General features: G+C 49.1%; 1 protein-coding gene across 2 annotated transcripts; it reads right to left on the minus strand.

Moving 5' to 3' along the window:
• Positions 1–14,590: 14,590 nt before the first annotated feature.
• Positions 14,591–49,064, minus strand: ISX (intestine specific homeobox). 2 transcript variants are annotated; one of them, XM_073650216.1, is made up of 6 exons: positions 48,366–49,064; positions 43,903–43,995; positions 43,532–43,683; positions 42,908–43,012; positions 40,024–40,966; positions 14,591–15,231 (listed from the first exon to the last, which is right to left on the minus strand). In XM_073650216.1, the coding sequence occupies exons 1-5, from the start codon at positions 48,517–48,519 to the stop codon at positions 40,754–40,756; spliced, it is 717 nt and encodes a 238-aa protein (XP_073506317.1). In that variant the 5' UTR covers positions 48,520–49,064; the 3' UTR covers positions 14,591–15,231; positions 40,024–40,753. The 2 variants fall into 2 exon arrangements, with proteins under 2 accessions (XP_073506317.1, XP_073506316.1); XM_073650215.1 differs by having other exon boundaries at positions 42,908–43,024; positions 48,366–49,063.
• Positions 49,065–144,179: the final 95,115 nt, after the last annotated feature.

The raw sequence follows: 144,179 nt of genomic DNA on the forward strand, positions 1-144,179 counted from the left end.
ACTTCCAGCTCCATGTGGATGACACAGGAGAAGTCATCCATGTCCATCAAGAAAGAAGAGGAGGTGTTTGCCGGGAGTGAGGAGGCGCCGAGTGTGGTCTGCAGACACCCATCTGACTGGCGCGCCTGCTCAGGTCAATGGTCCATCTGCGCTGGTGCAAGACTTCCAGGACTACGTGGATGACGCAGGAGAACTCATCCATGTTTGTCAAGAAAGAAGAGGAGGTGTTTGCCAGGAGTGAGGAGGCGCCGGGTGTAGTCCGGAGACACCCATTGGACCAGCGCACCTGCTCAGGTCAACGGTTCATCTGTGCTGGTGCAAGACTTCCAGCACCATGTGGATGACACAGGAGAAGTCATCCATGTCCATCAAAAAAGAAGAGGCGTTGTTTGCCCGGAAGTCAGGTGGCGCCGAGTGTGGTCCGGAGACACCCATTGGACTGGCGTGCCTGCTCAGGTCAATGGTTCATCTGTGCAGGTGCGAGACTTACAGCACCATGTGGATGACACAGGAGAAGTCATCCCTGTCCGTCAAGAAAGAAGAGGAGGTGTTTTCCGGGAGTGAGGAGGCGCCGAGTGTGGTCCGGAGACACCCATCGGACTGATGCGCTTGCTCAGGTCAATGGTTCATCTGCGCTGGTGCAAGACTTCCAGCTCCATGTGGATGACACAGGAGAAGTCATCCATGTCCATCAAGAAAGAAGAGGAGGTGTTTGCCGGAAGTGAGGAGGCGCCGAGTGTGGTCCAGAGACACCCATCGAACCGGACGGTGCATTTTGCATACAGAGTGAGATATGAATAAAGGACTTTTTCAGAGATATGGGTGCACCCAAGGTGTAAAACCGATGACAGGTTCCCTTTAAAAGGAATCCTGCGACCCCTGGCTCTGGCAAGCTTCATATCCGTAACAGAGGTAATGTGTCTGATTCCAGATGTAATCTTGTTAATTAGAAGAAGCCGGTTTGCTATGGTCTCAGATCTGCAGGCCGTGCCGTGCCGCTAATTATACAATGCTTCGCCCTTCCTAACAATTACAGTACAAAGAAAACAGTAAAAGGCTGCGTGAATTAAAAGCCATTCGGAGCAGTGCTGCATTCTACCTTACACCAGGATTGACCTTGAAAGCAGAAAAATTACCTACAGTAGGTCCTTATTCAAGTGACCTCTATAGCAAGGTGCAACTATGCTGATACATCAGGTGCCTATGGCTCCAGAATATGGAATATACTCATATTCTGGTTCTGTGCAAAAGTCTGATGTTGCCACATTTTAGGCTACATTGTCATTTGTATAAGAAAACACCAAAACTGTAGAGAAAGCGATGTGTGAATACAGCCTATAAGTACCACCCTGTAACAGTTATAGGCTTTGTTCTAAATTTTTCTTTGTTGGTGCTAATCCCATGCTATGATCATAGCGTATGTTATTATGATGTACAAGCTATATTTTTTAGCTGTGGTAATAATTTTGTTTCTCATACAATTTAGTAGTACCGTATATTGTTTTGTTTTTTTAACATTTCGTTTTTGTGTGGACCGGTCATTTTTCAGAAATATATATATATATTTTTATTTGGTGTAAATGCCGCTGTTCTCCTGAATCCGACAATGTTTTTCTAGTGTTCCTGCGCCTCTCCGTTCCTGAGTTATGGACCTTTCTTCCCTGTATATAAATCCAGTCTTTTTAGCCAAGTGGGCATGGTCCTTAACTCTTCTCATTGGGTGCCTTCTTAAAGATCACGCCCAGTTGGATAAAAATGACTAGATTTATAGAGCGAAAAGAAGAGGCCATATCTCAGGATTGGAGAGGTGCAGGAACAAAAGAAAAACATCGCCGGATTCAGGAGAACAGCGGCATTTACACAAAGTAATAAATAAATATATATAGGTTCTATTTAATCTATACTGTATGTACCCATACGTTTTTTAAAGTGTATGACTCAAAAAAATTGGATATCTTCTTCTTTGACTGCAAAATGGTCACTCAATACTTGAATATAGCCTTCCTCATCCTATCCCAACCACATCTTGACTTAAAGTCATAGTCTTCTTACCCTACGGCTTGAATATATGGGCGCCGGAAAAAACATATTATATTTTCAATGTAATATGCTAATAGTGACAGGACCTGAAACGCGTTGGTGACACTAATTTCCTTATCTAACATCGCTTCCAGTCACTGGCGTGCTGTGAATATTCATTACAAAGGGCTTTCTTGTAATTAATGAGCCCACATATCACCCACCTATCGTTCTCCACCTTGTAGATGAAACCCTTGAGTCTGAATAGAGTCAGACTGGTCCCAATTAGTTTTATGGTAAAACAGAATTATTTTTTTCATTATATACCTACTTTCCTGCTGGAAAAAAAATGAAATTCAGTTCTTTCAGCTTTGATTCTGAGAGTAGATATATATATGTGGACTCCAGGAATATACATTTTTTTCCCCTTAATAATATGGTAGAAATGTCAGGACTCAAAATGCGTTGGGAGACACACTAATTTGGACATTTTTTCAGTGTGATGTCACTTATTGTAGCACTTATTCAGTCATGCTGTGATTCTATATGATGTAAACTCCACAGGAAAGACATAATGGTCCAAAGGACTTGAAATGCGTTAGTGATCTTAGTTTGGTTTTATGCTCGGTGTGAGGTCACTTATTCTGTAGCACACCATGAATCTACATTAACAGTACCAATAATGAGCCCTATTTATTTCTTTGCAATTATGCAAACTCAATGTTAAACACAGAATTTTCCCAATGCGTTTCAAGCCCCTGTTGAAAATGTATTAGCGCAGGTTTGTCTAATATTATTCTATTCCTAATTTACTTCTGGGGAGGAAAATTAAATCATAATTTATTTTACCCCAATATTTAATATGTGGGTGCAAGAAAGATACCCTGGGTTCTCTACATAATATAGCAAAAATGTCTGTACTCGAAATGCGTTGGTGACCTTGGCTCTTATGCTCAGTGTGATATTTCCAATCAATTTTTCTGTAACACTCTGCGAATATGCATTATCTGCACAATAAGCCCATTCTATTCCTATGCTTAACAGTAAACTAATATAATTAACACAGAATGGTTCAAACGCATTTCAAACCACGTAAGAAATGATTGATGCAGGTTTTTCTAATATCATTCTATTCCTATCTTTCTCCAGGGGAGAAAAATAAAATCAGGATATATGACTACAATATTTTAATACGTGGGTGCAAGAAAGAAATACTGCATCCACTATGTAATAGGGTTAAAGTGTCAGAACTCAAAATGTGTTGGTACCCTTACTTTTGTGAAGAGTGATGTCACTTATTCTCTACATGAATCTACATTATCAGTCTAAATGACTGTGATGAACCTGTAGCCGCCATCTTGGTAATGATAAATCATATCCAGGGATGGCCACACTTCAGCAGCCCCCACCCTTGGGACCTTCTGTTAAAACGTCAACTAGATAGTTTCCCCCCATCCAGGCTCCTGTAAGATAAGAAGCCTACTTAACACTTGAATGCTAGGAGCTTCAAAGACTTCGAGAGGAAACACAGCCAGCAGGGGGGGGTGCTTCGTCTATCTGTACCTGACCATTTGTCCCATAGGACTAGTTTCTTTGTCTGTCACAAGCATGGAGGCATAAGATATAGAAACATGAATAGTACACGCATGTTGCGTGGGATGGGCCAATAAAAAAATATCACGGCGTCCCGGAGCCATTGCGCACACAAGCCTCCGCGGTAGACGTTTGTACGTGCTCTGGAAGCCAAGATATAGCGCGGAGCCATTCCTGAGGACCGTATGGTATCATAATTGATATCAAAAGGTCGGTTACGGCGGCCCGAATCCATGGGAACCCCTGGGGGTATCATGAGACCATCCCAGAAGAAGTTATTGGGTTCCATAGAATTTGGGCTTCTGATCGAAGTTAGACCTGAGGGTGGAGACTGAGCCAGCTGACCTCACCAGCAGTGGGCGGGACGGGGCAGGTAAGATAGCAGGACAGACAAGAGACAAGTCAGTCTTGACCCAAGAGTGGGGTGCTGAACATCTGAGCACCAGCTGAGGCCACCAAGGGGAGGAGCAGTTTGACCATGCGGTGGTAGGCCTCAGCCTGTAACAAAGAACCGTGCCTGCGACCGCAGAATCCTCTCCCTGCGTCACAAGAAAATCAAGAAACCGGTAACTGATATGCTGTGGTGATTCTGTGTGTTGTATTCCATTGTTGTATAGTTTAGCCTGACCTTATACCTGTGTATATTTAGTTGTATATCGTGTATCTAGTGTATTATTATAATCAATTACCTCAAGTAATTGTGGGCCTGCCTTTTATTCTGCATAACGAACGCACGTCCGTGTGAGCTCGGCTCAAGCCAAAAACGCTACCCAGGGTTGGTTCCTGACCCGATATAGGCCCATTCACGGACTGGGCGTATATCTAAAATAGGGACTGGTGGCAGCATACCAACTGGGGATTGGGGAAGGCTGGTAGTGACGGTCGGAGGTTCAGATATATATATTCCTGGCGCGGCCAAGGAAGATATATATACCGCCCTCACTACAGAGGGCCCCGATACCCAGTAGGTTACAGGACAGTCTCCCTGGCGACCGCTTATCCTAGGTGCAGTTCCTTGACTGACCTGAGGCTAAGAGGGCGCTAGCGAGTTGTGCTGTGTAGTGACGTTACGGTTTAGTGACGTTGAAGGGATAACACACTACCGTGTTCCCTGCGCGGGTTGCAGCTACCTGGCACTACTTTCTCTAGGTGCAGTACCTTGACTGACCTGAGAGGTAAGGGGGCGCCAGAGAGCTGCACCCACCGGCCGGCTTTCATCACATTGGTGGCAGAGCGGTGGGATTGCAGAATAATAGTGTTGTGGGACCCCTACTCCCAGGCACTAAAGACTGCCAGTGGTAACTTCCACTGCTGGAGTCTTAAGGTCAGCCCAACGTTAGACGGTCAGGCTAAAAGTATAACAAGGTGTGTGCAAACTCAGGGTTGCAGCGGTGTCGGTTACCAAGATGGCAGACGGCACCAGGAGCAAGACCCTGCAGGAGGCTAATGCTACGGTCCGTGTGGCAGGAGGGGAGGACATTGTTACTCATGGCGAGGAGGAGTCCAGCCCGGGCACCTCAGGGAGCCAGTCCCCAGTATACGGTCCCGCAGTGGGCTGCCCACCACCTACCCAGCCCAGCCTGTCCAGATCACAAGCCCTTTTACAAGCGGCTATGGCAAGTCTCCAGTCTCATGGCGATGCCGTCTACAAAACCCTCCTGGCAGCATCAGAGAAGGCAGCGGAGGAGGAGCGCGAAGCTGCGGAGCGCCGGGAGGCTGCGGAGCGTGAAGCTGCAGAGCGCCGGGAGGCTGCGGAGCGTGCAGAGCGAGCTGCGGAGCGCCAGCACCAACTGGACCTGGCCCAGCGGGGGCTTCCGCTAGAGCAACCAACCCATCAGGAGACCAAGTCGTCCAAAGTCCGAGCTGAGGACTTCCCTCTACTGGAGAAGGATGGGGACCTGGACTCCTTTCTGGTGGCATTTGAACGGACCTGTCTTCAGCACCATCTGGCCCGGGATCAGTGGGCCAGATACCTGACCCCCCGTTTGAGGGGTAAGTCCCTGGATGCCTTGGGGGACTTACCTGCCGGGGAGGTACAGAACTACGACTGCATCAAGCGGGCCCTGATCCGGCAGTACAACCTCACTCCCGAGTCGTACCGCCAGAAGTTCCGGAGCCTGCTGCGTGGCCCCAAGGACACCTGGACCGATCATATGCGGGCGCTGTTGAGAGCCGCAGAGCACTGGACCTCGGGTCTAGCGCTTACTACCCGCCAGGAGGTCCAGGAACTGTTCGTCACGGAGCAGTTCTTGTGGAACTGCCCAGAGGACCTCCGACAGTTCCTCCGTGACCGAAAACCAACAGGGGCTTCTGCTACAGCCGCCCTGGCAGACGAGTATGCCAATAACAGGGCGCCTGAGCTGAAGAAGTCTGCCAGCAGCACCTGGAGAGGGGGTAAGCCCAGTCATGCCCCTGTTTCCCCGGCCCCTAGAACACAAGGGGTGTATCCCCCTGTTGCCCTCTCCAGGCAAGGACCAGACGTAAGACGTTGTCATCTATGCAACAAACCAGGACACTTTAGGGCTGAGTGTCCCCAGCGCCAAAAGACCCCATCCCAGTCCCAGAGAGCGCCCAATGTTTTGTGTGTGGGAGGGGGTGGTGGTAGGTCCCTGGACAACATCCAACCCGTCACCATAGGCCGTTCTGCGGTCATGGGACTGCGGGACACGGGCGCTGAACGAACACTGGTACGGCCTGAGGTGGTGTCCCCCCAGGACTTGGTACCAGGAAAGACTCTTTCCGTCTCCGGGGTTGGAGGCGTGGAGCCGGCACTTCCCGTTGCCATGGTGTATTTGGACTGGGGTGCCGGAAGGGGGATGCGGGAGGTGGGAGTAACGCCAAATATTCCCGCAAATGTTTTATTAGGGACCGACTTGGGGCGCCTAGTATCGCAGTATGTACCCTCTGAACCCCCAAGTTCGGCCCCCCAAGAGTGTATTGATTTGTCTGCTGCTAATGCCAACCATGTTGTATGTAGTGTGTGTCCTGCTGAGGAGGAGGGAGTGAAACCTGAGGGTAACACCTGCACAGACACAACACAAACAGGGTTAGTGAAAGCAGGTGGGGAGTGTGGGGATGCCCGCAGAGGTGCTCAGCCGGCGTGCCGTGACCTCTTGTCCTCCGGTGAGGGAGGGGGCGGGCAGGATTCTGTAGAGGGAAGCTCAGGGATGGAGAGGGGGGCAGCTACCGGCAGTGTAGGGCTCCCAGGGGTATCCAGGCTGCTGAGTATAGGCCCACTGCAGGGGGAGGAACAGGCCATGGGAGGTGGGGGTGTCCCAAGAGAGGAGCCGCCAGGTAAGACCCCAGGGCAGGAGTTCCCCACATCCGAGATGTCCAAAGGCCTAGGAAGCCTGCCTGATCGGGCGGCTTGGTCAGAAACAGAGGGGAAGCAGGCACTACCCACGGTCACAGCGGTCATAGCCGCTGTCACCAGGAGTGGGAGCGCCGGAGCCCAAGGAGCCTTGCAGAGGTCCGACGGCTTCCCCACTTCTGACCAAGTGTCTGCCGGGTCAGACAGCGGCCAGGTGACATGCCCGGAGGGGCTGACAGAGGATGTGGCAGTTTCGTCGATTCTGGCCACATCAAGTCAGGAATTTCAGGCTGCGTTGGAAGCAGACGACAGCCTGAAAGCTCTCAAGGAACAGGCGGCACAGCCTCCCATGGAGTCAGACTGCGAGCGGGTGGTCTGGGACCAGGGACGGCTGTACCGGGTAACGGTCCAGCAGGGTTCACCGGAGGCGTGGCCCAGGGACCGACAGTTAGTGGTACCCTATCCGTTCAGGGCGGAATTGTTGCGGATCGCACACGAGATTCCGATGGCCGGACACCTAGGGATCGCTAAAACCAAGGCCAGGATAGCTCAGCATTTCTACTGGCCTGGGATGGGAGCCGCGGTGGGTGCCTACTGCCGTTCGTGTGACACCTGTCAGAGGGTGGGGAAGGCGGGGCCGCGCCCCAAAGCCCCACTGGTAACTCTGCCAATCATCGAAGAGCCTTTCTCGAGGGTCGCTGTGGATCTTATTGGACCTCTGTCCACTCCCAGCCACTCCGGGAAATGCTTCATACTCACGGTAGTGGACTATGCCACCCGGTACCCGGAAGCGGTAGCTTTGTCGTCCATTCGGGCCGACAAGGTGGCTACCGCCTTACTGGAGATCTTCTCCAGAGTGGGTTTCCCCCAAGAAATGCTCACCGACCGAGGGACCCAGTTCATGTCGCGGCTGATGGAGTCCCTCTGTAAGCAAATGCAGGTGCAACATCTGGTGGCCAGCCCGTATCACCCACAGACTAATGGCCTGTGTGAGCGGTTCAATGGCACCTTAAAGCAGATGCTTAAGATGTTGGTCGACTCCCACGGGAGAGACTGGGAGCGTTACCTCCCACACCTCCTATTTGCTTACCGGGAGGTTCCGCAGGCCTCAACGGGGTTCTCCCCCTTTGAGCTCCTGTACGGGCGACGGGTACGGGGCCCCCTGGCTCTGGTGAAGGAAGCATGGGAAGGGGATTTGGCCACCCCCGAGGTGTCGGTCATCGAGTATGTCGTGCGCCACCGGGACAGGATGATGGCCTTGGCAAAGCTGGTGCAGGACAATATGGCCCAGGCCCAGGCCGACCAGAAGCGGTGGTACGACCAGAATGCTTGTGAGAGGACCTACCAGGTGGGTCAAAAGGTGTGGGTACTGGTCCCCGTACCACAGAACAAGCTTCAGGCAGCCTGGGAAGGTCCCTACTTCGTGCACCAGAAACTCAATGCCGTCACCTATCTGGTCACCCTGGATCACGCCCGTGGAAGGAGGAAGGCCTTCCACGTGAACATGATGAAGGCTCATCATGAGCGGGAAGCGACTGCCCACCCAGTGTGCAACCTTCCCGAGGAAGGAGAGGTAGAAACCCTCCTGGATCTGCTCACCCAAGCCAAGGCGGGTGGGTCCATCGAGGATGTGGGGGTTGGCCACCAGCTCACGGAGGACCAACGGTCCCAGCTGGGGACCACCCTGCACCCCTTCCGGGGGCTGTTCAGCAGCCTGCCCGGAAGGACTGAGATGGCTGTCCACGACGTGGACACTGGCGATCACCCGCCGATCCGGCGTTCAGCATATCGGGTCTCTTTCGAGGTGCAGGGAAACATGCGCCAAGAGATAGACGAGATGCTGAAGCTGGGGGTGATCCAGGCATCCAGCAGCGCGTGGGCCTCGCCTGTAGTCCTCGTACCAAAGAAGGACCGAACTACACGGTTCTGCGTGGACTACCGGGGGCTCAACGCTGTAACGGTCACCGATGCGTTCCCCATACCACGCATCGATGACCTGCTCGATCGGATGGCCGGGGCTAAGTACCTGACCATCATGGATCTGAGCCGGGGGTACTGGCAGATTCCTCTGACCCCCGCGGCAAGGGAACGCTCTGCCTTTATCACCCCTTTTGGACTGTACGAGTCCACAGTGATGCCATTCGGCATGAAGAATGCCCCTGCCACTTTTCAGCGGATGGTCAATACGCTGCTTGAGGGACTTGAAGGGTACGCGGCTGCGTACTTGGACGATATTGCAGTCTTCAGTCCCACTTGGGAGGATCACCTAGAGCACCTGCGGCAGGTGCTCGGTCGGATCCACCGGGCAGGCTTGACCATCAAGCCGGAAAAGTGCCAGCTGGGCATGAGTGAGGTCCTCTACCTGGGTCACCGGGTAGGCGGGGGGGTTCTGAAGCCAGAACCGGGGAAAGTGGATGCCATCGCATCCTGGCCCACTCCTAGGACCAAAAAGCAGGTGATGTCCTTCTTGGGGACCGCCGGGTACTATAGGAGGTTCGTCCCACACTATAGCATCCTGGCCAAGCCCCTGACGGACCTCACCAAGAAGAAGCTGCCCGTCGCAGTCGACTGGACAGTCGCCTGCGAGACAGCTTTCGGGGCACTCAAGGCCGCCCTAAGTAGCTCCCCTGTACTGCAAGCTGCCGACTTCGACCGGCCGTTTGTGGTACAGACCGACGCCAGTGACTTTGGCCTCGGTGCTGTGCTAAGTCAGGTCAACACGACAGGCCAGGAACATCCTGTCTTGTACCTGAGCAGGAAGCTACTGCCCCGGGAGGTGGCTTACTCCACGGTGGAAAAAGAATGCCTGGCAATTGTATGGGCCCTGCAGCGTCTGCAGCCCTACTTGTACGGGAGCCATTTCACCGTGGAGACGGACCACAACCCCCTCAGCTGGTTACACACGGTCTCTGGGTCGAATGGCAGGTTGCTACGCTGGAGCCTCGCTCTCCAGCAGTACCACTTCTCCATTCGCCACAGAAGAGGCCGTGACCACGGTAACGCTGACGGGTTATCCCGGCAAGGGGAGGGTGCAGAAGGACGCACGGGGGAACACAGGAATGTGCTACCCCCTCGCGCCCTCGTATAGGGGGAGGTGTGATGAACCTGTAGCCGCCATCTTGGTAATGATAAATCATATCCAGGGATGGCCACACTTCAGCAGCCCCCACCCTTGGGACCTTCTGTTAAAACGTCAACTAGATAGTTTCCCCCCATCCAGGCTCCTGTAAGATAAGAAGCCTACTTAACACTTGAATGCTAGGAGCTTCAAAGACTTCGAGAGGAAACACAGCCAGCAGGGGGGGGTGCTTCGTCTATCTGTACCTGACCATTTGTCCCATAGGACTAGTTTCTTTGTCTGTCACAAGCATGGAGGCATAAGATATAGAAACATGAATAGTACACGCATGTTGCGTGGGATGGGCCAATAAAAAAATATCACGGCGTCCCGGAGCCATTGCGCACACAAGCCTCCGCGGTAGACGTTTGTACGTGCTCTGGAAGCCAAGATATAGCGCGGAGCCATTCCTGAGGACCGTATGGTATCATAATTGATATCAAAAGGTCGGTTACGGCGGCCCGAATCCATGGGAACCCCTGGGGGTATCATGAGACCATCCCAGAAGAAGTTATTGGGTTCCATAGAATTTGGGCTTCTGATCGAAGTTAGACCTGAGGGTGGAGACTGAGCCAGCTGACCTCACCAGCAGTGGGCGGGACGGGGCAGGTAAGATAGCAGGACAGACAAGAGACAAGTCAGTCTTGACCCAAGAGTGGGGTGCTGAACATCTGAGCACCAGCTGAGGCCACCAAGGGGAGGAGCAGTTTGACCATGCGGTGGTAGGCCTCAGCCTGTAACAAAGAACCGTGCCTGCGACCGCAGAATCCTCTCCCTGCGTCACAAGAAAATCAAGAAACCGGTAACTGATATGCTGTGGTGATTCTGTGTGTTGTATTCCATTGTTGTATAGTTTAGCCTGACCTTATACCTGTGTATATTTAGTTGTATATCGTGTATCTAGTGTATTATTATAATCAATTACCTCAAGTAATTGTGGGCCTGCCTTTTATTCTGCATAACGAACGCACGTCCGTGTGAGCTCGGCTCAAGCCAAAAACGCTACCCAGGGTTGGTTCCTGACCCGATATAGGCCCATTCACGGACTGGGCGTATATCTAAAATAGGGACTGGTGGCAGCATACCAACTGGGGATTGGGGAAGGCTGGTAGTGACGGTCGGAGGTTCAGATATATATATTCCTGGCGCGGCCAAGGAAGATATATATACCGCCCTCACTACAGAGGGCCCCGATACCCAGTAGGTTACAGGACAGTCTCCCTGGCGACCGCTTATCCTAGGTGCAGTTCCTTGACTGACCTGAGGCTAAGAGGGCGCTAGCGAGTTGTGCTGTGTAGTGACGTTACGGTTTAGTGACGTTGAAGGGATAACACACTACCGTGTTCCCTGCGCGGGTTGCAGCTACCTGGCACTACTTTCTCTAGGTGCAGTACCTTGACTGACCTGAGAGGTAAGGGGGCGCCAGAGAGCTGCACCCACCGGCCGGCTTTCATCACAATGACTATCCCACACTACAGAGCAAACATCATGTTTAACACAGAATTGTCCCACACTTTTCAGGCCACTGGAGAATTTCTTGGACTTAAACGTGAAATGCGTTAGTAGCCTTGCTTTGTTCTTATGGTGACACCAAAATTGGCAATATCAGTGCCAGTACTGAGCCTATGTTATCCTTCTTCTCTATGGCAACCTCACATTGCTAGTACAGAATAGACCAACACGTTTCAAGCCACTGAAGAAATTATTTGGATAGGTTTGTTTAATGCCATCCTAATCCTTCATATTTTACTCGAGGGGGGACAAATAAAAACACAATTCAAGTATAGGATATTTAGACAGGATATTTCAATACACCGAGGCAAGAAAGATGGACTTTACCCCCTTTGTCATACAGAAGAAGAGACTGGGCTGTAAACGCGTTGGTTGAACCAACTTTGCTTTGCTCAGTATGATGTCATTGCCAAGCGCTTATTCACTAGCTCATCATCAATCTACAATACATTATCAGTCCCAATGACCCTGCTCTATTCCTCTGCTACACAGCAAACTCCATATTCAATACATAATAGCCCCAACACGTTTCAAGACATTGAATAAACTATTCCTCCTATTTTTCTACAGAGTAAGAAAATAAAATTCATCATTCAAACCTGCAATATTTGGTTTCAATGTCTCAATATCTGGGGCAAGAAATATTAACTCTGTTCCCTATGTAATTGTGACTCAAAACACGTTGGTTGAACCAACTTTTATCTTTGGTCTACTCAGTGAGATGTCCAATTAATCTTTAGCCCACCATGGATCTATATTATCAGTGTAATATGGTAGTAATATATATAATGTGGTAGAACTATCTGGACTTTAAACGCTTTGGTTGAACCAGCTTTATTTTGCTCAGTATCCGGGCATGTATCCACTAGCCCATCATGCATCTACAATACATTATCAGTCACAATGAGCCTGCTCTATCCCTCTACAACACACCAAACTCCATATTTAAGACATAAAAGTCCTAACACATTTCAAGACGCTGGAGAATCTATTCCTTTTATTTTACTACAAGGGAGGAAAGAAAAATCATTATTCATGTCTGCAATATTAGTCTTCAATGTTTTAACGTCTGGGGGCAAGAAATATGAACTCTGTTCTCTGTAATATGGTAGAAGTGTGACTCGAAACGCGTTGGTTGACACAACCTCAATCTTTGGTCTGATCAGTGTGCTGTCCAATTGTTCTCTAGCCCACCATGAATCTGCATTATCAGTGTAATATGGTAGTATTATACATAATATAGTAGAATTATCTGGACTTTAAACGCGTTGGTTGATCCAACTTTGTTTTGCTCAATGTGATGTCAACTCCGGGCACTTATTCACTAGCCCATCATGAGTCTACAGTACAATATCCATCCGAATGAGCCTGCTCTTTTCCTCCACCTTCATAGAAAACTCTTGTCTGGGGGCAAGAAATCTGAACTCTGTTCTCTGTAATATGGTAGAAGTGTGACTCGAAACGTGTTGGTTGACACAACTTCAATCTTTGGTCTGATCAGTGCGTCATCCAATCGTTCTCTAGCTCACCATTAATCTACATTATCAGTGTAATATGGTAGTAATTACACAATGTGGTTCAACTATCTGGACTTTAAACGCGTTGGTTGAACCAAGTTTGTTTTGCTCAGTGTGATGTCACCTCCGGGCACTAACTCACTAGCCCATCATGAGTCTACAGTACAATATCCATCCGAATGAGCCTGCTCTTTTCCTCCACCTTCATAGAAAACTCTTGTCTGGGGGCAAGAAATCTGAACTCTGTTCTCTGTAATATGGTAGAAGTGTGACTTGAAACGCGTTGGTTGACACAACCTCAATCTTTGGTCTGATCAGTGCGCTGTCCAATTGTTCTCTAGCCCATCATGAATCTACATTATCAGCGTAATATGATAGTATTATACATAATGTAGAAGAATTATCTAGACTTTAAACGCGTTGGTTAAACCAACTTTGTTTTGCTCAGTGTGATGTCACCTCTGGACACTTATTCACTAGCCCATCATGAGTCCAGCAGTACATTATTCATCCGAATGAGCCTGCTCTTTTCCTCCACCTTCATAGAAAACTCTTGTCTGGGGGCAAGAAATCTGAACTCTGTTCTCTGTAATATGGTAGAAGTGTGACTCGAAACGTGTTGGTTGACACAACTTCAATCTTTGGTCTGATCAGTGCGTCATCCAATTGTTCTCTAGCCCACCATTAATCTACATTATCAGTGTAATATGGTAGTAATTACATAATGTGGTAGAATTATCTGGACTTTAAACGCGTTGGTTAAACCAACTTTTTTTTGCTCAGTGTGATGTCACCTCCGGGCACTAACTCACTAGCCCATCATGAGTCTACAGTACAATATCCATCCGAATGAGCCTGCTCTTTTCCTCCACCTTCATAGAAAACTTTTGTCTGGGGGCAAGAAATCTGAACTCTGTTCTCTGCAATATGGTAAAAATGTGACTCGAAACGTGTTGTTTGACACAACTTCAATCTTTGGTCTGATCATTGCACCATCCAATTGTTCTCTAGTCCACCATTAATCTACATTATCAGTGTACTATGGTAGTAATTACATAATGTGGTACAACTATCTGGACTTTAAACGCGTTGGTTGAATCAACTTTTTTTTGCTCAGTGTGATGTCACCTCTGGGCACTTATTCGCTGGCTCATCATGAGTTTACAGTACATTATCCATTGGAATGAGCCTGCACTTTTCCTCCACCTCCATAGAAAACATGTAATTGTCTCAACACATTTCAAGACGCTGGAGAATCTATTACTCCTATTTTACTACAAGGGATTAAAACAAAATCATTATTCAAGTTTGTAATATTAGTCTTTAATGTCTGGGCACAAGAAATATGAACCCAATGTCCTATGTAATATGATAGAAGTGTTACCCGAAATGCGTTGGTGAGCAAACTTCAGTTTTTGGTCCATTCAGTTGTTCATTAGCCCACCACGAATCTACATTATCAATGGCAATAATAAACTCTTTCTATCCCTCTTCTCCAAAGCAAATTCCACACCGAAGACGGAAGGAACAGTAGAATTTATTTATGCAGACGGTGTTCTAATATAATTCTATTCCATCCATTTTACCCTCAGGGGAAAAATAAAATCATGATTCAAGTTTGTACTCTTTGACTCTGAGGTTTTAGCATCTAGATCCATTCTGTCTTCTCTATAACATGCAAGAGACTTCAGGACTCGAAATGCGTTAGTGACCCTAATTTGCTCTTTTGCTCAGTACGATATCACTTCCAGTCACCGGCGTGCTGTGAATTTGTATTATGAACGTAGTCGCTTGTGATTAATGAGCCCACATATCACCCACCTCTTGCCCTCCGCTACGCGGCAGACTCCATATTGAAGACAGACTCGCCCCAATTAGTTTCAAGGAAGCGGCGAGTGTATATATCTAAATATATATATATATCTGCAGCACATCATGCTTGGTGTCAGAAGTTTGGAGAAAGTGATCGCTACTCCCCAGGCGATAGATGCAGAATATATTTTTTCAGTCTGGTTGTATAGAGATTGGTCTTTGTGAAGTGGCGTGCCCTGCAGGTTCATCCAGTGAGTGTCACGTTTCGCAGTCTGGGTCCGGTGTCTGCCATACAAGCAGTCAATGTATTTTCCGCAGAGGGGAGTTGAGCCTCATTGATTTGAGGTATTCTAGGAACAAATCTCATGTTATCTAGAGCAATGCAGAGGGTTAATGTAAAACTCCCTGGTGGTCTGGAGCAGGAAAGGGGTAATCGTTACTCTTGCAATGATCCCTGGTGGTCTAGTGTTGTAAAAGGGTTAATGTTAGCTTCCCAATGTAAATAGCCCTGGTGTTCTAGGGAAAGTAAAGTAAAAGGGTTAATATCAACTTCCTAGGTGGTCTGATCTGGTAACTGGTTGAATGTGCGGTAAATGGGTTAATATCACCCTCACACATAGTTTGGTGTCCTAAAGAAGTTAATGTCAGCTTCCCTGGTGGTCTAGTAAGGTAAAAAGGTTAATGTCAGCTTCCCTGGTGGTCTAGTAAGGTAAAAAGGTTAATGTCAGCTTCCCTGTTGATATAGTGTGTTAAACTGGTTCATGTCAGCTGTCCTGGTGGTCTAGTTTGGTAAGCAGGTTAATGTCTGCTTCCCTGGTGGTCTAGTGCCATAAACAGGTTAATGTCAGCTTTCCTGGTGGTCTAGTGTGTATGCTCACTACTTCACTATAAGCTCACCACTATATGCTCACCAGTTCACTATAAGCTCACCACTTCATTGTATGCTCAAACACTGTATGCTCACTTTATGGTTTCAGCTATATACTCACAACTTCACTTTATGCTTAACGCTTCACTATAAGCTCACAATGTGCTCAGTACTGTGTGATAAAACATTCCTGTAAACTCACCACTGTACACTCACCACTCTATTGTATGCATACCACAGTGTGTCCTCCACTTCACTCTAAGCTTACCACTGTATGCTCACCCCTTCACTGTAAGCTCACCACTTCACTTCATGATCACGGCAGTGTGCTCACCAATTCAATATAAGCTCACCACTTATGCTCACCACTTCACTATAAGCTCACCACTGTATGCTCACCATTTCACTGTATGCTCACCACTTCAGTGTAAGCACACCACTGTATGCTCACCACTTCACTATAAGCTCACCAGAATATGCTCCCCACTTTACTATAAGCTCACCACTTTATGCTCACCACTTCACTATAAGCTCACCACTCTAGGCTCACTACTTCACTGTAAGCTCACCACTGCATGCTCACCATTACACTGTATGGTCATCACTTCACTGTAAGCTCACCACTATATGCTCACCACTCCACTGCATGATCACTGCTGTGTGCTCACCACTTCACTATAAGCTCAATGCTGTATCCTCACCACTGTATGCTTATCATTTCACTGTATGCTCACCACTTCACTATAAACTCACCACTGTATGCTCACCATTTCACCATATGCTCACCACTTCCGTGTAAGCACACCACTGCATGCTCACCACTTCACTATAAGCTCACCACTGCATGCTCACCATTTCACTATAAGCTCACTGCTGTATGCTCACCACTTCACTGTAAGCTCACTACTGTATGCTCACCACTTCACTATAAGCTCTCCATTGTATGCTCACTACTTCACAATATGCTCACTGCTGTGCGCTCACCAGTCTATTTTTCAAAGTGACATTAGTCTAGATACAATATTTCTTATATTTTCATGTATGGAGTGCCGAAGTTCTTTTTGCAATTGAGATTACTCTTTTCTTCAGAGCACCCGAATAGACCAGTGAGCGACCCCTCTCTTTTTTCTATTAATCATTTTTGGGATCCCGCTCCTGGAGTATTGCAGCAGGTACGTGTTCACACTATTAGAAGTTTGACAGCCTTTTTTCTGACCATGTGTCCCTCCCATTCAGTCACAGGTGGTTTTAACTAGCTCTACCAGCCCATACATTGTAGGTTAAAAGCCCAAGCAGAGACATATTGTCCATACAGGCTTACAGCCCAAGAGTGGCATATCCAGTGGTAGCGTAGCGTAGTTTCCCATCATACGAAGGTGACCTTGTCGTGGTTGATGGGCACACATAAATTGGCCAAATTATGCGCAAAAAACCTTCATTTTTCAAAGTGACATTAGTCTAGATACAATATTTCTTATATTTTCATGTATGGAGTGCCGAAGTTCTTTTTGCAATTGAGATTACTCTTTTCTTCAGAGCACCCGAATAGACCAGTGAGCGACCCCTCTCTTTTTTCTATTGTACAATCAGTCCTTCACTGTATGCTCACAACTTCACTGTATGCTCACCACTACACTATAAGCTCACTATAATACTGTGTGCTCATCTCTATACTGTATGCTCACCACTATACTGTATGCTCACCTCTATACTGTATGCTCACCAATATACTGTATGCTCACCTCTATACTGTGTGCTCACCTCTATACTGTATGCTCACCTCTATACTGTGTGCTCACCTCTATACTGTGTGCTCATCTCTATACTGTGTGCTCACCACTACACTGTATGCTCACCTCTATACTGTATGCTCACCTCTATACTGCATGCTCACCACTATACTGTATGCTCACCACTATACTGTGTGCTCACCACTATACTGTGTGCTCACCACTATACTGTGTGCTCACTATAATACTGTGTGCTCATCTCTATACTGTATGCTCACCACTATACTGTATGCTCACCTCTATACTGTATGCTCACCTCTATACTGCATGCTCACCACTATACTGTATGCTCACCACTATACTGTGTGCTCACCTCTATACTGTATGCTCACCTCTATACTGCATGCTCACCTCTATACTGTGTGCTCACCACTATACTGTATACTCACCACTATACTGTATGCTCACCACTATACTGTGTGCTCATCTATATACAGTGTGCTCACCTCTATACTGTATGCTCACCTCTATACTGTATGCTCACCACTATACTGTATGCTCACCACTATACTGTGTGCTCATCTATATACAGTGTGCTCACCACTATACTGTATGCTCACCTGTATACTGTGTGCTCACCACTATACTGTATGCTCACCACTATACTGTATGCTCACCTCTATACTGTATGCTCACCACTATACTGTATGCTCACCACTATACTGTGTGCTCATCTATATACAGTGTGCTCACCTCTATACTGTATGCTCACCTCTATACTGTATGCTCACCACTATACTGTATGCTCACCTCTATACTGTATGCTCACCACTATACTGTGTGCTCACCTCTATATTGTATGCTCACCACTATACTGTATGCTCACCTCTATATTGTGTGCTCACCTCTATACTGTATGCTCACCACTATACTGTGTGCTCACCACTATACTGTGTGCTCACCTCTATACTGTATGCTCACCTCTATACTGTATGCTCACCACTACACTGTGTGCTTATCTCTGTACTGTATGCCCACCACTATACTGTGTGCTCACCTCTATACTGCATGCTCACCACTATACTGTATGCTCACCACTATACTGTGTGCTCATCTATATACAGTGTGCTCACCACTATACTGTATGCTCACCTGTATACTGTGTGCTCACCACTATACTGTATGCTCACCTCTATACTCTATGCTCACCACTATACTGTATGCTCACCTCTATACTGTATGCTCACCACTATACTGTGTGCTCACCTCTATATTGTATGCTCACCACTATACTGTATGCTCACCTCTATATTGTGTGCTCACCTCTATACTGTATGCTCACCACTATACTGTGTGCTCACCACTATACTGTGTGCTCACCTCTATACTGTATGGTCACCTCTATAATGTGTGCTCACCTCTATACTGTATGCTCACAACTATACTGTGTGCTCACCTCTATACTGTATGCTCACCACTATACTGTATGCTCACCTCTATACTGTGTGCTAACCTCTATACTGTGTGCTCACCTCTATATTGTATGCTCACCTCTATACTGTATGCTCACCAATACACTGTGTTCTCACCTCTATACTGTGTTCTCCCCACTATACTGTATGCTCACCTTTATACTGTGTGCTCACCTCTATACTGTATGCTCACCTCAATACTATATGCTCACCACTATAATGTATGCTCACCTCTATACTGTATGCTCACCTCTATACTGTGTGCTCACCACTATACTGTATGCTCACCTCTATACTCTATGCTCACCACTATACTGTGCGCTCAACTCTATACTGTGTGCTCACCTCTATATTGTATGCTCACCTCTATACTGTATGCTCACCAATACACTGTGTGCTCACCTCTATACTGTGTGCTCACCACTATACTGTATGTTCACCTCTATACTGTGTGCTCACCTCTATACTGTATGCTCACCTCTATACTGTATGCTCACCACTACACTGTGTGCTCACCTATATATTGTATGCTCACCACTATACTGTATGTTCACCTCTATACCGTATGCTCAACACTATACTGTATGCTCACCTCTATACTGTATGCTCACCTCTATACTGTGTGCTCACCACTATACTGTATGCTCACCTCTATACTGTATGCTCACCACTATACTGTATGCTCACCTCTATACTGTGTGCTCACCACTATACTGTATGCTCACCTCTATACTCTATGCTCACCACTATACTGTATGCTCACCTCTATACTGTATGCACACCAATATACTGTGTGCTCACCTCTATATTGTATGCTCACCACTATACTGTATGCTCACCTCTATACTGTGTGCTCACCTCTATACTGTATGCTCACCACTATACTGTGTGCTCACCACTATACTGTGTGCTCACCTCTATACTGTATGGTCACCGCTATAATGTGTGCTCACCTCTATACTGTATGCTCACCATTATACTGTATGCTCACCTCTATACTGTGTGCTAACCTCTATACTGTGTGCTCACCTCTATATTGTATGCTCACCTCTATACTGTATGCTCACCAATACACTGTGTGCTCACCTCTATACTGTGTGCTCACCACTGTAATGTATGCTCACCCCTATACTGTGTGCTCACCTCTATACTGTATGTTCACCTCTATACTGTATGCTCACCACTATACTGTGTGCTCACCTCTATACTGTATGCTCTTCTCTATACTGTGTGCTCACCACTATACTGTATGCTCACCTCTATACTCTATGCTCACCACTATACTGTGTGCTCAACTCTATACTGTATGCTCACCACTATACTGTGTGCTCACCTCTATACTGTATGCTCACCACTATACTGTATGCTCACCTCTATACTGTGAGCTCACCTCTATACTGTGTGCTCACCTCTATACTGTGTGCTCACCACTATGCTATATGCTCACTGTTATACTGTGTGCTCACCTCTATACTGTATGCTCACCTCTATACTGTATTCTCAGTTCTATACTGTGTGCTCACCACTATACTGTATGCTCACCACTATAATGTATGCTCACCTCTATACTGTGTGCTCACCTCTATACTGTATGCTCACCTCTATACTGTGTGCTCACCTCTATACTGTGTGCTCACCTCTATACTGTGCGCTCACCACTATGCTGTGTGCTCACCTCTATGCTGTATGCTCACCACTATACTGTATGCTCACCACTATACTGTATGCTCACCTCTATACTGTGTGCTCACCTCTATACTGTGAGCTCACCTCTATACTGCATGCTCACCTGTATACTGCATGCTCACCTCTATACTGTGTGCTCACCTCTATACTGTATGCTCACCACTATACTGTATGCTCAACTTTATACTGTATGCTCACCACTATACTGTATGCTCACCTCTATACTGTGTGCTTACCTCTATACTGTATGCTCACCTCTATACTGTATGCTCACCACTATACTGTATGCTCACCTTTATACTGTATGCTCACCACTATACTGTATGCTCACCTCTATACTGTGTGCTCACCACTATACTGTATGCTCACCTCTATACTGTATGCTCACCTCTATACTGTGTGCTCACCTCTATACTATGTGCTAACCACTATAATGTATGCTCACCACTATACTGTGTGTTCACCTCTATACTGTGTGCTCACCTCTATACTGTATGCTCACCTCTATACTGTATGCTCACCACTATACTGTATGCTCACCTTTATACTGTATGCTCACCACTATACTGTATGCTCACCTCTATACTGTGTGCTCACCACTATACTGTATGCTCACCTCTATACTGTATGCTCACCTCTATACTGTGTGCTCACCTCTATACTGTATGCTCACCTCTATACTGTATGCTCACCTCTATACTGTGTGCTCACCACTATACTGTATGCTCACCTCTATACTGTGTGCTCACCTATATACTGTGTGCTCACCTCTATACTGTATGTTCACCACTATACTGTGTGCTCACCACTATACTGTATGCTCACCTCTATACTGTGTGCTCACCTCTATACTGTATGCTCACCTCTATACTGTGTGCTCACCTCAATACTGTGTGCTCACCTCTATACTGTGTGCTCACCTCTATACTGTGTGCTCACCTCTATACTGCGTGCTCACCTCTATACTGTATGCTCACCTCTATACTGTGTGCTCACCTCTATACTGTGTGCTCACCTCTATACTGTATGCTCACCTCTATACTGTGTGCTCACCTCTATACTGTATACTCACCTCTATACTGTGTGCTCACCTCTATACTGTATACTCACCTCTATACTTTGTGCTCACCTCTATACTGTATGCTCAACTCTATACTGTATGCTCACCACTATACTGTGTGCTCACCTCTATACTGTGTGCTCACCTCTATACTGTATGCTCACCACTATACTGTGTGCTCACCTCTATACTGTGTGATCACCTCTATACTGCGTGCTCACCTCTATACTGTATGCTCACCTCTATACTGTGTTCTCACCTCTATACTGTATGCTCACCTCTATACTGTGTGATCACCTCTATACTGTGTGCTCACCTCTATACTGCGTGCTCACCTCTATACTGTATGCTCACCTCTATACTGTGTTCTCACCTCTATACTGTATGCTCACCTCTATACTGTGTGCTGACCTCTATACTGTATGCTCACCTCTATACTGTATGCTCACCACTATACTGTATGCTCACCTCTACACTGTGTGCTCACCTCTATACTGTGTGCTCACCTCTATACTGTATGCTCACCTCTATACTGTGTGCTCACCTCTATACTGTATGCTCACCACTATACTGTATGCTCACCTCTATACTGTGTGCTCACCTCTATACTGTGTGCTCACCACTATACTGTGTGCTCACCTCTATACTGTGTGCTCACCTCTATATTGTGTGCTCACCTCTATACTGTATGCTCACCACTATACTGTATGCTCACCACTATACTGTATGCTCACCTCTATACTGTATGCTCACCTCTATACTGTATGCTCACCACTATACTGTGTGTTCACCTCTATACTGTGTGCTCACCACTATACTGTGTGCTCACCTCTATACTGTATGCTCACCTCTATACTGTGTGCTCACCACTATACTGTGTGCTCACCTCTATACTGTATGCTCACATCTATACTGTGTGCTCACCACTATACTGTGTGCTCACCTCTATACTGTGTGCTCACCTCTATACTGTATGCTCACCTCTATACTGTATGCTCACCTCTATACTGTGTGCTCACCTCTATGCTGTATGCTAACCTCTATGCTGTATGCTCACCACTATGCTGTGTGCTCACCACTATGCTGTATGCTCACCACTATACTGTATGCTCACCTCTATACTGTGTGCTCACCTCTATACTGTATGCTCACCACTATACTGTGTGTTCACCTCTATACTGTATGCTCACCTCTATACTGTATGCTCACCACTATACTGTATGCTCACCTCTATACTGTGTGCTCACCACTATACTGTGTGCTCACCTCTATACTGTGTGCTCACCTCTATATTGTGTGCTCACCTCTATACTGTATGCTCACCACTATACTGTATGCTCACCACTATACTGTATGCTCACCTCTATACTGTATGCTCACCTCTATACTGTATGCTCACCACTATACTGTGTGCTCACCTCTATACTGTGTGCTCACCACTATACTGTGTGCTCACCTCTATACTGTATGCTCACATCTATACTGTGTGCTCACCACTATACTGTGTGCTCACCTCTATACTGTGTGCTCACCTCTATACTGTGTGCTCACCTCTATGCTGTATGCTAACCTCTATGCTGTATGCTCACCACTATGCTGTGTGCTCACCACTATGCTGTATGCTCACCACTATACTGTATGCTCACCTCTATACTGTGTGCGCACCTCTATACTGTATGCTCACCACTATACTGTGTGTTCACCTCTATACTGTATGCTCACCTCTATACTGTATGCTCACCACTATACTGTGTGCTCACCTCTATACTGTATGCTCACCTCTATACTGTGTGCTCACCTCTATACTGTATGCTCACCACTATACTGTGTGCTCACCTCTATACTGTATGCTCACCTCTACACTGTGTGCTCACCTCTATACTGTATGCTCACCACTATACTGTGTGCTCACCTCTATACTGTGTGCTCACCACTATACTGTGTGCTCACCTCTATACTGTGTGCTCACCTCTATACTGTGTGCTCACCTCTATGCTGTATGCTAACCTCTATGCTGTATGCTCACCACTATGCTGTGTGCTCACCACTATGCTGTATGCTCACCACTATACTGTATGCTCACCTCTATACTGTGTGCGCACCTCTATACTGTATGCTCACCACTATACTGTGTGTTCACCTCTATACTGTATGCTCACCTCTATACTGTATGCTCACCACTATACTGTGTGCTCACCTCTATACTGTATGCTCACCTCTATACTGTGTGCTCACCTCTATACTGTATGCTCACCTCTGTACTGTGTGCTCACCTCTATACTGTGTGCTCACCTCTATAATGTGTGGTCACCTCTATATTGTATGCTCACCTGTATACTGTATGCTCACCACTATACTGTGTGCTCACCTCTATACTGTGTGCTCACCTGTATACTGTATGCTCACCACTATACTGTGTGCTCACCTCTATACTGTGTGCTCACCACTATACTGTGTGCTCACCTCTATACTCTGTGCTCATCTCTATACTGTATGCTCACCTGTATACTGTATGCTCACCTCTATACTGTGTGCTCACCTCTATACTGTGTGCTCACCTCTATACTGTATGCTCACCTGTATACTGTGTGCTCAACACTATACTGTGTGGTCACCACTATACTGTATGCTCACCTCTATTCTGTGTGCTCACCTCTATACTGTATGCTCACCTGTATACTGTGTGCTCAACACTATACTGTGTGCTCACCACTATACTGTATGCTCACCTCTATACTGTGTGCTCACCTCTATACTGTATGCTCACCTCTATACTGTTTGCTCACCTCTATACTGTATGCTCACCACTATACTGTGTGCTCACCTCTATACTGTGTGCTCACCTCTATACTGTATGCTCACCTCTATACTGTGTGCTCACCTCTATACTGTATGCTCACCACTATACTGTATGCTCACCTCTATACTTATGCTCACCTCTATACTGTGTGCTCACCTCTATACTGTATGCTCACCTCTATACTGTATGCTCACCTCTATACTGTATGCTCACCTCTATACTGTGTGCTCACCTCTATACTGTATGCTCACCTCTATACTGTGTGCTCACCTCTATACTGTGTGCTCACCTCTATACTTATGCTCACCACTATACTGTATGCTCACCTCTATACTGTATGCTCACCTCTATACTTATGCTCACCTCTATACTGTATGCTCACCACTATACTGTGTGCTCACCTCTATACTGTATGCTCACCTCTATACTGTATGCTCACCTCTATACTGTATGCTCACCACTATACTGTATGCTCACCTCTATACTTATGCTCACCTCTATACTGTATGCTCACCTCTATACTGTGTGCTCACCTCTATACTTATGCTCACCTCTATACTGTATGCTCACCTCTATACTGTGAGCTCACCTCTATACTGTATGCTCACCACTATACTGTATGCTCACCTCTATACTGTATGCTCACCACTATACTGTATGCTCACCTCTATACTGTATGCTCACCTCTATACTGTATGCTCACCACTATACTGTATGCTCACCTCTATACTTATGCTCACCTCTATACTGTGTGCTCACCACTATACTGTGTGCTCACCTCTATACTGTATGCTCACCTCTATACTGTATGCTCACCTCTATACTGTGTGCTCACCTCTATACTGTATGCTCACCTCTATACTGTGTGCTTACCTCTATACTCTATGCTCACCTCTATACTATATGCTCACCACTATACTGTATGCTCACCACTATACTGTATGCTCACCTCTATACTGTATGCTCACCTCTATACTGTATGCTCACCTCTATACTGTGTGCTCACCTCTATACTGTATGCTCACCTCTATACTGTGTGCTCACCACTATACTGTATGCTTACCTCTATACTGTATGCTCACCACTATACTGTGTGCTCACTTCTATACTTATGCTCACCTCTATACTGTATGCTCACCTCTATACTGTTTGCTCACCTCTATACTGTATACTCACCTCTATACTGTATGCTCACCTCTATACTGTATGCTCACCTCTATACTGTATGCTCACATCTATACTGTGTGCTCACCACTATACTGTGTGCTCACCACTATACTGTGTGCTCACCTCTATGCTGTGTGCTCACCTCTATACTGTGTGCTCACCACTATACTGTATGCTTACCTCTATACTGTATGCTCATCTCTATACTGTGTGCTCACCTCTATACTGTATGCTCACCACTATACTGTATGCTTACCTCTACACTGTATGCTCATCTCTATACTGTGTGCTTACCTCTATACTGTATGCTCACCTCTATACTGTGTGCTCACCTCTATATTGTGTGCTCACCTCTATATTGTGTGCTCACCTCTATACTGTATGCTCACCTCTATACTGTGTGCTCACCTCTATACTGTATGCTCACATCTATACTGCATGCTCACCACTATACTGTATGCTCACCTCTATACTGTGCGCTCACCTCTATACTGTATGCTCACCTCTATACTGTGTGCTCACCACTATACTGTGTGCTCACCACTATACTGTGTGCTCACCTCTATACTGTGTGCTCACCTCTATATTGTGTGCTCACCACTATACTGTATGCTCACCTCTATACTGTGTGCTCACCACTATACTGTATGCTCACCTCTATACTGTGTGCTCACCTCTATACTGTATGCTCACCTCTATACTGTATGCTCACCACTATACTGTGTGCTCACCTCTATACTGTATGCTCACCTCTATACTTTGTGCTCACCACTATACTGTATGCTCACCTCTATACTTTGTGCTCACCTCTATACTGTATGCTCACCTCTATACTGTGTGCTCACTTCTATACTGTGTGCTCACCACTATAATGTATGCTTACCTCTATACTGTGTGCTCACCTCTATACTGTGTGCTCACCTCTATACTGTATGCTCACCTCTATACTGTGTGCTCACCACTATACTGTATGCTCACCTCTATACTGTATGCTCACCTCTATACTGTGTGCTCACCTCTATACTGTGTGCTCACCACTATACTGTGTGCTCACCTCTATACTGTGTGCTCACCACTATTCTGTATGCTCACCACTATACTGTATGCTCACCTCTATACTGTATGCTCACCTCTATACTGTGTGCTCACCTCTATACTGTGTGCTCACCACTATACTGTGTGCTCACCTCTATACTGTGTGCTCACCTCTATACTGTATGCTCACCTCTATACTGTATGCTCACCTCTATACTGTGAGCTCACCACTATACTGTGTGCTCACCTCTATACTGTGTGCTCACCTCTATACTGTATGCTCACCTCTATACTGTATGCTCACCTCTATACTGTGTGCTCACCACTATACTGTGTGCTCACCTCTATACTGTGTGCTCACCTCTATACTGTATGCTCACCTCTATAATGTATGCTCACCACTATACTGTGTGCTCACCTCTATACTGTGTGCTCACCTCTATACTGTATGCTCACCTCTATACTGTATGCTCACCACTGTACTGTATGCTCACCTCTATACTTATGCTCACCTCTATACTTATGCTCACCTCTATACTGTATGCTCACCTCTATACTGTATGCTCACCTCTATACTTATGCTCACCTCTATACTGTGTGCTCACCACTATACTGTGTGCTCACCTCTATACTGTATGCTCACCTCTATACTGTATGCTCACCTCTATACTGTGTGCTCACCTCTATACTGTATGCTCACCTCTATACTGTGTGCTTACCTCTATACTCTGTGCTCACCTCTATACTGTATGCTCACCACTATACTGTATGCTCACCTCTATACTGTATGCTCACCACTATACTGTATGCTCACCTCTATACTGTATGCTCACCTCTATACTGTATGCTCACCTCTATACTGTATGCTCACCTCTATACTGTATGCTCACCACTATACTGTATGCTCACCTTTATACTGTATGCTCACCTCTATACTGTATGCTCACCTCTATACTTATGCTCACCTCTATACTGTGTGCTCACCACTATACTGTGTGCTCACCTCTATACTGTATGCTCACCTCTATACTGTGTGCTCACCTCTATACTGTATGCTCACCTCTATACTGTGTGCTTACCTCTATACTCTATGCTCACCTCTATACTGTATGCTCACCACTATACTGTATGCTCACCTCTATACTGTATGCTCACCACTATACTGTATGCTCACCTCTATACTGTATGCTCACCTCTATACTGTGTGCTCACCTCTATACTGTATGCTCACCTCTATACTGTGTGCTCACCACTATACTGTATGCTCACCACTATACTGTATGCTCACCTCTATACTGTATGCTTACCTCTATACTGTATGCTCACCTCTATACTGTATGCTCACCACTATACTGTATGCTCACCTCTATACTTATGCTCACCTCTATACTGTATGCTCACCACTATACTGTATGCTCACCACTATACTGTAAGCTCATCTCTATACTGTGTGATCACCTCTTTACTGTATGCTCACCTCTATACTGTGTGCTCACCTCTATACTGTATGCTCACCTCTATACTGTATGCTCACCTCTATACTGTATGCTCACCACTATACTGTATGCTCACCTCTATACTGTATGCTCATCTCTATACTGTGTGCTTACCTCTATACTCTGTGCTCACCTCTATACTGTATGCTCACCTCTATACTGTATGCTCACCACTATATTGTGTGCTCACCTCTATACTGTATGCTCACCTCTATACTGTGTGCTCACCTCTATACTGTGTGCTCACCTCTATACTGTATGCTCACCTTTATACTTATGCTCACCACTATACTGTGTGCTCACCTCTATACTGTATGCTCACCTCTATACTGTATGCTCACCTCTATACTGTATGCTCACCTCTATACTTATGCTCACCACTATACTGTATGCTCACCTCTATACTGTATGCTCACCTCTATACTGTGTGCTCACCTCTATACTTATGCTCACCTCTATACTGTATGCTCACCTCTATACTGTATGCTCACCACTATACTGTATGCTCACCTCTATACTGTATGCTCACCTCTATACTGTGTGCTCACCTCTATACTTATGCTCACCTCTATACTGTATGCTCACCTCTATACTGTGAGCTCACCTCTATACTGTATGCTCACCACTATACTGTATGCTCACCTCTATACTTATGCTCACCTCTATACTGTATGCTAACCTCTATACTTATGCTCACCTCTATACTGTATGCTCACCTCTATACTGTATGCTCACCACTATACTGTATGCTCACCTCTATACTGTATGCTCACCTCTATACTTATGCTCACCTCTATACTGTGTGCTCACCACTATACTGTGTGCTCACCTCTATACTGTATGCTCACCTCTATACTGTATGCTCACCTCTATACTGTGTGCTCACCTCTATACTGTATGCTCACCTCTATACTGTGTGCTTACCTCTATACTCTATGCTCACCACTATATTGTATGCTCACCACTATACTGTATGCTCACCTCTATACTGTATGCTCACCACTATACTGTATGCTCACCTCTATACTGTATGCTCACCTCTATACTGTGTGCTCACCTCTATACTGTATGCTCACCTCTATACTGTGTGCTCACCCCTATACTGTATGCTCACCACTATACTGTATGCTCACCTCTATACTGTATTCTCACCACTATACTGTGTGCTCACCACTATACTGTATGCTCACCTCTATACTGTATGCTCACCTCTATACTGTATGCTCACCTCTATACTTATGCTCACCTCTATACTGTGTGCTCACCACTATACTGTGTGCTCACCTCTATACTGTATGCTCACCTCTACACTGTATGCTCACCTCTATACTGTGTGCTCACCTCTATACTGTGTGCTCACCTCTATACTGTGTGCTTACCTCTATACTCTATGCTCACCTCTATACTCTATGCTCACCTCTATACTGTATGCTCACCTCTATACTGTATGCTCACCTCTATACTGTGTGCTCACCTCTATACTGTATGCTCACCTCTATACTGTGTGCTCACCTCTATACTGTGTGCTCACCTCTATACTGTGTGCTCACCACTATACTGTATGCTCACCTCTATACTGTATGCTCACCTCTATACTGTGTGCTCACCTCTATACTGTATGCTCACCTCTATACTGTGTGCTCACCTCTATACTGTATGCTCACCTCTATACTGTATGCTCACCTCTATACTGTGTGCTCACCTCTATACTGTATGCTCATCTCTATACTGTGTGCTCACCTCTATACTGTATGCTCACCACTATACTGTATGCTCACCTCTATACTGTATGCTCACCACTATACTGTATGCTCACCTCTATACTGTGTGCTCACCTCTATACTGTACGCTCACCTCTATACTGTACGCTTACCTCTATACTGTATGCTCACCTCTATACTGTGTGCTCACCTCTACACTGTATGCTCACCACTATACTGTGTGCTCACCCCTATACTGTACGCTCACCTCTATACTGTGTGCTCACCACTATACTGTATGCTCACCTCTATACTGTGTGCTCACCTCTATACTGTGTGCTCACCTCTATATTGTGTGCTCACCTCTATACTGTGTGCTCACCTCTATACTGTGTGCTCACCTCTATATTGTGTGCTCACCTCTATACTGTGTGCTCACCTCTATACTGTGTGCTCACCACTATACTGTGTGCTCACCACTATACTGTGTGCTCACCTCTATACTGTATGCTCACCACTATACTGTGTGCTCACCTCTATACTGTATGCTCACCACTATACTGTATGCTCACCTCTATACTGTATGCTCACCTCTATACTGTGTGCTCACCTCTATACTGTATGCTCACCTCTATACTGTGTGCTCACCTCTATACTGTATGCTCACCACTATACTGTATGCTCACCTCTATACTGTATGCTCACCTCTATACTGTGTGCTCACCTCTATACTGTATGCTCACCTCTATATTGTGTGCTCACCTCTATACTGTATGCTCACCTCTATACTGTGTGCTCACCTCTATACTGTGTGCTCACCTCTATACTGTATGCTCACCTCTATACTGTGTGCTCACCTCTATACTGTATGCTCACCTCTATACTGTGTGCTTACCTCTATACTGTATGCTCACCTCTATACTGTATGCTCACCACTATACTGTATGCTCACCTCTATACTGTATGCTCACCACTATACTGTATGCTCACCTCTATACTGTGTGCTCACCTCTATACTGTGTGCTCACCACTATACTGTATGCTTACCTCTATACTGTATGCTCACCACTATACTGTGTGCTCACCTCTATACTGTATGCTCACCACTATACTGTATGCTCACCTCTATACTGTATGCTCACCTCTATACTGTGTGCTCACCTCTATACTGTATGCTCACCTCTATACTGTGTGCTCACCTCTATACTGTATGCTCACCTCTATACTGTGTGCTCACCTCTATACTGTGTGCTCACCTCTATACTGTATGCTCACCTCTATACTGTGTGCTCACCTCTATACTGTATGCTCACCTCTATACTGTGTGCTTACCTCTATACTGTATGCTCACCTCTATACTGTATGCTCACCACTATACTGTATGCTCACCTCTATACTGTATGCTCACCACTATACTGTATGCTCACCTCTATACTGTGTGCTCACCTCTATACTGTGTGCTCACCACTATACTGTATGCTTACCTCTATACTGTATGCTCACCACTATACTGTGTGCTCACCTCTATACTTATGCTCACCTCTATACTGTATGCTCACCTCTATACTGTGTGCTCACCTCTATACTGTATGCTCACCTCTATACTGTATGATCACCTCTATACTGTATGCTCACCACTATACTGTGTGCTCACCACTATACTGTATGCTCACCTCTATACTGTGTGCTCACCACTATACTGTATGCTCACCTCTATACTGTGTGCTCACCTCTATACTGTGTGCTCACCTCTATACTGTGTGCTCACCTCTATACTGTGTGCTCACCTCTATATTGTGTGCTCACCTCTATACTGTGTGCTCACCTCTATACTGTATGCTCACCTCTATACTGTGTGCTCACCTCTATACTGTGTGCTCACCTCTATACTGTGTGCTCACCTCTATACTGTGTGCTCACCTCTATACTCTATGCTCACCTCTATACTGTATGCTCACCTCTATACTGTGTGCTCACCTCTATACTGTATGCTCACCTCTATACTGTGTGCTCACCTCTATACTGTGTGCTCAACTCTATACTGTATGCTCACCTCTATACTGTGTGCTCACCTCTATACTGTGTGCTCACCTCTATACTGTATGCTCACCTCTATACTCTATGCTCACCTCTATACTGTGTGCTCACCTCTATATTGTGTGCTCACCTCTATACTGTGTGCTCACCTCTATACTGTGTGCTCACCTCTATACTGTATGCTCACCTCTATACTGTGTGCTCACCTCTATACTGTGTGCTCACCTCTATATTGTGTGCTCACCTCTATACTCTATGCTCACCTCTATACTGTGTGCTCACCACTATACTGTATGCTCACCTCTATACTGTGTGCTCACCTCTATACTGTGTGCTCACCACTATACTGTATGCTCACCTCTATACTGTATGCTCACCTCTATACTGTGTGCTCACCTCTATACTGTATGCTCACCACTATACTGTGTGCTCACCTCTATACTGTGTGCTCACCTCTATACTGTGTGCTCACCTCTATACTTTATGCTCACCTCTATACTGTGTGCTCACCTCTATACTGTATGCTCACCACTATACTGTATGCTCACCTCTATACTGTGTGCTCACCTCTATACTGTATGCTCACCTCTATACTGTGTGCTCACCTCTATACTGTATGCTCACCACTATACTGTATGCTCACCTCTATACTGTGTGCTCACCACTATACTGTATGCTCACCACTATACTGTATGCTCACCACTATACTGTATGCTCACCTCTATACTGTGTGCTCACCTCTATACTGTATGCTCACCTCTATACTGTGTGCTCACCACTATACTGTATGCTCACCACTATACTGTATGCTCACCTCTATACTGTGTGCTCACCTCTATACTGTATGCTCACCTCTATACTGTGTGCTCACCTCTATACTGTATGCTCACCACTATACTGTATGCTCACCACTATACTGTATGCTCACCTCTATACTGTGTGCTCACCTCTATACTGTATGCTCACCTCTATACTGTGTGCTCACCACTATACTGTATGCTCACCACTATACTGTATGCTCACCTCTATACTGTATGCTCACCTCTATACTGTGTGCTCACCTCTATACTGTGTGCTCACCTCTATACTGTGTGCTCACCACTATACTGTGTGCTCACCTCTATACTGTATGCTCACCTCTATACTGTATGCTCACCTCTATACTGTGTGCTCACCTCTACACTGTGTGCTCACCTCTATACTGTGTGCTCACCACTATACTGTATGCTCACCTCTACACTGTGTGCTCACCTCTATACTGTGTGCTCACCACTATACTGTATGCTCACCTCTATACTGTGTGCTCACCTCTATACTGTGTGCTCACCACTATACTGTATGCTCACCTCTACACTGTGTGCTCACCTCTATACTGTGTGCTCACCTCTACACTGTGTGCTCACCTCTATACTGTATGCTCACCTCTATACTGTGTGCTCACCTCTATACTGTATGCTCACCACTATACTGTATGCTCACCTCTATACTGTGTGCTCACCTCTATACTGTATGCTCACCTCTATACTGTGTGCTCACCTCTATACTGTATGCTCACCACTATACTGTATGCTCACCACTATACTGTATGCTCACCTCTATACTGTGTGCTCACCTCTATACTGTATGCTCACCTCTATACTGTGTGCTCACCACTATACTGTATGCTCACCACTATACTGTATGCTCACCTCTATACTGTATGCTCACCTCTATACTGTGTGCTCACCTCTATACTGTGTGCTCACCACTATACTGTGTGCTCACCTCTATACTGTATGCTCACCTCTATACTGTATGCTCACCTCTATACTGTGTGCTCACCTCTACACTGTGTGCTCACCTCTATACTGTATGCTCACCTCTATACTGTGTGCTCACCACTATACTGTATGCTCACCTCTATACTGTGTGCTCACCTCTATACTGTGTGCTCACCACTATACTGTATGCTCACCTCTACACTGTGTGCTCACCTCTATACTGTGTGCTCACCTCTACACTGTGTGTTCACCACTATACTGTATGTTCACCTCTATACTGTGTGCTCACCTCTATACTGTATGCTCACCTCTATACTGTGTGCTCACCTCTATATTGTGTGCTCACCACTATACTGTATGCTCACCTCTACACTGTGTGCTCACCTCTATACTGTGTGCTCACCTCTACACTGTGTGTTCACCACTATACTGTATGTTCACCTCTATACTGTGTGCTCACCTCTATACTGTATGCTCACCTCTATACTGTGTGTTCACCACTATACTGTATGCTCACCTCTATACTGTGTGCTCACCTCTATACTGTATGCTCACCACTATACTGTATGCTCACCTCTATACTGTGTGCTCACCTCTATACTGTATGCTCACCTCTATACTGTGTGCTCACCTCTATACTGTATGCTCACCACTATACTGTATGCTCACCTCTATACTGTGTGCTCACCTCTATACTGTATGCTCACCTCTATACTGTGTGCTCACCTCTATACTGTGTGCTCACCTCTATACTGTATGCTCACCTCTATACTGTATGCTCACCTCTACACTGTGTGCTCACCTCTATACTGTGTGCTCACCTCTATACTGTGTGCTCACCTCTATACTGTATGCTCACCTCTATACTGTATGCTCACCTCTACACTGTATGCTCACCTCTATACTGTATGCTCACCTCTATACTGTATGCTCACCTCTATACTGTATGCTCACCTCTACACTGTGTGCTCACCTCTATACTGTGTGCTCACCTCTATACTGTGTGCTCACCACTATACTGTATGCTCACCTCTACACTGTATGCTCACCTCTATACTGTGCGCTCACCTCTATACTGTATGCTCACCTCTATACTGTATGCTCACCTCTACACTGTGTGCTCACCTCTATACTGTGTGCTCACCTCTATACTGTGTGCTCACCACTATACTGTATGCTCACCTCTACACTGTGTGCTCACCTCTATACTGTGTGCTCACCTCTACACTGTGTGTTCACCACTATACTGTATGTTCACCTCTATACTGTGTGCTCACCTCTATACTGTATGCTCACCTCTATACTGTGTGCTCACCTCTATATTGTGTGCTCACCACTATACTGTATGCTCACCTCTACACTGTGTGCTCACCTCTATACTGTGTGCTCACCACTATACTGTATGCTCACCTCTATACTGTATGCTCATCTCTATACTGTGTGCTCACCTCTATACTGTATGTTCACCACTATACTGTATGTTCACCTCTATACTGTGTGCTCACCTCTACACTGTGTGTTCACCACTATACTGTATGTTCACCTCTATACTGTGTGCTCACCTCTATACTGTATGCTCACCTCTATACTGTGTGTTCACCACTATACTGTATGCTCACCTATATACTGTGTGCTCACCTCTATACTGTATGCTCACCACTATACTGTATGCTCACCTCTATACTGTGTGCTCACCTCTATACTGTATGCTCACCTCTATACTGTGTGCTCACCTCTATACTGTATGCTCACCACTATACTGTATGCTCACCTCTATACTGTGTGCTCACCTCTATACTGTATGCTCACCTCTATACTGTGTGCTCACCTCTATACTGTGTGCTCACCTCTATACTGTATGCTCACCTCTATACTGTATGCTCACCTCTACACTGTGTGCTCACCTCTATACTGTGTGCTCACCTCTATACTGTGTGCTCACCTCTATACTGTATGCTCACCTCTATACTGTATGCTCACCTCTATACTGTGTGCTCACCACTATACTGTATGCTCACCTCTACACTGTGTGCTCACCTCTATACTGTGTGCTCACCTCTACACTGTGTGTTCACCACCATACTGTATGTTCACCTCTATACTGTGTGCTCACCTCTATACTGTGTGCTCACCTCTATACTGTGTGCTCACCTCTATACTTTATGCTCACCTCTATACTGTGTGCTCACCTCTATACTGTATGCTCACCACTATACTGTATGCTCACCTCTATACTGTGTGCTCACCTCTATACTGTATGCTCACCTCTATACTGTGTGCTCACCTCTATACTGTATGCTCACCACTATACTGTATGCTCACCACTATACTGTATGCTCACCTCTATACTGTGTGCTCACCTCTATACTGTATGCTCACCTCTATACTGTGTGCTCACCACTATACTGTATGCTCACCACTATACTGTATGCTCACCTCTATACTGTGTGCTCACCTCTATACTGTGTGCTCACCTCTATACTGTGTGCTCACCACTATACTGTGTGCTCACCTCTATACTGTATGCTCACCTCTATACTGTATGCTCACCTCTATACTGTGTGCTCACCTCTACTCTGTGTGCTCACCTCTATACTGTATGCTCACCTCTATACTGTGTGCTCACCACTATACTGTATGCTCACCTCTATACTGTGTGCTCACCTCTATACTGTGTGCTCACTACTATACTGTATGCTCACCTCTACACTGTGTGCTCACCTCTATACTGTGTGCTCACCTCTACACTGTGTGTTCACCACTATACTGTATGTTCACCTCTATACTGTATGCTCACCACTATACTGTATGCTCACCTCTATACTGCGTGCTCACCTCTATACTGTGTGCTCACCTCTACACTGTGTGCTCACCTCTATACTGTATGCTCACCTCTATACTGTGTGCTCACCTCTACACTGTGTGCTCATCTCTATACTGTATGCTCACCTCTATACTGTATGCTCACCTCTATACTGTGTGCTCACCTCTATACTGTGTGCTCACCTCTACACTGTGTGCTCACCTCTATACTGTATGCTCACCTCTATACTGTATGCTCACCACTATACTGTATGCTCACCTCTATACTGTGTGCTCACCTCTATACTGTATGCTCACCACTATACTGTATGCTCACCTCTATACTGTATGCTCACCTCTATACTGTGTGCTCACCTCTATACTGTGTGCTCACCTCTATACTGTATGCTCACCTCTATACTGTGTGCTCACCTCTATACTGTATGCTCACCACTATACTGTATGCTCACCTCTATACTGTATGCTCACCTCTATACTGTATGCTCACCTCTATACTGTATGCTCACCACTATACTGTATGCTCACCTCTATACTGTGTGCTCACCTCTATACTGTATGCTCACCTCTATACTGTGTGCTCACCTCTATACTGTATGCTCACCACTATACTGTATGCTCACCTCTATACTGTGTGCTCACCTCTATACTGTATGCTCACCTCTATACTGTGTGCTCACCTCTATACTGTGTGCTCACCTCTATACTGTATGCTCACCTCTATACTGTATGCTCACCTCTACACTGTGTGCTCACCTCTATACTGTGTGCTCACCTCTATACTGTGTGCTCACCTATATACTGTATGCTCACCTCTATACTGTATGCTCACCTCTATACTGTGTGCTCACCACTATACTGTATGCTCACCTCTACACTGTGTGCTCACCTCTATACTGTGTGCTCACCTCTACACTGTGTGTTCACCACCATACTGTATGTTCACCTCTATACTGTGTGCTCACCTCTATACTGTGTGCTCACCTCTATACTGTGTGCTCACCTCTATACTTTATGCTCACCTCTATACTGTGTGCTCACCTCTATACTGTATGCTCACCACTATACTGTATGCTCACCTCTATACTGTGTGCTCACCTCTATACTGTATGCTCACCTCTATACTGTGTGCTCACCTCTATACTGTATGCTCACCACTATACTGTATGCTCACCACTATACTGTATGCTCACCTCTATACTGTGTGCTCACCTCTATACTGTATGCTCACCTCTATACTGTGTGCTCACCACTATACTGTATGCTCACCACTATACTGTATGCTCACCTCTATACTGTGTGCTCACCTCTATACTGTGTGCTCACCTCTATACTGTGTGCTCACCACTATACTGTGTGCTCACCTCTATACTGTATGCTCACCTCTATACTGTATGCTCACCTCTATACTGTGTGCTCACCTCTACTCTGTGTGCTCACCTCTATACTGTATGCTCACCTCTATACTGTGTGCTCACCACTATACTGTATGCTCACCTCTATACTGTGTGCTCACCTCTATACTGTGTGCTCACTACTATACTGTATGCTCACCTCTACACTGTGTGCTCACCTCTATACTGTGTGCTCACCTCTACACTGTGTGTTCACCACTATACTGTATGTTCACCTCTATACTGTATGCTCACCACTATACTGTATGCTCACCTCTATACTGCGTGCTCACCTCTATACTGTGTGCTCACCTCTACACTGTGTGCTCACCTCTATACTGTATGCTCACCTCTATACTGTGTGCTCACCTCTACACTGTGTGCTCATCTCTATACTGTATGCTCACCTCTATACTGTATGCTCACCTCTATACTGTGTGCTCACCTCTATACTGTGTGCTCACCTCTACACTGTGTGCTCACCTCTATACTGTATGCTCACCTCTATACTGTATGCTCACCACTATACTGTATGCTCACCTCTATACTGTGTGCTCACCTCTATACTGTATGCTCACCACTATACTGTATGCTCACCTCTATACTGTATGCTCACCTCTATACTGTGTGCTCACCTCTATACTGTGTGCTCACCTCTATACTGTATGCTCACCTCTATACTGTGTGCTCACCTCTATACTGTATGCTCACCACTATACTGTATGCTCACCTCTATACTGTATGCTCACCTCTATACTGTATGCTCACCTCTATACTGTATGCTCACCACTATACTGTATGCTCACCTCTATACTGTATGCTCACCTCTATACTGTGTGCTCACCTCTATACTGTGTGCTCACCACTATACTGTATGCTCACCACTATACTGTATGCTCACCTCTATACTGTATGCTCACCTCTATACTGTGTGCTCACCTCTATACTGTATGCTCACCTCTATACTGTATGCTCACCTCTATACTGTGTGCTCACCTCTATACTGTATGCTCACCTCTATACTGTATGCTCATCTCTATACTGTATGCTCACCTCTATACTGTATGCTCACCACTATACTGTATGCTCACCACTATATTGTATGCTCACCTCTATACTGTGTGCTCACCTCTATACTGTGTGCTCACCACTATACTGTATGCTCACCTCTATACTGTGTGCTCACCACTATATTGTATGCTCACCTCTATACTGTATGCTCACCACTATACTGTATGCTCACCTCTATACTGTATGCTCACCTCTATACTGTATGCTCACCACTATACTGTATGCTCACCTCTATACTGTATGCTCACCTCTATACTGTGTGCTCACCTCTATACTGTATGCTCACCACTATACTGTATGCTCACCTCTATACTGTGTGCTCACCTCTATACTGTATGCTCACCACTATACTGTATGCTCACCTCTATACTGTGTGCTCACCACTATATTGTATGCTCATCTCTATACTGTGTGCTCACCTCTATACTGTATGCTCACCTCTATACTGTGTGCTCACCTCTATACTGTATGCTCACCTCTATACTGTGTGCTCACCTCTATACTGTATGCTCACCACTATACTGTGTGCTCACCTCTATACTGTGTGCTCACCTCTATACTGTATGCTCACCTCTATACTGTATGCTCACCACTATACTGTATGCTCACCTCTATACTGTATGCTCACCTCTATACTGTATGCTCACCTCTATACTGTGTGCTCACCTCTATACTGTATGCTCACCTCTATACTGTATGCTCACCACTATACTGTGTGCTCACCTCTATACTGTGTGCTCACCTCTATACTGTATGCTCACCTCTATACTGTATGCTCACCACTATACTGTGTGCTCACCTCTATACTGTGTGCTCACCTCTATACTGTATGCTCACCTCTATACTGTATGCTCACCTCTATACTGTGTGCTCACCTCTATACTGTATGCTCACCTCTATACTGTATGCTCACCACTATACTGTGTGCTCACCTCTATACTGTGTGCTCACCTCTATACTGTGTGCTCACCTCTATACTGTATGCTCACCTCTATACTGTATGCTCACCACTATACTGTATGCTCACCTCTATACTGTGTGCTCACCTCTATACTGTGTGCTCATCCCTTCATATCTACCAGTTTTTGAGAAGCCGTAATCCTCTATGAACTGGTAAATGGTTAATTGTTCTAGATAATTCCATCTTCTTTCCACTTGAGGCTGAAGCAGCAGAATTCTCATCTTTTAATTTCAAGCAAAGGAACATTAAACTCGTCCATTCTGCTTTCTTAGTCCACAAAAAAAGCCCCGGAGCAGATGGGATTCCCAATATCTCATATCACTTTCCATCTTGGAAATTCGTCTCTTGAAATCTTTATTTTTTATTTTTTGCAAGCTCGTCAATCCGCGATCTTCATTTTCTTCTTTTCGATCGTATAAATTGTCACAGCCTTCAGTTCCACTCGTCTTCTAAAGTGGTCCCATGAACCCAAGTTATTGGACTTCGGGAACATCTGTTCGCAGTTTCCGACATTTTCCCCACCCGCGTCCAAGGTATAAATAAATGATAAGGTGTTTTAATTGCTCCTGCGTTCTTGACGATGGCGCCGCTTGCTTATCTCCAGTTTTTAAACAACAGATAAATGGGTTTTTGTGGTGAAGCGTCTCTTGTCGCCCTCTGGAGAGGAGCAATTAACCGCTTGCCGTTAGTTACAGATATATTTCTTCCTCTGATGAAGTGCCGACCCCATCTGCTGCGTATTACCCAGCGCCACTCGTACCATGTAGCACGAGAATGTCATCCAAACATGAGAGATTCTCAGTCACCTCCCGAAACTATGTTGGCATGGCAAGAACACCGCTGTAGCCGACCCTGTGAGGGAAAGGAACGTAGTAGGGCGCTGGCCTCATTGATATTCGTTGTTGAGAAGCTATGGAGGACAAGTTGGGCACCAAGGATGCCAAGGAAGGAAAGTGACCTTGAAAGGGTACGTAATACCTATGCGTTGATTCAATACCAGGAGACGTCTTCATATGTAAATTGAAGTCCTGCAAAATTAAAGGTATTCAAGTCAGGAGGGGAAAATACTAGAAATTTACAAAATTTAGCTTTTTTTTTTAAAAAAAAAAAAAACATTTTTTGTTGCCCATTGTAAAGACTGTGGAAGAGCAGTGGCCAATAAGACCCTCGTGGGTTGAACTCGTCAACTCTTATTGGCCACAGTCTTGTTCTTTGTGGATAATCAGAGCTGTTGAGTTCCACCTCATCATAGGAGATTGGGTTGATGGCCACTGCATAGCCATTAACACCTTCGTGGGATGAACTCGTCAACTCTTATTGACCACTGTCTTGTTCTTTGTGGATGATCAGAGCCGTTGAGTTCCACCTCATCATTGGAAATTGGGTTGATGGCCACTAAATGGGAGCAGTACCCATTAAGACCCTCGTGTGTTGAACTCGTCAACTCTTATTGGCCACATTCTTGTTCTTTGTGGATGATCAGAGCCGTTGAGTTCCACCTCATCTTAAGAGATTGGGTTGATGGCCACTGCATAGGAGCAGTGGCCTTAATAACCTCGTGGGTTAAATTTGTCGACTCTTATTGGCCACAGTCTTGTTCTTTGTTGATGATCAGAGCAGTAGAGTTCCACCTCACCATGGGATATTGGGTTGATGGCCACTATATGGCCAATAAGACCTCCATGGGTTGAACTCGTCAACTCTTATTGGCCACAGTTTTGTTCTTTGCGAATGATTAGAGCCATTGAGTTCCACCTCATCATAGGAAATAGTTTTGATGGCCATTGAATGGGAGCAGTGGCCATTAAGACCTTCATGATTTGAACTTGTCAACTCTTATTGGCCACAGTCTTGTTCTTTGTGGATGATTAGAGCCGTTGAGTTCCACCTTATCATAGGAGATTGGGTTGATGGCCACTGCATGGCCATTAACACCTTCGTGGATTGAACTCATCAACTCTTACTGGCCACAGTTTTGTTCTTTGTGGATGATCAGAGCCATTGAGTTCCACCTCATCATAGGAAATTAGGTTGATGGCCACTGCATGGGAGCAGTGCCCATTAAGACCCTCGTGGGTTGAATTAGTCAACTCTTGTAGGCCACAGTCTTTTTCTTTGTGGATGATCAGAGCCATTGAGTTCCACATCTTCATAGAAAATTGGGTTGATGGCCACTGCATGGGAGCAGTGCCCATGAAGACCCTCGTGGGTTGAACTCGTCAACTCTTATTGGCCACAGTCTTTTTCTTCATTCGAGAGATTGCTCCCGGAGCAAATAGGCTGCAAAGCTTTTGGGTGGGTTGTATGCAAAAAAACATTATTAAAGGACACTATTATTATTTTTATGGAAAAAACAGCCAAACCAAAATTCAGCCTTCATGGGCAGGCTGAATTTTTCGTTCGAAATGGCACCTCTCACATCATCTCTGTAGGGTGAAGGAGGAAGGTCTTTTTTAATTATTGTTTTGAGACCTCCAGTTCCTCGTGGATGGGGTCATTTTTCATTATGAATTTATGAACTCAGTGGTGCACCTTCCATATTGAAATTGTACTGGGAAACACTAAGAAACTTAACTTAGATTGGCCCCATTGTGTTTCTCTATAGATGGTGAGAGCCTCTGTGGAGATCCTCATCTTAATAGAGGACCTTCTCAATGGACATTGCATTGTTCTTTCCTTCAAAGGACATGTTTGGTAGCAAATAGATTCCAAGCCATTTGGGTGGGTTATATCCAAATACAATTACAAAAGGGGAAGGTCTATTTTAATTATTGTTTTGAGACCTCCAGTTCCTCGTGGGTGGGGCCAATTTTTCACTATGGATTTATGAACTCAGTGGTGCTCCTTCCATATTGACATTGTACGGGGAAACACTTAAAGACTAAATATTTCCAAAACCCATGATGCAATGCAACAAATTCAGACATATCCATACATGGATAAATATGATAGTTACGATGTCATCTTACCATAGAATCAGCTTTCGGTGCTGGAATCATGTCCATTGTAGTAAGGTTCTGGAGGCCTCCAAAATTGCCAAGCTTTTCGTATTTCCGCCACTTAGCGCGCCGGTTCTGAAACCAAATCTTACGAAATAAAATATATATATTTAAAAAAATTATTAATTAAAAATTGTAAAAATTTTACTTCTTAAAGCTACAGGGCCCCTTTTTTAATCGAATTCTGCTTTTAATAGTTTAAACATGGAGACCTGGCCGCCCAGAATATACGGTGGATTGGACCGCTGGCAAATCTGGACATGTCCGAGTGCACTATGACTTTCCTTTGAAGTTTTTGGAGGAATTTACATATAAAAAGTATTGCGCCACCTGGTGTTCAACAAGTATAGGAATGTGCACATCCACCAATGAGCTCAGTGTTGGTGGACACACATGCTCAGTCACTAGCTTTCTGCTTGCTTCCAGGGAAGAAGCAGAGCCTTTATGCTAGTATAGATGGGAACAAATAAGAAGGGCAGATATTATCAGCTGCCAGATGGGGAAGGAGACTGATTCTGATTAGAAACAGAATCAAGAGGAATACTGAATACCCTGCCTCCCTAATAGTCTTCCCAGCTAAAATCATTGAGGTACCTGAACTCGTGTTTCGGGAAGTTTAATCTTTGAGGCCAGCTTGTCTCTTGTCTGAACGTCGGGGTAATGTGTCACATGGAAGATCCTCTCCAGCTCCTGGAGTTGCTCCATAGTAAAAGTGGTTCTGATCCGTCTTTTGTTCTTGCGTTCACCTTGATAACAAAGTATAATTCATATGGAAATGTAAATCCAGGACACACAAAAGTACATGACTGCTGCGAGATATGTCTGCTTCCCGTGCAAAAGAAATAGCTGGAATTGGGACACAGCAGCACAGAGTACTTCAGGAGAGACGTATAATGAACAGCGCAGATAGTGAATAGCGTAATAACGAAATAATCTGATAGAATACATACGTAATAGTTACTTACTGTGGGGGCTGATTTGCATAGAATCACTCATCTCATCATCACCGTCCTGATGTGAAAAGTCTTCATGTCTCACGTCTGAATGAAAATCTGAATCTAAGGAAATACAGAAATATAAACATTACTACCAAATATAACATGACTCCTCACAGAAGATATTTCATAGTATTATAGTAGTTATATTCTTGTATATAGGGGGCAGTATTATAGTAGTTATATTCTTGTACATAGGAGCAGTATTATAGTAGTTATATTCTTGTACATAGGAGGCAGTATTATAGTAGTTATATTCTTGTACATAGGTGCAGTATTATAGTAGTTATATTCTTGTACATAGGAGCAGTATTATAGTAGTTATATTCTTGTACATAGGAGCAGTATTATAGTAGTTATATTCTTGTACATAGGTGCAGTATTATAGTAGTTATATTCTTGTACATAGGAGCAGTATTATAGTAGTTATATTCTTGTACATAGGAGCAGTATTATAGTAGTTATATTCTTGTACATAGGAGCAGTATTATAGTACTTATATTCTTGTACATAGGTGCAGTATTATAGTAGTTATATTCTTGTACATAGGAGCAGTATTATAGTAGTTATATTCTTGTACATAGGAGCAGTATTATAGTAGTTATATTCTTGTACATAGAAGCAGTATTATAGTAGTTATATTCTTGTATATAGGAGGCAGTATTATAGCAGTTATATTCTTGTACATAGGGGGCAGTATTATAGTAGTTATATTCTTGTACATAGAGGTCAGTATTATAGTAGTTATATTCTTATACATAGGGGGCAGTATTATAGCAGTTATATTCCTGTACATAGGAGCAGTATTATAGTAGTTATATTCTTGTACATAGGGGCAGTATTATAGTAGTTATATTCTTGTACATAGGGGGCAGTATTATAGTAGTTATATTCTTGTACATAGGGGCAGTATTATAGTAGTTATATTCTTGTACATAGAAGCAGTATTATAGTAGTTATATTCCTGTACATAGGGGCAGTATTATAGTAGTTATATTCTTGTACATAGGGGCAGTATTATAGTAGTTATATTCTTGTTCATAGGGGCAGTATTATAGTAGTTATATTCTTGTACATAGGGGAGCAGTATTATAGTAGTTATATTCTTGTACATAGAGGGCAGTATTATAGTAGTTATATTCTTGTACATAGGGGCAGTATTATAATAGTTATATTCTTTTACATAGGAGCAGTATTATAGTAGTTATATTCTTGTACATAGGGGCAGTATTATAGTAGTTATATTCTTATACATAGGAGCAGTATTATAGTAGTTATATTCTTGTACATAGGAGCAGTATTATAGTAGTTATATTCTTGCATATAGGGGGCAGTACTTTAACTAACCTGATGAAGAGCAGGCACATTAGAGAGCTTTACTCTCTAGTCCATAGTGCTCAGTTCTGGTAATTACCATCTATTCTGTGTAATTGACATTAGAAGGATTTGTATTTCCGTCACATATATAACTTGCGCATATTAGTAGAATGATAAATCTTCGGATCTTCCCGCGGTGGGTGAGCGCCATCAGATATTGTGATGAGCCCAGACAGCCATAACTCAGAGGCTGACGCTCAGCGTTCTCCTGAAATCACTCATAGTGGAAAAGTAAGAGTTTAATAGAAGTCATTAATTCCCCGGATTCTTCTTTTCACTACTTTACAAAATTCATGTTTAAGTTTTTTTCAGTAAATTTACGGGGTATTACCTTATCAGGATTGACCAAAGAGTTTTTAATTTCTCTTTTAAATCTGAACGCCCCCTAAAATGTCCTGTCTTTTAATATTAAAAATGTAAAAAAAAATAAAATAAAATAAAATAATAAAAATTGCCTACAAAGTCAAATAGTAAAGATTACACTACATTACCAATGGGATTTAACGCCACTTTAACTTCCTCGCTGAGCGAAAAATGGGAATGTGGCGTTCACCCTCTGAAGTTTTAAATGGGTTCGACGTAAAACTTTGTTAAAGGGCAACGAGCATGAAGAATCCCATCACACGCTGCGGTCGGCGGTGTAAATGTCGTCACGGGCATTTAATGCATGACATTTCCAGTGTGCCTTCAGAAAAAAAAAAAAAGCGACATCCAGAAGGAAGACACTTTTTCTGTCCTGAAATACTCTGTGCTGCGGGGGGGACCCTGCTCCTGACGCCTGTCTACGATCTTATACATGTCTCCATTCCCCTCCTGTCCTTGTCGCATCATTCAGCCAGGACAGGTAATCCCCACCGACAAGGTGAGCAAATTTTTCCTGAAATACTCTGTGTTGCTGGGGTTCTCTCTAGTAGTAATTTGAGGACTGCACATGACTGCATTGTTTTTGGCATTACATAGCGGTATTTTGTGGGCTATGTTTGGAAATATTACATAAGCACTGAGGAACAGCCAAACACTGCTAAAAAGGTGAGGTTGTGGAAGACAGCTTCCACAGCAACAAGACACAAGTTAGTTATACTGCATCAGCAAGGGGTCTCCCAGCCAATGATTTCCATGTATACTGGGGGTATCAAGATGCGCTGTTAGGTCTCCAAGAAATGGGCCACATTGAGGACTGTAGACGCAGGGGTCGGCCAAGGAAACTTAGTGTAGCAGATGAAATACACATCACGTTACTTCCCTACAAAATTGTTAAATATTCAGCAGTGCCATCAACTCAGAACTGCCAGCAACCAGGGAGACTCAGCTGTTCGGAGAAGTTTGGGTAGAAGTGGTCTTCACCTGCTTAACACTTTTGCACAGTGCTGTTTATAGTAGTATTATATTGGCACTATCTGGCAGAATTATGTAGAGTGTGTATGTCAGTAAACGGTAGTATTATATTGGCACTATATGGTGGTATTATATAGGCTGTTATAGAACTATGTTGCAGACTCTTACTGGGAATACTAATGTATCTGGACTGATTATTACTGATAATAATTTTTGGGGATTTTTTTGGATAGTTTTTGGGCACTATGTAGAGCTTTTATGTGGGAAGTACTTGGCAGTGGTGTTATAAATACTATTATGTAGGTTGTATATGGCAGCAATATCATTGCACTACAGTATAAAGCGGCATTATGTGAGCTCTATGTGGTGGTAATATCTGGTATTATGTGGGCTGTCTATGGCTATATTACATAGGTTCTTACTAAGAGATGTAATGTATTTGGATACTGCATATCATACTGTATGGTATGGTAGTATTATGTGGGTTGTATATAGCAGTATTATGTTAACAATGTAAACCTGTATTATCTGGGCTGTACATAGCAGTACTATCTTGGTACTAAATACGATATGTGGGCTGTATACAATAGTATTATCTTGACACTATTTAGTGGTATTATATCAGCTCTATATGGCAATATTATCTTGACACTATATTGTTGTACTATGTGGGCTGTATATGGCTGTATCTTCTTGGCACTAGATAGTTGTGATATGTGAGCTGTATATGGCAGTATTATGTGGTCTGTTTATGGTAATAGCATGTTGGCTCTATATGGTGGTATTATGTGCTCTATGTAGACAGCATCATTTTGGCATTGTATGGCTGTACTATGTGGGCTGTATATAGCAGTATCATGTTGGCACTATAAGGTGGTATAATTTGGTCTGTTTACGGTAATACCATCCTGGCACTATTTGTTAGTAATTTTTGGGTTGTATATGGCAGTATTATCTTGGCACTATATATTGATATTATGTAGGCTGTATAAGGCAATATCATCTTGGTACTTTTAGGTAGTATCATTTTTGGTTGTATGTGGTCTATATGTGGCAATTCAATTCTGGCACTATTTAGGAGTACTGTGTGAGTTGTATATTTAAGTATCAACTTGGCACAACATAGTGGTAGTATGAGCGCTGTATATGGCAATATCATCTTAGTACTATTACGGTATTATTTAGGGTTGTATATGGCAGTATTATCATACCAGGCAATACCATCCTGGCACTATTTAGGAGTATTGTGTGAGTTGTACATGGCAGTTACATCTTGCCATTATTTGGAATTATTTAGGGTTGTACTGTATATGGCAGTATTATTGTACCATTAAAAGGTGGTATTATATAGGCTCTATAAGGCAATACCATCCTGGCACTATTTGGTAATATTGTGTGGCTTGTACATGGCAGTATCATCTGGTCATTATATGGCGGTATTATGTAGGCTTTATATGACAATATTATCCTGGCACTATTTGATAGTTTTGCGTGGGTAGTATAATCTGGGCACTACATGGTGGTAACATCTTGGCACTATATGGCGGTATTACATGTGCTGTATATAGCAATATCATCCTGGCATTATTTGGTTGTATTATGTGGTCGTATATAACAGTGTCATCTGGGTACTACATGGCTGTAACATGTAACATCATACCATATAACCCGCTCAGCTCTGCTACATCATCACCTCCTTTCGTACTCATACAGACGCTTACCGGCAGGTGATTCCCGAGGATCCTTTTTTGAGGAATATTCCCGGTTTGTGTTTTCCGTGGAGGCAGAAGACGGTTTCTTCAATATCTCTTCTATGGAGTAGGATAAATACGGTTTTGGCGATGTCCGGCAGGGCGTCATCGAGCCGCGATCCATGGCTGTGAGCACCGGACACCGGGTCTGTGCAAGGTAACCGGTTACTGGAAGCTTCCTATGGAGAATAGCTGCTCAACCTCCAGAGGCTGCTGCTAAAGCCGTGGTAATTTCACCGTATCTCGCAAGAAATAGTCCAGCCGCGACGGAGCCAATATCAGTAGTGTTAGTCTCACAGTCATGGAGGAGCACGCCCAGCTCATCCAGAATTACGCCATAACCCATGCCTGGGATTGGCTGCGGGCCCCGATTAGTCCAATGGAGATAATAGAATGTCCACCTATAGGGGGCGCCATCTATTGGTTACACTCTGTCCATAGAAGACAATTCCTTCACGGCTAACTTCATATATTGTTCTCTGTTATCAGCCATTTCAACCTTGGTCATAACACAAGTGACCATTCCCTGCCCCTTATTTATGTCACATGTCTCCAGTGGTGAGACTGATATCGGACGCCCCTCTTATTACGCTCCGGCACTATTATAAGCCGGTAGGTCCCGGATGTTCCGGGGCTGAGACTCTCCATGTCTCAGGTACAGACCTATGGCCGATCTCCACCTGCTGCTCAGAGATTACTGAGTAACCAGATTACAGCTAGCCGTCACTTTAACCCCTTCTGTAATCGATGGTCATCAGCATCACGGCGTCATTGATGGGCAGTGGGATCATCTACTTCATATAATGCCATCAAACACCCTCGACTGCCAAAGTCCGACACTACACCCCGAGTGTCATTATCCTGTACCCCCAGTGTGAGTGTCATTATCCTGTACCCCGAGTGTCATTATCCTGTACCCCCAGTGTCATTATCCTGTACCCCCAGTGTCATTATCCTGTACCCCGAGTGTCAGTGTCATTATCCTGTACCTCAAGTATCAGTGTCAATATCCTGTACCCAGAGTGTCATTATCCTGTACCCCGAGTGTCAGTGTCATTATCCTGTACCCTGAGTGTCAGTGTCATTATCCTGTACCCCAAGTGTCTTTATCCTGTAACCCGAGTGTCAGGGTCATTATCCTGTACCCCAAGTGTCTTTATCCTGTACCAGAGTGTTAGGGTCATTATCCTGTTCCCCCAGTGTCATTATCCTGTACCCAGAGTGTCAGGGTCATTATCCTGTACCCCGAGTGTCAGTGTCATTATCCTGTACCCCGAGTGTCATTATTCTGTATCCCGAGTGTCATTATCCTGTACCCCGAGTGTCAGGGTCATTATCCTGTAACCCGAGTGTCAGTGTCATTATCCTGTACCCCGAGTGTCATTATTCTGTACCCCGAGTGTCATTATCCTGTACCCCGAGTGTCAGTGTCATTATCCTGTACCCCGAGTGTCATTATCCTGTACCCCGAGTGTCATTATCCTGTAACCCGAGTGTCAGGGTCATTATCCTGTACCCCCAGTGTCAGTGTCATTATCCTGTACCCCGAGTGTCATTATCCTGTACCCCGAGTGTCAGTGTCATTATCCTGTAACCCGAGTGTCAGTGTCATTATCCTGTACACCGAGTGTCATTATCCTGTACCCCGAGTGTCAGTGTCATTATCCTGTACCCCGAGTGTCATTATCCTATACCCCGAGTGTTAGTGTCATTATCCTGTACCCCGAGTGTCATTATACTGTACCCCGAGTGTCAGTGTCATTATCCTGTACACCGAGTGTCATTATCCTGCACCCCGAGTGTCAGTGTCATTATCCTGTACCCCGAGTGTCATTATCCTGTATCCTCAGTGTCATTATCCTGTACCCCGAGTGTCAGTGTCATTATCCTGTACACCGAGTGTCATTATCCTGTACCCCGAGTGTCAGTGTCATTATCCTGCACCCCGAGTGTCAGTGTCATTATCCTGTACCCCGAGTGTCATTATTCTGTACCCCGAGTGTCATTATCCTGTACCCCGAGTGTCAGTGTCATTATCCTGTACACCGAGTGTCAGTGTCATTATCCTGTACCCCGAGTGTCATTATCCTGTACCCCGAGTGTCATTATCCTGTACCCCGAGTGTCATTATCCTGTATCCTCAGTGTCATTATCCTGTACCCCGAGTGTCAGTGTCATTATCCTGCACCCCGAGTGTCAGTGTCATTATCCTGTACCTCCAGTGTCAGTGTCATTATCCTGTACCTCCAGTGTCAGTGTCATTATCCTGCACCCCGAGTGTCAGTGTCATTATCCTGTACACCGAGTGTCAGTGTCATTATCCTGTACCCCGAGTGTCATTATCCTGTACCCCGAGTATCATTATCCTGTACCCCGAGTGTCAGTGTCATTATCCTGTACCCCGAGTGTCAGTGTCATTATCCTGTACCCCGAGTGTCATTATCCTGTACCCCGAGTGTCAGTGTCATTATCCTGTACCCCGAGTGTCATTATCCTGTACCTCGAGTGTCAGTGTCATTATCCTGTACACCGAGTGTCATTATCCTGTACCCCGAGTGTCAGTGTCATTATCCTGTACCCCGAGTGTCATTATCCTGTACCCCGAGTGTCAGTGTCATTATCCTGTACCCCGAGTGTCAGTGTTATTATCCTGTACCTCCAGTGTCAGTGTCATTATCCTGTACACCGAGTGTCATTATCCTGTACCCCGAGTGTCATTATCCTGTACCCCGAGTGTCAGTGTCATTATCCTGTACCCCGAGTGTCAGTGTCATTATCCTGTACCCCGAGTGTCAGTGTCATTATCCTGTACACCGAGTGTCATTATTCTGTACACCGAGTGTCATTATCCTGTACCCCGAGTGTCATTATCCTGTACCCCGAGTGTCAGTGTCATTATCCTGCACCCCGAGTGTCATTATCCTGTACCCCGAGTGTCAGTGTCATTATCCTGTACCCCGAGTGTCATTATTCTGTACACCGAGTGTCATTATCCTGTACCCCGAGTGTCAGTGTCATTATCCTGTACCCCGAGTGTCAGTGTCATTATCCTGTACCCCGAGTGTCAGTGTCATTATCCTGTACCTCCAGTGTCAGTGTCATTATCCTGTACACCGAGTGTCATTATCCTGTACCCCGAGTGTCAGTGTCATTATCCTGTACCCCGAGTGTCAGTGTCATTATCCTGTACACCGAGTGTCATTATCCTGTACCCCGAGTGTCAGTGTCATTATCCTGCACCCTGAGTGTCAGTGTCATTATCCTGTACCCCGAGTGTCATTATCCTGTACCCCGAGTGTCAGTGTCATTATCCTGTACCCCGAGTGTCATTATCCTGTACCCCGAGTGTCATTATCCTGTACCCCGAGTGTCAGGGTCATTATCCTGTACCCCGAGTGTCAGTGTCATTATCCTGTACCCCGAGTGTCATTATCCTGTACCCCGAGTGTCATTATCCTGTAACCCGAGTGTCAGTGTCATTATCCTGTACCCCCAGTGTCAGTGTCATTATCCTGTACCCCGAGTGTCATTATCCTGTACCCCGAGTGTCAGTGTCATTATCCTGTAACCCGAGTGTCAGTGTCATTATCCTGTACACCGAGTGTCATTATCCTGTACCCCGAGTGTCAGTGTCATTATCCTGTACCCCGAGTGTCATTATTCTATACCCCGAGTGTTAGTGTCATTATCCTGTACCCCGAGTGTCATTATCCTGTACCCCGAGTGTCAGTGTCATTATCCTGTACACCGAGTGTCATTATCCTGCACCCCGAGTGTCAGTGTCATTATCCTGTACCCCGAGTGTCATTATCCTGTATCCTCAGTGTCATTATCCTGTACCCCGTGTGTCAGTGTCATTATCCTGTACACCGAGTGTCATTATCCTGTACCCCGAGTGTCATTATCCTGTACCCCGAGTGTCAGGGTCATTATCCTGTACCCCGAGTGTCAGTGTCATTATCCTGTACCCCGAGTGTCATTATCCTGTACCCCGAGTGTCATTATCCTGTAACCCGAGTGTCAGTGTCATTATCCTGTACCCCCAGTGTCAGTGTCATTATCCTGTACCCCGAGTGTCATTATCCTGTACCCCGAGTGTCAGTGTCATTATCCTGTAACCCGAGTGTCAGTGTCATTATCCTGTACACCGAGTGTCATTATCCTGTACCCCGAGTGTCAGTGTCATTATCCTGTACCCCGAGTGTCATTATCCTATACCCCGAGTGTTAGTGTCATTATCCTGTACCCCGAGTGTCATTATCCTGTACCCCGAGTGTCAGTGTCATTATCCTGTACACCGAGTGTCATTATCCTGTACCCCGAGTGTCAGTGTCATTATCCTGTACCCCGAGTGTCATTATCCTATACCCCGAGTGTTAGTGTCACTATCCTGTACCCCGAGTGTCATTATCCTGTACCCCGAGTGTCAGTGTCATTATCCTGTACACCGAGTGTCATTATCCTGCACCCCGAGTGTCAGTGTCATTATCCTGTACCCCGAGTGTCATTATCCTGTATCCTCAGTGTCATTATCCTGTACCCCGAGTGTCAGTGTCATTATCCTGTACACCGAGTGTCATTATCCTGTACCCCGAGTGTCAGTGTCATTATCCTGCACCCCGAGTGTCAGTGTCATTATCCTGTACCCCGAGTGTCATTATTCTGTACCCCGAGTGTCATTATCCTGTACCCCGAGTGTCAGTGTCATTATCCTGTACACCGAGTGTCAGTGTCATTATCCTGTACCCCGAGTGTCATTATCCTGTACCCCGAGTGTCATTATCCTGTACCCCGAGTGTCATTATCCTGTATCCTCAGTGTCATTATCCTGTACCCCGAGTGTCAGTGTCATTATCCTGTACACCGAGTGTCATTATCCTGTACCCCGAGTGTCAGTGTCATTATCCTGCACCCCGAGTGTCAGTGTCATTATCCTGTACCTCCAGTGTCAGTGTCATTATCCTGTACCTCCAGTGTCAGTGTCATTATCCTGCACCCCGAGTGTCAGTGTCATTATCCTGTACACCGAGTGTCAGTGTCATTATCCTGTACCCCGAGTGTCATTATCCTGTACCCCGAGTATCATTATCCTGTACCCCGAGTGTCAGTGTCATTATCCTGTACCCCGAGTGTCAGTGTCATTATCCTGTACCCCGAGTGTCATTATCCTGTACCCCGAGTGTCAGTGTCATTATCCTGTACCCCGAGTGTCATTATCCTGTACCTCGAGTGTCAGTGTCATTATCCTGTACCCCGAGTGTCAGTGTCATTATCCTGTACCTCCAGTGTCAGTGTCATTATCCTGTACACCGAGTGTCATTATCCTGTACCCCGAGTGTCAGTGTCATTATCCTGTACCCCGAGTGTCATTATCCTGTACCCCGAGTGTCAGTGTCATTATCCTGTACCCCGAGTGTCAGTGTCATTATCCTGTACCTCCAGTGTCAGTGTCATTATCCTGTACACCGAGTGTCATTATCCTGTACCCCGAGTGTCATTATCCTGTACCCCGAGTGTCAGTGTCATTATCCTGTACCCCGAGTGTCAGTGTCATTATCCTGTACACCGAGTGTCATTATTCTGTACACCGAGTGTCATTATCCTGTACCCCGAGTGTCATTATCCTGTACCCCGAGTGTCAGTGTCATTATCCTGCACCCCGAGTGTCATTATCCTGTACCCCGAGTGTCAGTGTCATTATCCTGTACCCCGAGTGTCATTATTCTGTACACCGAGTGTCATTATCCTGTACCCCGAGTGTCAGTGTCATTATCCTGTACCCCGAGTGTCAGTGTCATTATCCTGTACCCCGAGTGTCAGTGTCATTATCCTGTACCTCCAGTGTCAGTGTCATTATCCTGTACACCGAGTGTCATTATCCTGTACCCCGAGTGTCAGTGTCATTATCCTGTACCCCGAGTGTCAGTGTCATTATCCTGTACACCGAGTGTCATTATCCTGTACCCCGAGTGTCAGTGTCATTATCCTGCACCCTGAGTGTCAGTGTCATTATCCTGTACCCCGAGTGTCATTATCCTGTATCCCGAGTGTCAGTGTCATTATCCTGTACCCCGAGTGTCATTATCCTGTACCCCGAGTGTCATTATCCTGTACCCCGAGTGTCAGGGTCATTATCCTGTACCCCGAGTGTCAGTGTCATTATCCTGTACCCCGAGTGTCATTATCCTGTACCCCAAGTGTCATTATCCTGTAATCCGAGTGTCAGTGTCATTATCCTGTACCCCCAGTGTCAGTGTCATTATCCTGTACCCCGAGTGTCATTATCCTGTACCCCGAGTGTCAGTGTCATTATCCTGTAACCCGAGTGTCAGTGTCATTATCCTGTACACCGAGTGTCATTATCCTGTACCCCGAGTCAGTGTCATTATCCTGTACCCCGAGTGTCATTATCCTATACCCCGAGTGTTAGTGTCATTATCCTGTACCCCGAGTGTCATTATCCTGTACCCCGAGTGTCAGTGTCATTATCCTGTACACCGAGTGTCATTATCCTGCACCCCGAGTGTCAGTGTCATTATCCTGTACCCCGAGTGTCATTATCCTGTATCCTCAGTGTCATTATCCTGTACCCCGTGTGTCAGTGTCATTATCCTGTACACCGAGTGTCATTATCCTGTACCCCGAGTGTCAGTGTCATTATCCTGCACCCCGAGTGTCAGTGTCATTATCCTGTACCTCCAGTGTCAGTGTCATTATCCTGTACCTCCAGTGTCAGTGTCATTATCCTGCACCCCGAGTGTCAGTGTCATTATCCTGTACACCGAGTGTCAGTGTCATTATCCTGTACCCCGAGTGTCATTATCCTGTACCCCGAGTGTCATTATCCTGTACCCCGAGTGTCAGTGTCATTATCCTGTACCCCGAGTGTCATTATCCTGTACCCCGAGTGTCATTATCCTGTACCCCGAGTGTCAGTGTCATTATCCTGTACCCCGAGTGTCAGTGTCATTATCCTGTACCTCCAGTGTCAGTGTCATTATCCTGTACACCGAGTGTCATTATCCTGTACCCCGAGTGTCAGTGTCATTATCCTGTACCCCGAGTGTCATTATCCTGTACCCCGAGTGTCAGTGTCATTATCCTGTACCCCGAGTGTCAGTGTCATTATCCTGTACCTCCAGTGTCAGTGTCATTATCCTGTACACCGAGTGTCATTATCCTGTACCCCGAGTGTCATTATCCTGTACCCCGAGTGTCAGTGTCATTATCCTGTAGCCCGAGTGTCATTATCCTGTACCCCAAGTGTCTTTATCCTGTAACCCGAGTGTCATTATCCTGTACACCGAGTGTCATTATCCTGTACCCCGAGTGTCATTATCCTGTACCCCGAGTGTCAGGGTCATTATCCTGTACCCCGAGTGTCATTATCCTGTACCCGAGTGTTAGGGTCATTATCCTGTAACCTGAGTGTCATTATCTTGTACCCGAGTGTTAGGGTCATTATCCTGTTCCCCCAGTGTCATTATCCTGTACCCCGAGTGTCAGGGTCATTATCCTGTACCCCGAGTGTCAGGGTCATTATCCTATAACCCGAGTGTCAGTGTCATTATCCAGTACCCCGAGTGTCATTATTCTGTACCCCGAGTGTCATTATCCTGTACCCCGAGTGTCAGGGTCATTATCCTGTAACCCGAGTGTCAGTGTCATTATCCTGTACCCCGAGTGTCATTATTCTGTACCCCGAGTGTCATTATCCTGTACCCCGAGTGTCAGTGTCATTATCCTGTAACCTGAGTGTCAGTGTCATTATCCTGTACCCCGAGTGTCATTATCCTGTACCCCGAGTGTCATTATCCTGTAACCCGAGTGTCAGGGTCATTATCCTTTACCCCCAGTGTCAGTGTCATTATCCTGTACCCCGAGTGTCATTATCCTGTACCCCGAGTGTCAGTGTCATTATCCTGTAACCCGAGTGTCAGTGTCATTATCCTGTACACCGAGTGTCATTATCCTGTACCCCGAGTGTCAGTGTCATTATCCTGTACCCCGAGTGTCATTATCCTATACCCCGAGTGTTATTGTCATTATCCTGTACCCCGAGTGTCATTATCCTGTACCCCGAGTGTCAGTGTCATTATCCTGTACACCGAGTGTCATTATCCTGCACCCCGAGTGTCAGCGTCATTATCCTGTACCCCGAGTGTCATTATCCTGTACCCCAAGTGTCAGTGTCATTATCCTGTACACCGAGTGTCATTATCCTGTACCCCGAGTGTCAGTGTCATTATCCTGCACCCCGAGTGTCAGTGTCATTATCCTGTACCTCCAGTGTCAGTGTCATTATCCTGCACCCCGAGTGTCAGTGTCATTATCCTGTACCTCCAGTGTCAGTGTCATTATCCTGTACCCCGAGTGTCAGTGTCATTATCCTGCACCCCGAGTGTCAGTGTCATTATCCTGTACCTCCAGTGTCAGTGTCATTATCCTGCACCCCAAGTGTCAGTGTCATTATCCTGTACACCGAGTGTCATTATCCTGTACCCCGAGTGTCAGTGTCATTATCCTGCACCCCGAGTGTCAGTGTCATTATCCTGCACCCCGAGTGTCAGTGTCATTATCCTGTACCTCCAGTGTCAGTGTCATTATCCTGCACCCCGAGTGTCAGTGTCATTATCCTGTACACCGAGTGTCATTATCCTGTACCCCGAGTGTCATTATCCTGTACCCCGAGTGTCATTATCCTGTACCCCGAGTGTCAGTGTCATTATCCTGTACCCCGAGTGTCATTATCCTGTACCCCGAGTGTCATTATCCTGTACCCCGAGTGTCAGTGTCATTATCCTGTAGCCCGAGTGTCAGTGTCATTATCCTGTACCTCCAGTGTCAGTGTCATTATCCTGTACACCGAGTGTCATTATCCTGTACCCCGAGTGTCAGTGTCATTATCCTGTACTCCGAGTGTCATTATCCTGTACCCCGAGTGTCAGTGTCATTATCCTGTACCCCGAGTGTCATTATCCTGTACCCCGAGTGTCAGTGTCATTATCCTGTACCCCGAGTGTCAGTGTCATTATCCTGTACCTCCAGTGTCAGTGTCATTATCCTGTACCTCCAGTGTCAGTGTCATTATCCTGTACCCAGAGTGTCATTATCCTGTACCCCGAGTGTCATTATCCTGTACCCCGAGTGTCAGTGTCATTATCCTGTACCTCCAGTGTCAGTGTCATTATCCTGTACCCCGAGTGTCATTATCCTGTACCCCGAGTGTCAGTGTCATTATCCTGCACCCCGAGTGTCAGTGTCATTATCCTGTACCCCGAGTGTCATTATCCTGTACCCCGAGTGTCAGTGTCATTATCCTGCACCCCGAGTGTCAGTGTCATTTTCCTGTACCCCGAGTGTCATTATTCTGTACACCGAGTGTCATTATCCTGTACCCCGAGTGTCATTATCCTGTACCCCGAGTGTCATTATCCTGCACCCCGAGTGTCAGTGTCATTATCCTGTACCCCGAGTGTCAGTGTCATTATCCTGTACCTCCAGTGTCAGTGTCATTATCCTGTACACCGAGTGTCATTATCCTGTACCCCGAGTGTCAGTGTCATTATCCTGTACCCCGAGTGTCAGTGTCATTATCCTGTACACCGAGTGTCATTATCCTGTACCCCGAGTGTCAGTGTCATTATCCTGCACCCCGAGTGTCAGTGTCATTATCCTGTACCCCGAGTGTCATTATCCTGTACCCCGAGTGTCAGTGTCATTATCCTGTACCCCGAGTGTCATTATCCTGTACCCCGAGTGTCATTATCCTGTACCCCGAGTGTCAGTGTCATTATCCTGTACCCCGAGTGTCATTATCCTGTACCCCGAGTGTCATTATCCTGTAACCCGAGTGTCAGTGTCATTATCCTGTACCCCCAGTGTCAGTGTCATTATCCTGTACCCCGAGTGTCATTATCCTGTACCCCGAGTGTCAGTGTCATTATCCTGTAACCCGATTGTCAGTGTCATTATCCTGTACACCGAGTGTCATTATCCTGTACCCCGAGTGTCAGTGTCATTATCCTGTACCCCGAGTGTAATTATCCTATACCCCGAGTGTTAGTGTCATTATCCTGTACCCCGAGTGTCATTATCCTGTACCCCGAGTGTCAGTGTCATTATCCTGTACCCCCAGTGTCATTATCCTGTATCCTCAGTGTCATTATCCTGTACCCCGAGTGTCAGTGTCATTATCCTGTACCCCGAGTGTCATTATCCTGTACCCCGAGTGTCAGTGTCATTATCCTGTACCCCGAGTGTCATTATCCTGTACCCCGAGTGTCAGTGTCATTATCCTGTACCCCGAGTGTCAGTGTCATTATCCTGTACCTCCAGTGTCAGTGTCATTATCCTGTACCCCGAGTGTCATTATTCTGTACCCCGAGTGTCATTATCCTGTACCCCGAGTGTCAGTGTCATTATCCTGTACCTCCAGTGTCAGTGTCATTATCCTGTACCCCGAGTGTCATTATCCTGTACCCCGAGTGTCAGTGTCATTATCCTGCACCCCGAGTGTCAGTGACATTATCCTGAACCCCGAGTGTCATTATCCTGTACCCCGAGTGTCAGTGTCATTATCCTGCACCCCGAGTGTCAGTGTCATTATCCTGTACCCCGAGTGTCATTATTCTGTACACCGAGTGTCATTATCCTGTACCCCGAGTGTCATTATCCTGTACCCCGAGTGTCATTATCCTGCACCCCGAGTGTCAGTGTCATTATCCTGTACCCCGAGTGTCAGTGTCATTATCCTGTACCTCCAGTGTCAGTGTCATTATCCTGTACACCGAGTGTCATTATCCTGTACCCCGAGTGTGAGTGTCATTATCCTGTACCCCGAGTGTCAGTGTCATTATCCTGTACACCGAGTGTCATTATCCTGTACCCCGAGTGTCAGTGTCATTATCCTGCACCCCGAGTGTCAGTGTCATTATCCTGTACCCCGAGTGTCATTATCCTGTACCCCGAGTGTCAGTGTCATTATCCTGTACCCCGAGTGTCATTATCCTGTACCCCGAGTGTCAGTGTCATTATCCTGTACCCCGAGTGTCATTATCCTGTACCCCGAGTGTCATTATCCTGTAACCCGAGTGTCAGTATCATTATCCTGTACCCCCAGTGTCAGTGTCATTATCCTGTACCCCGAGTGTCATTATCCTGTACCCCGAGTGTCAGTGTCATTATCCTGTAACCCGAGTGTCAGTGTCATTATCCTGTACACCGAGTGTCATTATCCTGTACCCCGAGTGTCAGTGTCATTATCCTGTACCCCGAGTGTCATTATCCTATACCCCGAGTGTTAGTGTCATTATCCTGTACACCGAGTGTCATTATCCTGCACCCCGAGTGTCAGTGTCATCATCCTGTACCCCGAGTGTCATTATCCTGTATCCTCAGTGTCATTATCCTGTACCCCGAGTGTCAGTGTCATTATCCTGTTCACCGAGTGTCATTATCCTGTACCCCGAGTGTCAGTGTCATTATCCTGCACCCCGAGTGTCAGTGTCATTATCCTGTACCCCGAATGTCATTATCCTGTACCCCGAGTGTCAGTGTCATTATCCTGTACCCCGAGTGTCAGTGTCATTATCCTGTACCCCGAGTGTCATTATCCTGTACCCCGAGTGTCAGTGTCATTATCCTGTACCCCGAGTGTCATTATCCTGTACCCCGAGTGTCATTATCCTGTACCCCGAGTGTCAGTGTCATTATCCTGTACCCCGAGTGTCAGTGTCATTATCCTGTACCTCCAGTGTCAGTGTCATTATCCTGTACACCGAGTGTCATTATCCTGTACCCCGAGTGTCATTATCCTGTACCCCGAGTGTCAGTGTCATTATCCTGTACCCCGAGTGTCATTATCCTGTACCCCGAGTGTCAGTGTCATTATCCTGTACCCCGAGTGTCAGTGTCATTATCCTGTACCTCCAGTGTCAGTGTCATTATCCTGTACACCGAGTGTCATTATCCTGTACCCCGAGTGTCATTATCCTGTACCCCGAGTGTCAGTGTCATTATCCTGTACCCCGAGTGTCATTATCCTGTACCCCGAGTGTCAGTGTCATTATCCTGTACCCCGAGTGTCAGTGTCATTATCCTGTAACCCGAGTGTCATTATCCTGTACCCCGAGTGTCATTATCCTGTACCCCGAGTGTCATTATCCTGTAACCCGAGTGTCAGTGTCATTATCCTGTACCCCCAGTGTCAGTGTCATTATCCTGTACCCCAAGTGTCATTATCCTGTACCCCGAGTGTCATTATCCTGTACCCCGAGTGTCAGTGTCATTATCCTGTAACCCGAGTGTCATTATCCTGTACCCCGAGTGTCATTATCCTGTACCCTGAGTGTCATTATCCTGTACCCCGAGTGTCAGTGTCATTATCCTGTAACCCGAGTGTCAATATCCTGTAACCCGAGTGTCAGTGTCATTATACTGTACCCCGAGTGTCATTATCCTGTACCCCGAGTGTCAGTGTCATTATCCTGTACCCCGAGTGTCATTATCCTGTACCCCGAGTGTCAGTGTCATTATCCTGTACCCCGAGTGTCATTATCCTGTACCCCGAGTGTCAGTGTCATTATCCTGTACCCCGAGTGTCATTATCCTGTACACCGAGTGTCATTATCCTGTACCCCGAGTGTCAGTGTCATTATCCTGTAACCCGAGTGTCATTATCCTGTACCCCGAGTGTCATTATCCTGTACCCCGAGTGTCAGTGTCATTATCCTGTACACCGAGTGTCATTATCCTGTACCCCGAGTGTCAGTGTCATTATCCTGCACCCCGAGTGTCAGTGTCATTATCCTGTACCCCGAGTGTCATTATCCTGTACCCCGAGTGTCAGTGTCATTATCCTGTACCCCGAGTGTCAGTGTCATTATCCTGTACCCCGAGTGTCATTATCCTGTACCCCGAGTGTCAGTGTCATTATCCTGTACCCCGAGTCTCATTATCCTGTACCCCGAGTGTCATTATCCTGTACCCCGAGTGTCAGTGTCATTATCCTGTACCCCGAGTGTCAGTGTCATTATCCTGTACCTCCAGTGTCAGTGTCATTATCCTGTACACCGAGTGTCATTATCCTGTACCCCGAGTGTCATTATCCTGTACCCCGAGTGTCAGTGTCATTATCCTGTACCCCGAGTGTCATTATCCTGTACCCCGAGTGTCAGTGTCATTATCCTGTACCCCGAGTGTCAGTGTCATTATCCTGTACCCCGAGTGTCATTATCCTGTACCCCGAGTGTCAGTGTCATTATCCTGTACCCCGAGTGTCATTATCCTGTACCCCGAGTGTCATTATCCTGTACCCCGAGTGTCAGTGTCATTATCCTGTACCCCGAGTGTCATTATCCTGTACCCCGAGTGTCAGTGTCATTATCCTGTACCCCGAGTGTCATTATCCTGTACACCGAGTGTCATTATCCTGTACCCCGAGTGTCAGTGTCATTATCCTGTAACCCGAGTGTCATTATCCTGTACCCCGAGTGTCATTATCCTGTAACCCGAGTGTCAGTGTCATTATCCTGTACCCCCAGTGTCAGTGTCATTATCCTGTACCCCAAGTGTCATTATCCTGTACCCCGAGTGTCATTATCCTGTACCCCGAGTGTCAGTGTCATTATCCTGTAACCCGAGTGTCATTATCCTGCACCCCGAGTGTCATTATCCTGTACCCCGAGTGTCAATGTCATTATCCTGTAACCCGAGTGTCATTATCCTGTACCCCGAGTGTCATTATCCTGTACCCTGAGTGTCATTATCCTGTACCCCGAGTGTCAGTGTCATTATCCTGTAACCCGAGTGTCATTATCCTGTACCCCGAGTGTCAGTGTCATTATCCTGTACCCCGAGTGTCATTATCCTGTACCCCGAGTGTCAGTGTCATTATCCTGTACCCCGAGTGTCATTATCCTGTACCCCGAGTGTCATTATCCTGTACCCCGAGTGTCATTATCCTGTACCCCGAGTGTCAGTGTCATTATCCTGTAACCCGAGTGTCAGTGTCATTATCCTGTACCCCGAGTGTCATTATCCTGTACACCGAGTGTCATTATCCTGTACCCCGAGTGTCAGTGTCATTATCCTGTAACCCGAGTGTCATTATCCTGTACCCCGAGTGTCATTATCCTGTTCCCCGAGTGTCATTATCCTGTAACCCGAGTGTCAGTGTCATTATCCTGTACCCCCAGTGTCAGTGTCATTATCCTGTACCCCGAGTGTCAGTGTCATTATCCTGTACCCCGAGTGTCATTATCCTGTACCCCGAGTGTCATTATCCTGTACCCCGAGTGTCAGTGTCATTATCCTGTACCCCGAGTGTCATTATCCTATACCCCGAGTGTTATTGTCATTATCCTGTACCCCGAGTGTCATTATCCTGTACCCCGAGTGTCAGTGTCATTATCCTGTACCCCGAGTGTCATTATCCTGTACCCCGAGTGTCAGTGTCATTATCCTGCACCCCGAGTGTCAGTGTCATTATCCTGTACCTCCAGTGTCAGTGTCATTATCCTGTACACCGAGTGTCATTATCCTGTACCCCGAGTGTCATTATCCTGTACCCCGAGTGTCAGTGTCATTATCCTGTACCCCGAGTGTCATTATCCTGTACCCCGAGTGTCAGTGTCATTATCCTGTAGCCCGAGTGTCAGTGTCATTATCCTGTACCCCGAGTGTCATTATCCTGTACCCCGAGTGTCAGTGTCATTATCCTGTACCCCGAGTGTCATTATCCTGTACCCCGAGTGTCATTATCCTGTACCCCGAGTGTCAGTGTCATTATCCTGTACCCCGAGTGTCATTATCCTGTACCCCGAGTGTCAGTGTCATTATCCTGTACCCCGAGTGTCATTATCCTGTACACCGAGTGTCAGTATCCTGTACCCCGAGTGTCAGTGTCATTATCCTGTAACCCGAGTGTCATTTTCCTGTACCCCGAGTGTCATTATCCTGTAACCCGAGTGTCAGTGTCATTATCCTGTACCCCCAGTGTCAGTGTCATTATCCTGTACCCCAAGTGTCATTATCCTGTACCCCGAGTGTCATTATCCTGTACCCCGAGTGTCAGTGTCATTATCCTGCACCCCGAGTGTCATTATCCTGCACCCCGAGTGTCATTATCCTGTACCCCGAGTGTCAGTGTCATTATCCTGTAACCCGAGTGTCATTATCCTGTACCCCGAGTGTCATTATCCTGTACCCTGAGTGTCATTATCCTGTACCCCGAGTGTCAGTGTCATTATCCTGTAACCCGAGTGTCATTATCCTGTACCCCGAGTGTCAGTGTCATTATCCTGTACCCCGAGTGTCATTATCCTGTACCCCGAGTGTCAGTGTCATTATCCTGTACCCCGAGTGTCATTATCCTGTACCCCGAGTGTCATTATCCTGTACCCCGAGTGTCAGTGTCATTATCCTGTACCCCGAGTGTCAGTGTCATTATCCTGTAACCCGAGTGTCATTATCCTGTACCCCGAGTGTCATTATCCTGTACCCCGAGTGTCATTATCCTGTACACCGAGTGTCATTATCCTGTACCCCGAGTGTCATTATCCTGTACCCTGAGTGTCATTATCCTGTACCCCGAGTGTCAGTGTCATTATCCTGTAACCCGAGTGTCATTATCCTGTACCCCGAGTGTCATTATCCTGTACCCCGAGTGTCAGTGTCATTATTCTGTACCCCGAGTGTCATTATCCTGTACCCCGAGTGTCATTATCCTGTACCCCGAGTGTCAGTGTCATTATCCTGTACCCCGAGTGTCAGTGTCATTATCCTGTACCCCGAGTGTCATTATCCTGTACACCGAGTGTCATTATCCTGTACCCCGAGTGTCAGTGTCATTATCCTGTAACCCGAGTGTCATTATCCTGTACCCCGAGTGTCATTATCCTGTACCCCGAGTGTCATTATCCTGTAACCCGAGTGTCAGTGTCATTATCCTGTACCCCCAGTGTCAGTGTCATTATCCTGTACCCCGAGTGTCAGTGTCATTATCCTGTACCCCGAGTGTCATTATCCTGTACCCCGAGTGTCAGTGTCATTATCCTGTACCCCGAGTGTCATTATCCTGTACCCCGAGTGTCATTATCCTGTACCCCGAGTGTCAGTGTCATTATCCTGTACCTCCAGTGTCAGTGTCATTATCCTGTACCTCCAGTGTCAGTGTCATTATCCTGTACACCGAGTGTCATTATCCTGTACCCCGAGTGTCAGTGTCATTATCCTGTACCCCGAGTGTCATTATCCTGTACCCCGAGTGTCAGTGTCATTATCCTGTACCCCGAGTGTCAGTGTCATTATCCTGTACCCCGAGTGTCATTATCCTGTACCCCGAGTGTCAGTGTCATTATCCTGTACCCCGAGTGTCATTATCCTGTACCCCGAGTGTCATTATCCTGTACCCCGAGTGTCAGTGTCATTATCCTGTACCCCGAGTGTCATTATCCTGTACCCAGAGTGTCAGTGTCATTATCCTGTACCCCGAGTGTCATTATCCTGTACACCGAGTGTCATTATCCTGTACCCCGAGTGTCAGTGTCATTATCCTGTAACCCGAGTGTCATTATCCTGTACCCCGAGTGTCATTATCCTGTAACCCGAGTGTCAGTGTCATTATCCTGTACCCCCAGTGTCAGTGTTATTATCCTGTACCCCAAGTGTCATTATCCTGTACCCCGAGTGTCATTATCCTGTACCCCGAGTGTCAGTGTCATTATCCTGTAACCCGAGTGTCATTATCCTGCACCCCGAGTGTCATTATCCTGTACCCCGAGTGTCAGTGTCATTATCCTGTAACCCGAGTGTCATTATCCTGTACCCCGAGTGTCATTATCCTGTACCCTGAGTGTCATTATCCTGTACCCCGAGTGTCAGTGTCATTATCCTGTAACCCGAGTGTCATTATCCTGTACCCCGAGTGTCAGTGTCATTATCCTGTACCCCGAGTGTCATTATCCTGTACCCCGAGTGTCAGTGTCATTATCCTGTACCCCGAGTGTCATTATCCTGTACCCCGAATGTCATTATCCTGTACCCCGAGTGTCAGTGTCATTATCCTGTACCCCGAGTGTCAGTGTCATTATCCTGTACCCCGAGTGTCATTATCCTGTACACCGAGTGTCATTATCCTGTACCCCGAGTGTCAGTGTCATTATCCTGTAACCCGAGTGTCATTATCCTGTACCCCGAGTGTCATTATCCTGTACCCCGAGTGTCATTATCCTGTAACCCGAGTATCAGTGTCATTATCCTGTACCCCCAGTGTCAGTGTCATTATCCTGTACCCCAAGTGTCATTATCCTGTACCCCGAGTGTCATTATCCTGTACCCCGAGTGTCAGTGTCATTATCCTGTACCCCAGTGTCAGCATTATTATCCTGTACCCCGAGTGTCAGGGTCATTATCCTGTACCCCGAGTGTCATTATCCTGTACACCGAGTGTCATTATCCTGTACCCCGAGTGTCAGTGTCATTATCCTGTAACCCGAGTGTCATTATCCTGTACCCCGAGTGTCATTATCCTGTACCCCGAGTGTCAGTGTCATTATCCTGTACACCGAGTGTCATTATCCTGTACCCCGAGTGTCAGTGTCATTATCCTGCACCCCGAGTGTCAGTGTCATTATCCTGTACCCCGAGTGTCATTATCCTGTACCCCGAGTGTCAGTGTCATTATCCTGTACCCCGACTGTCAGTGTCATTATCCTGTACCCCGAGTGTCATTATCCTGTACCCCGAGTGTCAGTGTCATTATCCTGTACCCCGAGTGTCATTATCCTGTACCCCGAGTGTCATTATCCTGTACCCCGAGTGTCAGTGTCATTATCCTGTACCCGGAGTGTCAGTGTCATTATCCTGTACCTCCAGTGTCAGTGTCATTATCCTGTACACCGAGTGTCATTATCCTGTACCCCGAGTGTCATTATCCTGTACCCCGAGTGTCAGTGTCATTATCCTGTACCCCGAGTGTCATTATCCTGTACCCCGAGTGTCATTATCCTGTACCCCGAGTGTCAGTGTCATTATCCTGTACCCCGAGTGTCATTATCCTGTACCCCGAGTGTCATTATCCTGTACCCCGAGTGTCAGTGTCATTATCCTGTACCCCGAGTGTCATTATCCTGTACCCCGAGTGTCAGTGTCATTATCCTGTACCCCGAGTGTCATTATCCTGTACACCGAGTGTCATTATCCTGTACCCCGAGTGTCAGTGTCATTATCCTGTAACCCGAGTGTCATTATCCTGTACCCCGAGTGTCATTATCCTGTAACCCGAGTGTCAGTGTCATTATCCTGTACCCCCAGTGTCAGTGTCATTATCCTGTACCCCAAGTGTCATTATCCTGTACCCCGAGTGTCATTATCCTGTACCCCGAGTGTCAGTGTCATTATCCTGTAACCCGAGTGTCATTATCCTGCACCCCGAGTGTCATTATCCTGTACCCCGAGTGTCAGTGTCATTATCCTGTAACCCGAGTGTCATTATCCTGTACCCCGAGTGTCATTATCCTGTACCCTGAGTGTCATTATCCTGTACCCCGAGTGTCAGTGTCATTATCCTGTAACCCGAGTGTCATTATCCTGTACCCCGAGTGTCAGTGTCATTATCCTGTACCCCGAGTGTCATTATCCTGTACCCCGAGTGTCAGTGTCATTATCCTGTACCCCGAGTGTCATTATCCTGTACCCCGAGTGTCAGTGTCATTATCCTGTACCACGAGTGTCAGTGTCATTATCCTGTACCCCGAGTGTCATTATCCTGTACACCGAGTGTCATTATCCTGTACCCCGAGTGTCAGTGTCATTATCCTGTAACCCGAGTGTCATTATCCTGTACCCCGAGTGTCATTATCCTGTACCCCGAGTGTCATTATCCTGTAACCCGAGTGTCAGTGTCATTATCCTGTACCCCCAGTGTCAGTGTCATTATCCTGTACCCCGAGTGTCAGTGTCATTATCCTGTACCCCGAGTGTCATTATCCTGTACCCCGAGTGTCAGTGTCATTATCCTGTACCCCGAGTGTCATTATCCTGTACCCCGAGTGTCAGTGTCATTATCCTGTACCTCCAGTGTCAGTGTCATTATCCTGTACCTCCAGTGTCAGTGTCATTATCCTGTACACCGAGTGTCATTATCCTGTACCCCGAGTGTCATTATCCTGTACCCCGAGTGTCAGTGTCATTATCCTGTACCCCGAGTGTCATTATCCTGTACCCCGAGTGTCAGTGTCATTATCCTGTACCCCGAGTGTCAGTGTCATTATCCTGTACCCCGAGTGTCATTATCCTGTACCCCGAGTGTCAGTGTCATTATCCTGTACCCCGAGTGTCATTATCCTGTACCCCGAGTGTCATTATCCTGTACCCCGAGTGTCAGTGTCATTATCCTGTACCCCGAGTGTCATTATCCTGTACCCCGAGTGTCAGTGTCATTATCCTGTACCCCGAGTGTCATTATCCTGTACACCGAGTGTCATTATCCTGTACCCCGAGTGTCAGTGTCATTATCCTGTAACCCGAGTGTCATTATCCTGTACCCCGAGTGTCATTATCCTGTACCCCGAGTGTCAGTGTCATTATCCTGTACCCCCAGTGTCAGTGTCATTATCCTGTACCCCAAGTGTCATTATCCTGTACCCCGAGTGTCATTATCCTGTACCCCGAGTGTCAGTGTCATTATCCTGCACCCCGAGTGTCATTATCCTGCACCCCGAGTGTCATTATCCTGTACCCCGAGTGTCAGTGTCATTATCCTGTAACCCGAGTGTCATTATCCTGTACCCCGAGTGTCATTATCCTGTACCCTGAGTGTCATTATCCTGTACCCCGAGTGTCAGTGTCATTATCCTGTAACCCGAGTGTCATTATCCTGTACCGCGAGTGTCAGTGTCATTATCCTGTACCCCGAGTGTCATTATCCTGTACCCCGAGTGTCAGTGTCATTATCCTGTACCCCGAGTGTCATTATCCTGTACCCCGAGTGTCATTATCCTGTACCCCGAGTGTCAGTGTCATTATCCTGTACCCCGAGTGTCAGTGTCATTATCCTGTAGCCCGAGTGTCATTATCCTGTACACGGAGTGTCATTATCCTGTACCCCGAGTGTCAGTGTCATTATCCTGTAACCCGAGTGTCATTATCCTGTACCCCGAGTGTCATTATCCTGTACCCCGAGTGTCATTATCCTGTAACCCGAGTGTCAGTGTCATTATCCTGTACCCCCAGTGTCAGTGTCATTATCCTGTACCCCAAGTGTCATTATCCTGTAACCCGAGTGTCATTATCCTGTACCCCGAGTGTCAGTGTCATTATCCTGTACCCCAGTGTCAGCATTATTATCCTGTACCCCGAGTGTCAGGGTCATTATCCTGTACCCCGAGTGTCACGGTCATAATCCTGTACCCCGAGTGTCAGTATCATTATCCTGTACCCCAGTGTCAGTATCATTATCCTGTACCCCAGTGTCAGGGTCATTATCCTGCACCCCGAGTGTCAGTGTCATTATCCTGTACCCCAGTGTCAGGGTCATTATCCTGTACCCCGAGTGTCAGTATCATTATCCTGTACCCCGAGTGTCAGGGTCATTATCCTGTACCCCGAGTGTCAGGGTCATTATCCTGCACCCCGAGTGTCAGGGTCATTATCCTGCACCCCGAGTGTCAGGGTCATTATCCTGTAGTCCGAGTGTCAGGGTCATTATCCTGTACCCCGAGTGTCATTATCCTGTACACCGAGTGTCATTATCCTGTACCCCGAGTGTCATTATCCTGTACCCCGAGTGTCAGTGTCATTATCCTGTACACCGAGTGTCATTATCCTGTACCCCGAGTGTCAGTGTCATTATCCTGCACCCCGAGTGTCAGTGTCATTATCCTGTACCCCGAGTGTCATTATCCTGTACCCCGAGTGTCAGTGTCATTATCCTGTACCCCGAGTGTCAGTGTCATTATCCTGTACCCCGAGTGTCATTATCCTGTACCCCGAGTGTCAGTGTCATTATCCTGTACCCCGAGTGTCATTATCCTGTACCCCGAGTGTCATTATCCTGTACCCCGAGTGTCAGTGTCATTATCCTGTACCTCCAGTGTCAGTGTCATTATCCTGTACACCGAGTGTCATTATCCTGTACCCCGAGTGTCATTATCCTGTACCCCGAGTGTCAGTGTCATTATCCTGTACCCCGAGTGTCATTATCCTGTACCCCGAGTGTCAGTGTCATTATCCTGTACCCCGAGTGTCAGTGTCATTATCCTGTACCCCGAGTGTCATTATCCTGTACCCCGAGTGTCAGTGTCATTATCCTGTACCCCAAGGGTCATTATCCTGTACCCCGAGTGTCATTATCCTGTACCCCGAGTGTCAGTGTCATTATCCTGTACCCCGAGTGTCATTATCCTGTACCCCGAGTGTCAGTGTCATTATCCTGTACCCCGAGTGTCATTATCCTGTACACCGAGTGTCATTATCCTGTACCCCGAGTGTCAGTGTCATTATCCTGTAACCCGAGTGTCATTATCCTGTACCCCGAGTGTCATTATCCTGTAACCCGAGTGTCAGTGTCATTATCCTGTACCCCCAGTGTCAGTGTCATTATCCTGTACCGCAAGTGTCATTATCCTGTACCCCGAGTGTCATTATCCTGTACCCCGAGTGTCAGTGTCATTATCCTGTAACCCGAGTGTCATTATCCTGCACCCCGAGTGTCATTATCCTGTACCCCGAGTGTCAGTGTCATTATCCTGTAACCCGAGTGTCATTATCCTGTACCCCGAGTGTCATTATCCTGTACCCTGAGTGTCATTATCCTGTACCCCGAGTGTCAGTGTCATTATCCTGTAACCCGAGTGTCATTATCCTGTACCCCGAGTGTCAGTGTCATTATCCTGTACCCCGAGTGTCATTATCCTGTACCCCGAGTGTCAGTGTCATTATTCTGTACCCCGAGTGTCATTATCCTGTACCCCGAGTGTCATTATCCTGTACCCCGAGTGTCATTATCCTGTACCCCGAGTGTCAGTGTCATTATCCTGTACCCCGAGTGTCAGTGTCATTATCCTGTACCCCGAGTGTCAGTGTCATTATCCTGTACCCCGAGTGTCATTATCCTGTACACCGAGTGTCATTATCCTGTACCCCGAGTGTCAGTGTCATTATCCTGTAACCCGAGTGTCATTATCCTGTACCCCGAGTGTCATTATCCTGTACCCCGAGTGTCATTATCCTGTAACCCGAGTGTCAGTGTCATTATCCTGTACCCCCAGTGTCAGTGTCATTATCCTGTACCCCGAGTGTCAGTGTCATTATCCTGTACCCCGAGTGTCATTATCCTGTACCCCGAGTGTCAGTGTCATTATCCTGTACCCCGAGTGTCATTATCCTGTACCCCGAGTGTCATTATCCTGTACCCCGAGTGTCAGTGTCATTATCCTGTACCCCGAGTGTCAGTGTCATTATCCTGTACCTCCAGTGTCAGTGTCATTATCCTGTACCTCCAGTGTCAGTGTCATTATCCTGTACACCGAGTGTCATTATCCTGTACCCCGAGTGTCATTATCCTGTACCCCGAGTGTCAGTGTCATTATCCTGTACCCCGAGTGTCATTATCCTGTACCCCGAGTGTCAGTGTCATTATCCTGTACCCCGAGTGTCATTATCCTGTACCCCGAGTGTCAGTGTCATTATCCTGTACCCCGAGTGTCATTATCCTGTACCCCGAGTGTCATTATCCTGTACCCCGAGTGTCAGTGTCATTATCCTGTACCCCGAGTGTCATTATCCTGTACCCCGAGTGTCAGTGTCATTATCCTGTACCCCGAGTGTCATTATCCTGTACACCGAGTGTCATTATCCTGTACCCCGAGTGTCAGTGTCATTATCCTGTAACCTGAGTGTCATTATCCTGTACCCCGAGTGTCATTATCCTGTAACCCGAGTGTCAGTGTCATTATCCTGTATCCCCAGTGTCAGTGTTATTATCCTGTACCCCAAGTGTCATTATCCTGTACCCCGAGTGTCATTATCCTGTACCCCGAGTGTCAGTGTCATTATCCTGTAACCCGAGTGTCATTATCCTGCACCCCGAGTGTCATTATCCTGTACCCCGAGTGTCAGTGTCATTATCCTGTAACCCGAGTGTCATTATCCTGTACCCCGAGTGTCATTATCCTGTACCCTGAGTGTCATTATCCTGTACCCCGAGTGTCAGTGTCATTATCCTGTACCCCGAGTGTCAGTGTCATTATCCTGTACCCCGAGTGTCATTATCCTGTACCCCGAGTGTCAGTGTCATTATCCTGTACCCCGAGTGTCATTATCCTGTACCCCGAGTGTCATTATCCTGTACCCCGAGTGTCAGTGTCATTATCCTGTACCCCGAGTGTCAGTGTCATTATCCTGTACCCCGAGTGTCATTATCCTGTACACCGAGTGTCATTATCCTGTACCCCGAGTGTCAGTGTCATTATCCTGTAACCCGAGTGTCATTATCCTGTACCCCGAGTGTCATTATCCTGTACCCCGAGTGTCATTATCCTGTAACCCGAGTATCAGTGTCATTATCCTGTACCCCCAGTGTCAGTGTCATTATCCTGTACCCCAAGTGTCATTATCCTGTACCCCGAGTGTCATTATCCTGTACCCCGAGTGTCAGTGTCATTATCCTGTACCCCAGTGTCAGCATTATTATCCTGTACCCCGAGTGTCATTATCCTGTACACCGAGTGTCATTATCCTGTACCCCGAGTGTCAGTGTCATTATCCTGTACCCCGAGTGTCATTATCCTGTACCCCGAGTGTCATTATCCTGTACCCCGAGTGTCAGTGTCATTATCCTGTACACCGAGTGTCATTATCCTGTACCCCGAGTGTCAGTGTCATTATCCTGCACCCCGAGTGTCAGTGTCATTATCCTGTACCCCGAGTGTCATTATCCTGTACCCCGAGTGTCAGTGTCATTATCCTGTACCCCGAGTGTCAGTGTCATTATCCTGTACCCCGAGTGTCATTATCCTGTACCCCGAGTGTCAGTGTCATTATCCTGTACCCCGAGTGTCATTATCCTGTACCCCGAGTGTCATTATCCTGTACCCCGAGTGTCAGTGTCATTATCCTGTACCTCCAGTGTCAGTGTCATTATCCTGTACCTCCAGTGTCAGTGTCATTATCCTGTACACCGAGTGTCATTATCCTGTACCCCGAGTGTCATTATCCTGTACCCCGAGTGTCAGTGTCATTATCCTGTACCCCGAGTGTCATTATCCTGTACCCCGAGTGTCAGTGTCATTATCCTGTACCCCGAGTGTCAGTGTCATTATCCTGTACCCCGAGTGTCATTATCCTGTACCCCGAGTGTCAGTGTCATTATCCTGTACCCCGAGTGTCATTATCCTGTACCCCGAGTGTCATTATCCTGTACCCCGAGTGTCAGTGTCATTATCCTGTACCCCGAGTGTCATTATCCTGTACACCGAGTGTCATTATCCTGTACCCCGAGTGTCAGTGTCATTATCCTGTAACCCGAGTGTCATTATCCTGTACCCCGAGTGTCATTATCCTGTAACCCGAGTGTCAGTGTCATTATCCTGTACCCCCAGTGTCAGTGTCATTATCCTGTACCCCAAGTGTCATTATCCTGTACCCCGAGTGTCATTATCCTGTACCCCGAGTGTCAGTGTCATTATCCTGTAACCCGAGTGTCATTATCCTGCACCCCGAGTGTCATTATCCTGTACCCCGAGTGTCAGTGTCATTATCCTGTAACCCGAGTGTCATTATCCTGTACCCCGAGTGTCATTATCCTGTACCCTGAGTGTCATTATCCTGTACCCCGAGTGTCAGTGTCATTATCCTGTAACCCGAGTGTCATTATCCTGTACCCCGAGTGTCAGTGTCATTATCCTGTACCCCGAGTGTCATTATCCTGTACCCCGAGTGTCAGTGTCATTATCCTGTACCCCGAGTGTCATTATCCTGTACCCCGAGTGTCATTATCCTGTACCCCGAGTGTCAGTGTCATTATCCTGTACCCCGAGTGTCAGTGTCATTATCCTGTACCCCGAGGGTCAGTGTCATTATCCTGTACCCCGAGTGTCATTATCCTGTACACCGAGTGTCATTATCCTGTACCCCGAGTGTCAGTGTCATTATCCTGTAACCCGAGAGTCATTATCCTGTACCCCGAGTGTCATTATCCTGTACCCCGAGTGTCAGTGTCATTATCCTGTACCCCCAGTGTCAGTGTCATTATCCTGTACCCCGAGTGTCAGTGTCATTATCCTGTACCCCGAGTGTCATTATCCTGTACCCCGAGTGTCAGTGTCATTATCCTGTACCCCGAGTGTCATTATCCTGTACCCCGAGTGTCAGTGTCATTATCCTGTACCCCGAGTGTCAGTGTCATTATCCTGTACCTCCAGTGTCAGTGTCATTATCCTGTACCTCCAGTGTCAGTGTCATTATCCTGTACACCGAGTGTCATTATCCTGTACCCCGAGTGTCATTATCCTGTACCCCGAGTGTCAGTGTCATTATCCTGTACCCCGAGTGTCATTATCCTGTACCCCGAGTGTCAGTGTCATTATCCTGTACCCCGAGTGTCATTATCCTGTACCCCGAGTGTCAGTGTCATTATCCTGTACCCCGAGTGTCATTATCCTGTACCCCGAGTGTCATTATCCTGTACCCCGAGTGTCAGTGTCATTATCCTGTACCCCGAGTGTCATTATCCTGTACCCCGAGTGTCAGTGTCATTATCCTGTACCCCGAGTGTCATTATCCTGTACACCGAGTGTCATTATCCTGTACCCCGAGTGTCAGTGTCATTATCCTGTAACCCGAGTGTCATTATCCTGTACCCCGAGTGTCATTATCCTGTAACCCGAGTGTCAGTGTCATTATCCTGTACCCCCAGTGTCAGTGTCATTATCCTGTACCCCAAGTGTCATTATCCTGTACCCCGAGTGTCATTATCCTGTACCCCGAGTGTCAGTGTCATTATCCTGCACCCCGAGTGTCATTATCCTGCACCCCGAGTGTCATTATCCTGTACCCCGAGTGTCAGTGTCATTATCCTGTAACCCGAGTGTCATTATCCTGTACCCCGAGTGTCATTATCCTGTACCCTGAGTGTCATTATCCTGTACCCCGAGTGTCAGTGTCATTATCCTGTAACCCGAGTGTCATTATCCTGTACCCCGAGTGTCAGTGTCATTATCCTGTACCCCGAGTGTCATTATCCTGTACCCCGAGTGTCAGTGTCATTATCCTGTACCCCGAGTGTCATTATCCTGTACCCCGAGTGTCATTATCCTGTACCCCGAGTGTCAGTGTCATTATCCTGTACCCCGAGTGTCAGTGTCATTATCCTGTACCCCGAGTGTCATTATCCTGTACACCGAGTGTCATTATCCTGTACCCCGAGTGTCAGTGTCATTATCCTGTAACCCGAGTGTCATTATCCTGTACCCCGAGTGTCATTATCCTGTACCCCGAGTGTCATTATCCTGTAACCCGAGTGTCAGTGTCATTATCCTGTACCCCCAGTGTCAGTGTCATTATCCTGTACCCCAAGTGTCATTATCCTGTACCCCGAGTGTCATTATCCTGTACCCCGAGTGTCAGTGTCATTATCCTGTACCCCAGTGTCAGCATTATTATCCTGTACCCCGAGTGTCAGGGTCATTATCCTGTACCCCGAGTGTCACGGTCATAATCCTGTACCCCGAGTGTCAGTATCATTATCCTGTACCCCAGTGTCAGTATCATTATCCTGTACCCCAGTGTCAGGGTCATTATCCTGCACCCCGAGTGTCAGTGTCATTATCCTGTACCCCAGTGTCAGGGTCATTATCCTGTACCCCGAGTGTCAGTATCATTATCCTGTACCCCGAGTGTCAGGGTCATTATCCTGTACCCCGAGTGTCAGGGTCATTATCCTGCACCCCGAGTGTCAGGGTCATTATCCTGCACCCCGAGTGTCAGGGTCATTATCCTGTAGCCCGAGTGTCAGGGTCATTATCCTGTACCCCGAGTGTCATTATCCTGTACACCGAGTGTCATTATCCTGTACCCCGAGTGTCATTATCCTGTACCCCGAGTGTCAGTGTCTTTATCCTGTACACCGAGTGTCAGTGTCATTATCCTGTACCCCGAGTGTCATTATCCTGTACCCCGAGTGTCAGTGTCATTATCCTGTACCCCGAGTGTCATTATCCTGTACCCCGAGTGTCATTATCCTGTACCCCGAGTGTCAGTGTCATTATCCTGTACCCCGAGTGTCAGTGTCATTATCCTGTACCCCGAGTGTCATTATCCTGTACACCGAGTGTCATTATCCTGTACCCCGAGTGTCAGTGTCATTATCCTGTAACCCGAGTGTCATTATCCTGTACCCCGAGTGTCATTATCCTGTACCCCGAGTGTCATTATCCTGTAACCCGAGTATCAGTGTCATTATCCTGTACCCCCAGTGTCAGTGTCATTATCCTGTACCCCAAGTGTCATTATCCTGTACCCCGAGTGTCATTATCCTGTACCCCGAGTGTCAGTGTCATTATCCTGTACCCCAGTGTCAGCATTATTATCCTGTACCCCGAGTGTCATTATCCTGTACACCGAGTGTCATTATCCTGTACCCCGAGTGTCAGTGTCATTATCCTGTACCCCGAGTGTCATTATCCTGTACCCCGAGTGTCATTATCCTGTACCCCGAGTGTCAGTGTCATTATCCTGTACACCGAGTGTCATTATCCTGTACCCCGAGTGTCAGTGTCATTATCCTGCACCCCGAGTGTCAGTGTCATTATCCTGTACCCCGAGTGTCATTATCCTGTACCCCGAGTGTCAGTGTCATTATCCTGTACCCCGAGTGTCAGTGTCATTATCCTGTACTCCGAGTGTCATTATCCTGTACCCCGAGTGTCAGTGTCATTATCCTGTACCCCGAGTGTCATTATCCTGTACCCCGAGTGTCATTATCCTGTACCCCGAGTGTCAGTGTCATTATCCTGTACCTCCAGTGTCAGTGTCATTATCCTGTACCTCCAGTGTCAGTGTCATTATCCTGTACACCGAGTGTCATTATCCTGTACCCCGAGTGTCATTATCCTGTACCCCGAGTGTCAGTGTCATTATCCTGTACCCCGAGTGTCATTATCCTGTACCCCGAGTGTCAGTGTCATTATCCTGTACCCCGAGTGTCAGTGTCATTATCCTGTACCCCGAGTGTCATTATCCTGTACCCCGAGTGTCAGTGTCATTATCCTGTACCCCGAGTGTCATTATCCTGTACCCCGAGTGTCATTATCCTGTACCCCGAGTGTCAGTGTCATTATCCTGTACCCCGAGTGTCATTATCCTGTACACCGAGTGTCATTATCCTGTACCCCGAGTGTCAGTGTCATTATCCTGTAACCCGAGTGTCATTATCCTGTACCCCGAGTGTCATTATCCTGTAACCCGAGTGTCAGTGTCATTATCCTGTACCCCCAGTGTCAGTGTCATTATCCTGTACCCCAAGTGTCATTATCCTGTACCCCGAGTGTCATTATCCTGTACCCCGAGTGTCAGTGTCATTATCCTGTAACCCGAGTGTCATTATCCTGCACCCCGAGTGTCATTATCCTGTACCCCGAGTGTCAGTGTCATTATCCTGTAACCCGAGTGTCATTATCCTGTACCCCGAGTGTCATTATCCTGTACCCTGAGTGTCATTATCCTGTACCCCGAGTGTCAGTGTCATTATCCTGTAACCCGAGTGTCATTATCCTGTACCCCGAGTGTCAGTGTCATTATCCTGTACCCCGAGTGTCATTATCCTGTACCCCGAGTGTCAGTGTCATTATCCTGTACCCCGAGTGTCATTATCCTGTACCCCGAGTGTCATTATCCTGTACCCCGAGTGTCAGTGTCATTATCCTGTACCCCGAGTGTCAGTGTCATTATCCTGTACCCCGAGGGTCAGTGTCATTATCCTGTACCCCGAGTGTCATTATCCTGTACACCGAGTGTCATTATCCTGTACCCCGAGTGTCAGTGTCATTATCCTGTAACCCGAGAGTCATTATCCTGTACCCCGAGTGTCATTATCCTGTACCCCGAGTGTCAGTGTCATTATCCTGTACCCCCAGTGTCAGTGTCATTATCCTGTACCCCGAGTGTCAGTGTCATTATCCTGTACCCCGAGTGTCATTATCCTGTACCCCGAGTGTCAGTGTCATTATCCTGTACCCCGAGTGTCATTATCCTGTACCCCGAGTGTCAGTGTCATTATCCTGTACCCCGAGTGTCAGTGTCATTATCCTGTACCTCCAGTGTCAGTGTCATTATCCTGTACCTCCAGTGTCAGTGTCATTATCCTGTACACCGAGTGTCATTATCCTGTACCCCGAGTGTCATTATCCTGTACCCCGAGTGTCAGTGTCATTATCCTGTACCCCGAGTGTCATTATCCTGTACCCCGAGTGTCAGTGTCATTATCCTGTACCCCGAGTGTCATTATCCTGTACCCCGAGTGTCAGTGTCATTATCCTGTACCCCGAGTGTCATTATCCTGTACCCCGAGTGTCATTATCCTGTACCCCGAGTGTCAGTGTCATTATCCTGTACCCCGAGTGTCATTATCCTGTACCCCGAGTGTCAGTGTCATTATCCTGTACCCCGAGTGTCATTATCCTGTACACCGAGTGTCATTATCCTGTACCCCGAGTGTCAGTGTCATTATCCTGTAACCCGAGTGTCATTATCCTGTACCCCGAGTGTCATTATCCTGTAACCCGAGTGTCAGTGTCATTATCCTGTACCCCCAGTGTCAGTGTCATTATTCTGTACCCCAAGTGTCATTATCCTGTACCCCGAGTGTCATTATCCTGTACCCCGAGTGTCAGTGTCATTATCCTGCACCCCGAGTGTCATTATCCTGCACCCCGAGTGTCATTATCCTGTACCCCGAGTGTCAGTGTCATTATCCTGTAACCCGAGTGTCATTATCCTGTACCCCGAGTGTCATTATCCTGTACCCTGAGTGTCATTATCCTGTACCCCGAGTGTCAGTGTCATTATCCTGTAACCCGAGTGTCATTATCCTGTACCCCGAGTGTCAGTGTCATTATCCTGTACCCCGAGTGTCATTATCCTGTACCCCGAGTGTCAGTGTCATTATCCTGTACCCCGAGTGTCATTATCCTGTACCCCGAGTGTCATTATCCTGTACCCCGAGTGTCAGTGTCATTATCCTGTACCCCGAGTGTCAGTGTCATTATCCTGTACCCCGAGTGTCATTATCCTGTACACCGAGTGTCATTATCCTGTACCCCGAGTGTCAGTGTCATTATCCTGTAACCCGAGTGTCATTATCCTGTACCCCGAGTGTCATTATCCTGTACCCCGAGTGTCATTATCCTGTAACCCGAGTGTCAGTGTCATTATCCTGTACCCCCAGTGTCAGTGTCATTATCCTGTACCCCAAGTGTCATTATCCTGTACCCCGAGTGTCATTATCCTGTACCCCGAGTGTCAGTGTCATTATCCTGTACCCCAGTGTCAGCATTATTATCCTGTACCCCGAGTGTCAGGGTCATTATCCTGTACCCCGAGTGTCACGGTCATAATCCTGTACCCCGAGTGTCAGTATCATTATCCTGTACCCCAGTGTCAGTATCATTATCCTGTACCCCAGTGTCAGGGTCATTATCCTGCACCCCGAGTGTCAGTGTCATTATCCTGTACCCCAGTGTCAGGGTCATTATCCTGTACCCCGAGTGTCAGTATCATTATCCTGTACCCCGAGTGTCAGGGTCATTATCCTGTACCCCGAGTGTCAGGGTCATTATCCTGCACCCCGAGTGTCAGGGTCATTATCCTGCACCCCGAGTGTCAGGGTCATTATCCTGTAGCCCGAGTGTCAGGGTCATTATCCTGTACCCCGAGTGTCATTATCCTGTACACCGAGTGTCATTATCCTGTACCCCGAGTGTCATTATCCTGTACCCCGAGTGTCAGTGTCATTATCCTGTACACCGAGTGTCATTATCCTGTACCCCGAGTGTCAGTGTCATTATCCTGCACCCCGAGTGTCAGTGTCATTATCCTGTACCCCGAGTGTCATTATCCTGTACCCCGAGTGTCAGTGTCATTATCCTGTACCCCGAGTGTCAGTGTCATTATCCTGTACCCCGAGTGTCATTATCCTGTACCCCGAGTGTCAGTGTCATTATCCTGTACCCCGAGTGTCATTATCCTGTACCCCGAGTGTCATTATCCTGTACCCCGAGTGTCAGTGTCATTATCCTGTACCTCCAGTGTCAGTGTCATTATCCTGTACCTCCAGTGTCAGTGTCATTATCCTGTACACCGAGTGTCATTATCCTGTACCCCGAGTGTCATTATCCTGTACCCCGAGTGTCAGTGTCATTATCCTGTACCCCGAGTGTCATTATCCTGTACCCCGAGTGTCAGTGTCATTATCCTGTACCCCGAGTGTCAGTGTCATTATCCTGTACCCCGAGTGTCATTATCCTGTACCCCGAGTGTCAGTGTCATTATCCTGTACCCCGAGTGTCATTATCCTGTACCCCGAGTGTCATTATCCTGTACCCCGAGTGTCAGTGTCATTATCCTGTACCCCGAGTGTCATTATCCTGTACCCCGAGTGTCAGTGTCATTATCCTGTACCCCGAGTGTCATTATCCTGTACACCGAGTGTCATTATCCTGTACCCCGAGTGTCAGTGTCATTATCCTGTAACCCGAGTGTCATTATCCTGTACCCCGAGTGTCATTATCCTGTAACCCGAGTGTCAGTGTCATTATCCTGTACCCCCAGTGTCAGTGTCATTATCCTGTACCCCAAGTGTCATTATCCTGTACCCCGAGTGTCATTATCCTGTACCCCGAGTGTCAGTGTCATTATCCTGTAACCCGAGTGTCATTATCCTGCACCCCGAGTGTCATTATCCTGTACCCCGAGTGTCAGTGTCATTATCCTGTAACCCGAGTGTCATTATCCTGTACCCCGAGTGTCATTATCCTGTACCCTGAGTGTCATTATCCTGTACCCCGAGTGTCAGTGTCATTATCCTGTAACCCGAGTGTCATTATCCTGTACCCCGAGTGTCAGTGTCATTATCCTGTACCCCGAGTGTCATTATCCTGTACCCCGAGTGTCAGTGTCATTATCCTGTACCCCGAGTGTCATTATCCTGTACCCCGAGTGTCATTATCCTGTACCCCGAGTGTCAGTGTCATTATCCTGTACCCCGAGTGTCAGTGTCATTATCCTGTACCCCGAGTGTCATTATCCTGTACACCGAGTGTCATTATCCTGTACCCCGAGTGTCAGTGTCATTATCCTGTAACCCGAGTGTCATTATCCTGTACCCCGAGTGTCATTATCCTGTACCCCGAGTGTCATTATCCTGTAACCCGAGTGTCAGTGTCATTATCCTGTACCCCCAGTGTCAGTGTCATTATCCTGTACCCCGAGTGTCAGTGTCATTATCCTGTACCCCGAGTGTCATTATCCTGTACCCCGAGTGTCAGTGTCATTATCCTGTACCCCGAGTGTCATTATCCTGTACCCCGAGTGTCATTATCCTGTACCCCGAGTGTCAGTGTCATTATCCTGTACCCCGAGTGTCAGTGTCATTATCCTGTACCTCCAGTGTCAGTGTCATTATCCTGTACCTCCAGTGTCAGTGTCATTATCCTGTACACCGAGTGTCATTATCCTGTACCCCGAGTGTCATTATCCTGTACCCCGAGTGTCAGTGTCATTATCCTGTACCCCGAGTGTCATTATCCTGTACCCCGAGTGTCAGTGTCATTATCCTGTACCCCGAGTGTCAGTGTCATTATCCTGTACCCCGAGTGTCATTATCCTGTACCCCGAGTGTCAGTGTCATTATCCTGTAACCCGAGTGTCATTATCCTGTACCCCGAGTGTCATTATCCTGTAACCCGAGTGTCAGTGTCATTATCCTGTACCCCCAGTGTCAGTGTTATTATCCTGTACCCCAAGTGTCATTATCCTGTACCCCGAGTGTCATTATCCTGTACCCCGAGTGTCAGTGTCATTATCATGTAACCCGAGTGTCATTATCCTGCACCCCGAGTGTCATTATCCTGTACCCCGAGTGTCAGTGTCATTATCCTGTAACCCGAGTGTCATTATCCTGTACCCCGAGTGTCATTATCCTGTACCCTGAGTGTCATTATCCTGTACCCCGAGTGTCAGTGTCATTATCCTGTAACCCGAGTGTCATTATCCTGTACCCCGAGTGTCAGTGTCATTATCCTGTACCCCGAGTGTCATTATCCTGTACCCCGAGTGTCAGTGTCATTATCCTGTACCCCGAGTGTCATTATCCTGTACCCCGAGTGTCAGTGTCATTATCCTGTACCCCGAGTGTCATTATCCTGTACCCCGAGTGTCATTATCCTGTACCCCGAGTGTCAGTGTCATTATCCTGTACCCCGAGTGTCAGTGTCATTATCCTGTACCCCGAGTGTCATTATCCTGTACACCGAGTGTCATTATCCTGTACCCCGAGTGTCAGTGTCATTATCCTGTAACCCGAGTGTCATTATCCTGTACCCCGAGTGTCATTATCCTGTACCCCGAGTGTCATTATCCTTTAACCCGAGTGTCAGTGTCATTATCCTGTACCCCCAGTGTCAGTGTCATTATCCTGTACCCCAAGTGTCATTATCCTGTACCCCGAGTGTCATTATCCTGTACCCCGAGTGTCAGTGTCATTATCCTGTACCCCAGTGTCAGCATTATTATCCTGTACCCCGAGTGTCAGGGTCATTATCCTGTACCCCGAGTGTCACGGTCATAATCCTGTACCCCGAGTGTCAGTATCATTATCCTGTACCCCAGTGTCAGTATCATTATCCTGTACCCCAGTGTCAGTATCATTATCCTGTACCCCAGTGTCAGGGTCATTATCCTGTACCCCGAGTGTCAGTATCATAATCCTGTACCCCGAGTGTCAGTATCATTATCCTGTACCCCAGTGTCAGTATCATTATCCTGTACCCCAGTGTCAGTGTCATTATCCAGCACCCCGAGTGTCAGTGTCATTATCCTGTACCCCAGTGTCAGGGTCATTATCCTGTACCCCGAGTGTCAGTATCATTATCCTGTACCCTGAGTGTCAGGGTCATTATCCTGTACCCCGAGTGTCAGGGTCATTATCCTGCACCCCGAGTGTCAGGGTCATTATCCTGTAGCCCGAGTGCCAGTGTCATTATCCTGTACCCCGAGTGTCAGTGTATCATGCTTTGAAGAAATGCCATCAAACAGTTAATGATGCGAGCCCCTGCTTTCCAGTATGGGAGCCGTTCTCTCTCCCCCTGTGGCCCGTACACCCTCATTCCTCACATCTCCTTCTGCCTCCTCAGCGATCTCCCTCTCGCTTCCTATTAGCTCCCGTCTCTCTGGCTCATTTGCTGCTCATTCTGTGAATAATTAAGAAAGGTTTTTTAATAACTGGATAGAAGTGGATTCATTTCTGGAGTCTCGCTCTTCGCTCTCATACAGTGCTGCCCTGCACTGCACCCAGCGGGCACCAGGGGGCGCTGTGACCACGGCCACTCCGTCATGTCCCTAATGTGTTTCTGTATCAATACAACCCCAATTAGCCGTACATATTTCACAACCAATCATCTGAGGAAGACCTTACCTGCCGCCTTAACCCCCTCCCCACCAGACACCCACCACGTACCGCTGCATCTGTCATCCTGGTCAGCGACTAATATGCCAATACCTTTCGCCTTTGTTATCGCCCGTGATTGATGACGACCAGGAAAGTGTATTTTGTAGTCGCAGTGGTATAATAATTTTCAGGATTGGATAAAAGTTTTAGGCAGGGGTGGAAAAAATGCTGCAGAGTAAAAAGATTCCGAAAATAGAAGTGTTAATAGTTTATTTTTATCAATTAACAAAAACCGAATGAACAAAAAAAATAATCTAAATCCCATCAACATTTGGTGTGACCAGTACTTTCTACTGAAAACAGGGTTGGACTGGCCCACCAGAGCACCGGAGAATCCTCTGGTGGGCCCTGACTTCTCCTTCAGGAGAGTTCATAGTGCAAACCTTGCAGCTGCTATGGGGCTCTTGAACTGGGGAGAAGGGTGGGCGACCAGAATCAAATCCTCTGGTGGGCCCAATGTTCTTCAGTCTGATACTGACTGAAAACATCACAAAACCTAAAACAGGGGGAAAATTGGGTTTAGACTTAAAGGAAATGTCCACTTTGGGCCTCATTTATCATAACTGTCTACAAGAAAAACGCTCTATGTTGCCAATATAATCTAATCAGAACGCAGCTTTCATTTCTGAAAATTCTGGTCGGGTGAAATCCATCTGTGTTCAGTAGATATCGATATTATGATGTGGTCTCTCCCAGGATTCAAACTCACAACCTGTAGCATGACAGGCAGCACTGGAAGATTTCCTCTGCTTCAAGATCTAAACAGTCCCTTGAATCAGCATATTGTACATCTCTATCTATCTGTTTTACCTACACCCTGTTTTCACCCTATAGAACCTATATTAGGAGTTAAATAAAAGTCAGGAGTTGTTTTAATTACTAAAAAGTAATTAAAAAAGAATTACAATAATCACATTTTTTCGATAAACCATTATTTTCTAACAACAATATTAATATCCATACTGCAATATAAGGGACAAATAAGACAGCCCGACCATAACCATATATTATCGGCGTATATAGTAATGACTGAATAATACCGCCAAACTGATCATTAACCAAAACCACTGTACAAAGACGAATATTACCTCCATATAGTGACCGTACGGTGGTATACACCAGTTCTCTGCAGACCATAGAAGTGTATTATGTGCAGATAAATCCAGTGTCTCGCAGGCGACGTTCTCACTGATCTCAGTCATTTATTTTCGTTCTTGCTTCTCCATCCAGCCATGACCGCCATGATGACTTCTTCCATCAATGATGTTCCTCTGCAGAATTTAGCACTCTGGATCATCACTTTTTTCCATCACTACACAAACCACATAGGACCATCCATAGTGACCTAGATGGTGATAATGCCCCCTTCGTGCCCTTCTCAGTAATAATTCTCTAATTTTGTGCCTGACACATAATTAGTGCTTTCTCTGTGCCCACACACAGTAATAATGCCCCTCTGTACCTCCATATAGTAGCCGTGCCCCCTTTCAGCCTCCTTATAGTAATAATGTCCCTTTTGTTCCTCCACATATTAATAAAGCCCTCCTGTGCCACCACATAGAAATAATGTCCCCCCTATAACTCCACGCAGTAGCAATGCCCCCGTTGTGCCTCCACATAGTAATAATGCTCCCTGTGGTGTGTCCGCCTTGTATAACTGCCCCTACTATTCCTCCACAAAGTAATAATGCGCCCTTTGCACCGCCACATAGAATTAATGGCCCATCTGTGCTTCCATATTTTAATAGTGGCGCACTCTGTGCCTCCACACAGTAGTAATTTCCCTGGTCTGTGCCTTCACATAGTATTAGTAATAATGCTCACTCTTTGCATCCACATAGTAATAATGCCCCTGATGTTCCTCCACAAAGTAGTAATTCCCCCGTCTGTGCCTCCACATAGTAATAGTGCCCCCAACGGTGTCTCCACATAGTAGTAATGCTCCCATCTGTGCCTTCACATTGTAATTTTGCCCCCTCTGTGCCTCCACTTAGCAATAATGCCCCCAATATTCCTCCACAAAGTAGTAATTCCCCTGTCTGTGCTTTCACATAGTAATAGTGCCCCCTCTGTGCCTCCACATATTAATAGTGCCCCCTCTGTGCCACCACATAGCAATAATGCCCCCAATGTTCCTCCACAAAGTAGTAATTCCTCTGTCTGTCCCTTCGCAAAGTAGTAGTGCCCCCTCAGTGCCTCCACATAGTAGCAGTTCCCCCTCTGTGCCTCCACATAGTAATAGTGTCCTCTCTGTGCCTCCACATAGTAATAATGCCCCAATATTCCTCCACAAAGTAGTAATTCCTCTGTCTGTCCCTTCACAAAGCAGTAGTGTCCCCTCTGTGTCTCCACATAGTAGTAGTTCCCTCTCTTTGCCTCCACATAGCAATAGTGTCCTCTCTGTGCCTCCACATAGCAATAGTGTCCCCTCTGTGCCTCCACATAGTAGTAGTTCCCTCTCTGTGCCTCCACATAGTAGTAGTTCCCTCTCTGTGCCTCCACATAGTAGTAGTTCCCTCTCTGTGCCTCCACATAGCAATAGTGTCCTCTCTGTGCCTCCACATAGTAATAGTGCTCCCGCTGTGCCTCCACATAGTAATAGTGCCCCCTCTGTGCCTCCTCATAGTAGTAGTTCCCCCTCTGTGCCTCTGACTAGCCCAGGGGGATGGGGACGACTCGATACCTGGGCCTTTGCCTGGCCTTTGGGGATGTCGCGGTGGTCGGCTCCCGGGCCCGTACCCTGGGGTCAGCTTTTAAAAGGGGATTGTTTGTTAATTTTAAGAAAGTTCGTGACGCCACCTGTGGTTTCTGGTGAGAATCACCAGCGCTGCTCTGTCCACTGAGGCCGGTGATAAGGCAGCTCGATGGTATAGCTCCCCACAGGTGGAGCTAGGCCTCAGGGCAGCGTACGGAGAGGGGGATGCAGGACAGAGGGGACCCAGCCGGGTCAGAGCAAGAATAGGAGCACACACGAAAGTCACTTCAGTACCTTTTACTGATGGAAATTCAGGCACGTCCTGGAGCACTGTAGGGTGAGGGGTGCACGTCCGGATTCTCCCCAGTGAGCGGGTGTAGGGCCTCCTGTCTCTTGCCTCTCTGTAGTAAGTTTCTGACCTGCCTGGAGCTAGGCCTAACTTGGTTTCTGTTCTGCACCTGCTGACTTGGTGATAGGGCCTTCTGCTGGAGATCACTCTCCCTATTCTCTGGGGTCTCCGTGATTCCTGACCCTGGTTACTCACTTTCCACTCGCCTTCGGCCCCGCTCGGGCCCTCACTAGGCTACACACACTGCAGCGGGGACACTGCTCTTCTTCGCCGCTCTCAGAGCGTCGGCACACTCCTAGCTCTCTATCCTGAGCTCTGTGAGTTCTAGTCTGGTCTCACTCTACAGACTGTACTGAACTCTTTCTGCAGGAACTGCTAGGCTCTGGCTCGACTGCACTGACTCCTTCTGTGTCTGAGCAGGGACTGCTGAATCACTGAGCTGCCTAGCTCCACCTTCCCTATTTATATCCCTATCGGGCTCCCTCTGGTGGTCTGAGGTGGAAGGTGGAAGTGTGTGTATGCTGTGGGGGCCTCTTGTGGAGAAATCCGGTAATGCACCCCTCTAGGATCTGTGGTACCAAGCGCAGCTGGGCGCCACACCTCCACATAGCAATAGTGTCCTCTCTGTGCCTCCACATAGCAATAGTTCCCCCTCTGTGCCTCCACATATTAATAGTGTCCACTCTGTGCCACCACATAGCAATAATGTCACAATGTTCCTACACAAAGTAGTAATTCCCCTGTCTGTGTCTCCACATAGTAATAGTGCCCCCTCTGTGTCCCCACTTATTAATAGTGCCCTCTCTATAGTAATAATGCTCCCAATGTCCCTCCACAAAGTAGTAATGCCCCGATCTGTGGCTCCAAAAAGTAATAGTGCCCCCTAATGTCCTTATATAATCCTTACTCCCCACCATTTCAGTCCTCCTGTGCCTGGCAATAAAAACCTCATGTATGAAACTCACCTCACCCCACTACCCCAATGAGTGAAGATGTGCTGCTCCTCCTTACTGCAGTCTTCAGTGCAAAGGGCTCTTTATTCCTCCACCATTTTAGCGGTATTTTCATCTTGATGATGAGGATACCATTAAAAGTGCTTTGGGGGCTGGCATTTGCCGAAAATGCCAGTCTGGCCCTGTCTAAAGGGGATGGAGAGGGCGGCTTGGGAGCAAGTGTTTACTTTCCTTTCAACACCAAAACAGTGAAAATGAAGAATTCTGCCTTTGTCATTCGAATCAATGGACTGTTTGTGACGTGCCCCCAGAGCCGTGGGGTACTCGGCAGCCGGGCCTAAGGATACTGGTGGGGGATATCACGGTGGCTGGCCCGGTCCGTGGCCCAGGGCGGTCAACAAAAAGGGGAATTATTTATAGGGGATTTGTAAAGTTCGTGACGCCACCTGTGGAATGCGGCTAAAGGGAGCCGCCATTGCGGAGCAGGTCCTCTGGAGCTGATGTTACTGCAGCAGGGATGGTGTGGCTCTCCACAGGAAGAGCTAGCTCCAGGGCAGTGTAGATAGTGTTGTTGGTTGCGCTGGGCATTGTAGTGCAGGGGGAAGATGGCGCAGGTGAAATAATGGACGGAGGCAGTGCGGTGCAGTCATCTGAGTCTTTGCTCACAGTTGTTAAGTTCCTCAGGTTGCACTGTCCAGCTTACAGCCTCTCACGTCGCGCTGCGTTCACCAGAACAAGGGTTCAGCTCTTCCTCAGGGAGTTTAGGAGCACCTGGCGGAACGCCGCTCTCTTGTGTTCCTCACTAGACTGTCTTCACGCTGGGTCTTCTTCCTCCTGCCCTGCGCTTCCCCACTCTCAGTCCCGCTCGGGTGCTCTGAAGTCCCTCCTGTCTAATTGGAGTTCCCGGACCTGCTTGACCCTCACAGAGATCAGAATGAGGCTTTGGCAACTGACTATAAAAGCCCGAAACCTCTGGTTTTTCCAGCCGGCACCTGGAGTAACACGGCTGGTCCAGGCGCCGGTCCCCTTCTTGCGGCCTACGATCCCTCTGTCTTCTGACAGATTCGGGGCGTACGGGTGCCGTCCTGCACTCGCCGTACCCCCTGAGATCCCTTAAACAAAACGGAGCCTACTCCTTTGGGTTCCCCCCACCCCAGCCAGGGACAGGGCTCAGCAGGAAACACATTGCATCTTGCCCTTCCAGCCAGCCTGGAGCAGTGTAGTGTTGAGTGCAGGTGTTAGGGTCCTGGGCAGTACTCCCTCCTTACCTGAGAGAAGGAGACACCACACCTCTGGGTGAGGTGCAGTACCTCTGTGGCGACTGAACCCTCAGGGGCGCCACACTCCCCCCTAGTAAAACACAGCACGTCCGCGGGCTTGGAGCAGAATAAAACAGGGTATATTACAGACATGCAAATTTTTAGATGCATCACATACAAAATCATCAAACATAACATTTCTTCCCTTTATGGGAGGCACTTTACTTTAACGTTACAGGTTATCATAACATCATAAACACTTTTTAATAACATTCTGTAACAGGGTGTCCTTTTTCCTTTTAAAACAGGTGCAAAAATAGCAACATGAGGGACCCGTCCGCAAACCCTCAACGTAGGCCCTGGGCGTGGCTGCAGGGCATAGGTGATCCTGGTGCTGGACCACGTCTTCCGCCACGCCAAACGGGTTTTTCTTCTGAGGTCATTTGGTTACGCTTATAAGACCAATAGAGAGCACTTTAAGAAGTGCAGAACTATATGCAAAATCAGTTTTTGGCTGTTCACAGTCCCCAGCCAGGAGTCTGTATACGCTGACGGGTAATTAGGAAAACACACTATAAGAAAAACATTCTTTTTAAACTTAGTAACATAGTTTGTAAACAAACATACAGACTCCTGGCTGGGGACTTACGGGTGACTATTTACAGTTTAGTCCCTCCTACTGTACTAGTAATGGGGTCCCTGCCTGGGGTACTTTTGGTTTTTGCTGGACCCAACCGGGTCATTAGCCATGTCCTGCGGGGGGTGTGTCCTCGATCACACGGTACACCTTGAGGGCATACCACCCGCGTTCCCCGTGGTGCCGAGTGTAAGTGACACGGTCACCGGGGTACAGGTTCCGGTCGGGATGGCCCTGTTCCAGCTCGGACTCAACATCCCGCCGGTTCACAAAAATGTCCCTTGCGAAGTCGGGATCTCGGATGAAGCCCCACCCAGCCTTCAGGTCAAACTTCACCACGAGTCCTTCTTCAAGAGGGCTGGGGTGGGCAGACTCCGCCTGCCGGGCTTGAGCCTTTGTGGCCTTGTTCCGGGCCTCTAGTCGCTCACAGCGTGCCCGCCGAGCGTGCCGTTCTTTCTCAAGCTGCAGGAGCTCCCTCCTGCAAAACTCCTTCCTTTTGCAGGGCTTCGGCTTGGGTCTCCTGCGGGAACCCCATCAGGTCCCCCCCCGGTTGTCCCAACTAAATTCTTCTCCTCTGGGGCAGGCAACCGGGGGCGCTGGTGTCGGGAGTAGCGGGCACGTCTGCTGGTCCTCGAACCGGGCGGACCAATCAAAAGCTGGTGCGCTGTACACCCACTCGGGTGCCGGAGGTGGAGGCTCCGGAAGGGAACCGAGCAGGAGGTTCCTGGCTTCAGCGCCCGGGAGTGGAGGTTCCGGGCTTAGTAGCTGCTCCAGGGAGGGCATGGTGGGGTACGGGGAGTGCTGGTGTAGGAGGCCCAGGAGCAGGTCGGCGCTTGCAGCGCCCAGGACAGGGGATTTCTTCCTATCTGATCCTGTGCTGCACACGGCTTCCTGGTATTCAGCGGGCTCCGCCGGGGTGCCGCTGCTGGCATCCTGGGCTGTTCTCCGCCGTGCTGCCAATTTCTCTAGCAGCTCGCTCCTCCACTTGGTGACCGCTGCTTGCTGGGCCCGTTCTACCTGCTGGCTCAGCTCCAGAATCTCACTCTGGAGGAATTCCACATCCTCCGAGGACAATTTACTGGATTCCCCCTCCAGGGTGAGGGGGGTCGCTTGTTGCTGCAGGCCAGAGGCGGAGGCTGGATACTTGCTTCCGTCCATGCTGGCTGCCGGGTGCGGTCTGTCTAGACTGGTTAAGACCACACCCTGTCTCCATTCCTTCTCTCTTCCTCCCCTCCCCTTTCGGGGGCGGTCCCATGGCAATCTGCTGTCGGTCACTCCTTGTGACGTCCTCCCTGCCTTGACGGACACATCTATGCAGACAGTCACTGTTGCAAGGGGCAGGGTGTGCTTTTGGCGCCATTCTGGGACCCGGCCCACGATGGGAGGTTCTATGTTGTTGTTTTTGATCACGCACATAATGGCGCCCGTTCTTCTTGGGCGGGCGCCACATTCAATGTAGAAAAACAGTTCATATCAGGCACACAATACCCGCTGGTAACGAGCTGGTCACGGATCCTGTTCGTGACACCAGAAGATGACGCGCCCCCAGAGCTGTGGGGTACTCGGCAGCCGGGCCTATGGATGCTGGTGGGGGATATCACGGTGGCTGGCCTGGTCCGTGGCCCAGGGCGGTCAACAAAAAGGGGAATTATTTATAGGGGATTTGTAAAGTGTTCGTGACGCCACCTGTGGAATGCGGCTAAAGGGGGCCGCCGCTGCGGAGCAGTCCTCTGAAGCTGATGTTACTGCAGCAGGGATGGTGTGGCTCTCCACAGGAAGAGCTAGTTCCAGGGCAGTGTAGATAGTGTTGTTGGTTGCGCTGGGCGTTGTAGTGCAGGGGGAAGATGGCGCAGGTGAAATAATGGACGGAGGCAGTGCGGTGCAGTCACCCGAGTCTTTGCTCACAGTTGTTAAGTTCCTCAGGTTGCACTGTCCAGCTTACAGCCTTCCACGTCGCGCTGCGTTCACCAGTACAAGGGTTCAGCTCTTCCTCAGGGAGTTTAGGAGCACCTGGCGGAACCAAGCTCTCTTGTGTTCCTCACTAGACCGACTATCACGCTGGGTCTTCTCCCTCCTGCCCTGCGCTTCCCCACTCTCAGTCCCGCTCGGGTGCTCTGAAGTCCCTCCTGTCTAATTGGAGTTCCCAGACCTGCTTGACCCTCATGGAGATCAGAATGAGGCTTTGGCAACTGACTATAAAAGCCCGAAGCCTCCGGTTTTTCCAGCCGGGACCTGGAGTAACACGGCTGGTCCAGGCGCCGGTCCCCTTCTTGTGGCCTACGATCCCTCTGTCTTCTGACAGATTCGGGGCGTACGGGTGCCGTCCTGCACTCGCCGTACCCCCTGAGATCCCTTCAAAAAAACGGAGCCTACTCCTCTGCTCCCCTCCGGGGCCTCTAAGACTGGGCCCTGCTTGTGGAGCAGAGCTCCTGACGAGACTCTGCTCCCTGTCTGACTGTCCTCTCTCACGCCTCTGACTGACGTCCTCCTGCCACCCTAAGATGGCTTCCCTTTTATATCTACTGTCAAAGTGCTCCCCTAAACTGCTTCCTCCACCCACACCCACTACTGGTTCCCCCTACCTTTGGGTTCCCCCCACTCCAGCCAGGGACAGGGCTCAGCAGGAAACACACTGCATCTTGCCCTTCCAGCCGGCCTGGAGCAGTGTAGTGTTGGATGCAGGTGTTGGGGTTCCGGGCAGCACTCCCTCCTTACCTGAGAGGAGACACCACACCTCTGGGTGAGGTGCAGTACCTCTGTGGCGACTGAACCCTCAGGGGCGCCACATTTGCATTAGTGTGAATGTGTTGGGTCCTCCAGAAAGACAGAGGCACTCCATACAGCACTTCTACAAGATCCTAAAGAAGAAACCCGCTTCCATTGTGTCCTCATCTTTTTAAATAAATGTCGCCATCTCTACTTTATGGATTGTCGATGTCTCCATCCCATACGTAGAATAAATCTCTTAAGAAATAAATCAGAAAAACAGGTGCTGCCGAGATTAGAAAGCTTGTTGTCAGAAGGGAGAACATAAGGAGATTTCCCACGCACAACACAGTGACTGAAAATCTTAAGAAAAAAATAAAATGACAACTGCATTCTTCTAACGACTCGATAATTAGTCGAAAACTAAAGGAATATATAATCTGTATTGCATTTAATTCTTTGGCTAGTTTCTAGTGACTAGTTCTTTGAATAGTGAGTGCTGCTCTGGAGTATACAGTATGTAAGGGTGGTGGACAATGGCGGTTGCGTTCCTTGCCATGTTATGTGATGTGTAATGTGAATAGTATAATGAATAATGTGTTGGCAATATGTGCAGTAATGTAAGTTAAGTAATCTATAGTGTAATATGTGTAGTTTGACTATAGGAACAGTCAGAGTTAATAATTGGGACTAGCCCACAGTGGGAGGGGCTAGTGTTAAGTGACTGCTTCCTGCTAGGAAGCCAGTTAGGGTCTGGAGTGCGTAGTGAGTGGACCACAAGGTCCAAGGTGAACAGTGCTGCATTTGAGGGTGATCCTAGATGAGAGGAGACTGAAGAGAGGGGATAGCGAGATCCTGAGGATAAGTGACAGAGAGGCAGAGTGGCCACCTAGAAACGGGTCTTAGGAGAGAACGCCTAGCCACGAGACCACAAGCTTACAACACTGAAGGTAACGGGCCTAAACAGGACTGAGTATGGGGGACTAGCGAAGGGTCCCGAGTGGACGTTCCAGGGCACCAGTAGTGGAAACAAATAGGACACGGAACTGCTGTACAAGTAAAGGAGACTGTAGTGTTAAAGCTGGGTTGTGGCAAAGTAGGGAGAAACAGCAGACATAGAGATCCCTGGAGTAAACTACTAAGGAAGGAAACTATGTGGAAATGCTTCATACCGTAAAGGAAACGTCCATAAGACTTTGTACCCGCTATCCCATGTATATAACCCTTATCAAGTTACCGTTCAGTAAAGAGTTTATTTTTAAATGGTGGTCTCCCTCATTGAACTGTGAAACATCTGGTCCTGGCAAACCTGCAACATCGGTTACATGCGGCCTGCATGGGCATAATGTCCTCACAGCACAAGTCTACGAGCCCAGCCAGGACTTCCACTTTCATGTAATTTGCCGGGGCGCCACAGATGAGTGTGTGTCACCCCAGACCTGAATGCCACAAACAATAATCTGTGTCTGAGAGCAGGAGGGAGGTTCCCTGGTTAGGGACCATTAGCATGCAGCACCTCCTGTCCCAGGCCAGTAGGGGGAGCTGGCTGCCCTATAAAAGCTGGAACTGGGGCAGGGTTAGAGAGACCAGAACCCACTTCTGAAGTGACCAGAAGGGTTCCTTAGAGGAAGGGACAGGTCAGCAGCAGCTGAGGAGTCCATGAGGCAGAGGAGAGACTGCGAGCCAGGGACAGAGGCGACGAGAGCCGGTCCTGGCTGAGAGAACCAATCTAACCGGACATTGGGGTCCGAGGCTGTCAGGGTTATAAGCCCAGCAGCAGAGAACCAACCTGCGAGGGATTTCAGGTCCCTTGGCCTAAGAAGCCTGGAGGCTCTGCCACACAGAGGGACCAGTACAGGTAGGAGAAAGCAAAAGGTACCCAAGGCCCGAGTCGCAAGCCATACAGGCGAGAAGTACACCGCCAGCTCAGGGACGTGGGCTATTACACCACGAAGAGGGGGATAGTCAGAAAGAGCATAGAGAGAACGGTAGGCCTACACACTCACCCTGACCAGTGGGGCTCGCCCAAATGCTCTCAGACACCCAGGCCCATTCCTAACCGGTACTACTGTTGGGTCATTATTAATTCCTACAATAAAGACCCTGGACTGTTTGAAGCGGACTCTGAACTCTTACTATTGCGGCCTGCACTATCAACCCCAGCATCCACCTACACTGCCCTGAGGCTACACTCTTCCCGTGGGGAGTTATCCTACCCCTGTGTTGCACACCAACACCAGCCTCAGCGGTCTGCCTCGCAGCGGCGGTTATCCCTGACCGCAATCCACAGGTGGCGTAGTCGGACATTTAAAGCACTGATTGATAGACTGCCACAATTTGGTCTGACCACCCTGAGCCACGGGATCGGGTTGCCACTACTACCCCCAGCATCGTACAGAAGCCCGGTTCCGGGTACCCCACGGCCCAGGGGGCGAGTCAAGTGCCTCACCCACTGCTACTTCCCCACATCACATTACACTTGGCATAGTTGGCAGCATCGAGTCTTGCAGCTGAAGGAGCAACACAGTGCAGGGAAGACTCGAGTTGTATGAGAGATGGTGACTGTTACTTGGTGTAACATGGCACCGAACAAGGACTGAAAAATGTCGGTGAGTGTTACAAAACGGTGAGAAGGATCTGCCCATCATAGCTGGACAAGGAGCAAAATAAGCGGTGTTCAGCCCTTCAGAAGGCATGCCTACAGAGGGAGGTGTCGGGACTGAGAGTGCTAGCCCACATCGGGGAGTGGTTGTTGCTGCAGAGTGAACTGGAAGGAAAAGATCCACCCAGTAAGGTGAGGTCCCAGGAAACGGGCAGAGAAGATCGAGAAGCGGGAAAGTGAGTCAGAGAGGACTCCACCCAGCAAAAGGCTGGGCCATGATGGGTCTCAGGAGGAGGAAGAGACAGCGCTATTTGTGGGTTGTATGTCGGAGAGAGAGCAGCAGTGTGGTATGATGGCGGAGTGTCACATTTTATTAAAGTGGAGTAAGTAACCCGAGGAGAGAGCTGGCTGAGGATGGCTGCGCCAGCTGATGGAGATGGCAGGCAAGGAGGTCAGGCCTAGTGGCCTGAAGGAGCAGCTGGGAACAAACAGGAGCCAGAGCTATGGACTGCGACCTGGTTCGTGGCCGGCGGCAGAGTAAAACACTTGGAGGCTATCCAACCTGGAGGTGAACCCTAGCAAGGAGTGCACACCTTTTGCTACTCGGGTGAAGTGGATTGCAGTGATCCGGGCCAAGAAGGAAAGGGAGCAGTAGGTCCGGGACCATCTGGACAGCCCTGATGGAGAACTCGCCCAACAGATGAACCGGGGTACTGTGATGCATTATGACTGCGGGTGGGGCTATGGCTTTGTAATGGAGGAGAGGACCAGACATAAGTTGTATGTCAACTCTGGCTCCCTGTTGGTGGGGATCTAGTCTACAAGAGGGCGAACACATCTAGTTCATGAAGAAGGATGGACCACAGGGCTGGTTCGTGGTTGTGGTCTCCAGGGTCAGAATGGAGATGAGAAGAGAGCCGGCAGCCATTCAGCCTTGTCAGGAGGTAGTAGCACCCAGAGTCGTCACACCCGCCAGGACCAGACAAAAGGAACACCAGTGGAGAAACTGACTCGGGTTCCTGTGAAACTGCAGCAGTAGGTAGAGTCACGGGACTGTCATAGGTAGTGGCCAATCCAGCCGTAGTACACGTGGTCTCCCTCATTGAACTGTAAAACATCTGGTCCTGGCAAACCCGCTACATGTGGCTTGCATGGACGTAAGGCCTTCACAGCACAAGTCTACACACCCAGCCCGGACCTCCACTTTCATGTAATGAGCCGGGATGCCATAGACGAGTGCCTCGAGCGCGGCTACCCCGTGCCACGTTACGTATAATACAGGATGTAACTCAGGATCAATACAGGATTAGTAATGTAATGTATGTACACAGTGACTGCACCAGCAGAATAGTGAGTGCAGCTCTAGAGTATAATACAGGATGTAACTCAGGATCAGTAATGTAATGTATGTACACAGTGACTGCACCAGCAGAATAGTGAGTGCAGCTCTGGAGTATAATACAGGATGTAACTCAGGATCAGTAATGTAATGTATGTACACAGTGACTCCACCAGCAGAATAGTGAGTGCAGCTCTGGAGTATAATACAGGATGTAACTCAGGATCAGTAATGTAATGTATGTACACAGTGACTCCACCAACAGAATAGTGAGTGCAGCTCTGGAGTATAATACAGGATGTAACTCAGGATCAGTAATGTAATGTATGTACACAGTGACTGCACAAGCAGAATAGTGAGTGCAGCTCTGGAGTATAATACAGGATAAGTAATAAAATGTATGTACATGGTAACTCCACCTGCAGAATAGTGAGTGCAGCTCTGGAGTATAATACAAGATGCAACTCAGGATCAGTAATGTAATGTATGTACACAGTGACTGCACAAGCAGAATAGTGAGTGCAGCTCTGGAGTATAATACAGGATGTAATTCAGGATCAGTACAGGATCAGTAATGTATGTACACAGTGACTGCACCAGCAGAATAGTGAGTGCAGCTCTGAAGTATAATACAGGATGCAACTCAGGATCAGTAATGTAATGTATGTACACAGTGACTGCACAAGCAGAATAGTGAGTGCAGCTCTGGAGTATAATACAGGATGTAACTCAGGATCAGTAATGTAATGTATGTACACAGTGACTGCACCAGCAGAATAGTGAGTGCAGCTCTGGAGTATAATACAGGATGTAACTCAGGATCAGTAATGTAATGTATGTACACAGTGACTGCACCAGCAGAATAGTGAGTGCAGCTCTGATCCGCTGTTGCTCACTATGGTGATTGTGGGTGTGGTGGCTGCAGATCCTGCTGTGTGCTCCTGAGCTCTGAGAACCACTGTGGAGAACCTGGGGATCTGCTCTCTCTCCTACCCAGGTAGGGAGTGGGTTTCCTGGGATGAGCGATGGAGCCAAGTCCCAGGCCGGCGGGGGGCAGGAGAAACCAGCAACCGGCCTGCACATCAGAGGACTCGGGGGTGAGACGCTCCACCAGGAGTCGCAGCAATGTGGCTCCTACTCCCCCCGGGACTGTGGAGACTCCTAGAAGCCGCAAGGCTTCCAGCATGGAGGAAAAGCCTGACAGCGTGCATGATGGCTCTCCTTCCGGAGGAAAGCTGAGTGCTCACGGAGGTGAGGCTGACCTCACTGAGGAAGGTTGGGGGCTGCAAAGTCCCCGGGAGTCTGTGTCCACCTATGCCTCCCGGGTCATGATCCACCTCCGTGAGTATGAAGATGCAAGTAAGCTCATCAGGAGGCTTCGGGAGGAGCTGCGCTGCACAAGCGCTAAAGCTGCAGGTGCCTCCAAACCGAGGAAGACAAAGCTCCAAGCAGAGGTAAAGAGGCTCAAAACTGAGATTAATGTGCTTGAACTAAGGAAAGCCACCATTTTTAGTTTTTTTCCACTCCCCCCTCCCCCCTCTGCCCTCCTCTTTCCTTTGTCTTCTTTTAATATGCATGCCATGTCCTATAGGTTCATGGTCCATGAAGTGGTTATGGACTTCTGAGGTTGCGCCCCATGTGGTCGGCATGCGTTCCACACATGCGTTCCACTGCTCTGCATAGATAGGCTTTACCCTATGGGTCTGGTTCCTGTATAGCGGCGTGCGGCCAATGGGAGCTGTGCGCATGCGTGTGTGACATCATCTACTGACTTCCGGGGATGCGCTACATGTGGACGGCGTGCGTTCCACACATGGTTCCACTGCGCATTACCCGGAAGTCCCTTTTGCAAATAGGTGTACTATACACGCGCGCGATGCGCCATCAAAGCACCTCACGGCTGGCACATAATTAATGGGATAGCACCCTACAGACAGCCCCTCGGACGCCTGGCCTATCACTAGACATCTTCTATTTTTCTTACTTTCTTTCTTATACATCGGTTAATGCAATTGGCTAGATGGCTCTATATATATCCAAGCTCCTGAGTGGAAAGACACCCCCCCAGAAGAAGCTTAACAGCGACACGGCGTAGGGGTTCTGAGAGGTAAATGCTGTTAATATGGTCAGTTTGTAGCAATTTTTAATGGGCACATTGACTATTTCATGGCACTTTGCATATTTGTTTACGGTCTATTGAATGGGATGGGGTAATGCAGACATTTTCTTTCTAAATATAAGCACTTAGCACTTTATGATCATAGATTCAAATGTCTGACTCCCCACCCTTTAATTTATTTCATTATTATATTGATCAACTCTAGTGTTGTTTAGAATCTTCTTGGATTTGGTGAATAAGACTTTTTTTACCTGCAGCATTTAACTATTGGTGAATCTCAGCAGCGTAACCTCTTCTCACCTTTAATATTAAAAAGGAGCTGGACTATCTGGACATCTTCAGAGGCTGTGCTGAGAGTTGGAGCTTTGTAAAAGATGGAAACCATAAATTACATTTATCTGCTCCATGATATTATAATATATAGTTTGGACGTTTCCTCTTAGGTCTTATAAATTAAAATGTTTTTAGGAAACCATTTGTCAAAGCCCTATTAGGGAATCCACACTTATAAATCTAGAAGAAAAATTACAAAGAGCGTCCCTCACTCCGGAGGACCCAACACGTCTGTGTAATACGTAGACAACCCATTGATGAATTAAATATTGTGTAATATATCATTTCACCAGTGGTGGTGCTGCAGGGAAAGTAAGTACTTGCTGTTCTCCTTTTTACAGCTGATCGCCAGAGATCTGAGATTAACTTTTCGTCATGTGACCCCTCCTAATAATAGTGGTGTAGCTTTTTATTCTGCTCGATGTGAAGAAACGATACCTTCCCTTCTTGAAGACAATTTTCTTACAGACTTGAAAACTTCTGCTGCTATTAAGTTATTAAATGACCCATGAGTCTCTTTGTAGGACGAGGAGTCCTAGCGCTAATGTCATCACCTTGAATGAAAATGTTTATTTTCTAGGAGCTCATCTTCCCCGGTTTTTGATTAATTAAATGCTCTAATGATGCTTAAAGACCATCGGACGGCGTGTAATAAGCGCTACAAATGTGCGGCGCCATTATTAACCGCACTGATTAGATGTTTTCCGAGATGTTACACGGGGAACTGTCTAATTAACGGACGATTCATCAAAGTTTAACAAGAACCCTGATAAATGGACGACACTGATTAACCCCGGCGCTCCAGACATAATCTCCATATTTTCTTGTGCTCCTATAGGCTGTAATGGGAGACTGCCCCATTGGGTATTCCAATGTCCGATACACCCTAGTCTAATGGCGTTGTGCATCTCCTCTAATTTATAAAGGATACTCCTCTGACAGAGGGGATTTAAGTAAAAATTGCCTCCAAGGGAAATTTTCCTACTGAGAGTCTTCAAATACTAAAGTCCCATATATAGGTCCATATAATCATTCTGTACCTGTCTGATTTCACAACCGTACAGCTGCACATAGTGGCTTTTATAGCATGTAACTGTAGAAACCTGCTATATTGGCTATCAAAGGACTCTTAGCCAATAAATGGCCATCAAAGGACTCTCAGCCAATAAGTGGTCATCAAAGGACTCTCAGCCAATGAGTGACCATCAAAAGACTCTCAGCTAATAAGTGACCATCAAAGGACTCTCAGCAAATGAGTAGCCGTAAAAGGACGCTCACCCAATTATTTGCCACCAAAGGACTCTTAGCCAATAAGTGGCTATCAAAGGACTCTCAGCCAATGAGTGACCATCAAAAGACTTTCAGCCAATGAGTGACCACCAAAGGACTCTCACCCAATAATTGGCCATCAAAGGACTCTTAGCCAATAAGGGGCCATCAAAGGACTCTCAGTAAACAAGTAGGCAGCAAATGACTCTCAACAAATAAGTGTCCATCAAAGGACACTCGGCAAATAAGTGGCCATCAGAGGACTTTCAGTCAATAAATTTCCATCACAGGACTCTCATCCAATAACTGTCCATCAAAGGACTCTTAGCCAATAGGTGGCCATCTAAGGACTCTCAGCAAACAAGTGGACAACAAATGACTCTCAACAAATAAGTGGTCATCAAAGGACGCTCGGCCATCAGAGGACTTTCAGCCAATAAATTTCCATCACAGGACTCTCACCCACTACACAAGCACGTGTCCCAAAACATCTGCCGTGCCCTCAACAACGCAGTTTCTGGGAGAATCCACCTGACAACGGACACGTGGACACGTGCTTGTGGCCAGGGATGGTACGTCTCCCTGACGGCACACTGGTTAAACATAGTGGAAGCCGGGACCCAGTCGGACCTTGGGACGGAACACATCCTCCCCACACCGAGGATTGCGGGCCCTATGTCAGTCACAGTTGCCCCCACAGTATACAGCTTCTGCGCATCATCCTCCTCCTCCACCTCATGTTCAGCCTCCATCTCAGATATCACCACATCAGTTACAAGCTGGAAGCACTGCAGTACTGCCTCAGCCAAGCGACAACAGGCTGTGCTGAAACTCATAAGCCTAGGTGATAAACCTCACACTGCTTGTGAGTTGTGGACAGCTGTGAAAGAGCAGGCAGATCTGTGGCTGAGACCGCTGAACCTACATCCAGGCATGGTCGTGTGTGACAATGGCCGTAACCTGGTGGCGGCTCTGAGGCGAGGCGAGATCACACACTTACCATGCCTGGCTCATGTGCTTAACCTTGTGGTTCAGCGGTTTCTTAAATCGTACCCCGAGTTGCCAGATCTGCTCGTCAAAGTATGCCGCCTGTCAGCTCATTTTCAGAAGTTGGCTACAGCTTGCGCCGCCCTTGCTGTGTTGCAGCAGCGTTTGCAGCTTCCGGCACATCGACTGGTGTGTGATGTCCTCACACGTTGGAACTCTACCCTCCACATGTTGCAAAGGATTTGTGAGCAGAAGAGAGCAGTTGTGGAGTACCAGCTGCAACAAGGCCGTCGATATTCAGGTCAGACTCCACACATAAGACCTCAGAAGTGGACCTGGATGTCTGACATATGTACCATCCTGACAAACTTTGAGGAGTCCACCAAGATGGTGAGTGGTGATGATGCCATCATTAGCAACAGCATCCCACTTGTCTGTCTTTTGCAACGCTCTCTGCAGAGAATTAAAGAGGAGGCATTGCAGCCAGAGTATGATGAGATGGATCAAGAAGCCGTAATGGGCGATTACACACAGCCCAGCCTCATCTCATCCCAACGTGCATTGGGGGACAATGAGGGAGAGGAGGAGGAGGAAGAATAGGAGCTGGTATCATGCGCTGTAGATGGTAGTACCTGTACAACTGTCATACAGTCGGTTCAGCGTGGGTGGCCTGAGGACAGGGGGGGAGGAGGAGGAGAGCATGGTCAGTCGTCATCTTGGTGAGGACACGGAAGTCTTGACCGTTACCAGTCTGGCACACATGGCTGACTTTATGTTACGCTGCCTTAACCGTGACCCTCGCGTTGTCAAAATGTTGGGTGACAGTCATTACTAGTTGGTGACACTTTTAGATCCCCGCTACAAGGAGAACTTTCACTCTCTTATTCCTGAGGTGGAGAGGTCTACAAAAATGTGGCAGTACCAGAAGGCCGTTGCTGCAGAACTGTTAAAAACATTCCCATCTGAACACGCTAGCGGCAGAGGTCACAGTTCGTTGACCAACCAAGGCGTACAGGCGAGAGAGATGCAACTCCAATCCAGCAGAGGCAGGGGAACACTGTGAACATTCTGGGACTGTTTTCTGAGACCCGCTCAGCTTACAGGCCCTGAGGCGCAGGGTACTCTTACAAGGAGTGGAAAGTTTCAAAAGATGGTGAGGGAGTACCTTGCTGACCGTACCGGCGTCCTCCGTGATTCCTCTGTGCCTTTTAATTATTGGGTATCCAAGCTGGACACTTGGAATGAACTCGCTCTGTACGCCTTGGAGGTCCTGGCCTGCCCTGCCGCTAGCGTGTTATCGGAGCGTGTTTTTACTGCCGCTGGGGGAATTATAACTGATTAGCGCACTCGCCTGTCAACTGAATGCTGACAAGCTGACCCTTATCAAAATGAACAAGGGCTGGATTGGGCCAGACTTCTCATCACCACCAAATGACAACAGAGTAACATAAAGTCAAATCCACTGTGTTATTTCGGGAGGTGTATTCCCATGCACCGCTTCACACTCACACATGGGTATACGCTTCCTCATTTCGGCTGTATTTTGCTCTTCTCCATATCCTCTGCCCCCACCACCACTATACCACCAGGGTGACCGTGGTCAATGTTGCCAGCATTGCAAGTTCCTCCGTCCTCATTTTTGGCAGCTTTTGCTTGGAAGGCATAGGCAAAGACTATGGGAGACCCACTCCACAATAATGGGAATAATGTTTTTAATATGCTGTATTGCATGGCTCTTGTTTGCCAGCATTGCAAGTTCCTCCGTCCTAATTTTTGGCAGCTTTTGCTTGGAAGGCATAGGCAAAGATTATGGGAGACCCACTCCACAATAATGGGAATAATGTTTTTAATATGCTGTACTGCATGGCTCTTGCTTGCCAGCATTGCAAGTTCCTCCGTCCTAATTTTTGGCAGATTTTGCTTGGAAGGCATAGGCAAAGACAATGGGAGACTCACTCCCCAATAATAGGAATAATGTTTTTAATATGCTGTACTGCATGGCTCTTGTAAGGGACATGAAAACCGTCTTGTTAAGCTATTGCGACCTCCACGTCTCTTCCAAGGGGCATTAAAACCGTCTTGTTAAGCTACTGCGACCTCCACGTCTCTTCCAAAGGGCATTAAAACCGTCTTGTTAAGCTACTGCGACCTCCACCACTTTTCCAAGGGGCATTGATATTGTCTTTTTATTCCACTGCGACCTCCACCATTCTTCCAAGGGGCGTTAAAACCGTCTTGTTAAGCTACTGCGACCTCCACGTCTCTTCCAAGGGGCATTAAAACCATCTTGTTAAGCTACTACGACCTCCACCACTTTTCCAAGGGACATTAAAACCGTCTTGTTAAGCTACTGCGACCTCCACGTCTCTTCCAAGGGGCATTAAAACCGTCTTTTTAAGCTACTGCGACCTCCACCACTTTTCCAAGGGGCATAAAAACCATCTTGTTAAGCTACTGCGACCTCCACCACTTTTGCAAGGGGCATTAAAACCGTCTTGTTAAGCCACTGCGACCTCCACGTCTCTTCCAAGGGGCATTAAAACCGTCTTGTTAAGCTACTGTGACCTCCACCACTTTTCCAAGGGGCATTAAAACCATCTTGTTAAGCTACTGCGACCTCCACGTCTCTTCCAAGGGGCATTAAAACCATCTTGTTAAGCTACTGCGACCTCCACCACTTTTCCAAGGGCCATTGATATTGTCTTTTTATTCCACTGCGACCTCCACCATTCTTACAAGGGGCATTAAAACCATCTTGTCAAGCTACTGTGACCTCCACGTCTCTTCCAAGGGGCATTAAAACCGTCTCGTTAAGCTACTGCGACCTCCACGTCTCTTCCAAGGGGCATTAAAACCATCTTGTTAAGCTACTGTGACCTCCACCACTTTTCCAAGGGGCATTGATATTGTCTTTTTATTCCACTGCGACCTCCACCATTCTTCCAAGGGGCATTAAAACCGTCCTGTTAAGCTACTGCGACCTCCACGTCTCTTCCAAGGGGCATTAAAACCGTCTTGTTAAGCTACTGCGACCTCCACCACTTTTCCAAGGGGCATTAAAACCGTCTTGTTAAGCTACTGTGACCTCTACGTCTCTTCCAAGGGGCATTAAAACCGTCTTGTTAAGCTACTGCGACCTCCACCACTTTTCCAAGGGGCATTAAAACCGTCTTGTTGAGCTACTGCGACCTCCACGTCTCTTCCAAGGAGCATTAAAACCATCTTGTTAAGCTAGTGCGACCTCCACGTCTCTTCAAAGGGGCATTAGAACCGTCTTGTTAAGCTACTGAGACCTCCACCACTTTTCCAAGGGGCATTGATATTGTCTTTTTATTCCACTGCGACCTCCACCATTCTTCCAAGGGGCATTAAAACCGTCTTGTTAAGCTACTGCGACCTCCACGTCTCTTCCAAGGGGCATTAAAACTGTCTTGTTTAGCTACTGCGACCTCCACCACTATTCCAAGGGGCATTGATATTGTCTTTTTATTCTACTGCGACCTCCACCATTCTTCCAAGGGGCATTAAAACTGTCTTGTTAAGCTACTGCTACCTCCACGTCTCTTCCAAGGGGCATTAAAATCGTCTTGTTAAGCTACTGCGACCTCCACCACTTTTCCAAGGGGCATTAAAACCGTCTTGTTAAGCTACTGCAACCTCCATGTCTCTTCCAAGGGGCATTTAAACCGTCTTGTTAAGCTACTGCAACCTCCACGTCTCTTCCAAGGGGCATTAAAACCGTCTTGTTAAGCTACTGCGACCTCCACCACTTTTCCAAGGGGCATTGATATTGTCTTTTTATTCCACTGCGACCTCCACCATTCTTCCAAGGGGCATTAAAACTGTCTTGTTAAGCTACTGCGACCTCCACGTCTCTTCCAAGGGGCATTAAAACCGTCTTGTTAAGCTACTGCGACCTCCACGTCTCTTCCAAGGGGCATTAAAACTGTCTTGTTAAGCTACTGCGACCTCCACCACTATTCCAAGGGGCATTGATATTGTCTTTTTATTCTACTGCGACCTCCACCATTCTTCCAAGGGGCATTAAAACTGTCTTGTTAAGCTACTGCTACCTCCACGTCTCTTCCAAGGGGCATTAAAACCATCTTGTTAAGCTACTGCGACCTCCACCACTTTTCCAAGGGGCATTGATATTGTCTTTTTATTCCACTGCGACCTCCACCATTCTTCCAAGGGGCATTAAAACCGTCTTGTTAAGCTACTGCGACCTCTACGTCTTTTCCAAGGGGCATTAAAACCGTCTTGTTAAGCTACTGCGACCTCCACCACTTTTCCAAGGGGCATTAAAACCGTCTTGTTAAGCTACTGCGACCTCCACGTCTCTTCCAAGGGGCATTAAAACCGTCTTGTTAAGCTACTGTGACATCCACGTCTGTTCCAAGGGGCATTAAAACCGTCTTGTTAAGCTACTGCGACCTCCACCACTTTTCCAAGGGGCATTGATATTGTCTTTTTATTCCACTGCGACCTCCACCATTTTTCCAAGGGGCATTAAAACCATCTTGTTAAGCTACTGCGACCTCCACGTCTCTTCCAAGGGGCATTAAAACCATCTTGTTAAGCTACTGCGACCTCCACCACTTTTCCAAGGGGCATTGATATTGTCTTTTTATTCCACTGCGACCTCCACCATTCTTCCAAGGGGCATTAAACCGTCTTGTTAAGCTACTGAGACTTCCACGTCTCTTCCAAGGGGCATTAAAACCGTCTTGTTAAGCTACTGTGACCTCCACGTCTCTTCCAAGGGGCATTAAAACTGTCTTGTTAAGCTACTGCGACCTCCACCACTATTCCAAGGGGCATTGATATTGTCTTTTTATTCTACTGCGACCTCCACCATTCTTCCAAGGGGCATTAAAACCGTCTTGTTAAGCTACTGCGACCTCCACGTCTCTTCCAAGGGGCATTAAAACCATCTTGTTAAGCTACTGCAACCTCCACCACTTTTCCAAGGGGCATTGATATTGTCTTTTTATTCCACTGCGACCTCCACCATTCTTCCAAGGGGCATTAAAACCGTCTTGTTAAGCTACTGCGACCTCTACGTCTTTTCCAAGGGGCATTAAAACCGTCTTGTTAAGCTACTGCGACCTCCACCACTTTTCCAAGGGGCATTAAAACCATCTTGTTAAGCTACTGCGACCTCCACGTCTCTTCCAAAGGGCATTAAAACCGTCTTGTTAAGCTACTGTGACCTCCACGTCTGTTCCAAGGGGCATTAAAACCGTCTTGTTAAGCTACTGCGACCTCCACCACTTTTCCAAGGGGCATTGATATTGTCTTTTTATTCCACTGCGACCTCCACCATTTTTCCAAGGGCAATTAAAACCGTCTTGTTAAGCTACTGCGACCTCCACGTCTCTTCCAAGGGGCATTAAAACCATCTTGTTAAGCTTCTGCGACCTCCACCACTTTTCCAAGGGGCATTGATATTGTCTTTTTATTCCACTGCGACCTCCACCATTCTTCCAAGGGGCATTAAACCGTCTTGTTAAGCTACTGCGACCTCCACGTCTCTTCCAAGGGGCATTAAAACCATCTTGTTAAGCTACTGCGACCTCCACCACTTTTCCAAGGGGCATTAAAACTGTCTTGTTAAGCTACTGCGACCTCCACGTCACTTCCAAGGGGCATTAAAACCGTCTTGTTAAGCTACTGCGACCTCCACCACTTTTCCAAGGGGCATTAAAACCGTCTTGTTAAGCTACTGCGACCTCCACGTCTCTTCCAAGGGGCATTAAAACCGTCTTGTTAAGCTACTGCGACCTCCACGTCTCTTCCAAGGGGCATTAAAACCGTCTTGTTAAGCTACTGCAACCTCCACCACTTTTCCAAGGAGCATTGATATTGTCTTTTTATTCCACTGCGACCTCCACCATTCTTCCAACGGACATTGCATTTCCTAATAATTTTAGTCAGCTTTTGCTTTTCAATGCATAGGCGAACACTAAGGGAGATCCACTCCCCAATAATGGGTAGAAGGTTTTTAGTATGCTGTAATCCACGTCTGTTTCAAGGGGCATTGCAGTTGCTCATAATTTTTGGAAAGCCTTCCATTCACTGATTAGGCCAACAGTGCACAGGAGACCCAGTTGCTATAAATGGAAAAAACGGTTTAGTTAAGGCCCTCTGACCTCCATGTCACTTCCAAGGGGCATTGGAGTGCCTCTAAATTTTTGGTAGGCATTGCACTCACTGTATGCCCTATAACTGTGTAGCCGAACCGCTCCTTTTGCTACAGAAACATATCCTACAAGACATGTGTGGTTGACTGGCCTGATATTGATGTGAATGGTCCCTCTTCCTCCTGCTCTTTCTCCTTTGCCACCACCTCATCCATCATTCATCACCTGAAGCTTTGTTTTAACGGGAGTCATAGAACTGGGATAGTAGCAGGAAAAGATCCAGCAATCCACGGAGGAGGCAGGATATGCGCGAAAACGCTGACCACCTCAGGCCTAGCCGCTACTACATATATGCACTTGCATTCAAAGAAAACAAAGCAGACACTAACTTCTATCATCATCGTCATGCTCCTCATCTTGGCACTCTCAACTCCCCTGATGGAGAAGCCAGGGCCCACCGGAGGAGTCTGGTTCTCTGGTGGGCTCGTCCATTGCTGCCCTAAAGCAGGTCAGGCTAAGAAAAGTGTGGGGGAAGTTCCCAGGAGAAATAGGGACAGCTGGGGACCGTTTATGGACACCCGGCCGCCCCCAGGCGGCTGGGGACCGTGTGTGGACACCCGGCCGCCCCCCCGACGGCTGGGGACCGAGCGTGGACACCCGGACGCCGGGCGGCTGGGGACTGAGTATGGATACTTCGCTGCCAAAGCAGCCATGAGGTAGTGGCCAGCTTTGGCCTCCTCCAAACTAAAAGGCCCCGTTTCAAGTGCAAGCTAGCAGTATGGTATTGCAGCCTGGGGGTGGGTGGGTGGCAGGTTGCACACTTACGCTTGCATTCCAAGAAAACAAAGCAGATGCTAACTTCTATCATCATCATCATGCTTCTCACCTTGGCACTCTCAACTCCCCTGATGGAGAAGCCAGGGCCCTCCGGAGGAGTCTGGTTCTCTGGTGGGCTCGTGCAATGCTGCTCTAAAGCAGGCCAGGCTAAGAAAAGTGTGGGGGAAGTTCCTAGGAGAAATAGGGGCGGCTGGGGACCGTTTATGGACACCCGGCCGCCCCCAGGCGGCTGGAGACCGTGTGTGGACACCCGGCCGCGGGGCGGCTGGGGACCAAGTATGGATACCCGGCCGCCCCCTGGCGGCTGGGGACCGAGCGTGGACACCCGGCCACCGGGCGGCTGGGGACTGAGTATGGATACCTCGCTGCCGAAGCAGCAATGAGGTAGTGGCCAGCTTCGGCCTCCTCCAAACTAAAAGGCCCCATTTCAAGTGCAAGCTAGCAGTATGGTATTGCAGCCAGGGGGTGGGTGGGTGGCAGGTTGCACACTTACGCTTGCATTCCAAGAAAACAAAGCAGATGCTAACTTCTATCATCATCATCATGCTTCTCACCTTGGCACTCTCAACTCCCCTGATGGAGAAGCCAGGGCCCTCCGGAGGAGTCTGGTTCTCTGGTGGGCTCGTGCAATGCTGCCCTAAAGCAGGCTAAGCTAAGAAAAGTGTGGGGGAAGTTCCAAGGAGAAATAGGGGCGGCTGGGGACCATTTATGGACACCCGACCACCCCCAGGCGGCTGGGGACCGTGTGTGGACACCAAGCCGTGGGGCGGCTGGGGACCGAGCGTGGACACCCGGCCACCGGGCGGCTGGGGACTGAGTATGGATACCTCGCTGCCGAAGCAGCCATGAGGTAGAAGCCAGCTTCAGCCTCCTCCAAACTAAAAGGCCCCCTTTCAAGTGCAAGCTAGCAGTATGGTATTGCAGCCTGGGGGTGGGTGGGTGGCAGATTGCACACTTACGCTTGCATTCCAAGAAAACAAAGCAGATGCTAACTTCTATCATCATCATCATGCTCCTCACCTGGGCACTCTCAACTCCCCTGATGGAGAAGCCAGGACCCACCGGAGGAGTCTGGTTCTCTGGTGGGCTCGTCCAATGCTGCCCTAAAGCAGGCCAGGCTAAGAAAAGTGTGGGGGAAGTTCCCAGGAGAAATAGGGGCGGCTGCGGACCGTTTATGGACACCCGGCCGCCCCCAGGCGGCTGAGGACCGTGTGTGGACACCCGGCCACGGGGCGGCTGGGGACCGAGTATGGACACCTGGCCGCCCCTTGGCGGCTGGGGACCGAGCATGGACACCAGGCCGCCGGTGACTGAGTATGGATACCAGGCCGCCGATGCAGCCATGACATGGTAGCCGGCGTCTGCCTCCACATGCCTAAAAGGCCCAATTTCAAGTGCAAGCAAGCTAGCAGTATGGTATTGCAGCCTGGGGGTGGGTGGGTGGCAGGCTGCATACTTGCGCTTGTATTGCAAGGAATGGGGAGGTACAATTGAACACTGCCCTGGGACAAGGACTTGCACAGGGATAGTTGCAAGTCTGCATCTTCTGATGCGGCAAGGATCACTTCTGATGGGCACACTTTTAGGCAGTGACCTGGGTGTCAGAGATGCTTCCAGGGGTCTTCCCCATGCTGTTCCCATGTCTTTTCAGCACTGTATGCATGTGTCACACAGCACATGGCCAGATAAGATTGTAAAATGTTAAAATGACATTTCCCGGTGAATGCATTTGTCACGGTTGAAAGCAATACAAAAGTACAAAAACGCATAAAAAATGCTACTTGTGAACATAGCCCAAGGTGTGAAGGAGTATTTTTGTTTTTGGTTATTTATTTTATCTTATACACAAGTCTTTACCCTGGAAAGGATGTTCCTTAACATATTTCACAGGAAAACCGTTTCAGTTTCGTTTTTGAGCGCTTTATTGTGAGCCCGTAAAAGTGGCTTAATACCTCTGACCACGTTGTTGACAGCAGTGACCTGGGGGTCAGAAATGCTTCCTTGGGTGATCCCCATGCTGTACCCATGTCTTTTGAGCACTGTCACTATCGTTTTGGGCACTTTTTAGGCTTTCTACAGACTGCCAGGGGTGCCGCCGCAAAAATGCTCGGGTCTGCCATAGACTAACATTGGGCTCGTTGCTCGGGTCGAGCACCCGAGTATCACGGTGAGCTCGGCCCGAGCTTCGAGCACCCGAGCATTTTAGTGCTCGCTCAACACCAGTCACCACCAAAAGACTCTCACCCAAAAAGTGGCCATCAAAGGACCCTCAGCCAATAAATTGACATCAAAGTACTCTTAGCCAATAAATGGCCATTAAAGGACTCTCCATCAATACATTTCTTTCAAAGGACTCACAGACAATAAGTAGCCATTAAAGGACTCTCAGCCCATAAGTAGCCAAAGGACTCTCAGCCAATAATTGGCCATCAAAAGACTCTCAGCAAATAAGTGTCTAACAAAAGAATCTCAGCCAATGAGTGACCATCAAAGGACTCTCAGTCAATAAATGGCCAGTATCCCACCGCTGCCACCACATGTGACAAATCTGCACCTCGCCACCCTGCCTGACATCAATAATATAATATACATCAGCGGGATCACGTGGTAACGTCGTCCCACTTGTACCAACGTGATGTTCCACACACCTCAGGGACAAGTAAGGTCAACTTGGCACAGTTTTGCACAGACACCCCCTGTCCACACGGGCCCAGGAAGGCAAAGGGAGAGAGAAAAGGTGGCCCACACAATCACTGATGTGGCACCACACTCGCTCACAACCCCTAACAGATTGAAAGGCCCCTTTCCATAGCTCCAATGAAACAGAACTTTGTGAGCCCGGTAGAACTGCCACCAGTTCCTGTTCAATATAAGCCCAGTCCATTAACGGGATTATAGCGGACCAGAAACCAGCCCCGCTAAGATGGAAATTTAAACAGAGAAACGGACGTGTAGATTCTTGGATCAAGATAAAAGAGCAGCCCAAGGTTAAATTATATATCTAATCCCTTTAATGGCACAATAGACAGTACACTATATACACAAGGGTTATACATATATAATGGTCAGATAAGCAAATACAATAGTGGTAGGACAAAACATATAAGCAGAATATAAACCAGTTACCAGTCACATGGAAGGCCTGCTTGTGGGGGAGGGGTTGTCACATGGGAGGCTTGCGAACCCCTCTGTTCCTGGACTTCTCCTCACACGATATGTCATCATGACTTCTCAGGAAAAAGCACTGGATGTTTTTTTTTTTTTTTCCTGGACACTCCCCTCCTTCCCCCTGGATGGAACTTAAGTCCCCTCACCTGGGGGTTTGTAACTAAATCTCCCAAAACCTATGAAAGATCATAACTCCTTTCTGGATGGTCCTAGGGCGGCGGCTCTTGTGCCATTGGATCCAGCCGGGCCCCTGCTACGCGTGGAGACTAAACACAGCTTGGCTACCTGGTTGCTACTAGCTGTTCTACGTATCTCGCCACCCTGTGAGGCCAGAATGGATCGAGACACTGGATGGTGTATGGTTCGGTCTGGGGATCTTAGAAATATACATGATGTATGGCTAGGACGTATAGTATCTCCATAACTCCCTTATGGAATTATGTTTCTGGATTGTTCTGCAGCTACAGCAGGACTCTATATTGCAAGAAAGTGACGCGCCCCCAGGGCCGTGGGGTACTCGGTAGCCGGGCCGATCGATACTGGGGGAGATGTCACAGTGGCGATGACCCGGTCCGTGACCCAGGGCGGTCAATAAAAGGGGATTTTATAGCTTTTGTATTTAATGTTTGTGACGCCACCTGTGGTATGCGGCTATATGGAGCCGCCGCTGCGGAGCAGGTCCTCTGGAGCTGTTGGTAATGCAGCAGAGTTGGTTCAGGTAGAGCTAAGCTCCAGGGCGGTGCAGTGATGTTATAGATGAGGTAGATGTTGGTGCTGTGTAGGGCAGGTGATGGCGCAGATAATAATTCTAGGACACCGTGGGGTGCAGTCTTCAAGGTTTACTCACAGTTATTGAACTCCAGGTTACCAGTACTAGAGTAACCTCCCATGTCGTCCTGCGTTCACCAAGGAAGGGGTTCAGAAATCTCTCAAGTAACTCAGTAGTACTTAAACGGGACCCCATTCTATGTGCCTTCCTCGGTCGTCTTCCTGCGCTGGCTCTCACCCTCCTGCCCTGCGCCTCACAATCAGTGTCCCAAGCCGGTAGCCTCCGATGTTGTCGGGCGACCTGCAGTCCCCTGGACCCTCTGTGGCCACAATGTAATTGTGGTGGTTGGCAGCTGCACCTTGCACCGGTTTCTAGCTGAGCCTTGTAGTTCTCCACTAGTTTAGGGGCCGGTCCCCTCTGCGGCCTGATCCCTCCACATCCTGGTAGATTCGGGCGCACGGGTGGCATCCGCACTTCCCGTGCCCCTAGGATCCCTTCTGTTCCTCTTGGAGCCTTCCTCTGCCCCTGTCCTCTCTCTCTCTCTCCTGGGCCTCTCTTACTAGGCCCCACTCCTCTCAACTCCTGCTCCAAGCACTGGAGCCAGGAGACTGGACCTCCTCCACTGCTCTCCTGAGCAGTACTGGCTGCTTCTAGATGGTTCCTTGCTTTCTTATACTCCTACTGAAGTGCTCCCCTAAACTACTTCCTCCACCCACACCCACTACATGGTTCCACCCTCCAGCTAGGGACCAAGGACTGTGCTCTCCCTCAGGAGCAATTCCGCCCTTCCCTCCTGAAGTGTAATGGATGCAAGTGTGTGGGTCCCGGGCAGCACTCTATCCTTACCTGAGAGTGGGATACCACACCTCTGGATGAGATGCAGTACCTCTGTGGCGACTGAACCCGCAGGGGCGCCACACAAGCCTTTGTCCTGCTTTAAGTTCATCACTATGTGAGATCTGTCACTCACAGTCTTTGAGGCTGGGCACCCCTGCTGAGCTCGGTTTCCTGTCTGTGCTGGACAAAGGGAGAGGTTTTATAATCCCAGGCCAAATAGGATGCAAATGATTGACATGGAATTATATCTCCAATATTCTTCACAGCCATCAAATGACTCTCAGCCAATAATTGGCCATCAAAGGACTCTCAGCCAATAAGTGGTGTTGGAATATGTTTAATGCAACAACTCCATTCCTGTGTACGTAAATGTTCTATTGCTAGGTTTGTGTATTGTCTTTAAAAGAAAAACTCCCAGAGGCTCACACACAGAAAAGACCATGTGACTGTGTTCAGTTTCCTGTGTCTGTGCATGAGAGGAGAAGCAGGCTGTGATGCTGCACAGAGACACTTAAGATATGTATATTCCTGATTCCACAAAGCCGATCATATCTGTACCTGTTTATAGCTGAATTAAAACTTTGTTCTGTTGTCAACAGAGAGTATCCTGAATGATCCGCTACCGACAGGTTATGGGCCCAGTGTGACACAGAACTCCAGGAGTGACGCAGATCCCCAGGAGTGACACAGAACCCCAGGAGTGACACAGAACCCCAGGAGTGACACAGAACCCCAGGAGTGACACAGAACCCCAGGAGTGACACAGAACCCCAGGAGTGACACAGAACTCCAGCGTGACACAGAACTCCAGGAGTGACACAGAACCCCAGGAGTGACGCAGATCCCCAGGAGTGACACAGAACTCCAGCGTGACACAGAACTCCAGGAGTGACACAGAACCCCAGGAGTGACACAGATCCCCAGGAGTGACACAGAACCCCAGGAGTGACACAGAACCCCAGGACTGACGCAGATCCCCAGGAGTGACACAGAACCCCAGGAGTGACACAGAACTCCAGCGTGACACAGATCCCCAGGAGTGACACAGAACTCCAGCGTGACACAGAACCCCAGGAGTGACACAGAACCCCAGGAGTGACACAGAACTCCAGCGTGACACAGAACCCCAGGAGTGACACAGAACTCCAGCGTGACACAGAACTCCAGGAGTGACACAGAACTCCAGCGTGACACAGAACCCCAGGAGTGACACAGAACCCCAGGAGTGACACAGAACTCCAGCGTGACACAGAACTCCAGGAGTGACACAGAACCCCAGGAGTGACACAGATCCCCAGGAGTGACACAGAACCCCAGGAGTGACACAGATCCCCAGGAGTGACACAAATCCCCAGGAGTGACACAGAACCCCAGGAGTGACACAGAACTCCAGCGTGACACAGATCCCCAGCGTGACACAGAACTCCAGGAGTGACACAGATCCCCAGCGTGACACAGAACTCCAGCGTGACACAGATCCCCAGGAGTGACACAGATCCCCAGGAGTGACACAGAACTCCAGCGTGACACAGAACTCCAGGAGTGACACAGAACCCCAGGAGTGACACAGAACCCCAGGAGTGACACAGATCCCCAGGAGTGACACAGAACCCCAGGAGTGACACAGAACTCCAGCGTGACACAGATCCCCAGCGTGACACAGAACTCCAGGAGTGACACAGATCCCCAGGAGTGACACAGAACCCCAGGAGTGACACAGAACCCCAGGAGTGACACAGAACTCCAGCGTGACACAGAACCCCAGGAGTGACACAGAACCCCAGGAATGACACAGAACCCCAGGAGTGACACAGAACCCCAGGAGTGACACAGAACCCCAGGAGTGACACAGAACCCAAGGAGTGACACAGAACTCCAGCGTGACACAGAACTCCAGCGTGACACAGAACTCCAGGAGTGACACAGAACCCCAGGAGTGACGCAGATCCCCAGGAGTGACACAGAACTCCAGCGTGACACAGAACTCCAGGAGTGACACAGAACCCCAGGAGTGACACAGAACCCCAGGAGTGACACAGATCCCCAGGAGTGACACAGAACCCCAGGAGTGACACAGAACCCCAGGACTGACGCAGATCCCCAGGAGTGACACAGAACCCCAGGAGTGACACAGAACTCCAGCGTGACACAGATCCCCAGGAGTGACACAGAACTCCAGCGTGACACAGAACCCCAGGAGTGACACAGAACCCCAGGAGTGACACAGAACTCCAGCGTGACACAGAACCCCAGGAGTGACACAGAACTCCAGCGTGACACAGAACTCCAGGAGTGACACAGAACTCCAGCGTGACACAGAACCCCAGGAGTGACACAGAACCCCAGGAGTGACACAGAACTCCAGCGTGACACAGAACCCCAGGAGTGACACAGAACTCCAGCGTGACACAGAACCCCAGGAGTGACACAGAACTCCAGCGTGACACAGAACTCCAGGAGTGACACAGAACCCCAGGAGTGACACAGATCCCCAGGAGTGACACAGAACCCCAGGAGTGACACAGATCCCCAGGAGTGACACAGATCCCCAGGAGTGACACAGAACCCCAGGAGTGACACAGAACTCCAGCGTGACACAGATCCCCAGCGTGACACAGAACTCCAGGAGTGACACAGATCCCCAGCGTGACACAGAACTCCAGCGTGACACAGATCCCCAGGAGTGACACAGATCCCCAGGAGTGACACAGAACTCCTGCGTGACACAGAACTCCAGGAGTGACACAGAACCCCAGGAGTGACACAGAACCCCAGGAGTGACACAGATCCCCAGGAGTGACACAGAACCCCAGGAGTGACACAGAACTCCAGCGTGACACAGATCCCCAGCGTGACACAGAACTCCAGGAGTGACACAGATCCCCAGCGTGACACAGAACTCCAGCGTGACACAGATCCCCAGGAGTGACACAGATCCCCAGGAGTGACACAGAACTCCAGCGTGACACAGAACTCCAGGAGTGACACAGAACCCCAGGAGTGACACAGATCCCCAGGAGTGACACAGAACTCCAGGAGTGACACAGAACTCCAGCGTGACACAGAACCCCAGGAGTGACACAGAACTCCAGCGTGACACAGAACTCCAGGAGTGACACAGAACCCCAGGAGTGACACAGAACCCCAGGAGTGACACAGAACTCCAGCGTGACACAGATCCCCAGCGTGACACAGAACTCCAGGAGTGACACAGATCCCCAGCGTGACACAGAACTCCAGCGTGACACAGAACTCCAGCGTGACACAGATCCCCAGGAGTGACACAGATCCCCAGGAGTGACACAGAACTCCAGCGTGACACAGAACTCCAGGAGTGACACAGAACCCCAGGAGTGACACAGATCCCCAGGAGTGACACAGAACCCCAGGAGTGACACAGAACTCCAGCGTGGCACAGAACCCCAGGAGTGACACAGAACTCCAGCGTGGCACAGAACCCCAGGAGTGACACAGATCCCCAGGAGTGACACAGAACCCCAGGAGTAACACAGAACCCCAGCGTGACACAGAACTCCAGAAGTGACACAGAACTCCAGGAGTGACACAGAACCCCAGAGTGACACAGAACTCCAGGAGTGACACAGAACCTCACGAGTGACACAGAACCCCAGGAGTGACACAGAACCCCAGGAGTGACACAGAACCCCAAGAGTGACACAGAACTCCAGCGTGACACAGAACTCCAGCGTGACACAGAACCCCAGGAGTGACGCAGATCCCCAGGAGTGACACAGAACCCCAGGAGTGACACAGAACTCCAGCGTGACACAGATCCCCAGGAGTGACACAGAACTCCAGCGTGACACAGAACTCCAGGAGTGACACAGAACCCCAGGAGTGACACAGATCCCCAGGAGTGACACAGAACCCCAGGAGTGACACAGAACCCCAGGAGTGATGCAGATCACCAGGAGTGACACAGAACCCCAGGAGTGACACAGAACTCCAGCGTGACACAGATCCCCAGGAGTGACACAGAACTCCAGCGTGACACAGAACCCCAGGAGTGACACAGATCCCCAGGAGTGACACAGAACCCCAGGAGTGACACAGAACTCCAGCGTGACACAGAACCCCAGGAGTGACACAGAACTCCAGCGTGACACAGAACTCCAGGAGTGACACAGAACCCCAGGAGTGACACAGATCCCCAGGAGTGACACAGAACCCCAGGAGTGACACAGAACCCCAGGAGTGACACAGAACTCCAGCGTGACACAGATCCCCAGCGTGACACAGAACTCCAGGAGTGACACAGATCCCCAGCGTGACACAGAACTCCAGCGTGACACAGATCCCCAGGAGTGACACAGATCCCCAGGAGTGACACAGAACTCCAGCGTGACACAGAACTCCAGGAGTGACACAGAACCCCAGGAGTGACACAGAACCCCAGCGTGACACAGAACTCCAGAAGTGACACAGAACTCCAGGAGTGACACAGAACCCCAGAGTGACTCAGAACTCCAGGAGTGACACAGAACCTCACGAGTGACACAGAACCCCAGGAGTGACACAGAACCCCAGGAGTGACACAGAAACTCACGAATGACACAGAACCCCAGGAGTGACACAGAACCCCAGGAGTGACACAGAACCCCAGGAGTGACACAGAACTCCAGCGTGACACAGAACTCCAGCGTGACACAGAACCCCAGGAGTGACACAGAACCTCACGAGTGACACAGAACCCCAGGAGTGACACAGAACCCCAGCGTGACACAGAACCCCAGGAGTGACACAGAACCCCAGGAGTGACACAGAACCTCACGAGTGACACAGAACCCCAGGAGTGACACAGAACTCCAGCGTGACACAGAACTCCAGAGTGACACAGAACCCCAGGAGTGACACAGAATCCCAGGAGTGACACAGAACCCCAGGAGTGACACAGAACCTCACGAGTGACACAGAACCCCAGGAGTGACACAGAACCCCAGGAGTGACACAGAACCCCAGGAGTGACACAGAACTCCAGCGTGACACAGAACCCCAGGAGTGACACAGAACCCCAGGAGTGACACAGAACTCCAGCGTGACACAGAACTCCAGTGTGACACAGAACCCCAGGAGTGATACAGAACCCCAGCATGACACAGATCCCCAGGAGTGACACAGAACCCCAGGAGTGACACAGAACTCCAGCGTGACACAGAACTCCAGCGTGACACAGAACCCCAGGAGTGACACAGAACCCCAGGAGTGACACAGAACCCCAGGAGTGACACAGAACTCCAGCGTGACACAGAACCCCAGGAGTGACACAGAACCCCAGGAGTGACACAGAACTCCAGCGTGACACAGAACCCCAGGAGTGACACAGAACCCCAGGAGTAACACAGAACCCCAGCGTGACACAGAACACCAGGAGTGACACAGAACCCCAGGAGTGACACAGAACCCCAGGAGAGACACAGATTCCCAGGGTGACACAGAACCCCAGAAGTGACACAGATCCCCAGGAGTGACACAGAACTCCAGTGTGACACAGAACCCCAGGAGTGACACAGATCCCCAGGAGTGACACAGAACTCCAGAAGTGACACAGATCCCCAGTGTGACACAGAACCCCAGGAATGACACAGAACCCCAGAAGTGACACAGATCCCCAGGAGTGACACAGAACTCCAGTGTGATACAGAACCCCAGGAGTGACACAGAATCCCAGGAGTGACACAGAACCCCAGGAGTGACACAGAACCTCACGAGTGACACAGAACCCCAGGAGTGACACAGAACCCCAGGAGTGACACAGAACCCCAGGAGTGACACAGAACCCCAGGAGTGACACAGATCCCCAGCGTGACACAGAACCCCAGGAGCGACACAGATCCCCAGGAGTGACACAGAACTCCAGCGTGACACAGAACCCCTGGAGTGACACAGATCCCCAGGAGTGACACAGAACTCCAGAGTGACACAGAACTCCAGAGTGACACAGAACCCCAGGAGTGATAAAGAATCCCAGGAGTGACACAGATCCTCAGGAGTGACACAGAACTCCAGGAGTGACACAGAACTCCAGCGTGACACAGAACTCCAGGAGTGACACAGAACTCCAGGAGTGACACAGAACCCCAGGAGTGACACAGAACCCCAGGAGTGACACAGATCCCCAGCGTGACACAGAACTCCAGCGTGACACAGAACCCCAGGAGTGACACAGAACCCCAGGAGTGACACAGAACTCCAGGAGTGACACAGATCCCCAGCGTGACACAGAACTCCAGCGTGACACAGAACCCCAGGAGTGACACAGAACCCCAGGAGTGACACAGATCCCCAGCGTGACACAGAACCCCAGGAGTGACACAGAACTCCAGAAGTGACACAGAACTCCAGCGTGACACAGAACTCCAGCGTGACACAGAACCCCAGGAGTGACACTGAACCCCAGGAGTGACACAGAACTCCAGGAGTGACACAGATCCCCAGCGTGACACAGAACTCCAGCGTGACACAGAACTCCAGGAGTGACACAGATCCCCAGCGTGACACAGAACTCCAGCGTGACACAGAACCCCAGGAGTGACACAGAACCCCAGGAGTGACACAGATCCCCAGCGTGACACAGAATTCCTGAAGTGACACAGATCCCCAGCGTGACACAGAACCCCAGGAGTGACACAGAACCCCAGCGTGACACAGAACCCCAGGAGTGACACAGAACCCCAGGAGTGACACAGAACTCCAGGAGTGACACAGATCCCCAGCGTGACACAGAACCCCAGGAGTGACACAGAACTCCAGCGTGACACAGAACCCCAGTAGTGACACAGAAGCCAAGGAGTGACCCAGAACTCCAGCATGACACAGAACCCCAGGAGTGACACAGAACCCCAGGAGTGACACAGAACCCCAGGAATGACACAGATCCCCAGCGTGACACAGAACCCCAGGAGTGACACAGAACTCCAGCGTGACACAGAACCCCAGGAGTGACACAGAACCCCAGGAGTGACACAGAACCTCACGAGTGACACAGAACCCCAGGAGTGACACAGAACCCCAGGAGTGACACAGAACTCCAGCGTGACACAGAACTCCAGAGTGACACAGAACCCCAGGAGTGACACAGAATCCCAGGAGTGACACAGAACCTCACGAGTGACACAGAACCCCAGGAGTGACACAGAACCCCAGGAGTGACACAGAACCCCAGGAGTGACACAGAACTCCAGCGTGACACAGAACCCCAGGAGTGACACAGAACCCCAGGAGTGACACAGAACTCCAGCGTGACACAGAACTCCAGTGTGACACAGAACCCCAGGAGTGACACAGAAACCCAGCGTGACACAGATCCCCAGGAGTGACACAGAACCCCAGGAGTGACACAGAACTCCAGCGTGACACAGAACTCCAGCGTGACACAGAACCCCAGGAGTGACACAGAACCCCAGGAGTGACACAGAACTCCAGCGTGACACAGAACTCCAGCGTGACACAGAACCCCAGGAGTGACACAGAACTCCAGCGTGACACAGAACCCCAGGAGTGACACAGAACCCCAGGAGTAACACAGAACCCCAGCGTGACACAGAACACCAGGAGTGACACAGAACCCCAGGAGTGACACAGAACCCCAGGAGTGACACAGATTCCCAGGGTGACACAGAACCCCAGAAGTGACACAGATCCCCAGGAGTGACACAGAACTCCAGTGTGACACAGAACCCCAGGAGTGACACAGATCCCCAGGAGTGACACAGAACTCCAGAAGTGACACAGATCCCCAGTGTGACACAGAACCCCAGGAATGTCACAGAACCCCAGAAGTGACACAGATCCCCAGGAGTGACACAGAACTCCAGTGTGACACAGAACCCCAGGAGTGACACAGAATCCCAGGAGTGACACAGAACCCCAGGAGTGACACAGAACCTCACGAGTGACACAGAACCCCAGGAGTGACACAGAACCCCAGGAGTGACACAGAACCCCAGGAGTCACACAGATCCCCAGCGTGACACAGAACCCCAGGAGTGACACAGAACTCCAGCGTGACACAGAACCCCTGGAGTGACACAGATCCCCAGGAGTGACACAGAACTCCAGAAGTGACAGAGAACTCCAGAAGTGACACAGAACCCCAGGAGTGATAAAGAATCCCAGGAGTGACACAGATCCTCAGCGTGACACAGAACCCCAGGAGTGACACAGAACTCCAGGAGTGACACAGAACTCCAGTGTGACACAGAACTCCAGGAGTGACACAGAACCCCAGGAGTGACACAGAACTCCAGGAGTGACACAGAACCCCAGGAGTGACACAGAACCCCAGGAGTGACACAGATTCCCAGCGTGACACAGAACTCCAGCGTGACACAGAACCCCAGGAGTGACACAGAACTCCAGGAGTGACACAGATCCCCAGCGTGACACAGAACTCCAGCGTGACACAGAACCCCAGGAGTGACACAGAACCCCAGGAGTGACACAGATCCCCAGCGTGACACAGAACCCCAGGAGTGACACAGAACTCCAGGAGTGACACAGAACTCCAGCGTGACACAGAACTCCAGCGTGACACAGAACCCCAGGAGTGACACAGAACCCCAGGAGTGACACTGAACTCAAGGAGTGACACAGAACTCCAGCGTGACACAGAACTCCAGGAGTGACACAGATCCCCAGCGTGACACAGAACTCCAGCGTGACACAGAACCCCAGGAGTGACACAGAACCCCTGGAGTGACACAGATCCCCAGCGTGACACAGAACTCCTGAAGTGACACAGATCCCCAGCGTGACACAGAACCCCAGGAGTGACACAGAACCCCAGCGTGACACAGAACTCCAGGAGTGACACAGAACCCCAGGAGTGACACAGAACTCCAGGAGTGACACAGATCCCCAGCGTGACACAGAACCCCAGGAGTGACACAGAACCCCAGGAGTGACACAGAACTCCAGCGTGACACAGAACCCCAAGCGTGACACAGAAGCCAAGGAGTGACACAGAACTCCAGCATGACACAGAACCCCAGGAGTGACACAGAACCCCAGGAGTGACACAGAACCCCAGGAATGACACAGATCCCCAGGAGTGACACAGAACCTCACGAGTGACACAGAACCCCAGGAGTGACACAGAACCCCAGGAGTGACACAGAACTCCAGCGTGACACAGAACTCCAGAGTGACACAGAACCCCAGGAGTGACACAGAATCCCAGGAGTGACACAGAACCTCACGAGTAACACAGAACCCCAGGAGTGACACAGAACCCCATGAGTGACACAGAACCCCAGGAGTGACACAGAACCCCAGGAGTGACACAGAACTCCAGCGTGACACAGAACCCCAGGAGTGACACAGAACCCCAGTGGGACACAGAACACCAGGAGTGACACAGAACCCCAGGAGTGACACAGAACCCCAGGAGTGACACAGATTCCCAGGGTGACACAGAACCCCAGAAGTGACACAGATCCCCAGGAGTGACACAGAACTCCAGTGTGACACAGAACCCCAGGAGTGACACAGATCCCCAGGAGTGACACAGAACTCCAGAAGTGACACAGATCCCCAGTGTGACACAGAACCCCAGGAATGACACAGAACCCCAGAAGTGACACAGAACTCCAGGAGTGACACAGAACTCCAGCGTGACACAGAACTCCAGGAGTGACACAGAACCCCAGGAGTGACACAGAACTCCAGGAGTGACACAGAACCCCAGGAGTGACACAGAACCCCAGGAGTGACACAGATCCCCAGCGTGACACAGAACTCCAGCGTGACACAGAACCCCAGGAGTGACACAGAACCCCAGCGTGACACAGAACACCAGGAGTGACACAGAACCCCAGGAGTGACACAGAACCCCAGGAGTGACACAGATTCCCAGGGTGACACAGAACCCCAGAAGTGACACAGATCCCCAGGAGTGACACAGAACTCCAGTGTGACACAGAACCCCAGGAGTGACACAGATCCCCAGGAGTGACACAGAACTCCAGAAGTGACACAGATCCCCAGTGTGACACAGAACCCCAGGAATGACACAGAACCCCAGAAGTGACACAGATCCCCAGGAGTGACACAGAACTCCAGTGTGACACAGAACCCCAGGAGTGACACAGAATCCCAGGAGTGACACAGAACCCCAGGAGTGACACAGAACCTCACGAGTGACACAGAACCCCAGGAGTGACACAGAACCCCAGGAGTGACAGAGATCCCCAGCGTGACACAGAACCCCAGGAGTGACACAGAACTCCAGCGTGACACAGAACCCCTGGAGTGACACAGATCCCCAGGAGTGACACAGAACTCCAGAAGTGACACAGAACTCCAGAGTGACACAGAACCCCAGGAGTGATAAAGAATCCCAGGAGTGACACAGATCCTCAGCGTGACACAGAACCCCAGGAGTGACACAGAACTCCAGGAGTGACACAGAACTCCAGCGTGACACAGAACTCCAGGAGTGACACAGAACCCCAGGAGTGACACAGAACTCCAGGAGTGACACAGAACCCCAGGAGTGACACAGAACCCCAGGAGTGACACAGATCCCCAGCGTGACACAGAACTCCAGCGTGACACAGAACCCCAGGAGTGACACAGAACTCCAGGAGTGACACAGATCCCCAGCGTGACACAGAACTCCAGCGTGACACAGAACCCCAGGAGTGACACAGAACCCCAGGAGTGACACAGATCCCCAGCGTGACACAGAACCCCAGGGGTGACACAGAACTCCAGGAGTGACACAGAACTCCAGCGTGACACAGAACTCCAGCGTGACACAGAACCCCAGGAGTGACACTGAACCCCAGGAGTGACACAGAAATACAGGAGTGACACAGATCCCCAGCGTGACACAGAACTCCAGCGTGACACAGAACTCCAGGAGTGACACAGATCCCCAGCGTGACACAGAACTCCAGCGTGACACAGAACCCCAGGAGTGACACAGAACCCCAGGAGTGACACAGATCCCCAGCGTGACACAGAACTCCTGAAGTGACACAGATCCCCAGCGTGACACAGAACCCCAGGAGTGACACAGAACCCCAGCGTGACACAGAACCCCAGGAGTGACACAGAACCCCAGGAGTGACACAGAACTCCAGGAGTGACACAGATCCCCAGCGTGACACAGAACCCCAGGAGTGACACAGAACCCCAGGAGTGACACAGAACTCCAGCGTGACACAGAACCCCAGGAGTGACACAGAAGCCAAGGAGTGACACAGAACTCCAGCATGACACAGAACCCCAGGAGTGACACAGAACCCCAGGAATGACACAGATCCCCAGCGTGACACAGAACCCCAGGAGTGACACAGAACCCCAGGAGTGACACAGAACCCCAGGAGTGACACAGAACTCCAGCGTGACACAGAACCCCAGGAGTGACACAGAGCCCCAGGAGTGACACAGAACCCCAGGAGTGACACAGATCCCCAGCGTCACACAGAACTCCAATAGTGACACAGATCTCCAGCGTGACACAGAACTCCAGCGTGACACAGAACCCCAGGAGTGACACAGAACTCCAGGAGTGACACAGATCCTCAGCGTGACACAGAACCCCAGGAGTGACACAGAACTCCAGCGTGACACAGAACCCCAGGAGTGACACAGAACCCCAGGAGTGACACAGAACTCCAGGAGTGACACAGATCCCCAGCGTGACACAGAACCCCAGGAGTGACACAGAACCCCAGGAGTGACACAGATCCCCAGCGTGACACAGAGCCCCAGGAGTGACACAGAACCCCAGGAGTGACACAGAACTCCAGGAGTGACACAGATCCCCAGCGTGACACAGAACCCCAGGAGTGACACAGATCCCCAGGAGTGACACAGAACCCCAGGAGTGACACAGAACTCCAGCGTGACACAGAACTGCAGAAGTGACACAGAACCCCAGGAGTGACACAGATCCCAAACGTGACACAGAACCCCAGGAGTGACACAGAACCCCAGGAGTGACAGAGAATCCCAGGAGTGACACAGAACCCCAGGAGTGACACAGATCCCCAGCGTGACACAGAACTCCTGAAGTGACACAGATCCCCAGCGTGACACAGAACCCCAGGAGTGACACAGAACCCCAGCGTGACACAGAACTCCAGGAGTGACACAGAACCCCAGGAGTGACACAGAACTCCAGGAGTGACACAGATCCCCAGCGTGACACAGAACCCCAGGAGTGACACAGAACCCCAGGAGTGACACAGAACTCCAGCGTGACACAGAACCCCAGGAGTGACACAGAAGCCAAGGAGTGACACAGAACTCCAGCATGACACAGAACCCCAGGAGTGACACAGAACCCCAGGAGTGACACAGAACCCCAGGAGTGACACAGAACCCCAGGAGTGACACAGATCCCCAGCGTCACACAGAACTCCAATAGTGACACAGATCTCCAGCGTGACACAGAACTCCAGCGTGACACAGAACCCCAGGAGTGACACAGAACTCCAGGAGTGACACAGATCCTCAGCGTGACACAGAACCCCAGGAGTGACACAGATCTCCAGGAGTGACTCAGAACCCCAGGAGTGACACAGAACCCCAGGAGTGACACAGAACCCCAGGAGTGACACAGAACTCCAGGAGTGACACAGATCCCCAGCGTGACACAGAACCCCAGGAGTGACACAGAACCCCAGGAGTGACACAGATCCCCAGCGTGACACAGAGCCCCAGGAGTGACACAGAACCCCAGGAGTGACACAGAACTCCAGGAGTGACACAGATCCCCAGCGTGACACAGAACCCCAGGAGTGACACAGATCCCCAGGAGTGACACAGAACCCCAGGAGTGACACAGAACTCCAGCGTGACACAGAACTCGAGGAGTGACACAGAACCCCAGGAGTGACACAGATCCCAAACGTGACAGAGAACCCCAGGAGTGACACAGAACCCCAGGAGTGACAGAGAATCCCAGGAGTGACACAGAACCCCAGGAGTGACACAGATCCCCAGCGTGACACAGAACTCCTGAAGTGACACAGATCCCCAGCGTGACACAGAACCCCAGGAGTGACACAGAACCCCAGCGTGACACAGAACTCCAGGAGTGACACAGAACCCCAGGAGTGACACAGAACCCCAGGAGTGACACAGATCCCCAGCGTGACACAGAACCCCAGGAGTGACACAGAACCCCAGGAGTGACACAGAACTCCAGCGTGACACAGAACCCCAGGAGTGACACAGAAGCCAAGGAGTGACACAGAACTCCAGCATGACACAGAACCCCAGGAGTGACACAGAACCCCAGGAATGACACAGATCCCCAGGAGTGACACAGAACCTCACGAGTGACACAGAACCCCAGGAGTGACACAGAACACCAGGAGTGACACAGAACTCCAGCGTGACACAGAACTCCAGAGTGACACAGAACCCCAGGAGTGACACAGAATCCCAGGAGTGACACAGAACCTCACGAGTAACACAGAACTCCAGGAGTGACACAGAACCCCAGGAGTGACACAGAACCCCAGGAGTGACACAGAACTCCAGCGTGACACAGAACCCCAGGAGTGACACAGAACCCCAGGAGTGACACAGAACTCCAGCGTGACACAGAACTCCAGTGTGACACAGAACCCCAGGAGTGACACAGAACCCCAGCGTGACACAGATCCCCAGGAGTGACACAGAACCCCAGGAGTGACACAGAACTCCAGCGTGACACAGAACTCCAGCGTGACACAGAACCCCAGGAGTGACACAGAACCCCAGGAGTGACACAGAACTCCAGCGTGACACAGAACTCCAGCGTGACACAGAACCCCAGGAGTGACACAGAACCCCAGGAGTGACACAGAACTCCAGCGTGACACAGAACCCCAGGAGTGACACAGAACCCCAGGAGTAACACAGAACCCCAGCGTGACACAGAACACCAGGAGTGACACAGAACACCAGGAGTGACACAGAACCCCAGGAGTGACACAGAACCCCAGGAGTGACACAGATTCCCAGGGTGACACAGAACCCCAGAAGTGACACAGATCCCCAGGAGTGACACAGAACTCCAGTGTAACACAGAACCCCAGGAGTGACACAGATCCCCAGGAGTGACACAGAACTCCAGAAGTGACACAGATCCCCAGTGTGACACAGAACCCCAGGAATGACACAGAACCCCAGAAGTGACACAGATCCCCAGGAGTGACACAGAACTCCAGTGTGACACAGAACCCCAGGAGTGACACAGAATCCCAGGAGTGACACAGAACCCCAGGAGTGACACAGAACCTCACGAGTGACACAGAACCCCAGGAGTGACACAGAACCCCAGGAGTGACACAGAACCCCAGGAGTGACACAGATCCCCAGCGTGACACAGAACCCCAGGAGTGACACAGAACTCCAGCGTGACACAGAACCCCTGGAGTGACACAGATCCCCAGGTGTGACACAGAGCTCCAGAAGTGACACAGAACTCCAGAGTGACACAGAACCCCAGGAGTGATAAAGAATCCCAGGAGTGACACAGATCCTCAGCGTGACACAGAACCCCAGGAGTGACACAGAACTCCAGGAGTGACACAGAACTCCAGCGTGACACAGAACTCCAGGAGTGACACAGAACCCCAGGAGTGACACAGAACTCCAGGAGTGACACAGAACCCCAGGAGTGACACAGAACCCCAGGAGTGACACAGATCCCCAGCGTGACACAGAACTCCAGCGTGACACAGAACCCCAGGAGTGACACAGAACTCCAGGAGTGACACAGAACCCCAGCGTGACACAGAACTCCAGCGTGACACAGAACCCCAGGAGTGACACAGAACCCCAGGAGTGACACAGATCCCCAGCGTGACACAGAACCCCAGGAGTGACACAGAACTCCAGGAGTGACACAGAACCCCAGGAGTGACACAGAACCCCAGGAGTGACACAGATCCCCAGCGTGACACAGAACTCCAGCGTGACACAGAACCCCAGGAGTGACACTGAACCCCAGGAGTGACACAGAACTCCAGGAGTGACACAGATCCCCAGCGTGACACAGAACTCCAGCGTGACACAAAACTCCAGGAGTGACACAGATCCCCAGCGTGACACAGAACTCCAGCGTGACACAGAACCCCAGGAGTGACACAGAACCCCAGGAGTGACACAGATCCCCAGCGTGACACAGAACTCCTGAAGTGACACAGATCCCCAGCGTGACACAGAACCCCAGGAGTGACACAGAACCCCAGCATGACACAGAACCCCAGGAGTGACACAGAACCCCAGGAGTGACACAGAACTCCAGCATGACACAGAACCCCAGGAGTGACACAGAACCCCAGGAGTGACACAGATCCCCAGCGTCACACAGAACTCCAATAGTGACACAGATCTCCAGCGTGACACAGAACTCCAGCGTGACACAGAACCCCAGGAGTGACACAGAACTCCAGGAGTGACACAGATCCTCAGCGTGACACAGAACCCCAGGAGTGACACAGAACTCCAGGAGTGACACAGAACTCCAGCGTGACACAGAACCCCAGGAGTGACACAGAACCCCAGGAGTGACACAGAACTCCAGGAGTGACACAGATCCCCAGCGTGACACAGAACCCCAGGAGTGACACAGAACCCCAGGAGTGACACAGATCCCCAGCGTGACACAGAGCCCCAGGAGTGACACAGAACCCCAGGAGTGACACAGAACTCCAGGAGTGACACAGATCCCCAGCGTGACACAGATCCCCAGGAGTGACACAGATCCCCAGGAGTGACACAGAACCCCAGGAGTGACACAGAACTCCAGCGTGACACAGAACTCCAGGAGTGACACAGAACCCCAGGAGTGACACAGATCCCAAACGTGACAGAGAACCCCAGGAGTGACACAGAACCCCAGGAGTGACAGAGAATCCCAGGAGTGACACAGAACCCCAGCGTGACACAGAACCCCAGCGTGACACAGAACCCCAGGAGTGACACAGAACCCCAGGAGTGACACAGATCCCCAACGTGACATAGAACCCCAGGAGAGACACAGAACCCCAGGAGTGATACAGAACTCCAGCGTGACACAGAACACCAGGAGTGATACAGAACCCCAGGAGTAACACAGAACTCCAGGAGTGACACAGATCCCCAGCGTGACACAGAACCCCAGGAGTGACACAGATCCCCAGCGTGACACAGAACCCCTAGGAGTGACACAGAACCCCAGGAGTGACACAGAACCCCAGCGTGACACAGAACCCCAGGAGTGACACAGAACCCCAGGAGTGACACAGAACCCCAGGAGTGACACAGAACTCCAGCGTGACACAGAACCCCAGGAGTGACACAGAACCCCAGCGTGACACAGAACACCAGGAGTGACACAGAACCCCAGAAGTGACACAGAACCCCAGGAGTGACACAGATTCCCAGGGTGACACAGAACCCCAGAAGTGACACAGATCCCCAGGAGTGACACAGAACTCCAGTGTGACACAGAACCCCAGGAGTGACACAGATCCCCAGGAGTGACACAGAACTCCAGAAGTGACACAGATCCCCAGTGTGACACAGAACCCCAGTAATGACACAGAACCCCAGAAGTGACACAGATCCCCAGGAGTGACACAGAACTCCAGTGTGACACAGAACCCCAGGAGTGACACAGAATCCCAGGAGTGACACAGAACCCCAGGAGTGACACAGAACCTCACGAGTGACACAGAACCCCAGGAGTGACACAGAACCCCAGGAGTGACACAGAACCCCAGGAGTGACACAGATCCCCAGCGTGACACAGAACCCCAGGAGTGACACAGAACTCCAGCGTGACACAGAACCCCTGGAGTGACACAGATCCCCAGGAGTGACACAGAACTCCAGAAGTGACACAGAACTCCAGAGTGACACAGAACCCCAGGAGTGATAAAGAATCCCAGGAGTGACACAGATCCTCAGCGTGACACAGAACCCCAGGAGTGACACAGAACTCCAGGAGTGACACAGAACTCCAGCGTGACACAGAACTCCAGGAGTGACACAGAACCCCAGGAGTGACACAGAACTCCAGGAGTGACACAGAACCCCAGGAGTGACACAGAACCCCAGGAGTGACACAGATCCCCAGCGTGACACAGAACTCCAGCGTGACACAGAACCCCAGGAGTGACACAGAACTCCAGGAGTGACACAGATCCCCAGCGTGACACAGAACTCCAGCGTGACACAGAACCCCAGGAGTGACACAGAACCCCAGGAGTGACACAGATCCCCAGCGTGACACAGAACCCCAGGAGTGACACAGAACTCCAGGAGTGACACAGAACTCCAGCGTGACACAGAACTCCAGCGTGACACAGAACCCCAGGAGTGACACTGAACCCCAGGAGTGACACAGAACTCCAGGAGTGACACAGATCCCCAGCGTGACACAGAACTCCAGCGTGACACAGAACTCCAGGAGTGACACAGATCCCCAGCGTGACACAGAACTCCAGCGTGACACAGAACCCCAGGAGTGACACAGAACCCCAGGAGTGACACAGATCCCCAGCGTGACACAGAACTACTGAAGTGACACAGATCCCCAGCGTGACACAGAACCCCAGGAGTGACACAGAACCCCAGCGTGAAACAGAACCCCAGGAGTGACACAGAACCCCAGGAGTGACACAGAACTCCAGGAGTGACACAGATCCCCAGCGTGACACAGAACCCCAGGAGTGACACAGAACCCCAGGAGTGACACAGAACTCCAGCGTGACACAGAACCCCAGGAGTGACACAGAAGCCAAGGAGTGACACAGAACTCCAGCATGACACAGAACCCCAGGAGTGACACAGAACCCCAGGAGTGACACAGAACCCCAGGAATGACACAGATCCCCAGCGTGACACAGAACCCCAGGAGTGACACAGAACCCCAGGAGTGACACAGAACTCCAGCGTGACACAGAACCCCAGGAGTGACACAGAGCCCCAGGAGTGACACAGAACCCCAGGAGTGACACAGATCCCCAGCGTCACACAGAACTCCAATAGTGACACAGATCTCCAGCGTGACACAGAACTCCAGCGTGACACAGAACCCCAGGAGTGACACAGAACTCCAGGAGTGACACAGATCCTCAGCGTGACACAGAACCCCAGGAGTGACACAGAACTCCAGGAGTGACACAGAACTCCAGGAGTGACACAGAACTCCAGCGTGACACAGAACGCCAGGAGTGACACAGAACCCCAGGAGTGACACAGAACTCCAGGAGTGACACAGATCCCCAGCGTGACACAGAACCCCAGGAGTGACACAGAACCCCAGGAGTGACACAGATCCCCAGCGTGACACAGAGCCCCAGGAGTGACACAGAACCCCAGGAGTGACACAGAACTCCAGGAGTGACACAGATCCCCAGCGTGACACAGAACCCCAGGAGTGACACAGATCCCCAGGAGTGACACAGAACCCCAGGAGTGACACAGAACTCCAGCGTGACACAGAACTCCAGGAGTGACACAGAACCCCAGGAGTGACACAGATCCCAAACGTGACAGAGAACCCCAGGAGTGACACAGAACCCCAGGAGTGACAGAGAATCTCAGGAGTGACACGGAACCCCAGGAGTGACACAGATCCCCAGCGTGACACAGAACCCCAGGAGTGACACAGAACCCCAGCGTGACACAGAACTCCAGGAGTGACACAGAACCCCAGGAGTGACACAGAACTCCAGGAGTGACACAGAACCCCAGGAGTGACACAGAACCCCAGGAGTGACACAGAACTCCAGCGTGACACAGAACCCCAGGAGTGACACAGAAGCCAAGGAGTGACACAGAACTCCAGCATGACACAGAAACCCAGGAGTGACACAGAACCCCAGGAGTGACACAGAACCCCAGGAGTGACACAGATCCCCAGCGTCACACAGAACTCCAATAGTGACACAGATCTCCAGCGTGACACAGAACTCCAGCGTGACACAGAACCCCAGGAGTGACACAGAACTCCAGGAGTGACACAGATCCTCAGCGTGACACAGAACCCCAGGAGTGACACAGAACTCCAGGAGTGACACAGAACTCCAGCGTGACACAGAACCCCAGGAGTGACACAGAACCCCAGGAGTGACACAGAACTCCAGGAGTGACACAGATCCCCAGCGTGACACAGAACCCCAGGAGTGACACAGAACCCCAGGAGTGACACAGATCCCCAGCGTGACACAGAGCCCCAGGAGTGACACAGAACCCCAGGAGTGACACAGAACTCCAGGAGTGACACAGATCCCCAGCGTGACACAGAACCCCAGGAGTGACACAGATCCCCAGGAGTGACACAGAACCCCAGGAGTGACACAGAACTCCAGCGTGACACAGAACTCCAGGAGTGACACAGAACCCCAGGAGTGACACAGATCCCAAACGTGACAGAGAACCCCAGGAGTGACACAGAACCCCAGGAGTGACAGAGAATCCCAGGAGTGACACAGAACCCCAGGAGTGACACAGATCCCCAGCGTGACACAGAACTCCTGAAGTGACACAGATCCCCAGCGTGACACAGAACCCCAGGAGTGACACAGAACCCCAGCGTGACACAGAACTCCAGGAGTGACACAGAACCCCAGGAGTGACACAGAACTCCAGGAGTGACACAGATGTGACACAGAACCCCAGGAGTGACACAGAACCCCAGGAGTGACACAGAACTCCAGCGTGACACAGAACCCCAGGAGTGACACAGAAGCCAAGGAGTGACACAGAACTCCAGCATGACACAGAACCCCAGGAGTGACACAGAACCCCAGGAGTGACACAGAACCCCAGGAATGACATAGATCCCCAGGAGTGACACAGAACCCCAGGAGTGACACAGAACCCCAGGAGTGACACAGAACCCCAGGAGTGACACAGAACTCCAGCGTGACACAGAACTCCAGAGTGACACAGAACCCCAGGAGTGACACAGAATCCCAGGAGTGACACAGAACCTCACGAGTAACACAGAACCCCAGGAGTGACACAGAACCCCAGGAGTGACACAGAACCCCAGGAGTGACACAGAACTCCAGCGTGACACAGAACCCCAGGAGTGACACAGAACCCCAGGAGTGACACAGAACCCCAGGAGTGACACAGAACTCCAGCGTGACACAGTCCTCCAGTGTGACACAGAACCCCAGGAGTGACACAGAACCCCAGCGTGACACAGATCCCCAGGAGTGACACAGAACCCCAGGAGTGACACAGAACTCCAGCGTGACACAGAACTCCAGCGTGACACAGAACCCCAGGAGTGACACAGAACCCCAGGAGTGACACAGAACCCCAGGAGTGACACAGAACTCCAGCGTGACACAGAACTCCAGGAGTGACACAGAACCCCAGGAGTAACACAGAACCCCAGCGTGACACAGAACACCAGGAGTGACACAGAACCCCAGGAGTGACACAGAACCCCAGGAGTGACACAGATTCCCAGGGTGACACAGAACCCCAGAAGTGACACAGATCCCCAGGAGTGACACAGAACTCCAGTGTGACACAGAAACCCAGGAGTGACACAGAACCCCAGGAGTGACACAGAACCCCAGGAGTGACACAGAACTCCAGCGTGACACAGAACCCCAGGAGTGACACAGAGCCCCAGGAGTGACACAGAACCCCAGGAGTGACACAGATCCCCAGCGTCACACCGAACTCCAATAGTGACACAGATCTCCAGCGTGACACAGAACTCCAGGAGTGACACAGATCCCCAGCGTGACACAGAACCCCAGGAGTGACACAGAACCCCAGCGTGACACAGAACTCCAGGAGTGACACAGAACCCCAGGAGTGACACAGAACTCCAGGAGTGACACAGATGTGACACAGAACCCCAGGAGTGACACAGAACCCCAGGAGTGACACAGAACTCCAGCGTGACACAGAACCCCAGGAGTGACACAGAAGCCAAGGAGTGACACAGAACTCCAGCATGACACAGAACCCCAGGAGTGACACAGAACCCCAGGAGTGACACAGAACCCCAGGAATGACACAGATCCCCAGGAGTGACACAGAACCCCAGGAGTGACACAGAACCCCAGGAGTGACACAGAACCCCAGGAGTGACACAGAACTCCAGCGTGACACAGAACTCCAGAGTGACACAGAACCCCAGGAGTGACACAGAATCCCAGGAGTGACACAGAACCTCACGAGTAACACAGAACCCCAGGAGTGACACAGAACCCCAGGAGTGACACAGAACCCCAGGAGTGACACAGAACCCCAGGAGTGACACAGAACTCCAGCGTGACACAGTCCTCCAGTGTGACACAGAACCCCAGGAGTGACACAGAACCCCAGCGTGACACAGATCCCCAGGAGTGACACAGAACCCCAGGAGTGACACAGAACTCCAGCGTGACACAGAACTCCAGCGTGACACAGAACCCCAGGAGTGACACAGAACCCCAGGAGTGACACAGAACCCCAGGAGTGACACAGAACTCCAGCGTGACACAGAACTCCAGGAGTGACACAGAACCCCAGGAGTAACACAGAACCCCAGCGTGACACAGAACACCAGGAGTGACACAGAACCCCAGGAGTGACACAGAACCCCAGGAGTGACACAGATTCCCAGGGTGACACAGAACCCCAGAAGTGACACAGATCCCCAGGAGTGACACAGAACTCCAGTGTGACACAGAAACCCAGGAGTGACACAGATCCCCAGGAGTGACACAGAACTCCAGAAGTGACACAGATCCCCAGTGTGACACAGAACCCCAGGAATGACACAGAACCCCAGAAGTGACACAGATCCCCAGGAGTGACACAGAACTCCAGTGTGACACAGAACCCCAGGAGTGACACAGAATCCCAGGAGTGACACAGAACCCCAGGAGTGACACAGAACCTCACGAGTGACACAGAACCCCAGGAGTGACACAGAACCCCAGGAGTGACACAGATCCCCAGCGTGACACAGAACCCCAGGAGTGACACAGAACTCCAGCGTGACACAGAACCCCTGGAGTGACACAGATCCCCAGGAGTGACACAGAACTCCAGAAGTGACACAGAACTCCAGAGTGACACAGAACCCCAGGAGTGATAAAGAATCCCAGGAGTGACACAGAACCCCAGGAGTGACACAGAACTCCAGGAGTGACACAGAACTCCAGCGTGACACAGAACTCCAGGAGTGACACAGAACCCCAGGAGTGACACAGAACTCCAGGAGTGACACAGAACCCCAGGAGTGACACAGAACCCCAGGAGTGACACAGATCCCCAGCGTGACACAGAACTCCAGCGTGACACAGAACTCCAGCGTGACACAGAACCCCAGGAGTGACACAGAACTCCAGGAGTGACACAGATCCCCAGCGTGACACAGAACTCCAGCGTGACACAGAACCCCAGGAGTGACACAGAACCCCAGGAGTGACACAGATCCCCAGCGTGACACAGAACCCCAGGAGTGACACAGAACTCCAGGAGTGACACAGAACCCCAGGAGTGACACAGAACCCCAGGAGTGACACAGATCCCCAGCGTGACACAGAACTCCAGCGTGACACAGAACCCCAGGAGTGACACTGAACCCCAGGAGTGACACAGAACTCCAGGAGTGACACAGATCCCCAGCGTGACACAGAACTCCAGCGTGACACAGAACTCCAGGAGTGACACAGATCCCCAGCGTGACACAGAACTCCAGCGTGACACAGAACCCCAGGAGTGACACAGAACCCCAGGAGTGACACAGATCCCCAGCGTGACACAGAACTCCTGAAGTGACACAGATCCCCAGCGTGACACAGAACCCCAGGAGTGACACAGAACCCCAGCGTGACACAGAACCCCAGGAGTGACACAGAACCCCAGGAGTGACACAGAACTCCAGGAGTGACACAGATCCCCAGCGTGACACAGAACCCCAGGAGTGACACAGAACCCCAGGAGTGACACAGAACTCCAGCGTGACACAGAACCCCAGGAGTGACACAGAAGCCAAGGAGTGACACAGAACTCCAGCATGACACAGAACCCCAGGAGTGACACAGAACCCCAGGAGTGACACAGAACCCCAGGAATGACACAGATCCCCAGCGTGACACAGAACCCCAGGAGTGACACAGAACCCCAGGAGTGACACAGAACTCCAGCGTGACACAGAACCCCAGGAGTGACACAGAACCCCAGGAGTGACACAGATCCCCAGCGTCACACAGAACTCCAATAGTGACACAGATCTCCAGCGTGACACAGAACTCCAGCGTGACACAGAACCCCAGGAGTGACACAGAACTCCAGGAGTGACACAGATCCTCAGCGTGACACAGAACCCCAGGAGTGACACAGAACTCCAGGAGTGACACAGAACTCCAGCGTGACACAGAACTCCAGCGTGACACAGAACCCCAGGAGTGACACAGAACCGCAGGAGTGACACAGAACTCCAGGAGTGACACAGATCCCCAGCGTGACACAGAACCCCAGGAGTGACACAGAACCCCAGGAGTGACACAGATCCCCAGCGTGACACAGAGCCCCAGGAGTGACACAGAACCCCAGGAGTGACACAGAACTCCAGGAGTGACACAGATCCCCAGCGTGACACAGATCCCCAGGAGTGACACAGATCCCCAGGAGTGACACAGAACCCCAGGAGTGACACAGAACTCCAGCGTGACACAGAACTCCAGGAGTGACACAGAACCCCAGGAGTGACACAGATCCCAAACGTGACAGAGAACCCCAGGAGTGACACAGAACCCCAGGAGTGACAGAGAATCCCAGGAGTGACACAGAACCCCAGCGTGACACAGAACCCCAGGAGTGACACAGAACCCCAGGAGTGACACAGATCCCCAACGTGACATAGAACCCCAGGAGTGACACAGAACCCCAGGAGTGATACAGAACTCCAGCGTGACACAGAACACCAGGAGTGATACAGAACCCCAGGAGTAACACAGAACTCCAGGAGTGACACAGATCCCCAGCGTGACACAGAACCCCAGGAGTGACACAGATCCCCAGCGTGACACAGAACCCCTAGGAGTGACACAGAACCCCAGGAGTGACACAGAACCCCAGCGTGACACAGAACCCCAGGAGTTACACAGATCCCCAACGTGACATAGAACCCCAGGAGTGACACAGAACCCCAGGAGTGATACAGAACTCCAGCGTGACACAGAACCCCAGGAGTGACACAGAACACCAGGAGTGATACAGAACCCCAGGAGTGACACAGATCCCCAGCGTGACACAGAATCCCAGGAGTGACACAGATCCCCAACGTGACACAGAACCCCAGGAGTGACACAGAACCCCAGGAGTGACACAGAACCCCAGGAATGATACAGAACGCCAGCGTGACACAGAACTCCAGGAGTGACACAGAACACCAGGAGTGATACAGAACCCCAGGAGTGACACAGATCCCCAGCGTGACACAGAACCCCAGGAGTGACACAGATCCCCAGCGTGACACAGAACTCCAGGAGTGACACAGAACCCCAGGAGTGACACAGAACCCCAGGAGTGACACAGAACTCCAGCGTGACACAGAACCACAGGAGTGACACAGATCCCCAGGAGTGACACAGAACCCCAGGAGTGACACAGAACTCCAGCGTGACACAGAACTCCAGGAGTGACACAGAACCCCAGGAGTGACACAGATCCCAAACGTGACACAGAACCCCAGGAGTGACACAGAACCCCAGCGTGACAGAGAACCCCAGGAGTGACACAGAATCCCAGGAGTGACACAGAACCCCAGCGTGACACAGAACCCCAGGAGTGACACAGAACCCCAGGAGTGACACAGAACCCCAGGAGTGACACAGATCCCCAACGTGACATAGAACCCCAGGAGTGACACAGAACCCCAGGAGTGATACAGAACTCCAGCGTGACACAGATCCCCAACGTGACATAGAACCCCAGGAGTGACACAGAACCCCAGGAGTGATACAGAACTCCAGCGTGACACAGAACACCAGGAATGATACAGAACCCCAGGAGTAACACAGAACTCCAGGAGTGACACAGATCCCCAGCGTGACACAGAACCCCAGGAGTGACACAGATCCCCAGCGTGACACAGAACCCCTAGGAGTGACACAGAACCCCAGGAGTGACACAGAACCCCAGCGTGACACAGAACCCCAGGAGTGACACAGAACCCCAGGAGTTACACAGATCCCCAACGTGACATAGAACCCCAGGAGTGACACAGAACCCCAGGAGTGATACAGAACTCCAGCGTGACACAGAACCCCAGGAGTGACACAGAACACCAGGAGTGATACAGAACCCCAGGAGTGACACAGATCCCCAGCGTGACACAGAACCCCAGGAGTGACACAGATCCCCAACGTGACACAGAACCCCAGGAGTGACACAGAACCCCAGGAGTGACACAGAACCCCAGGAATGATACAGAACGCCAGCGTGACACAGAACTCCAGGAGTGACACAGAACACCAGGAGTGATACAGAACCCCAGGAGTGACACAGATCCCCAGCGTGACACAGAACCCCAGGAGTGACACAGCACCCCAGGAATGACACAGATCCCCAGCGTGACACAGAACCCCAGGAGTGACACAGAACCCCAGGAGTGACACAGAACTCCAGCGTGACACAGAACCCCAGGAGTGACACAGAACCCCAGGAGTGACACAGATCCCCAGCGTCACACAGAACTCCAATAGTGACACAGATCTCCAGCGTGACACAGAACTCCAGCGTGACACAGAACCCCAGGAGTGACACAGAACTCCAGGAGTGACACAGATCCTCAGCGTGACACAGAACCCCAGGAGTGACACAGAACTCCAGGAGTGACACAGAACTCCAGCGTGACACAGAACTCCAGCGTGACACAGAACCCCAGGAGTGACACAGAACCCCAGGAGTGACACAGAACTCCAGGAGTGACACAGATCCCCAGCGTGACACAGAACCCCAGGAGTGACACAGAACCCCAGGAGTGACACAGATCCCCAGCGTGACACAGAGCCCCAGGAGTGACACAGAACCCCAGGAGTGACACAGAACTCCAGGAGTGACACAGATCCCCAGCGTGACACAGAACCCCAGGAGTGACACAGATCCTCAGGAGTGACACAGAACCCCAGGAGTGACACAGAACTCCAGCGTGACACAGAACTCCAGGAGTGACACAGAACCCCAGGAGTGACACAGATCCCAAACGTGACAGAAAACCCCAGGAGTGACACAGAACCCCAGGAGTGACAGAGAATCCCAGGAGTGACACAGAACCCCAGCGTGACACAGAACCCCAGGAGTGACACAGAACCCCAGGAGTGACACAGATCCCCAACGTGACATAGAACCCCAGGAGTGACACAGAACCCCAGGAGTGATACAGAACTCCAGCGTGACACAGAACACCAGGAGTGATACAGAACCCCAGGAGTAACACAGAACTCCAGGAGTGACACAGATCCCCAGCGTGACACAGAACCCCAGGAGTGACACAGATCCCCAGCGTGACACAGAACCCCTAGGAGTGACACAGAACCCCAGGAGTGACACAGAACCCCAGCGTGACACAGAACCCCAGGAGTTACACAGATCCCCAACGTGACATAGAACCCCAGGAGTGACACAGAACCCCAGGAGTGATACAGAACTCCAGCGTGACACAGAACCCCAGGAGTGACACAGAACACCAGGAGTGATACAGAACCCCAGGAGTGACACAGATCCCCAGCGTGACACAGAACCCCAGGAGTGACACAGATCCCCAACGTGACACAGAACCCCAGGAGTGACACAGAACCCCAGGAGTGACACAGAACCCCAGGAATGATACAGAACGCCAGCGTGACACAGAACTCCAGGAGTGACACAGAACACCAGGAGTGATACAGAACCCCAGGAGTGACACAGATCCCCAGCGTGACACAGAACCCCAGGAGTGACACAGAACCCCAGGAATGACACAGATCCCCAGCGTGACACAGAACCCCAGGAGTGACACAGAACCCCAGGAGTGACACAGAACTCCAGCGTGACACAGAACCCCAGGAGTGACACAGAACCCCAGGAGTGACACAGATCCCCAGCGTCACACAGAACTCCAATAGTGACACAGATGTCCAGCGTGACACAGAACTCCAGCGTGACACAGAACCCCAGGAGTGACACAGAACTCCAGGAGTGACACAGATCCTCAGCGTGACACAGAACCCCAGGAGTGACACAGAACTCCAGGAGTGACACAGAACTCCAGCGTGACACAGAACTCCAGCGTGACACAGAACCCCAGGAGTGACACAGAACCCCAGGAGTGACACAGAACTCCAGGAGTGACACAGATCCCCAGCGTGACACAGAACCCCAGGAGTGACACAGAACCCCAGGAGTGACACAGATCCCCAGCGTGACACAGAGCCCCAGGAGTGACACAGAACCCCAGGAGTGACACAGAACTCCAGGAGTGACACAGATCCCCAGCGTGACACAGAACCCCAGGAGTGACACAGATCCCCAGGAGTGACACAGAACCCCAGGAGTGACACAGAACTCCAGCGTGACACAGAACTCCAGGAGTGACACAGAACCCCAGGAGTGACACAGATCCCAAACGTGACAGAGAACCCCAGGAGTGACACAGAACCCCAGGAGTGACAGAGAATCCCAGGAGTGACACAGAACCCCAGCGTGACACAGAACCCCAGGAGTGACACAGAACCCCAGGAGTGACACAGATCCCCAACGTGACATAGAACCCCAGGAGTGACACAGAACTCCAGCGTGACACAGAACCCCAGGAGTGACACAGAACCCCAGGAGTGATACAGAACTCCAGCGTGACACAGAACACCAGGAGTGATACAGAACCCCAGGAGTAACACAGAACTCCAGGAGTGACACAGATCCCCAGCGTGACACAGAACCCCAGGAGTGACACAGATCCCCAGCGTGACACAGAACCCCTAGGAGTGACACAGAACCCCAGGAGTGACACAGAACCCCAGCGTGACACAGAACCCCAGGAGTTACACAGATCCCCAACGTGACATAGAACCCCAGGAGTGACACAGAACCCCAGGAGTGATACAGAACTCCAGCGTGACACAGAACCCCAGGAGTGACACAGAACACCAGGAGTGATACAGAACCCCAGGAGTGACACAGATCCCCAGCGTGACACAGAATCCCAGGAGTGACACAGATCCCCAACGTGACACAGAACCCCAGGAGTGACACAGAACCCCAGGAGTGACACAGAACCCCAAGAATGATACAGAACGCCAGCGTGACACAGAACTCCAGGAGTGACACAGAACACCAGGAGTGATACAGAACCCCAGGAGTGACACAGATCCCCAGGGTGACACAGAACCCCAGGAGTGACACAGATCCCCAGCGTGACACAGAACTCCAGGAGTGACACAGAACCCCAGGAGTGACACAGAACCCCAGGAGTGACACAGAACTCCAGCGTGACACAGAACCCCAGGAGTGACACAGATCCCCAGGAGTGACACAGAACCCCAGGAGTGACACAGAACTCCAGCGTGACACAGAACTCCAGGAGTGACACAGAACCCCAGGAGTGACACAGATCCCAAACGTGACACAGAACCCCAGGAGTGACACAGAACCCCAGCGTGACAGAGAACCCCAGGAGTGACACAGAATCCCAGGAGTGACACAGAACCCCAGCGTGACACAGAACCCAAGGAGTGACACAGAACCCCAGGAGTGACACAGAACCCCAGGAGTGACACAGATCCCCAACGTGACATAGAACCCCAGGAGTGACACAGAACCCCAGGAGTGATACAGAACTCCAGCGTGACACAGAACACCAGTAATGATACAGAACCCCAGGAGTAACACAGAACTCCAGGAGTGACACAGATCCCCAGCGTGACACAGAACCCCAGGAGTGACACAGATCCCCAGCGTGACACAGAACCCCTAGGAGTGACACAGAACCCCAGGAGTGACACAGAACCCCAGCGTGACACAGAACCCCAGGAGTGACACAGAACCCCAGTAGTTACACAGATCCCCAACGTGACATAGAACCCCAGGAGTGACACAGAACCCCAGGAGTGATACAGAACTCCAGCGTGACACAGAACCCCAGGAGTGACACAGAACACCAGGAGTGATACAGAACCCCAGGAGTGACACAGATCCCCAGCGTGACACAGAACCCCAGGAGTGACACAGATCCCCAACGTGACACAGAACCCCAGGAGTGACACAGAACCCCAGGAGTGACACAGAACCCCAGGAATGATACAGAACGCCAGCGTGACACAGATCTCCAGGAGTGACACAGAACACCAGGAGTGATACAGAACCCCAGGAGTGACACAGATCCCCAGCGTGACACAGAACCCCAGGAGTGACACAGAACTCCAGGAGTGACACAGAAGAGTAATACAGCAACAGAAGTACAAAGCAAAAGCAGCACAGAGCAACAGAGAAGATGTCCACAAGCAGGGATCACTGCAAGTTCTCAGTGCAAAGTCTCACCAATCAGAATTATCAATCTTGGAAATTTAAGGTGAAAATGCTGCTCATAAGAGAAGGTATGTGGAAATATACACAGGAACATGTGCCTCATCCATTGCCAGATGATTGGCTAGAGAATGATCAGAAAGCACAAAGCACTATCTCCCTCAGTGTAGATGATGATCAGATTGTGAATATATGTGTGGCGCGCCTGGGGGTTCAGTCGCCACAGAGGTACTGCATCTCACCCTGAGGTGTGGTGCCTCCTTCTCTCAGGTAAGGAGGGAGTGCTGCCCGGGACCCCAACACCCACATTCAACACTACACTACTCCAGGCCGGCTGGAAGGGCAAGATGCATTGTGTTCCTGCTGAGCCCTGTCCCTGGATGGAGTGGGGGGGAACCAAAGAGAGGGGGAACCAGTAGTGGGTGTGGGTGGAGGATGTAGAGTAGGGGAGCACCATGATAGGAGGTATATAAAGGGAAGCCATCTTAGGGTGGCAGTTCAGTTAGACGGTCAGTAGTAGTAAGGAGGGGAGGGGAGCAGAGTCTCTTTAGGAGCTCTGCTCCACGTGTGGGGCCCAGCAATCGAGGTCCAGGAGTAGAGGAGAAAGGCTCCGTTTTATAGAAGGGATCCCAGGGGGTACGGTGAGTGCAGGACGGCAATCTATTTTCCACCCCCTTTTGGTTGACTGCCCTGGGCTATGGACCGGGTCACCGCCAGTGTGACATATCCCTTCCCCCAGCATCTAGAGGCCCGGCACCGAGTACCCCACGGCCCTGGGGGCGCCTCATATGCAAATGTGTAACTGTAAAAGAGATGTGGGATGAATTACAGAAAGTGCATGAAAGACCAAATCTCAGCAATAAGCTTTATCTCATGAGAAAACTGTCAGTCTAAGCTAAGTGATGGGCTAAGTGATGGGCAGAATATGCAGGACTATATAAGAAACACCCTAGAGATTGTGGAGCGTCTCAGGGGCATTGGAGAAGAAATTAAAGACTTTCATGTTGCTGCACTACTATTAAGTGGTCTTCCAGAAAGTTATGACACACTTGTCAATGCACTAGATGCACGGCCAGATGACGAGCTCACTCTAGAATATGTCAAAGGCAAGCTTGTAGATGAATTCAAGCGAAAAACACACCATGTAAGCAGCAGTAATGAATCTAGAGGAGAAACAGCATTAAAGACACAGGACTTTCCAAAAAATAAGACCAATGTAAGGGAAACTCGTGAATGTTTTGTCTGTAGAAAGCCCGGCCACCTTAAAGCAGACTGCAGAATTTGGAAAGCAAGAATGAGTCAGCTTTAAAAGCAGAACAGTGATCAAAAGGTGAAAACAGCTGTAGAGGAAAAGTCTGCATGTGTTGAAACTGCATTTAATACCAGTACAGGCTCATCTGCAAAGCATATGTGGTGTATAGACTCTGGTGCTAGCAGCCATATGACGAGTAACAAGGATTTCTTCACTGACCTTGATGAAAGCAGGTCAGAAAAGGTCATCTTAGCTAATGGTCAATATCTGACTTCAGAAGGAGTAGGAGACGGCTACCTCCACTGTCCAGTTTCCTAAGCACAAAGCAGAAAGATCTAAAAAAGATCTACAAATTTGGAAGAATGCCAAAAGCCCTGCGTGCAGATAATGGGACTGAATATACAAGTGGTAAGGTGCAAACCATTTTGAAAAAGAATGGAATCGTGTCCCAGACTACCATCCCATACAACCCAGGACAGAATGGCATTGCAGAGAGAAAGAACCGCACTCTCTGTGAAAGTGGAAGAAGTATATTGTTTGATGCGAATCTACCTACAATGTATGGGGGAGAAGCCATCACGACAGCTTGATATCTTCAAAACAGACTGCCATGTAAAGCCACAAATAAAACTCCATATGAGCTATGGAACTGTGAGAAGAGTAACCTGAAGCACCTAAGGATATTTGAAAGCAAAACGTTTGTGTATGTTCCCAAAGAAAAACGTTCCAAGTGGGAATCACATGCAAAGCAAGGAGTCCGGGTGGGCTATAGCGAAACTCAAAAGGGATACAGAATCTTGCACCCAGAGACCAACACAGTAACAATCAGCAGAGACGTAGGGATTGATGAGAACTGAATTTCGCTCAAATTCCATGAAGTTCCACCAGTCATTCAAGCCAAGAAACAAGAACAAGAATCTCAATCACCAAACCCAGACACTGAAAAAGAAAACACTGAAGTCTGGATAAGCTCTGAAGCCAGCAAGAAAGAAACAGAAGAACCAAGTCAACCTCCAGTCAGGAGATCAGAAAGACCAAACAAAGGTATCCCAGCTCGACGCCTTTCTTATATGGTCAGAACACTTCCTGAGCCAGAGCCACCGTCATGGCAAGAGATGCAAAAACTGCCTGTCTACGAGAAGCAGAGGTGGATAAATGCCGCTAATGAAGAGATGAAGTCCCTTCACCAATTCCAGACATGGGAGCTTACGGAGCTACCACAAGGAAAAAGAGCTATTGGATGTAAGTGGGTCTTCAAAAACAAATATGACTCAGAAGGTAAAGTTCACCGGTTTAAGACAAGATGTTAGCTGATGGTATGAC

Source organism: Phyllobates terribilis, unplaced genomic scaffold (genome assembly GCF_046119375.1).
Source record: "Phyllobates terribilis strain yellow unplaced genomic scaffold, ASM4611937v1 Scaffold_10__3_contigs__length_209671492, whole genome shotgun sequence".
Taxonomy (NCBI): Eukaryota; Metazoa; Chordata; class Amphibia; order Anura; family Dendrobatidae; genus Phyllobates; species Phyllobates terribilis.

Bases quoted from the DNA above. Each gene is read 5' to 3' on its own strand.
- ISX (XM_073650215.1), bottom strand. From the start codon at position 48,519: ATGGATCGCGGCTCGATGACGCCCTGCCGGACATCGCCAAAACCGTAT. The intron at 43,684-43,902 runs GTAAGTAACTAT...TTTGTTATCAAG, and splicing joins TATGCAAATCAGCCCCCACA to GTGAACGCAAGAACAAAAGA. The intron at 43,025-43,531 runs GTACCTCAATGA...TTATTTCGTAAG, and splicing joins TTCCCGAAACACGAGTTCAG to ATTTGGTTTCAGAACCGGCG.